We start from the raw sequence: 138,114 nt of genomic DNA, 5'->3' as shown, positions 1-138,114 counted from the left end.
AGTACGTTTTTTGATGAGATTTAAAAACAGGCAGTGAGGGTGCCATTTCACAGTTTAGGGGCCAGGACATGCAGAAAAGGCCCGAACACCTCTCTGTTTTAGCCTAGACTTTCTGGCAGTCAACAAAAACAGATCAGCAGACCTGAGAGACCTAGCTGGGGTATAAGGAGTAATCAGGTCAGTAAGGTAGGTCGCTAGTCCTCTAATAGCTTTAAAGAGGAACAGGAGAACCTTGTAGTTTATCCTAAACTGTATTGGTAGCCAATGGAGGGATGGAAGTACTGGTGTGATGTGGTCACGCCTATTAATGCCTGTTAAGAGACATGCAGCAACATTTTGTACCAGCTGTAAGTGGAAGGTGGAAGCTTGGCTGACCAGAGGACTTAATGTAAGGTTCCAGGGAACCTAGGTTAATGTGGGGGGAATCACTGGTCCCACTGGGCTGAAAAATCAGGACCTCAGTTTTACTGTCATTGAAGTTTTAAAAATTTAAGGCCACCCAGGCTTTGATGTCCTCCAGGCAGTCCAAACAGATACATGTATAATAGGTGGTGTCAGATAATACTGGTGTCAGAGGCACAATATCAAGAGTTGAATACTGCCCCGTGTGGCACGGAGCACTTCCGTTTTGAAAACTGCAACACAGTAAGGAAACACAATACATTAGAATCTTTGGGGAAGATGGTGGCACAGGAGGTAGTGCTATTGTTCGGCAACTGGAAGGTTGCAGATTCAAGCCCTGGTTCTTCCTGACCCCATCAAAGTGTCCTTGAGCAAGACACTGAACCCCAAATTGCTCCCGGTGTGCAGGTTGGCACCTTGCACTGGTGTGTGGATGGGTGAATGTGAGGCATAAATTGTAAAGCGCTTTGAGTACTCGCAGGAGTAGAAAAGCGCTATATAAATGCAGTCCATTTACCATTTACCATAACAAAATGGTAGATTACCTGGATGCAAATAACATTCTGAGGAATAGCCAACATGGATTTAGGAGAGGTAGATCCTGTTTAACGAATCTTCTTCAGTTGTTTGAGGAAGCTACAAATGAAATTGATCACAAAAAGGCCTACGATGTGATCTACTTAGATTTCCAGAAGGCCTTTGATGTTGTCCCCCACAAACGGCTCTTGCTAAAGCTCAAAGCTGCAGGGATTTTAGGAACTGTGGCAGCTTGGATCAAAAACTGGTTAACTGACAGGAAGCAGCGAGTAGTTATTAGAGGCACAATGGGCCTGCAGTTCATAGTGGGATATCGTAGGGTTCAAATTTAGGACCACTATTGTTCCTAATTTACATTAATGATATTGACACCAATACATACAATAAACTGGTTAAATTTGAAGACGACACCAAGGTGGGTGGTGTAGCAGATACTGATCTAGCAGCAGAGAGGCTACAACGGGATCTGGATTTAATTAGCGACTGGTCTGATACTTGGCAGATGAAATTGAACACAGATAAATGTAAGGTAATCCATGCAGGGAGCAGAAATATAAAGTACAGATATTTTATGGGTTCCACTGAAATAAAGGTAGCTGATTACGAGAAAGATCTCGGTGTGTATGTTGATGCTTCCATGTCCCACTCTTGCCAGTGTGGGGAAGCAATAAAAAAGGCCAATAGAATGTTGGGTTATATTTCTAGGTGTGTGGAGTTTAAGTCAAGGGAGGTGATGTTACATTTATATAATTCCTTGGTAAGACCCCACCTAGAATATTGTGTGCAGGTTTGGTCACCATACCTTAAGAAGGACATTGCTGGCTTAGAAAAGGTGCAACGGAGGGCTACGAGAATGATTCCTGGTCTTAGAGGAATGTCTTATGAGGAGAGATTAGCTAAGCTGAATCTGTTTAGCCTTGAGCAAAGGAGACTAAGGGGGGACATGATCCAGGTCTATAAGATTCTAACGGGTCTGGATGCTGTTCAGCCAAATGGCTATTTCAATATTAGTTTAAATACTAGAACTCGTGGCCATAAGTGGAAATTAGCCACATTTTAAAACAAATTTGAGGAAGCACTTCTTTACACAGCATGTAGTTAGAGTATGGAAAAGTCTTCCTGCTAGTGTAGTGAAAGCTAAAACCTTGGGTTCCTTTAAATCAGAGGTAAATAAGATTTTAACAACTCTGAGCTATTAGTTAAGTTCTCCCCAAACGAGCTTGATGGGCCGAATGGCCCCCTCTCGTTTGTAAATTTCTTAAGTTCTTAACACAGTAAGGGAACACAGTACAAATTAAATTTGCTTAATTTTTGTCTTGATGTTTTTGCGTTTTCATAAGTTTTTGCATTGTGTTAATGTTGACGTGCTCTGGGCTTTTAGGCCCACCATATGTAGGGGCATGTGATTTGACGATATTGTGAACAATTAAAATCTATTACTTGCCTTTACGGAGAGATCATTTGTATCGTAGTACAGTGCAGATTCTGTCAGTTGCAATTATATGGCACATACACACATCTAAAGCTTTTTTGTCAGCCAAATCCATTTTGACAGACCAATAAACTAGTAATAGCAAACATATTTCTGCCTCTCTGTCCGTTTCATGCCCTTGTCCCAATGTGCAATATGCAACATGCAACATATTATGTATTTGATAACGTAGTGGCATGGACGAGATGGGGGAGTTGGTCCCGAAAAAGAATTTGACATCAGTAACAGATGGTAACAGATTGAAGAGCTGGCATGCTGTGGTCTTCAGCGGTGCCTGTGAAAAGCACACAGCATCATCAGAGACCACAGCTACCCAAGAAGCCAGCTGTTCAGTCTGTTACTGCTTAGAAGTAGATGCAGTACCTTGGGTGCTCGGACTACCAGACTCAAGAACAGTTTCCACCAACACCAGACTCCTCAACTCCAACACTTAAAAAGTGTACAAAAATGTACTGGTATTAAGTGGAATTATTCCTCAAGGTGCATTTTTTTATACTAAGTCACTTTCTCAATGTACAAAACTGGTGTGTGCACTATTTCCACCCCCCACCCCCCATACATACATAGACATTCCCTTATTTATGACTTTTTAATTTTATTGTACTTCATCTTCTTGTCCTCCAATGCTGAGACTTGTTTTCCTGCTTATCCTCTCCTCCAACACATTTAATTGTAATGTTGACCCTGTGTTACCATACGTATGATAAATGAATTGAAACTTGAACCTTTAACAAAACAACATACACAATAGTTATTTTATATATTTGCAAAGGTAACATTAACAAGTCGGATGGCAACATTACAGACTTTTTTTAACCACCTCTAAAGAAAGCACCAAAAAGAGCATACTGTTATTTTTTCTTTTAAGTTTTGTTTTCTTATAGAGCTGTATTTTTTTAAATAAGGTACAGTAGTACCTCGGTTCTCGAACTCACTAGAACTCAAATTTCTAGAAAGTCGAACAAACCGGTTTGGCCAAGAACTCGATCTGAATATCAGAAGTCGAACGTGAATGCTGACCTAATATAAATTGTACGCAATTGTACGCATTGTACACAAATTGTATGGAACAATAAATAAAAAATGACATAAATTGTACGCAACAATAAATAAACCACTAACTTACGTGTACTATTAGAGCATTTATGTAATTTATTTACACTTCATTTTACCAGGTAAATTAACTGAAAACCAGTTCTTACTGCTTTACGTGATATTCGGGAGAAATAGCAGATTACGCATCGGAAATGCCTGGGATACAAACGTCATGCGTGTAACTAAACTCTTCAGCCAATAAGGGCAAAGATGTGTCGTCACAGAGGCGGTTCCAGTTTGTGCAGCCGGCAGTGTTGCCAACTTAGCGACTTTGTCGCTATATTTAGCGAGTTTTTAGACCCCTCTAGCGACTCGTTTTCAAAAAAGCGACTAGCAACAAATCTAGCGACTTTTTCTGGTGTTATTGGAGACTTTTGGAGACTCTGACCTGAAAGCACGTATCGTCCTTACTCTTCTCACCGAGCAGCAGGTGCTGCCGTGAGCTCCTCTCCGTCCCAAAGTACTCACAGGCGTACATTCCTCGCGCAGCAGCCCCGCCCAGCTGCAGTCAGAGCACGAGATGTTCACCCCAAATGAATCGCGCATGCGCGAAGCCGCCGCTGGCTGGCCTTAGGGCGGGATGTTAATTTTCTTTGTCTAAAATAAATGACTGCACTAAAATAAATCACAGATTTGATTCACACAGCCTCAGTCTGGTGAGGCTTGCTAAGAGCACCAACTGCCTGACGATGGTCTACACCTTTTTGCCACATCAGCTGCTTACTCATTTAAATCAGCTCTCTCAGTTACTGAACCTAACGTATAGAGAACGTATAGAGATGATGACCCACTCTTTCTGTGAGCCAGCACAGCCTGTTTGTATGTGGAGGGGCATCATTTTCTTACAATGCTATTGACAGTTTTTTTCTATTGTCCTTTTTTGGTCCATTTAGATTGTTAATGTAGATTTTATACAAAAAATGTTATGGTTAAAAATGTTCACTGTTCACTTGTTTACTGTGACTTGTACACTTAAGCAAACTTAAAAAATAATAATAAACAATTAATTAAATAACTCCACCAGAGTGTCTCTTTGGGGTCACTTTTGCCGGTCCCAAGTCCGGATATAGGAGGAGGGTTGGAATTGTGATATATAAAAAAACAAGAATAAAGGTCATTTGTAGTTCTAAACGTAGTTAGGCTGTTTTTTTTTTCTTTTTTACCACTTTTTGTCTCTCCCACTATATTATTCCTACGGCGTTGAGGGAATAATTAATAAAATAAAGGGAATGATTCTATAAGGCTGTAACTAATCAAAACAAGAACTGACTGGCGCGCCGGCAAGGCAAGGCTACCTAATCGGAACAGATAGGGAGGGCGACAGAGAATATCAGCGGCCCCTACTTATCTTTTAGCCTTCCAGAAGGACAACTACAGTACAAGCCGGCTGGAATCACACATGTGGTTGTCACGTACACGGAAGGTACCGAGAAAGGGGGGGGGGATGCCCAAAGGGCTTTAAAAGGGATACAGCTGATACATATGGCAGAGCCTCCTCCTGTACATGCTGAATGTATGTCAGACGGCCGCTCCCTGATTATAATCAGTCAAGACAATAAACCGGTGATTTGCAACTTCTCCCCATGTCAGCTGTGAATCTCTTCTCATCCACGGACCCGGTGCTCCAACAATTTGGGGGCTCGTCCGGGATCCCCAAGAGATTCGCAAGATTCGGCTAAGAGGTGACGCGGCCTACTTGGACACAGAGAACTGCGAGGCGCCGACTAGAAGAGGTATGCAGAGCCTGTTATATCAAAATCTGCACATTGGATATGTCAAATTGAGCAGTTTGAAGTGTCCAGGGGCCCGTCAATAAATTAAGACGGAGGAGAGGTTGCACGCACTGTGTTTATATAATATATTGGGTATGTCTATATATTGTGTATGCATTGTGTCCAGGTATTGTGCGCAGGGAAATAGAATTTTAAGGAGCGGAAGGTACGGGAACCCCGCAGGGAAGTAGGACCTTAGGGAGCAGAGGGTACGAGACCCCCGCATTGTCTTTGGTGTGGCAACCCCACTATTTGCTGACGAGCGGTAGAAAAGCTGGGTTAGAGTCCCGGGGAATTCAAGACCCCCGAATGCTAGATTGGCCAGAGGGAATAAGGTCCCCCTCTCTAAAACAGGTTGGAGTCTCGAGACGAGGAGTCTCAAAGCTATTTGTGTGTTGTTGTGCTGAGTTGTGGGTGAGCAGGGTTGTGGGTTCTTCCTGTTCAGGGTGCTCGCCGCTCGCTCTCTGTTGGTCGAGCTGACCGTGGCTCTGCTGTCACTGCTTGCGGTCTTACAGTTTGTCAGAACCGAAGGGGAGTTCTCAGCAATTGGATGCCCAAAAGCGTGCCAGCCCGGCCGCACCCGCTGACTCAGTACGGGCAGGGCCGACGGGTACCTAGCTTGGACTCTCAGGAGGTTGGGTGATGCCTGAAGACTATTTTGCTGTCGTTGGTCGAGTCAGAACACCGGTAGTGCGCCCGATAAGCTGACTCCCACCTGGGTTGTCTCAGTTGTGCGTACAGAACACCCCCTTCCAAGTTGACATTGCTGGGGATCGGGGGGGTTTCGGGTGGGAGCGGGCCTGTTTGACTGGGATTGAGCTTGTGGGACGTGCCCTGTTCAGGGGGGACACAACAGTGAGCTGTTCTGAATATAGTCTTATTATTTTAGAAGTTGTTGATTTATGTATTGGTGGTGTTTGTTGGTAGGACATTCGACTAGGATAAGGAGGTGTACTAAGTGTGGGTGGCTGAACCCACATCCGGAGGCAGAAGGGCTGTTAGACAAGGGATCAAAACAGTCAGGACTGATTAAAAATGGGCCGCGAGTTTGATCGGGAGCTAGATGATGGGGGATGGGCGTCCCCGGAAAATGCAGTGTGGAAGCCACTAGTAAAGCAGATCCAGGTGGTGAAGGAAGCCATAGAAGGGGCAAGTGGTGAAGGAGATAAAGAGAAGGAGGTAGCTGGTGCCGGGGACCGTATGTGTGGGGCGGTTCAAAGCGCCGGGTGTCGAGTAGAGGATAAGCGCTCACTGGGAGAATTACTGTGGAAAAAGGAGAGAGAGCATGCTAGCCAAAGGGACGAAGCAGCAAGGCAGAGGGCGACAGCCAGTATAGTGCAGAAAGGGAAGTGGAAAAAAGAGGAAGAGAGGCATGAGAAGGAAAGGAGAGTGTGGGTGAGATTAGCCATATTTTGGCAAGGGACAGACCACCTCCATAGTGAGGAAAAAGGGGAGGGTAAGTCACTCCCTCCCGTAAAAGAAAAACAACTAAAACATGGGGATCGTCCCTCAGTGTATAAGGGTAGGGAGGCGCTCTCAACAGCGCCCCTGGCCCATATGTGCCCCATGATCAATGTGACAGGAGGAACCCTCCACATTCGAACACAGGATACTCAGGAAGTCTCAGACTGTGTCCGGTCTGGGAAGGCAGAGGAGGAGTCAGACAGGGACTCAGATGTAGGATCTGAGTGCTCTAGTCAAGTGAAAAGAGACAGGTTAGATGTCCGTGAAAATACAAGGGCACAAGAGCAGCCAACATTTAGCAACAGAGTATTGAGGGAACAGGCAGAAAACCTAGGGGGAGGTGGATGTGCTAAACCCGTCACACCAGGGAGAGAGCTAGGCCTCAGCGTCCGGACGCAGAAGAAAGTAGAGGTGCTGGGCCAGTTTTTAGGGTTACTGGAGGAGGAGGAGACAGAAGTGGCCCTATAGATAGACGGACTCAGCGAGGAGTACATAGAGGGACTGCCAGGCCCGTCTGGAAATAGATACGGCCTGCGCTCCAGAGGCAAGCAGCTCCCCCTGTTGAGGGGAGCAGGCAATGGAAGGGAACGGTATAAACCTTTCTCTATAGGAGATGTGCAGGCCTTGGCAGATAAAATGCCCCCCCCGGCAGAGGGGGGAGGACAGTGGATGGAGAAGTTTGACCAACTCACTCAGGGCATGACGCTTGCACTGGGAGATTTCCGGGCGGTGGCAGCCCGCTGCTTGACTAAACATTCCCTACAGGGCGTAGAAGACAGAGCAGGGACTATTACATATGCAGACAATATGTGTCTGACGATGGTGGTGATGCGCTTGGGTGACGCCATGCGGGAGATGTTCCCCGCCCCTAGTGGAGCAGCCGTCCCAAAGTTTACGTGGGATCCTAAGGTTCACCCTAGAGAATATTTGGATAAATGTAAAGAGGATTGGACCCGTCGAACCGGGTGCCACCCAGGGCAGGAAGGGGTGCACCGGGAGTGGTTTAGGCGGGCAGTAATGGAGGGGGTCCCAGAGGCAGTTAGGTCAGCTATACTAGGCAGCCCGGAACTCCCGGGAGCAGACTCCCATGTGTGGGACCGGCATGTACTACGCCATTTGCAGAGGGCAGAAGAGGAAGCAGAAAAGGAAAAGAGTAACCTTAAGGAATTACAGACACAATTACTGAAGCTGCAGGTGGGCGAAGCGAGGCAAAAGGCTAATGAAGCTAAAAGGAAAGAGCAGGGAAAGCAGATGGTGGCGGGGGTGTCCCCAGGGGGACCACCCATATACCCGCCCGGCACTTGGAACGGGCCACCCACCTCCCAACAGGGAGGGTGGGGCCAGCAATGGGGAAGGGGCCGAGGCGGTTGGCGCTGGGGATACAGGGGCCGGGGCTAGGGAAGGGGTGCTCCACAAAGGGGACCGCCGTCAGGTGTCTGTTTCAGGTGTGGGGTGGAAGGACACTGGGCCAGGACTTGCCCAGCAGCGGTCCCAGCCAATGTCCATGGCAGGGGAGGCCCTCTTGGAAATCAGGTGATGGCCCCCAACCCCCAAGCGGCTCCCACAGCAGGACAATATCCGGCAGTGGAGGCAGAGGAGTGGGACTGGTACCCCTCCTCACCATGACGGTTCCCGCGAGCGGCCCGGGACGCAGGGGAGGCAGACCCTATGCTGTCCCTTATGGTCATGGACAAAGAACTGCCATTTCTGGTAGACATGGGAGCCACGTATTCCACTCTTAACGTGGTTCCACAACAACATCATCTGTCTTCCTCAACAGTGACCGTTGTGGGCTTCTCGGGGGAAGAACAGAGACTGCCAGTGACTAAACCGGTGAAGGTTGCGGTGGGAAAACAGACCTTTCTCCACCTGTTCGTGGTGTCTTCTTCCGTTCCAGTGAACCTCCTGGGACGGGACATGCTGGTGAAGCTGGGGGCCTTGATCCTGTGTAGTGCAGACGGACTGGTGGTCACCCTGCCGGAGGGCACTCGCCTGCGGTGCGACGCCTGCACCGCGGGCACGGGACAGTGGCTGGTACAGCCGGTCCAGAGTCAGGCCCTAGCAGACATCTATTGGGGCCTACTAGAACCCAGCCTGACTGGCATCCTGGCGGCCTACTCAGCGTGGCAGCCCTGGATCTCGCTCCTAGAGCCCTATGTGCCCCCACCTGACCCTCCTCATGTGACCCTTTCCTACGACAGGGATAGTACTGATTGGTATGAGGAACTGTTTGTTGAGCAACTAGAAGGCCAGCAGTGGCAAGTTGCCTCTGAGAACTTATATGTGGGTCCCGAAGGGGTAGCCTCAGCCACACTGCTTACCCCAGAACAGCTGCCCTGGTACAGTACATGATTGGACAGGAAGCTGTCCCACATGTCTCTCTGGCCCTCCATCCTAAACACCAGGCCAAGGATTTGGGCCCGATGGTGAAACGGGCCAGAGAAACTGAGGACTGGGTACAGACCCAGATCCCACAGGTCTCCTTCTCGCCCTCCTGCAGTACCTATCGCATACAGGTCACAACACAGGACACAGCCCTCCTGCAACATGAGCAGATAGCTAGAGATCACGGGTGTGAAAAGATGGACCACCCAAAGGCGGCGGCCCATCTGGCGTCTCTGCCAGATTCACTGTGGTCCACCAGCCCCACAGATGTAGGTCTAATATCCTGCACGCCAGTGCAGTTCCAACTTCAATCAGGGGAGGGTCCCCTCTGGCTCAAACAGTACCCGCACAAGCCGGCGGCGGAGGAAGGGATAGCTGAGACTATAGAGGGCCTCTTGCGTGCCGGGGTGTTAGAGCCCTCCACGTCTCAGTGGAACACCCCCATCCTCCCAGTGGCAAAACCCGGCACAGGCAAATATCGGATGGCCCATGACTTACGCGCCATAAACAACCTCCTGCTGACCCCTACTGTTCCAGTTCCAAACCCATATGTTGCCCTAACTAATCTGACCCCGCAACAAAAATGGTTCACATGCATTGATCTAGCAAATGCTTTTTTCTGTTTGCCCCTAGCAGAGGAGTGTAGGGACATATTCTCATTCACTTACAGGGGCTACCAGCTGCGGTACACCTGCCTGCCTCAAGGGTTTGCCCTTTCTCCAGGTATCTATAACCAGGTCCTGAAGCAGGCTTTGCAGGGGTGTCCTCTCCCGGACAGTGTCACCCTTGTCCAATACGTGGACGATCTTTTGATCGCGGCCCCAACAGCGGAGGCGGCCCTACAGGCCACCCAGTCAGTGCTGCGCCTTCTGTCAGAAAAAGGCTTTAAGGTCAGTAAAGACAAATTGCAGATTGCTAGGACAGCAGTGACCTTCCTAGGACGAGTGTTGTCGGGGGCAGGAACAGGCCTCTCCCCAGCTCATCGGTCGGCTATCTTGCATTACCCAAAGCCCATCACAGTAAAAGACATGTTATCTTTCCTAGGGCTCACAGGTTACAGTCGAACCTACATTCCAGATTACACGGGACTTACACAGCCCCTGAGGGCGCTTGTCCGAGAACACGGCCTACGTAACCTCAGGATGCCCCTTAACTGGGACCAAGCATCTGAGGAGGCGTTTATCACCTTAAAGCAGAGGCTAGCACAGGCCGCGTACCTAGCCCTCCCAGATTACTCTCTCCCTTTTCACTTGGATGTTTCGGAAACAGGAGAGGTCGTCAACGGCATCCTGTTTCAGAAAAAAGGGGGGGAGAGGAGAGTGCTGATGTACGTCAGCATAAAACTTGATACTACAGAAAAAAGACACCCCGCATGCACAAGAGTGGCCAAAATTATTCAGAAAACAGCACACATAGTGATGGGACATCCGCTGCACATTCTGACCTCGCACAGTGTGGTGGCTTATGTGAATTCACAGACGTTTACCATGACGTCACTCAGGCAACAGAGACTTAGTAAAATACTAGAGGCACCTAATCTGAATTTTTCTCACGAAGGGATCAACATGGCAGACCACATGAGCGGGGGAGAACCACACGAGTATGAGTACCGAGTTCAGAAGGAGGAGAAAGTCAGACCAGACTTAGGGGCAGGAAAAATAGAGAAGACAGACGATTGGTTTACAGATGGGTGTTGTTTTAGAACAGACACAGGAGGTTTGCAGGCAGGCTATGCAGTGGTGGCCAGACAAGGCCAGGATTATGTAACCTTGAAGGCAGACAGGCTGGGGGGAGCCCAGTCAGCCCAGAGAGCTGAGGTGATAGCGGTTATCGAGGCCCTGAAATTAGCAGAAGGGAAAGAAGTTACCATATACTCAGACTCAGCATATGCTGTAGGCGCAGTGCATGTGGAACTCAGCCAATGGCTGAGGGCAGGATTCTTGACCGCGGGAAACAAGCCAATAAAACACGAAGCAGAAATGAGGGAATTGGCAAAGGCCTTGATGCTTCCCAAAAGAGTGGCAGTGGTCAAGTGCAAGGGACATGAAGGGTCAGGAACAATGGTAGCGAAAGGAAATCATGCCGCAGATGAGGAAGCAAAGAGGGTCGCAGGGTACGTGGTGTCCAAACAGATGATCACGGTAGAGGAGGAAGTTCACCAGAATTACCGACTGACCCTAGAGAAAGTTAAGCACAAACAGGACAAGGCCTCCCCAAAGGAGAAAACGATGTGGAGTGAGAAAGGGGGGCACAAGAAGGAGGGGCTATGGCAGAGTAAGGAAGGGAAGCCAGCCCTTCCCCCAGGCCTTCGCCAGACAATCTTGGCAGAAGCCCACGGGGTGGGTCATGCAGGGGTGAGACAAATGTTAGAGAATCTGACAAGCTGGTGGCATCCATTTATGAAAGAGACGGTGGGGGGACATGTACGGAGTTGCGCTACCTGTACCTTGTATAACTCGCGACCCACAGTCAAGCCTGAGAAAGGGCAGTTTCCAATGTGCACCAGGTCAGGGGAAGAAATCATTATAGATTATATAGACATGGTGATTCCAGTGAGAGGGTTCAGATATGTGTTGATGTGTCACAACACATGGCCCACAAAGAAGGAGGATGGGGTATCCGTGATAAAGTTTCTGATTAATCAGTATATACCACGACACGGGTTTCCCAACAGGATTCGGTCAGACAATGGGTCCCACTTTAAGAACGAGGACCTCCGGACGGTAGAGAAAGTGTTGGGATTGAGACATGCGTTTGGAACTGTGTATCATCCGCAGTCCCAGGGAAAAGTGGAGCGAATGAACCAAACAATAAAACAAAAATTGGCAAAAATCTGCGCGCAGACCAAAATGAATTGGGTTGACGCTTTACCACTGGCAATGATGTCAGTGAGGTGTTCCATAAACAGGGGGACCGGGTTCACCCCCTTTGAGCTCCAGACAGGCAGGCAGTTCCCAGGACCCCAGAAAGGGTTAACCTCCCCGACGAGGAGGGGGAGCAAAATCCTAGGGCATATTATGATTGTTTGCAAGGTCTCGTTGCAGATTTCTCTAAACAGATCCAGGAGGCGAGACCAGAGAACCAGCCAGCCAAACCACACACGGTGGAGTGGGTCCTCCTGAAAGTCATCAAACGGAAGTGGTCAGAGCCCAGGTGGACGGGCCCCTTCCAGGTCACTGAGAGGACGTCACACGCGGTTAGTCTGAAAGGCAAAGGCGACACGTGGTTTCACTGGAGCCAGTGCGCGGCTGCGGAGGACCCAGGGAGAACCACAGCAGAGATTCAGGAGGCCCTGAGGGAAGGAATCCAGAGCATCAGTTCGGCTGAACTAGACGCAACTCAGGTCTCAACAGAAGGGGCAGAATAATCCCCTGACCTGAGCAACCAGAGCAGGGTAGTCCACCCCTGCTCCAACGACCAGAAAGAACAAAAGCACCTCATCCATCACCAGACAACACTAGGACCAGGATGAAGATCAAGATAAAAAGGGGAATGTTGGGGGAAACAAGTGTGTTGTGTGATGCTTAAAATGCTTAAAGTGTTAATGATTAGTGGTTTGTGAGCCATGCCAGCCATGGACTCCGAAGGGGGGCCGCGCCTGTGGCGGGCTGGGAGTGGAATTTCCCTGAAGCTCAGGGTTTTTGCCCTCCTTCCTAGGCTGGATGGACAGGATTGTGTGTGGAACTCTTTGGAGTCCTAAAGGGGGGAGTGTGTGCTATGTTTGGGGAAGTATGCTGTACTTGCATTCCCAATAACACAGCACCAGACGGCTCAGTGACCAGGGCACTCGAGGGTCTCCGGACCCTCTCCAAAACGATGCATGCACACTCCGGGATCAATAACATCTGGGATGCTTGGCTGACCTCAGCGTTCGGACAGTGGAAAGGCTTAATGGGCTTGCTTTTATTATCCTTTGCTACTTTTGCTGCGATTTTAGTTACTTGCGGGTGTTGTTGTATTCCCTGCCTGCGCGCACTGTCAGTTCGTCTCATCACTACCGTGATAGAGAAGCGGGATGGCACCTATGCGCGAATGATGCCTCTCCTGCTTGTCGGGCCGGAGAGGGGCAAAGGTCATTTGGACAGCTTTGAACTACGACTCCCCCGCCAATAGGGTGATCTCCTTGCGGAGACCAAAAGGGGGAAAGCAAAATTTCATAAATAAGGGAAAATATCACTAATCAGCATAATCAGGGTGATTTCCTTGCGGAGATCAAAAGGGGGAATTGAGGGAATAATTAATAAAATAAAGGGAATGATTCTATAAGGCTGTAACTAATCAAAACAAGAACTGACTGGCGCGCCGGCAAGGCAAGGCTACCTAATCGGAACAGATAGGGAGGGCGACAGAGAATATCAGCGGCCCCTACTTATCTTTTAGCCTTCCAGAAGCACAACTACAGTACGAGCCGGCTGGAATCACACATGTGGTTGTCACGTACACGGAAGGTAGGGCTGTGAATCTTTGGGTAGACAGCGAATCGATTCGATTCAAAAACGATTTTTGCAAATCAGAACGATTAAATTCGATTCGATTAACAATGAAATTTGATTCGATTCGATTATTAACGATTCTATTCTGTAAATTTTAGTATAGTATATTGTGACGTGCTCTCTGAAAAATTGCGAAATATTCATCTGTTCGTTGTATTTCCAAAGTATTTTAACTCAGATTTACAATGTCTGCAAACTGCAACGGACTTGTCAATCTTTCCATTTACTTTGTGAAAACCAAAGTAATCCCAAACCTTTGATCTCATGTTGGCTGGTGCCTTGCAAATTTCTCCTTCTTCGTTGCCCTCCATTGTGCACTGCTGCGTTTATTCAGATGACAACAAACAGGCGCGAATTGAAGATTAGCGACGTAATCCACTGCGCCACTGCAGTGAGGGCGCACTTTACGTCGCAGACGCAACTAATTTAAGATTTATATTTATTTTTTTTAATTATCCATCGTATATTCGTTATATAATCGCGATTCATTCGATTTTAAAATATTAAATCGATTATTGACTGAAACAAACGATTCACGATTCAAAAATCCATGTTTCAAGATCGATGCATATGCATCGGCAGGATTTGTAATCGATGCATCGAGAAAATGAATGAATCGTTACACCCCTAACGGAAGGTACCGAGAAAGGGGAGGGGGATGCCCAAAGGGCTTTAAAAGGGATACAGCTGATACATATGGCAGAGCCTCCTCCTGTACATGCTGAATGTATGTCAGACGGCCGCTCCCTGATTATAATCAGTCAAGACAATAAACCGGTGATTTGCAACTTCTCCCCGTGTCAGCTGTGAATCTCTTCTCATCCACGGACCCGGTAGAGACGCCGTGCTCCAACAGCGTCCATTATAATGAACATGCACCTTATGCAAATAAGACGATGACGTCATTTAGCGACTTCTAGCGACTTTTGGGATGGCCAATAGCGACTTCCCTTGCTGAGGAGTTGGCAACAGTGGCAGCCGGGTGAGAGGTCGCAGTGCATCTAACCGTAATGCATTGCATCAAGATCAGAATGTGTTGCTTTAAGCCAGCGCTGTAAGCAAGTCGAACTCTCCCAATGACCGGACTGGGGAAACAAACTGAAACGCGGACAATACAGAGGACTAATGACAACAACCAGAAACAGCTGATCACATGGGGATCCCATGCGAGGTTAATGAGGGGGCGTGGTACACGGAAGGAGCGGACGATCGGGGCAGGACAGGGGTAATGTTGGGATAAGATCTTTATCGTTTTGGAAGCCATTAATAATAATCACTGTATCATATTTATCGCTTTCTATATTTATATAGTCACAGTTTTTCATTTTTCATTCCATCTACCAATAAACTGTGAAAGGGATTTTATTGTTGCTACTTTTCTTGCGTTTCAAATTGCCTTTCCAAAGTGATGGGTGTGGGGTGCAGTGACATTCCAGACTGATGGGCCATTGACAGTATGCAAACTACTACAGGTGTGAGGACACCTATCTCATCAATATTCATTGTGAAGGCCACTGACTTTGAGAAAAAGTTTTGGACTCAATGGAAAAATGAATATCTTTTGAACCAAGACAAAGGTGGCACAAGGACAGAAGGAACTTGAAGGCTAGCAACATCAGTCTTCTACAAGATGATCTGGCAGCACGCAATGAGAGGAAGCTGGCCAGAATTACAAAAGTCTACCCAGGGTCAGATGGTAGGGTTAGAAAACTAAGATTGCTGGTTAGTGACATTAAGTTTGACAAAACAAAGAAATCCACAACTAAAATGGTGTTCCTTAAAAGACCTGTACAGAAGGTTGTTACCCTGCTTGAGGCAAACTAAGGTGTTTAATGTATTGTCTCAATTTCCATGTGAAATAGTTAATAACAGGAGATGTTGCAATATGATTCCCACAACATGTTAATAAATATTCCATTTTCACAATAACCCCAACTGGCTGATTGCACACACAATCACACACTACAGGGAATTTTGGGAAGCCATTTAACTTAACGTCATGTCTTTGGATGACATGGGGAGAACATGACTTATATGCCAATAAATACAATATATAAAGGATTTCATATATGTAAAAAAAAGTGAACCCATACAGTACTTCAATAGCTATGAATTATGAATTGGCCTTATAATTATTGTTATTATCATCATCATTACCATCGTCAAACATCCAAAATAAACAACCCTGTTATAATCAAAGTATTTTACTGTCTTGGAAAAGTGCCTGTCAATTAAAACAAAACAGAGTTTTCAGGCTGCACACAACCCCAGTTTTTATGCTTATAATACAATTAGTAAAAGGGGTATAAAGGCGCCACCTTAGCAATTTACCTAAAAAAGATATTTGTCTAATTCAACTTTCAAGCTGTTACCACCAATTTCCAAGTCAATATAGTTGCTAATAAATTGTCTGGTTAGAGAAACATTCTCATACCAATTAACAGCAATTTATGATTCTTTAACACTAGAAAGACTGACTGGGTCAATTGACCCAAATCAAACAAAATCACTGCTATTTCTCATTGAAGTTCTTGCTACAAAAATCTGAAAAAAGTTAGCTTCAGTTAGCTTTCGTTTGACAGCTCATGCATATTTTGGCCAAGCATTTGCCGCAAACAGGACGCTTGCACGTGTCACAGGTAGTGACAGTTTTGTTGCGTTTACAAGCGACCGTGACTTGACAGCTGACTCTTCTCTCAAGTTGCCCTGTCGGTGATGGTGTTATGACTATTATGTTATTGTTATTATGACTTGGTTATCTAATTCATTTGCATGACATTACGTCAATTGATCCAGTCAGTCTTTCTAGGTATATACTGCTGTAAAATACTAATTTCACCAGCAACTTCATTTGTGTTACCATGTTCTGTTCAAGAATGATAAAAAAATAAAAGTCAGATTTTTCAGATTTTTGTAGCAAGAACTTCAATGAGAAATAGCAGTGATTTTGTTTGATTTGGGTCAATTGACCCAGTCAGTCTTTCTAGTGTTAAACACAATTTGATATGACACCATATCAAGGTGGTATTTTGTTCTGGTTTTTGGCAGTTTCTAGTTTTCTGGTTTAGAATTCCATAGCCAGAAAATTAAAACCCCTTAAATGTGGTCAGAATTTAACTAATGGTCATTTAGAAGAAAACACTATAAAAATAACCTCCATCCATCCATCCATCCATCTCCCTTAACTAGTTATCTAGCATAGCATTGCAATGAGCATGGAGCCTATATCCCCGGAGGCAAAGAGCACAAGGCAGGGGGCACCCAAGATGGGATGTCAATCCATTTCAAGGCACACACTAACACAGAATCACATACCAAGGGTGTAGGTTTGGGTATGGATATTGTGGGAGTACCATGTGCGTTTAGGGGGGTTCAGGGCTGATTTGGCTCTTACCGTTGGTGAATCCAAACCCATGCCTTTGTCACATACTATGGTCAATTTAGGGACAATTATCCAACTGGTTATACATATTATTACATACTACATATGGTTATACATATTATTCTCTTTTGAATATCAAAGGACATAGATAAAATATTTTCTCGATTTGGTACTACAGTATATGACTATTTTTATGTATCATGGAGTGCTACAGAATGACAGCACTGTATAGCCTAACCGGTTTGGGTGTTATTATGCCGTCTGCATTAGTACAATCTCTAAATCACTTTTACATACAGGTGACTTTTAGCTAACTGATGTTAAAAATGTAGAATTCTCAGAAATCATCTTTTCACTCAAGTATGACATGCAGACTTTGTCACTCCCTTTTAACTAACACAGTTACAGAGACAAAATATCTCCAGGTAAATGCATAACATTTTGAAGGCATAATAGTTAAGTGTGTGTACATTTGTACAACATACAAAACGTCTATAATATTTCTAAATATTAGTGCATTGCTTAATATTGATACTTTAGACTATTCCCACCAAAAAGTATGCATATGCATAAAATCACATTCCGTGACTGTATATTTGAATTAAAATGAGCTAATTCACTAATAGGCATACAAAGATACAGACATACCTGTTGCTATATCACACGGAGGGAGTCCTGCTGAAATGCAATAAAGAGAAAAATAATTAGAGGTGGCAAAATGAGAGATAACAGCAGAAGAGCATTAAAATCACTGACTAAGGTCATTATGTATACGTAATGTCCTTAGTCACATATAAGTAATTGTTATTCGTTCACAAGATTATAGAAAATCTTTGTACAATAATCCACAGTCAATGTTGTACTTAAGAGCATTTAGGTTACATTATATGGTTTGCTAAGAGGCTGTTATTTGCTTAGTTAGTCGGCATATTAATTTGAAACAACAGCAATTACAATTCAGTTTAGTAACAGTTCAGACAGGACTCGCTGGGTCCATATTAATCATTAGCAATGGATAAATATCTATGCATTTCTGCCAGTAAGAAGATCTGGATATGAATATGCAAGCATGCTATATTTACAAAACAGTGACTCCTTACTCTCTGAGGTTTGGATGATCAGAGTTTTGCTGCTCTGGCTCATTCCACTAGCATTGAAGGCTTTCACACGAGACTTGTAAGTGCTGTTGAAATGCAGCCCATCAACTGTGCATATAGTTTCTTTTCCAACATACACTTCCTGCCAGGAAATACATGGTTTGGCACAAAAGGAAAAATCAGTCAAAGAAAATTGTAAAATGTACTGTACATTTACACAAATGTATTACTTTTTATAACATTTAAAGCTGTCACAATCACTTTTAGCTGTAACAATTACTATATCCTCAGTATCATATTATGTCACTGAGAACTGTGTGAGGGGAGGCCTATTTTAAAATTAGAACCTTATAATGCCAACACATTATATTCTTGTATACATTATGACGCTAACAAACTAACAAACTGGACAACAACAAACCACGTTACTCCTGTCATGCATCATCATTTTTAATATGCATGGATTCCCACCCTAAACTGGCCCCCATTGCCATCATCCAGCTCCAGGATGTAGCCATCCACAGTGACGGTTGACAGGGGCGGCTGCTTCCATGATAGGGTGGCACTGTTGTTATTTGTGCAGCAATCCTCCAGCTGAAGCATTGGTGCTGCTGGCACTGAAATGTGACCTAAGATTAGCTTACACCCATACATGCATAAACACATAATACACTGGAAACCAAGCATTATTAATATGTTAATACAATAGCTGACAATTTATCCAAGTGACGATCGCACACTAGTCTTTACCTTTCATCTCCACAAAATCTAGCTGATGGATGGTCTGAAGCAGTGAACTGCTGTCCAAAGTCAGGTCAAAGTCACTCGTCATCCTTGGGGTCAATGTGCCCTTTCCCCACTGGCTCTCAGTCAAATTAACTCTTCGGATGAGGGCTTCTGAGATCTGTGACAGATTGTAATGTAACATGAGATTTCTTAAAAACCAGCTCTGGCATGGTAATACAGAGCAGAATGCATAATCAACATCCATCTATTACACATAAAAAATAAAAAATGCCAATTAATTCTTTATCTGGATGTCTTTGTATTTTTCACAATAACATCAATAATCTTTTTTGTTTGATTCTTAAATGACTTCCCTGTCTCATGCAGACTCTTACTGAAGGATGCTCACTACTCCTACCTGCAGGAAGCCACTTGGGTCATTCTCTTTGATGACCTCCAAACAGTATTCCATAAGGCCCGTAGTCTGACGCAACTTTACTGTACAGTGAGAGATCTGATCCCGTACAACCTAGAAAAAAGCAAAATACTGTAGATAAACTGAGGCAAAAGTTTGATGTACATTCCAGTGCACACCATAATTTTACTTTCCAGAATCTATCCATCTTCCAGCCACTTGATCCATGCTGATCAGGATCACGGAGGGTGGTATTATTTTTCTTTCTATTGCATTTCAGAAGAACAGGGGGGCCTAACCCATGCAGTTGAGAGCACAAAGCTGGGGTAAACCCTAAATGAGATGCCAATCCATTGCAGAGCACATGCACACACAGTGCACACTGCAGGCAATTTAGAGACACTTTACAGGCACATGTGTTAGGACTTCTGAAGGAAACTCCGATAACTCAGGGAGAACATGAAACTTTTCATACACAGAGAGGAGTTGGAATTAAAATGCACAACCCTGCAATACTCAAAGCGACAGGTATTTTAGGAACTGTAGCGACCTGGATTGATAACTGGTTAACAGATAGGAAGCAGCGAGTAGTTATAAGAGGCACAATGTCACAGTGGGCCTGCGTTCATAGTGGGGTACTGCAGGGTTCAATTTTAGGACCACTATTGTTCCTAATTTACATAAATGATATAGACACCAATATATACAGTAAACTGGTGAAATTTGCAGATGACACCAAGGTGGGTGGTGTAGCAGATACTGAACTAGCGGCTCAGCAGCTACAGTGGGATCTTGATTTAATTAGTGACTGGGCCGATACCTGGCAGATGAAATTTAACATAGACAAATGTAAGGTACTCCATGTAGGGAGCAGAAATATAAAGTACAGGTATTTTATGGGACCTACTGAAATAAAGGTAGCTGATTATGAGAAAGACCTTGGTGCGTATGTTGATGCTTCCATGTCTCATTCTCGCCAGTGCGGGGAAGCAATAAAAAAGGCCAATAGGATGTTGGGGTATATCTCCAGGTGTGTGGAGTTTAAGTCAAGGGAGGTAATGCTAAGATTATACAATTCCTTGGTGAGACCTCACCTAGAATATTGTGTGCAGGTTTGGTCACCATATCTTAAAAAGGACATTGCGGCCTTAGAAAAGGTGCAGCGTAGGGCCACAAGAATGATTCCTGGTCTTAGAGGAATGTCATACGAGGAAAGGTTAGTTGAGCTAAATCTGTTCAGCCTCAAGCAAAGGAGACTGAGGGGGGACATGATCCAGGTCTATAAGATTCTAACAGGTTTGGATGCTGTTCAACCGAATAGTTAAGAACATAAGAACATAAGAACATAAGAACTAGGGATGAGCGAGTACAGCATTATCTGTATCTGTATCCGTATCTGTTAACCATATGAATTATCTGTATCTGTACTCGGAATGGGCGGGGCCTAACCCGGAAGTGGGCGGGGTTTGACCTGGAAGTGGGTCGGGTTGTCTTTAAATGGGTGGGGCTTTAACCGGTATGTTATTTTAAGCATGCAATTGATATGGGTTGATCAGAAATTGTTATATTTATTGCTGATTAGAAAACTATTTACATGACAGCATCAGCATTGAGCTTCAGATCAGTGGTTTTGATCACGATAACAAACGAACTATATACAGAACAAGTTTTGCAACAATGAATACAACACATGCGGTTGCAATTATGAAGTAAAATGTAATGAACAAGAGTTTTCATCTCAACATAACTTTCTTTTTTTAACTTTTAATTTTTTTATGATCAGTGTGATTTCTTTTTTTTTTGGTTCTTTTTTATTTTTTTTATTTCCACACCAGGTATGTGTGAGTGTGTGTGAGTGAGTGAGTGAGTAAGAGAGAGACAGAGAGAGAGAGAAAGAGAGAGGGTTGGGGAGTGTGTGTGTGTGTGTGTGTGTTTGTGTGTGTAGCTTAATTTGTAATATTAATTATACCACAACTACCTTTATTTTTTTTTACTAGTCTATCACAGAACGCAGACACAGTCAGCTACCCAATGAGAATTTTTATTCAATCCGAGCACAGATATTGACTTGTATTACTCGTATGATACTCGTACTCGTCAAAAGTGCGTTATCCGTACCGGATACTCGTTTCAGCTGAGTATCCGGCTCAACTCTAATAAGAACATAAGAAATTTACAAACGAGAGGAGGCCATTCGGCCCATCAAGCTCGTTTGGGGAGAACTTAGCTAATAGCTCAGAGTTGTTAAAATCTTATCTAGCTCTGATTTAAAGGAACCCATGGTTTTAGCTTCCACTACAATAGCAGGAAGACTATTCCATACTCTGACTACACGCTGTGTAAAGAAGTGCTTCCTCTAATTTGTTTTAAAAGTTACTTCAGCATTAGTTCAAATACAAGAACTTGTGGCCATAGGTGGAAATTAGTGGGAGAACATTTCAAACTGGATTTAAGGAAGCACTTCTTTACACAGCGTGTAGTCAGAGTATGGAATAGTCTTCCTGATAACATAGTGCAAGCTGAATCCTTGGGTTCCTTTAAATCAGAGCTAGATAAGATTTTAACAACTCTGAGCTATTAGTTAAGTTCTCCCCAAACGAGCTTGATGGGCCGAATGGCCTCCTCTCGTTTGTAAATTTCTTAAGTTCTTAACACAGTAAGGGAACACAGTACAAATTAAATTTGCTTAATTTTTGTCTTGATGTGTTTTGCATTTTCATAAGTTTTACATTGTGTTAATGTTGACGTGCTCTGGGCTTTTAGGCCCACCATATGTAGGGGCATGTGATTTGACGATATTGTGAACAATTAAAATCCATTACTTGCCTTTACGGAGAGATCATTTGTATCGTAGTACAGTGCAGATTCTGTCAGTTGCAATTATAATATATACTGTATATTATCAAGCGAGCTCGATGGGCGGAATGGCCTCCTCTCGTTTGTATAGTTCTTATTAGAGTTGAGCCGGATACTCGGCTGAAACGAGTATCCGGTACGGATAAAGCACTTTTGACGAGTACGAGTATCATACGAGTAATACAAGTCAATATCTGTGCTCGGATTGAATAAAAATTCTCATTGGGTAGCTGACTGTGTCTGCGTTCTGTGATAGACTAGTCACAGCGCCCCTCCCCTACACACATACAGATTTATTGTGTTGCTGTGTCCCGCTCTGCTCACTCACACACAGAACACTGAGAAGAGAAGAGAACAGCGCTCTCTCTCTCTCTGTCGCTCCCTCAGTCACTCAGGATCGCGGGTTTTTTTCCGTTAACGTTTAGGGTTTCTTCAGCTTCAGGTTTGTTTGTAGAATGCGACTCGCGTCTCTGCCTGTCGGAGTTTTTTTTTTCTTTTTTAAACCGTCAGCTGGCTCTAGCCAGTTTTTTTTTACTTCACGCACTGAGTGTCTGACACTTTCTTGCTGTATTTTATAAAAAAAAATAAAGGTAGTTGTGGTATAATTAATATTACAAATTAAGCTACACACACAAACACACACACACACACACACTCCCCCCCCCCTCTCTCTTTCTCTCTCTCTCTGTCTCTCTCTTACTCACTCACTCACTCACTCACACACACTCACACATACCTGGTGTGGAAATAAAAAAGAACCAAAAAAAAAGAAATCACACTGATCATAAAAAAATTAAAAGTTAAAAAAAGAAAGTTATGTTGAGATGAAAACTCTTGTTCATTACATTTTACTTCATAATTGCAACCGCATGTGTTGTATTCATTGTTGCAAAACTTGTTCTGTATATAGTTCGTTTGTTATCGTGATCAAAACCACTGATCTGAAGCTCAATGCTGATGCTGTCATGTAAATAGTTTTCTAATCAGCAATAAATATAACAATTTCTGATCAACCCATATCAATTGCATGCTTAAAATAACTAACGGTTAAAGCCCCACCCATTTAAAGACAACCCGACCCACTTCCAGGTCAAACCCCGCCCACTTCCAGGTTAGGCCCCGCCCTTTCCGAGTACAGATACAGATAATTCATATGGTTAACAGATACGGATACAGATACAGATAATGCTGTACTCGCTCATCCCTAGTTCTTATGTTCTTAATATACTAAGTCAATACTGTCGGTAGGGCGGTAATGCTGTGAGATCTCGCGAGAGCTGTGCGTAATCCAACATGGCAGCTGTTACAATATGTTATGTATGGTCAGCAGGATGTAAGGATGTGACAGACCATATATGGTTAAATTGTAATTTGAGTGCGTGACATCATAGAGATGCGCGAGCATGTGAAGTAAAAGAAAAGTACAGCAAACCTGCGTTTCTTGAGATTTCTTGTTTAGGGGGAATAGTTGATTACCAGAGTGAACTAAGCTTAAAACATGGTGGCAGCGGTAAATTACCAATAAGAAAAGTGAAAGACTGAGGTAAAGGCTACAGAAAAAAAAAAGCAATTATTATAAGAGAGACGAATGCCGATCATGGAGGGTGCTTTCGGATTGAAGCCTCCAGCGAATTTTGACTGGAATGCAACGAACATACCAAAAGCTTGGAAAGCATGGGAAGAGGAGTTTTCCCTGTACAATGATTTATCACTCACAGATGCGGATGACAAGACGAAGGGAAAAGTATTCCAATATTTAATCGGAGAAACCAGGAGAGAACTGAGTAAGACGCTAGGCGCTGCCCGCCCGGCTGGCGGTGAATTGACGTTGGAATGGCTGTTAACCGCGTTCAGAAACCACTGCAATCCGGCGCCGAACGAAACAGTAGAAAGGTACAAATTTTTCTCCAGAAATCAGAACTCAGGTGAAATGACTGATAAGTATATTACTGATTTGAAAGTGCTGGCAGACATGTGCAATTTTGGATCGGCTAAAGATTCTCTGATTAGAGACCGAATTGTATGTGGCATACTGAACTCACAAGTGAGAGAACGTCTATTAAGAGAGTCAGACCTGACGCTTGAGAAATGCGTAAGGATTTGTAGAGCATCAGAACTGTCAAAGGAGAATGTTATGACCATCGAGGGACAGAAAGCTGAAGAAGTGCACACAGTACAGAGAATCAAACACGGTCAGAGTGCCAAACAATCTCCTACACCTAAGTGTAAATTCTGTGGAAAACAGCATGAGTGGAAAAAACTGAGTTGCCCAGCTTATGGAAAGCAATGCAGAAAATGTGGCAAGCTGAACCATTTTGCTGCCACATGCAAAACAAAAGAGATTAAAGGAAAACGAATACACAGTGTAGCAGAAATAGAAGAGGAACAGTTTCAGGAAATCCTAAGCCTTAGTTCGCAAATGAGGGAGGACAAACAGGAAAAACAACTGTTTGCAACCATGTTGATAGGAGAAAGACCAGTAAAATTTCAACTAGACTGCGGAGCCAGTTGCAACGTAATCCCCATTCAGCAGTTAAACCCTGACACAGTGATGGAAAAGACCGAACAGATTCTGGTCATGTATAATAAGAGCACCCTGAAACCAGTAGGAAAATGCAGAATAAAAATAAGAAACCCGAGAAACAGAAAACAGTACCGACTGGAGTTTATAGTAGTGGAGGAAACCTCGTCAGTGCCTCTGCTGGGAAACAAGGCAGTGCATGCAATGGATCTGGTAAGAATACAGCATGAAAATATTATGGCAATTGATGATATTGTTACCACAGAAAGACGCAGAGAAAAGGAACCATGGGACAAGAGCGACATGCACAGGGAATATGCTGATGTATTTGAAGGAGATGGATGCCTGGAAGGGGAATAAAACCTAGAGGTGGATCCTGCAGTGAAATCGGTGAGGCTTCCAAAGCGAAGAGTTCCTGTGGCACTAATGAGACATCTAAAATATGAGCTGGGAAGCCTTGTAGAGAGAGGCATTATTGCTCAGGTGGAAAAGAGCACGGATTGGATTAGCAGCATGGTGGTGGTGAAGAAACCATCTGGAAAACTCAGAATTTGTATTGACCCAAGACCATTAAACAAAGCTCTGAGACGTCAACATTTTCCCTTGCCCACCATAGATGATGTTCTTCCAAATCTGACCAAAGCGAGAGTCTTTACAGTGTGTGACATGAAGGACGGGTTCTGGCACATAAGGCTTTCAGAAGAGTCAAGCTACTTCACTACCTTCACAACGCCATGTGGCAGGTATAGATGGATTAGAATGCCCATGGAAATCAGCCCGGCTCCAGAAGTGTTCCAGCACAGGTTGACTCAGGCATTGGAGGGGCTTCCAGGAATTCGGATAATAGCAGATGACATCCTTGACTGTGGGAAAGGCGACAATGATGGGGCAGCTGAGAAAGACCATGACACAAAACTAAGACAACTCCTGGACCTTTGTAGAGACAGAAACATCAAACTAAACTTCAACAAACTCAAGCTAAGACAGAAAGAGGTGCCATACATTGGACACAGACTGACTTCCGAAGGACTAAAGATTGACCCAGAGAAGGTTAGAGCCATATTGGAGATGCCCAGGCCATCAGATGTGAAGGGACTCCAGAGATTATTAGGTATGGTGAACTATTTGTCCAAATTTTGTGCACACTTATCAGACAGCTGTGACACATTGAGACAACTGACACGCAAAGATGTGATTTGGGAGTGGACTGATGTACAGGAAAACGCATTCAACAAACTGAAACAAATGATTGCCTCAGCACCTGTCTTGAAGTACTACAATCCAGAAGATGACCTGGTTCTTCAATGTGACTCCTCTGAGACAGGCCTGGGCGCAGCACTTTTGCAGGCAGGACAACCAGTCGCTTATAGCAGCAGAGCCCTTACAGCCACAGAAAAAGGATATGCACAAATAGAAAAAGAATGCCTGGCAATTCTTTTTGGAATGGAGAAATTTCATCAGTACACCTATGGCAGGAAAGTAGAAGTACATACTGACCACAGACCCCTAGAAACCATCGTAAGAAAGCAATTGCTTAATGCACCCAAGAGATTACAACGATATGACATTAATGTTGTCTATGTGCCAGGTCGACTGATGCACCTAGCAGATACTCTCAGTAGAGCGTACCTACCAGAGTGTGCTGCAGAAGGATCAGTAGAGTCAGAAATTGAGACAATCAACATGTTGCAGTACCTGCCCATATCAGAGGGGATTCAACAAAAGATACGGAGAGAAACTGCTAAGGATGAGATGTTGCAGCAAGTGATAGCTCAGGGATGGCCAGAGGAGAAAACTCAGCTGAAAGAATAGGTAAGACAATTCTTTTCTATAAGAGAAGAGCTCAGTGAGCAAGATTGAGTGCTTTTTAGAGGAGAGAGAGTTCTAATACCAGCGAAGCTGAGAACAGAGATTATAGAGAGAATACATGCATCACATCTAGGCATGGAAAGCTGCTTACGAAGAGCAAGAGACTGTGTATACTGGCCAGGGATGAGTGCTGCTGTTAGACAATACATAGGGAAGTGTGCCGTTTGCAGAACTGTGGATGTGCGACAACAGAAAGAGACAATGTGCGCACATGACATTCCGACAAGGCCTTGGGCAAAAGTCGGGACAGATTTATTCTTATTCAACAACAGAGCATATCTCATCACAGTTGACTACTTCTCCAACTTCTGGGAAATTGATTATCTCCCTGATACCAGCTCAAGCACAGTGATACACAAGCTCAAGGCCCATTTTGCATGACACGGGATCCCAGACACAGTAATCTCTGATAACTGGCCACAGTACAGCTCTCAGGAATTCAAACAGTTTAGCATAGCTTGGGAATTCGGGCATGTGACGTAGCCTGCTGTGAGGGGGTTTTTGTGGTTTTTCGACCTCCCAAGAGCAACTTGTTTTTAGTGCATACTTGGTTCAGGCAGAAGTTCTTCTGGTAAGTAGTAGTAAATTTATCAGGTTTAAAATTTTAAATAAAATAATAATTAAGTTCCGTTTTAACACAAGTAATAACTTATTTTAGTGTACTCCGCACGTTACTGCATTTATTGTTACGCAAATTAATCTTTATAGTTAAATACACTATATAAATTTACTGGGCTGGGAGTTCGGGGTCATAGTGAGTTAGTTAATTATGGGGCCGGCTCAGTGTTGCGTTTGCAAGATGTTTGCCCTTCTGGACGTTAGTGTCCAGTCGGACTTCATCTGCGAGCGATGTAAGCTAGTGGACTCACTCATGGTCAAGGTTCGCGACCTTGAGGAGCAACTGGCTCGCATCCAATGCAACAGTGAGTTAGATGAGCTAGTTGATACGCCGTTTAGGGAGATGGTGTGTACGCCACTAAAGGGGGGGAGGGAGAATGAAGAGCAGAGAGGTCGAGAGAGCTGGGTGACCGTAGGTCGTAGACGCAGGAAAAGGCGTACACACGTTACAGAGGCGGCATCACCTGAGGTGTCTGTGTCTAACAGGTTTCAGGTGCTTCCAGCTTTAGAGCCGGAAGGGACTGGGGAAGCAGGTGGGCCCTTGGGCACTGAGGAGCCCCCTCCCCCCAGAAAGAGGGAGGTTGTGGTAGTGGGGGATTCAATTATTAGGGGAGTAGACAGTTATGTGTGCACGCGTGATAGAGGGTCCCGTACGGTGTCTTGCCTGCCTGGTGCCCAGGTAGGAGACCTTCCAGATCGTGTGGACAAGCTTTTGGCCCCAGCTGGGGTGGATCCAGTTGTCGTGGTGCATGTTGGCACCAACGACATAGGCAAGGGTAGAAGGGCTGTTCTGCAGGATAAATTTATAGAAGTCGCCAATAAGCTTAGAAGCAGAACGTCCATGGTGGTATTTTCTGAAATACTCCCCGTGCCACGCGCAAGTAAGGCTAAGTTAGCTGAGATAAGGAGATTAAATGCGTGGCTAAAAGGATGGTGTAGGAAAGAGGGGTTTAGGTTTATGGGGCACTGGAGGACCTTCTGGAACAGGTGGGACCTGTTCAAGCCGGTTGGGTTGCATCTGAACCAGAGGGGAACCAGTGTACTGGGAAGGCGTATTTGTAGAGTAGTTGAGTAATGTTTAAACTAGGGACTGGGGGGGCAGGGAGGTTAGTTAAGTATGTAACTGGGGGGAAACGGAAAGCCCAAAAAAATCATATAAGTAGGCACTGTAATAGGCCTACCCTTTGTTGTCTGTATTTAAACGCCAGGAGTATTAGGAATAAAATTCATGATTTAGAGGCTCTTATCTCATCGGACTCTTATGATATTATAGCAATAACTGAAACGTGGTTGAGTGATAAGGATGGACAAGAATATAATATGGATGGTTACACATTGTTCCGTAAAGACCGTATACGTAAGAAGGGAGGTGGTGTTGCAGTATATGTAAAGGAAAACTTGCAGGCAAGGGAGCTTACTGATATAAGTAAAAGTACGGACGCTATATGGGTAAAATTAGATGCTACAAACTCAAATAGCCTAATTGTCGGTGTTTGTTACAGAGCACCCAATGTAGCTGCTGAGGAAAGCAGATTGTTATACAGTGATATTAGGATTATGAGCAATAAAAATGATGTGGTAGTTATGGGTGATTTTAATCTACCGGGGATGCAGTGGGACATTGTTGCTGGCTCTTCTGAAAACGAACTTGAGATGGTGGAATTAGTACAGGATTGTTTTTTTACTCAGTTTGTTAACACCCCTACCAGGGGAGATGCCATTCTTGATCTTGTTTTGTCTAATAACCAGGACAGGATTGGTAAATTAGATGTTTTAGAACCACTTGACAGTAGCGATCATAACATGGTTAAATTTGAGGTTAAGTTTAGTGCCCGAAGAGCAAAGTCCAAATCGAAAATATATAATGTTAGGAAGGCTAACTTCAATTGTATGAGATTAAAACTAGAAACTGTGAACTGGATGGAGTTAAATAACAAAACTGTTGAAGAGGCATGGGAATTTTTTAAAAGCACATTATTGCAAGTACAAGAGGACTTCATACCTGTTTCTAGCAAGAATAAATCTAGGAAATTGCAACCTAGGTGGTTTAATAGGGACATAAAGTATAAAGTAAGGAGGAGGAAAAGGGCTTTGTTCCAGAGATGGAAAATAACTGATGATGACATAATAAAGCAAGAGTATCTAAATCTACAGGCTGAATTAAAAAATGACATTAGACGAGCTAAAAGGAATGTCGAAAGGAAGATCGCATTGGAGGCTAAGGATGACGTTAAAAGTTTCTTCCAGTATTTTAACTCTAAAAGAGCTCTAAAAGATGAAATAACTAATCTGCAGGATAGTAAGGGTCTTATAATTGAAAACGACATTGACATAGTAAATGAGTTCAATGATAGTTTTGCACGGGTATTCACTGTCGAGGACACTAGTAACTTACCAGTTCTTATTACTAATCCAACATCGTCTATAACTAATATATATATAACTGAAGCTGATGTTTTGCAAAGCCTAGCTAAGCTCAAAATAAATAAATCACAGGGCCCTGATGGCATCTTACCTATAGTGCTAAAAGAGATGAGGGATATTATTTGCCGACCCTTAACATTACTGTTTCAAAAATCCTTATCTGAAGGTGTGGTACCTTCTGATTGGAAGCATGCCAACATAACGCCCATTTTCAAAAAAGGGGATAGAAGTAATTTGTCAAACTATAGGCCAATCAGTCTAACTTGTATAACTGGTAAAGTTATGGAGGCTATAATCAAAGAGAAAATGGTAGATTACCTGGACTCAAATAACATTTTGAGGGATAGCCAGCATGGATTTAGGAGAGGTAGATCCTGTTTAACAAATCTGTTGGAGTTCTTTGAGGAAGCTACTCAGGAAGTTGATGATAAGAAGGCCTATGATGTCATCTATTTAGATTTCCAAAAGGCTTTTGATGTTGTTCCCCACAAGAGGCTCTCACTTAAACTCAAAGCGACAGGTATTTTAGGAACTGTAGCGACTTGGATTGATAACTGGTTAACGGATAGGAAGCAGCGAGTAGTTATAAGAGGCTCGATGTCACAGTGGGCCTGCGTTCATAGTGGGGTACCGCAGGGTTCAATTTTAGGACCACTTTTGTTCCTAATTTACATAAATGATATAGACACCAATATATACAGTAAACTGGTGAAATTTGCAGATGACACCAAGGTGGGTGGTGTAGCAGATACTGAACTAGCGGCTCAGCAGCTACAGCGGGATCTTAATTTAATTAGTGACTGGGCTGACACCTGGCAGATGAAATTTAACATAGACAAATGTAAGGTACTCTATGTAGGGAGCAGAAATATAAAGTACAGGTATTTTATGGGACCTACTGAAATAAAGGTAGCTGATTATGAGAAAGACCTTGGTGTGTATGTTGATGCTTCCATGTCTCATTCTCGCCAGTGCGGGGAAGCAATAAAAAAGGCCAATAGGATGTTGGGGTATATCTCCAGGTGTGTGGAGTTTAAGTCAAGGGAGGTAATGCTAAGATTATACAATTCCTTGGTGAGACCTCACCTAGAATATTGTGTACAGGTTTGGTCACCATATCTTAAAAAGGACATAGCGGCCTTAGAAAAGGTGCAGCGTAGGGCCACAAGAATGATTCCTGGTCTTAGAGGAATGTCATACGAGGAAAGGTTATTTGAGCTAAATCTGTTCAGCCTCAAGCAAAGGAGACTGAGGGGGGACATGATCCAGGTCTATAAGATTCTAACAGGTTTGGATGCTGTTCAACCGAATAGTTACTTCAGCATTAGTTCAAATACAAGAACTCGTGGCCATAGGTGGAAATTAGTGGGAGAACATTTCAAACTGGATTTAAGGAAGCACTTCTTTACACAGCGTGTAGTCAGAGTATGGAATAGTCTTCCTGATAACGTAGTGCAAGCTGAATCCTTGGGTTCCTTTAAATCAGAGCTAGATAAGATTTTAACAACTCTGAGCTATTAGTTAAGTTCTCCCCAAGCGAGCTCGATGGGCCGAATGGCCTCCTCTCGTTTGTATAGTTCTTATGTTCTTATGTCATCTCCAGCATATCCGCAAAGCAACGGCAAAGCCGAGTCTGCAGTTAAGACGGCCAAACAGCTCATGGAAAAAGCTAAGAGAGCAAAAGCTGATCCATACCTGGCTATACTAGAGCACAGGAACACTCCATCTCAGGGATTCAATGCCTGTCCTGCCTAAAGACTCATGAGCAGAAGAACCAAAACATTACTGCCGACACGGGACAACCTCCTGCAGCCAGGTGTTGTAAACACAGAGCACGCTGTAAAAGTCAACCAACGCAAACAAGCCTACTACTACAACAGAGGGGCGAAAGATCTTAGACCTGTGCAGGAGGGCGAACAAGTAAGAGTTCAGCTGGACACGAAACGTGGAGCACACTGGACACCGGCAAGAGTGGAAAGAATGACCAATAACCGATCATACACTGTCAAGCTGGACAATGGAAGTGTTGTACGGAGAAATCGGAAACATCTCAGGACTGTGCCTGGAGGACCACAGACAGCAGACACACGGAACACAACTGTCAAGCTGGATCAGACTAATCATCCAGATGAGGGACATTCAAAGACAGTACCAGTCACGCATAACACGCACACACCATTCAGACAACAGCAACAGCGTTGTGATAACTAGGAGTGGCAGAATTGTTAAGAGACCAACACACTTGAGAGATTTTGTTTAAATATGTTTCATTGTTCTTAAGACACTGAAGTGCAATTTTGCGTATACAGTGTTATGTTGTTGTGCACAAGTTGTAATGTTATATTGTTTCTTGCATACACTGCACATACTACAGTGTATAAATTGAAAGAAAGAAAAAAAAAAAGGAAAGATGTTACAATATGTTATGTATGGTCAGCAGGATGTAAGGATGTGACAGACCATATATGGTTAAATTGTAATTTGAGTGCGTGACATCATAGAGATGCGCGAGCACGTGAAGTAAAAGAAAAGTACAGCAAACCTGCGTTTCTTGAGATTTCTTGTTTAGGGGGAATAGTTGATTACCAGAGTGAACTAAGCTTAAAACAGCAGCATCCTACTAAAAAAACAAACAAAACTTACTTTGATAGCCAACTTAACCAAGCCAAAATATTAATAATAGTATTTATAGTACTTTATCGGATAGATAAATTCACTCATTACATCCTGGATGAAGAAACCTTGGAAGATTTACAGGATTACGTGGACGAGTGTTACGAACGACTCATCATGAGAACCAAGCGACTCCGTCCACGAAGAGAACCCGTTCAGACTGTACTTCAAACAGCCCCTCAAGCAGCCCTTCATCGCCGGATAAGGAATACGGAGATATCCTAGATTCCATTAATAACAAACTTTCCAGTTTTGACGCCCGACTGGCACTTGTAGAAATCCTACACAAGGAATTTCAAGCATTACGGGAATCTCTGGAGTACAGTCAACAACAGGTTGAATTGCTAGCATCTGAAAACAAGATTCTCAGAGACTCTGTAACATCCCTCACGGAAGGTATGGCGAAATTCTCCACAGAAAATAAGCGCATGAAAGAGTCCCTGCTTGATATTCAAGCAAGAAGTATGCGGGACAATTTAGTGTTCGCCAGAATTCCGGAGCGCGCAGAGGAAGACGCAGAAGCTACCATCAGAAACTTCATGCAACAAGAACTTAAACTTCCTCGGGACACCGTCAACAACATCACGTTTCATCGGGTCCACCGCTTAGGAGGGGTGAGGAAAGAAGCTAAGCGTCCAAGACCTATCGTGGCCAAGTTTGAACATTTCAAACAAAAGGAGCTGGTGAAAAGCCGAGGCAGGGAGCTCAGAGGAACGGACTTCAGCGTCAACGACCAATTTCCCAAAGAAATCCTGGATCGTCGCAGAATCCTGTTCCAGCTCAGGAAAAAATTCATTGCGGAGGGAGCCCGAGCTGTCATCGCAGTAGACAGACTGTATATTAATGGACAACTATTTCGCAACCAGAACACCACTGCTTGGCTCTACTGAAACCACTTCCGACTAAGGTAACACGCATTTAACAAACTAAAAGTTTGGCAGTTAATACAGGTTTTTAGCGCACGCCGCACACTAGACGGCTTTTAACATTACGCTGTGTCACTTGGAACGTGCGTGGTATTGGCTCATGTGCTAAGAGACATAAAATCTTAGAATATCTAACAACATTACAGGCAGACATTGTCCTACTGCAGGAAACTCACTTAGCCAAAACAGGACAGTGTACATTAAATTCACCAGAATTTCCACACATATATTTAGCTAGTTATAATTCAAAGCAAAGAGGTGTAGCAACTTTAATCAACAAAAGAATATATTTCAACTGTAAAGACACTATCGCAGACCCAGAAGGTAGATTCATAATTATTAAAATTTCAGCATATAACAAAGAGATATGTATTGCCAATATATACGGTCCAAATAGTGATGACTCCTCCTTCTTCCACCACCTTTTTGCTGCAATATCATCACACTCACAGAATTTATACTGGGAGGGGACTTCAACTTAGTACTTAATCCAGAATCTGACAGACGTAGTACAGCAGCTAGTTACCGTACTTGCCAGTCATCTGAAACAGTAAAACAATATATGAATGATTTCGGCCTATGTGATGTATGGCGTACTTTTCACACCACGCTCAGAGAATACACGTTTTTCTTACCAGTCCATCATTCTTACTCCCGGATAGACTTTTTTCTTACCAGCAATACAGTCCTGAAAGATATATGTGACACACAAATTCACCCTATAATCAGGGGTGAAAGTAAGCCGGTATGCTCCGGTACGACGTACTGTTATAAGATTTACAGCCGGTACGTAGTAGGCCTACTGGTAAGAGTAGAGGGTTTATGCGGTCTAAAAAACACATTTACAATGAGTAACGTCCGCTGTTTAAGTTGAAAACACATCTTCCCACAAAATGTAATTTGAGACATGCATTCGATGAAGAGAATAGCGTTTAGGCTACTCGAAATAGCTATTAGTCTGTGGTGCACTTGCACGCGTCTGCTGCAGACAGGTCTTTTATTTGCGCTCTGTCGGATTTTGGCAGGGTGTTTGGTGTGAAGAATCCCCTCGATAAAAATGTGTTCCTCTTTTGTTGTGATTTTTGTTTATTCCGACATCACAGAGCGCTGCACAGGTGTTTTCTGTCAGACAAACTATTGTCATGACTTAAATGTTTCCTATGCGCGCATATTAGGCTACTTTGAAGGGGTGCAGCATTATGATCAATAGCTTTTAATAATTTCTGCAAATGTCTACTTTGCTCTTTCTGTCGGTCCCCAGTCGTCACCTCTCTAAAGTCTCGAGCTTGCGCTGCATCTTCCGCAGTTATTCAGCCAATAAAGTCTTTGTCTTTTATAAAAAATGTGTAAATTATATAATTGTTTAATTGGCATCTTTATTTCAAACAACCTGACCAACCGCGACCCGAATATTATTAAAAAATATATTTTTTTACTGATTGCAAGTAAAACATTTTTGTCATTTCACGTAAGCCCACTTAAATATTAAAGTTTTTTTTCAGGAGCGACTGAAGAGAGATATAAAACGATAAAGTGATTAAAAGATTGTAGTACCGGCAAGAAATGAAAACTACTTTTACCCCTGCCTATAACAATCAGTGACCATGCACCTGTCACTATGACGGTCACTGTAAAAGTTAGTGCACCACCTTTTAAACGGTGGAGACTGAATACATCATTACTAACAGACTCAGAGTTTCTAGAAGTTATTTAAAAAGATTGGACAACATTTATTGAAACAAATGACCTGCCAGGTATCTCTGCGGACATTCTCTGGGAGACAGCAAAGGCTATAATACGAGGCAGAATAATTTCATATTAAGTACATAAAAAGAAGAAAGAAAAAGCACTCGAAACAGAACTAGAACAGAAAATTAAAACTTTGGAATCAGCACATGTTGCCTCCCAAGAAAAACACCTTCTCAATGAGCTGAGAAAAAGTAAAATGAAATTGCAAGAATTAAGAGACAAAAAAACTCAGTTTTACATACAGAGATTACGCTTGGACAATTTTGAACATAGTAATAAATCAAGTAAATTTTTAGCAAACCAACTAAAACAGAATAAAGAGAAAGTAGCTATCTCTTCAGTTACAGACCCCAATGGGAAGGCAACTCATAGCCTAGGAGAGATACAGTAAATAGGATATTTAGGGACTTCTATAAAAAATTATACTCACCTAATATTAATCCAACCAATTCTGAAATAGAAGAGTTCTTAAACAACATCGACCTACCAAAATTAAATAATGAACAAATAACGGCATTAGAGTTACCTCTCTCAATAGTGGAACTTCATGATGCACTACAATGTATGCCTAACGGGAAAGCCCCAGGTCCAGATGGATTTCCAGCAGAATTCTACAAAACATTTTGGCCTCTGCTACATAAGAACATAAGAACATAAGAAATTTACAAACGAGAGGAGGCCATTCGGCCCATCAAGCTCGTTTGGGGAGAACTTAGCTAATAGCTCAGAGTTGTTAAAATCTTATCTAGCTCTGATTTAAAGGAACCCATGGTTTTAGCTTCCACTACAATAGCAGGAAGAGTATTCCATACTCTGACTACACGCTGTGTAAAGAAGTGCTTCCTCAAATTTGTTTTAAAATGCTCTCCCGCTAATTTCCACTTATGGCCACGAGTTCTAGTATTTAGACTAATATTGAAATAGTCATTTGGCTGAACAGCATCCAGACCCGTTAGAATCTTATAGACCTGAATCATATCCCCCCTTAGTCTCCTTTGCTCAAGGCTGAACAGATTCAGTTCCGCTAACCTCTCCTCGTAAGACATTCCTCTAAGACCAGGAATCATTCTCGTAGCTCTTCGTTGCACCTTTTCTAAGGCAGCAATGTCCTTCTTGAGGTATGGTGACCAAACCTGCACACAGTATTCTAGGTGGGGTCTTACCAAGGAATTATATAAGTGTAACATCACCTCCCTTGACTTAAACTCCACACATCTAGAGATATAACCCAACATTCTGTTCGCCTTTTTTATTGCTTCCCCACATTGGCGAGAGTGGGACATGGAAGCATCAACATACATACCGAGATCTTTCTCGTAATCAGCTACCTTTATTTCAGTGGAACCCATAAAATATCTGTACTGTATATTTCTGCTCCCTGCATGGATTACCTTACATTTATCTGTGTTAAATTTCATCTGCCAAGTATCAGCCCATTCGCTAATTAAATCCAGATCCCGTTGAAGCCTCTCTGCTGCTAGATTAGTATCTGCTACCCCGCCCACCTTAGTGTCATCTGCAAATTTAACCAGTTTACTGTATGTATTCGTGTCAATATCATTAATGTAAATTAGGAACAATAGTGGTCCTAAAATTGAACCCTGCGGTACCCCACTATAAACGGAGGCCCACTGTGACATAGTGCCTCTAATAACTACTCGCTGCTTCCTATCAGTTAGCCAGTTTTTGATCCAAGCTGCCACAGTTCCTAAAATTCCTGCAGCTTTAAGCTTTAACAAGAGCCGTTTGTGGGGGACAACATCAAAGGCTTTCTGGAAATCTAAGTAAATCACATCATAGGCCTTTTTCTGATCAATTTCACTTGTAGCTTCCTCAAAGAACTCAAGCAGATTCGTTAAGCAGGATCTACCTCTCCTAAATCCATGTTGGCTATCCTTTATAATGTTATTTGCATCTAGGTAATCTACCATTTTCACTTGAATTATAGCTTCCATTATTTTTCCAGTAATGCTAGTTAAACTGATTGGCCTATAGTTTGCTGGATTACTTCTATCCCCTTTTTTGAATATGGGTGTTATATTAGCATGCTTCCAATCTGATGGTACCACACCCGCAGATAACGATTTCTGGAATATTAAAGTCAAAGGTTGGCTAATAATATCCCTCATCTCTTTCAAGACTAAAGGTGTTGTGAAGGGGTGAGCGAGCGAACCGGGAAGCAAGCGAAGCAAGCCGAGATTGCAGGCAAACGGGGTTTATTCCAGACAGGACAGAGACACCAACGAACATCAACGAACATTAATGACGGATCTGGGGTAACATACTCAGACGCGGACTAAATACAGCAGACAAGCCAAACTAACAAGGAACAGCTGGGCACGATCGGGAAAGCACACGTGGATAATGAGGGGGCGTGGCACACATCAGGAGCGGACGGAGCAGGGTGTGACAAAAGGTAAGATGCCATCAGGCCCCTGCGATTTATTTATTTTAAGTTTAGCTAGGCTTAGTATCACATCAACCTCAGTTATACATATATTGGTCATAGACGATGCTGTATTCGTATTAATTGGTGGTAAGTTACTTGTGTTCTCTATTGTGAACACCCTTGAAAAATAATCATTAAACTCGTTTACCATATCAATTTTGTTATCAATTATAAGGCCCTTACTATCCTGCAAATTAGTGATTTCAGCTTTTTGAGCTCTCTTGGAGTTAAAATATTGGAAGAAACCTTTACTGTCATGCTTAGCCTCCAATGCAATTTTTCTTTCTACATCCCTCTTTGATAGCCTAATGTCATTTTTTAACTCTGCCTGTAGACTTAGATACTCCTGCTTGATTTTGAAATCATTAGTTATTTTCCAGTTGTGGAACAGAGCCCTTTTCCTCCTGACTTTATTCTTAATTTCCTTAGTAAACCACCTTGGTTGTCGTTTCCTAGATTTAGTTTTGCTGGAAACAGGTATGAAGTCCTCTTGCACTTGCAACAATGTGCTTTTGAAAAATTCCCATGCCTCTTCAACTGTTTTGCTATTTAACTCTGTCCAGTTTACAGTTTCTAATTTCCGTCTCATACCATTAAAGTTAGCCTTCCTAACATTGTATACTTTTAATTTAGACTTTGCTCTTCGGACACTAAAATTAACCTCGAATTTAACCATGTTATGATCACTACCGTACAATGGGTCTAAAACCTCTAATTTTCCAATCCTATCCTGGTTATTACAAAAAACGAGATCAAGAAGGGCTTCTCCCCTGGTAGGAGTATTAACAAACTGAGTAAAAAAACAATCCTGTACTAATTCCACCATCTCAAGTTCATTTACAGAAGAGCCAGAGACTGTGTCCCACTGTATCCCAGGTAAATTAAAATCACCCATAACCACCACATCATTTTTATTGCTCATAATCCTGATATCATCATATAATATTCTGCTTTCCTCTACAGCTACATTAGGTGCCCTATAACAAACCCCGATAATTAGGCCATTTGAATCTTTAGCATCAAGTTTGATCCATACAGCTTCTGAATTTTTATTTTTATCAGTGAGATCCCTTGCCTGCAAGTTTTCTTTTACGTATACTGCAACACCACCTCCCTTCTTGCCTATCCGGTCTCTACGGAACAACGTATAACCATCCATATTATATTCATCACCATCATTGTCACTCATCCATGTTTCAGTTATTCCTATAATGTCGTAATTGGAGCCTCTAAGTCATTAATTTTGTTTCTAATACTCCTAGCATTCAAATACAGACCACTAATGGTAGGCCTTTTACAGTGTCTACTTTTAATATTTATTTGGGCTTTCCGTCTCTCCCCACATAAATTCTTAACTGACCTCCCTGCCCCCCCAGTCCCTAGTTTAAACATTCCTCAACTATTCTGCACATACGCCTCCCCAATACACTGGTTCCCCTATGGTTCAGATGCAACCCGTCCGGCTTGAACAGGTCCCACCTGTTCCAGAAGGTCTTCCAGTGCCCCATAAACCTGAACCCCTCTTTCCTACACCACCATTTTAGCCACGCATTTAATCCCCTTATCTCAGCTAATTTTGCCTGACTTGCACGTGGCATGGGAAGTATTCCAGAGAATACCACCGTGGATGTTCTGCTTCTAAGCTTATCCGCGACTTCTATAAATTTATCTTGCAGAACAGCCCTTCTGCCCTTTCCTATGTCATTGGTGCCAACATGCACCACGACCACTGGATCCACCCCGGCTGGGGCCAAAATCCTGTCCACTCGATCTGGAAGGTCCCCTACCTGGGCACCAGGCAGGCAAGACACCGTACGGGACCCTCTATCACGGGTGCACACACAACTATCTACACCTCTTATAATTGAATCCCCTACTACCACAACCTCCCTCCTACTGGGGTTAGGTGGCTCCTTGGTGCCCAAGGGCCCACCTGCCTCCCCAGTCTCTTCCGGCTCTAAAGCTGGAAGCACCTGAAAGCGGTTAGAAACCGTTACTTCAGGTGATGCCGCCTCTGTGAACTGTGTACGTGTACGCTAGCACCACTATTCCATAGAATGGTTATAGAAATTAAAGAAACTGGCAGCATCCCTCCAAATATGAATTGTGCAGACATTAACCTGCTCCTCAAACCTGACAAAGATCCTGCTCTCCCCTCTAGCTATCGACCAATATCACTTATAAATGCGGACCTTAAAATCATCAGCAAGGCACTGGCTAGTAGAATTGAAAAAGTGACACCTTATATAATACATCCAGATCAAATGGGTTTCATTAAAGGCAGACAGTCCACTAACAACATGAGGAGACTAATTGGCGTAATAGACTACTGCAATATTCAAAATAAGGAAGCCATAATCATGTCATTGGTCGCAGAAAAGGCTTTTGACAGGGTCAACTGGAAATTTCTAATGGCAACCTTACTAAAATTTGGATTTCGTGAGAACTTCGTAACCTGGATTAAAATTTTATACAGTTCACCTAAAGCCTACGTAAAAACGAATGATCAAATCTCCCCAAGCTTCACTCTCAGAAGGGGCACTAGGCAAGGTTGTCCACTTTCTCCATCACTATTTGCTATGTTTATTGAACCATTGGCAGCAGCAATTCGGAATAATAATAATATCAAAGGTATTCAAACAGCAAGTATAACCCATAAAATTAGTCTTTATGCAGATGATGTATTACTTTTTCTTCAAAATACACAGGGTTCCCTCACGGAGACGATAAGACTCATAGATAAGTTCTCCTCCATATCAGATTACTCTATTAATTGGAACAAGTCGACTACTCTTTCAATATCTTGTGACTTCCAGTCCAATCCAACTATCCCACTTCAATCTGGGAACATTAGATATCTGGGTATTAACATTTCTGCCAAGCTGTCAGATCTGACGCGATTAAATTATAGTCCGCTGCTTAAAAAGATAGAAGATGACCTTGCACGGTGGAACAATCTACCCACATCACTTCTGTGAAGAGTAGCTACAATCAAAATGATGATCCTACCAAAAATTAACTACATGTTCTCAATGGTTCCGAGTCAACTTTAAATCACTGGACTCCTTAATTTCAAAATATCTATGGAAATCCAAACCACCACGAATAAGTTTAAAAACTTTACAGAAATCCAAAAACTGTGGGGGTTTGGAGCTTCCCAATTTCTACAACTACTTTCTTGCCAATAGATTGATATATGTCCTAAAATGGACTACGCAAAATAACTTAGACCATAACTGGCTGGATATTGAGCAAACTTTCTGTAATGAAATTCGAGTCCAGGACCTGCCATTTATCAGTCATATACTTAAACGACATTGCTGTTTTAAGAGCATCAACATCAGCACATCGCTGACAGCCTGGTGGGAATTTCTTAGAATGGACCAAACTTCACTGGTCCCATGCAAACTGACACCCATCTGGAACAACCCTGACATCCTGTTAAATAAAAAAGTGATAAACTTCCTAGCTTGGCATAATAAAGGAATCAAGCACCTCGAACACATAATCCAAGACAATTGCATGATATCATTTGACAAAATTACAGAAACTTATAACATTGAGAAAAACAAATACTTAGAATATCTTCAACTTAAATCAATAGATGGTGCCGTAAGCAATTAGATCTGGAGCTTTCACCTAAAATAGCAAACTTCTTAATAACTCCAACTAAAAAACTACTGTCTAGGATTTACGTGCATCTAGCAGAATCTGATACAACGCTCTCACTCCCTACCCACAAATGGGAAAGGGATTTACTCATCAATCCAGACACAAACTTCTGGAGGCAAATTTGCTTGAATACCTTTTGAATGAATCAGAACTCCAACCTGCAGCTATTACAGTACAAAATTTTACACAGAACACACTACACAGGGCAGAGGATGTTCCAGATGGGTATCAGAGATACTGACATATGCCTAACTTGTAAGAAGGATGCACCAGATAATTACCTGCATGCTTTCTGGTATTGCACACCGGTCAACGAATTCTGGCAAAGGATTTGTGAAGACTTATCGACACACCTAGGGCATCCCATCCCACCCTCCCCCTCACTCTGCCTGCTTGGGGACCTCACTAACACTAATATGGACACGAATAAATCTTGCATGCTTCTCACAGTACTAACCATTGCTAAGAAAACAATCCTTCTGAACTGGAAGTCAAAAGAGAATTTAAACATAAATCTGTTAAAAAATCTACTTATGTTCCATGGAGAGGATGTCTGCCTGTAAGAAAAATCATTTGATCGATTTTGAAGACAGTTGGACTCCAATAATTAATTTTTTTATGTAATGTTGTCAGGGGTGGTGGGGCCTTGCCGTCACCGTCCTGGGTTGGGGGCTGGGTTGTTGGGGTTCTCTGGTGTTTCTCTTGGCTGAGGGCGCGTGGTCAGCGTCTCTGGGTGGCCGCTGGCCTGTTGGGGGCGGTGCGGGAGATGGGGGGTTCTGCCCCCCCGGGGTGGGTGGCGGGCTGGGGGGGGATCGGGGGGTGGGGCCTCTGGGTTCCGCCTGGGCCGCTGCGCTGGGGTGTGTGCGTTTGGGGGCGTGGGCTCTATCTGCTGGGGCCGCTGCTACGGCTCCCGGGTGGGTGGTCGCCCGCATGCTGAGGGGCTTGGTCTGCCCGGGCCCGTTGCCTGGTGGGGGTGGGTCGTTGTCTGCCGTTGGCGATTCCGGTGCGGGGCCCTCGGCGCTGTGGGGTGGTTTGGGGGGGGCGGTGGGGGGAGCCTCTGCCTCACCTGGGGGGGGGCCTGGGGTGGCCGGGGGGCGGGGGTCACCCCGCCTGGCTGGACCAGCTCCCCGTTTGCCGGGGGGTCTGGGGTTGTCCCGTCCTTGGCTGCTAGCTGGGGTCTCATCGGGCGTGGTGGGGTGGGTCTCTCCCGGTCTGCGCCTGGGGGGGGGGGGTTCCCTGCTGCCGGGCTGCCTGTGGCGCCCCTGAACACCTCGGTTGGCCGTCCCTGCCGGCTGTGCGGGGTCGGGGATGGGGACTAATCGGGGCCAGTCGGGGATCTGGCCCCGGTGCCGGGGGGGGCCCACTCCTGGCATACCCTTATTGCTCCCCTGGGCCCAACACCACATTCCACACAACACTAGGGCCTTGAGGGGCAGTGGGGAGGTCCGCCGAGATTTTTACTTGCATGTTAGACACCACATGACACTAGGGCTGAGGAGGTGGGTTGAGGCAGGTGGGGCTCTGCCAGCGGTGGGGTGCCCATGCCTCAACTGCTCGCCCACTTTTTGCACCTTAGTCATATACACAGTCCATATTACATTAGGGCCTTGGGGGTGCGGGGAGGGGGATGGGGGACTCTGCCATCTGCCTGGGGTGGGGCCCTCATACCCGAACTGCACCCACTAATTTTAATGCATTGTAGACATAAACACACAACTCTATCACACATGTACATGCACACTTCACACCAACATGGGTCGGGGAGGGGATGGGGGCCGAGGGGCCCCCCCTAACACTCTGTCTCTGGCCCTGCGCGGGTGGGGTGGCCCGCCGGGTGGAAGACCCATCATGGGGGGGTTCGGGCGGCCCTGGCGGGTGTGGGCGGCCTCCTCTCTTGGGCCGCGGGCCGGGTGGTGCTTGGCTCTGCTGCGCCGTGGTGGGGCCCTGGTGGGCAGTCCGGGGAGTCTTGGGACGCTCTGGGCTCTGCTAAGCGGATTGGGGGGTTCGGTTTGGGCTGGGCGGGGGGTCTGCCGCTCCCCGGTCGCCGCGGGTCCGCTCCCGGGTGGGGGCTCTTTGTATGGGCCCCCCTTGGATCATCCTGCAGTGTTGGGGGGGAGGCGTGCCGGGTCGCTGCGGTGGGTGGCGGCCCGTCCTGCCGGGGGACGGGCTGGACGGGCTGGGGCCCCTCCGGTGTGTGGGGGGCCGCCCGCGGGGGGGGGGGGGGGTGGTGCTCCCGGTAGGTGGGGCCCTGGACCCGCCTGCGGGGGGGTTGTGGGTGGGGCTGGGGGGCTTGTCGCCCGTCCTCCCTCTGCGGGCCTCCCTGTACGGGGGTTGGCGCCCCCTTAGTCCCTCACGTGCTCCCTCTCGGGTTGGGCGGGTGGTTGTCTCGGGGATGCGTGGCTGTGGGCCCTTGTGCCGGGGGGATGGTAGGGTGGCCTCGGTTGCCTGGTTCTCCTGCCTTCGCCTTGGGCCTGGGGAGGGGGGGGGGGGTGCTGTCACCTCCCCTGATGGCATCAAATGCCAGCACATCCAATGACAAATCAGGTCACACCTACACTTGCACATACATATAAGAATGGTTGAGCGATCAATATCATTATTATTATTACTTTTTAGGGTATGTTATAGATTTAAGAATTGAAATATACATATATAAGGGTACGATCACGTGTGTGTATGCTACATATACACTCACCTAAAGGATTATTAGGAACACCTGTTCAATTTCTCATTAATGCAATTATCTAATCAACCAATCACATGGCAGTTGCTTCAATGCATTTAGGGGTGTGGTCCTGGTCAAGACAATCTCCTGAACTCCAAACTGAATGTCAGAATGGGAAAGAAAGGTGATTTAAGCAATTTTTAGCGTGGCATGGTTGTTGGTGCCAGACGGGCCGGTCTGAGTATTTCACAATCTGCTCAGTTACTGGGATTTTCACGCACAACCATTTCTAGGGTTTACAAAGAATGGTGTGCAAAGGGAAAAACATCCAGTATGCGGCAGTCCTGTGGGCGAAAATGCCTTGTTGATGCTAGAGGTCAGAGGAGAATGGGCCGACTGATTCAAGCTGATAGAAGAGCAACTTTGACTGAAATAACCACTCGTTACAACCGAGGTATGCAGCAAAGCATTTGTGAAGCCACAACACGCACAACCTTGAGGCGGATGGGCTACAACAGCAGAAGACCCCACCGGGTACCACTCATCTCCACTACAAATAGGAAAAAGAGGCTACAATTTGCACGAGCTCACCAAAATTGGACAGTTGAAGACTAGAAAAATGTTGCCTGGTCTGATGAGTCTCGATTTCTGTTGAGACATTCAAATGGTAGAGTCAGAATTTGGCGTAAACAGAATGAGAACATGGATCCATCATGCCTTGTTACCACTGTGCAGGCTGGTGGTGGTGGTGTAATGGTGTGGGAGATGTTTTCTTGGCACACTTTAGGCCCCTTAGTGCCAATTGGGCATCGTTTAAATGCCACGGCCTACCTGAGCATTGTTTCTGTCCATGTCCATCCCTTTATGACCACCATGTACCCATCCTCTGATGGCTACTTCCAGCAGGATAATGCACCATGTCACAAAGCTCGAATCATTTCAAATTGGTTTCTTGAACATGACAATGAGTTCACTGTACTACAATGGCCCCCACAGTCACCAGATCTCAACCCAATAGAGCATCTTTGGGATGTGGTGGAACGGGAGCTTCGTGCCCTGGATGTGCATCCTATCAATATGGGCCAACATTTCTAAAGAATGCTTTCAGCACCTTGTTGAATCAATGCCACGTAGAATTAAGGCAGTTCTGAAGGCGAAAGGGGGTCAAACACCGTATTAGTATGGTGTTCCTAATAATCCTTTAGGTGAGTGTATATAATACCGATTTGTCACATTATTAATTATTATTATCATCACTGATGTTGTTATAATTTTTGTTGTTTGATGAGTGTTATGTTTCTTATGGTTGTTTGTATTCTGTATTCCCCTATACTTAATTTTTTTCCATCCCACCTACATTATTAGTGTTATTTCTGTATACCTTTTTTTTTTTTTCTCCCCCTCTCCCCATGTTGATTGATGTCTGTTATTGTTACGCTTGTTGTTTCTGTATCCCCCCCTGTTTTTCTTTTTTTTTCCTTTTTCCACGGTACCGGTGAGTTTGGAGCGGCCACACTCTTTGCTCTTGAATGTAATGTAAAATAGAGTTGTCCTCTAAAGCGCCCGCCGAGGCGCCCCCTGCTGGCCACACGCCCAAAGAAGGTGGAAGACCTTCTGGAACAGGTGGGACCTGTTCAAGCCGGACGGGTTGCATCTGAACCATAGGGGAACCAGTGTATTGGGGAGGCGTTTGTGTAGAGTAGTTGAGGAATGTTTAAACTAGGGACTGGAGGGGTTAGTTACGAATTTATGTGGGGTGTCACGATCCGGCCGGGCTGGAGGGGCAGGACAGCAGGCGCCTCGGTCGTGCGGCCAGCAGGGGCGCCTCGGCGGGCGCTTTGGGCGTGCGGCCAGCAGGGGGCGCCTCGGCGGGCGCTTTGGGCGTGCGGCCAGCAGGGGGCGCCACGGGCAGAGCGGCTTCCTCCACTGCAGGCGGAGGCGAAGCCAGGCCCTCGGGCGGAGCTGCAGCGGGCACCCTCAGTTCCTGGCCAGCAGGGGGCGCCCCATTGGGTGCCGTCATCACGCGGCCTGTAGGGGGCGCCGTGGCGGGCGCCGCCATCAGGCGGCCAGCAGGGGGCGCATCCGCGGCCACCTCAGGCAGTGCCGCAGGCAGAGCGGTGGCAGCTGCAGGGACTGCAGGCAGGACAGGCGGGTCAGGCAGGACAGGCACGTCCGAAGCAGGCAGATCCGGAGCTGGTAAGCCTCGAACTGCCCCTTTAAGGGCTTTGGAGACCCGGGGAGTAGCGTCTCTCACGGCGCGAATTCCGCCGTGCCCCAGACGCTCCGGCCGATAAAAATAAGCCTCCAACGGAGGCGGCTGCTCTCCGTGGAAGCTGGCTAGGCGGGCAGCGGCGTTGTCATCCCAGGCGGGGAGGAGAGAGCAGGCTCCCAGGAAGAGCGATGGAGCTTCTTCCTGCTGCTCTGGATCTCTCCCCTGTTTCCCTTTCGGTTCGATGGCGGCGGAAGGCGGAGCCGGCCCCGATGCCTCGTCCATGCTCCGAGTGACGCGCTCCTCCCGTCGCTCGATGAGCCGGCGCTGCAGGCGACGGAGGCATTTTTGGGCTTTAGTCAGCGGGTATTCCTGCCCGGCTGTGCGCTCTGTTGACAGGATGTCCGCGCCCTGGCTGGCCAGCCTCAGGACTGCGGGGTCCTCCTGGGATCCTGGCTGGGATCGCCAGTACACAAAGTCTTGCAGCAGACCGAGCCGGTGGTGCTCGGTCTGCTGCTTGGTGCTTTCGGGGAGATTAGTCATTCTGTCACGATCCGGCGTGCAGGCGAACGGGGAAGCAGGCGATCGGAGCCAGGAAGTCCAATATACGCGGTTTTATTGGTCATAGACGGGCAGACACGGACAATACCAGGCATGACGCAGGACAACATCAATGACTAATCTGGGAAGACTAACTCAGATAGGGACTAAATACAAAAGACTAGCCAGACATAACAGGACACAGGTGATCACGATCAGGGCTGAACACGAGGTAACGAGGTGGGCGTGGCACACATTAGGATCGGACGGAGCGGGGCGTGACATGGGGAGAGACGGAAAGCCCAAATAAATATTAAAAGTGGGCACTGTAAAAGGCCTACCATTTGTGGTTTGTATTTAAATGCTAGGAGTATTAGAAACAAAATTAATGATTTAGAGGCTTTAATTTCATCGGACACTTATGACATTATAGGAATAACTGAAACATGACTGACAATGATGGGGAAGAATATAATATGGATGGTTATATGTTGTTCCGTAGAGACCGGATAGGCAAGAAGGGAGGTGGTGTTGCAGTATACGTAAAAGAAAACTTGCAGGCAAGGGAGCTCACTGATAAAAATAAAAGTACAGAAGCTGTATGGATAAAACTGGATGCTAAAGACTCAAATGGCCTAATTGTCGGGGTTTGTTATAGAGCACCTAATGTAGCTGCAGTGGAAAGCAGAATGTTATATGATGATATCAGGATTATGAGTAATAAAAATGATGTGGTGGTTATGGGTGATTTTAATTTACCTGGGATACAGTGGGACACAGTCTCTGGCTCTTCTGTAAATGAACTTGAGATGGTGGAATTAGTACAGGATTGTATTTTTACTCAGTTTGTTAATACCCCTACCAGGGGAGAAGCCCTTCTTGATCTTGTTTTCTTTAATAACCAGGATAGGATAGGAAAATTTGAGGTTTTAGAACCATTGGACGGTAGTGATCATAAAATGGTTAAATTCGAGATTAATTTTAGTGTCAGAAGAGCCACCGTATATGGAATCAATCCCATTATTTTAGTCAGTGGGGACGAGGGGACACTACACTCGACTAGAAAGTAGTTTTCCATTAACTTTTATGTACACCAACATAATTGTTTTATGTATATATTATGTCAGACATGGCATGCATTTATTCATCATATTATGATTTCAGATTGTCACAATACTGATCGTGGACAGAGGACCTAAACGAAGTGGAAACAAGAAGTCAAAACACTAGGGGAGAAGTGAAGTCAGAATCGGTAGCAGATATCATAAAGTATGGGAATATATCCTGGGGAATGGGGGACAGGCACACACTTGTGAGGACACAGGGAAATTGTTACACTCAGTGCAGGGGAACCATTAAAGTAAATAGTTCATTGCTGCCACCTAGTGACTGAAAATTGCATTATACTAACTGGAAGTAGTCACTGATAAGAAGGCTAAATTTTATCCAGAACATTGTTGTGCATATAGAAAATTTGACTGATGTTTATCTTTTGCAATCCCTTCATATAATCTTACAAATTGGCATTGTCTGTAAGTAAAAAAATGTTCCTTTTATGGTACTACTTTAATTTACGTTAATGATGCATACCTATCCTAAAGTATTTACATTGTGTATATGGGCGTAAATTATGTGGGGATGGGGGGGTTGTAGCCCTCCCCAATAAATCAAAACCAGCTAATACAACCCCCCCAATAATCATGTTTCCCCCGTAATGGGTGGAGACCTCAACCCCCCCAATGTTCCAGCCAAAGCTACGCCCTTGATTGTGTATATTGGTTTAGTTATTAGTATATCTCCTATTTCCAGTTTTACACTTTTCCATAATTAAACCTGCCAAATACAATGCTCTTCTTTGGAGGACAGTTGGGGGAGAGTTTAGCTGCCTCTATTGCTGGGTACAAGTCATGAAGCCCTGTGCTTATTAAGGACAGAAAACTCAGGCTCACCTAGATTGGAGTCAGAATCAGCACTTGTACAGGGAAAAGGATCAGAAAGGAAAAGCACACAATACCACACAGGAAGAGATACAAGCAACCTGGGAAAAGCAGGGAAGATAAGCACTCGGTTGATGAACATGCAAAGACGAAACCTCACAATGACAAAACTGGTTCTACTGGTTATATGCCAACAGCAATTAAATCACAAAACACAACAGCTGACAGAACTGCTGAGAACTCTGATCAGCTCAATCAGATGAGGGGGAATAGTCACTTCAAGCAGTCCAGTCTTTTCCTTACACAGATGATGTTGTGCAAACATGCATTCATTTTCTATACCTGCTCATTCAATACAGGGCTGTAAAACCTATCCCAGGAGGCACCAGGTGTAAGGTAGATGACACCCAAGTGACAAAGCCAGGCCTACACTCACACACAATGCCACACTAAGGGCAATTCACAGGAGTTCAAGGGAGAATAACTAACCTTTAACTTGTGTTCATGCTCCGTGTTGACGCGAGACAGAAGCTGAGTCTTCTTGCGACTGAGTGCATCAATAAGAGCATCACATTGTGCCACCAGACAAGCTTCAAATTCCACGCCATTCTCCTGCAGGAACAAAACAGAATAGGTGTGTGCTGCCCATAAAAGCACAAACGCAAACTATGTTATGTACTGTATGTCCTAAACAGGAATTTAAGGAACAGATAAGGAAGGTGAGACAGGCATGTGGAACGACAATAAGACACCGGAGTGTCACAAAATCATTAATGGAGTCTGTAAAATGCTTGTTTTTAATTGACTAGCAGTATTCTGTAATACATAGAGCTCTGCATGATGCTCTCCCTATTACTCAGAAATTATTTTTAGAGCCACAGATAACTATAAAAATAAGTTTGTTGTTTGGTTGTCTGCAGTGTTGGGCAAGCTACTTGTAAAATGTAGTGAGCTAAGCTATCAGTTACTCAACAATAAATTAAGCTTCACTACACAAAAGCTACCACCCATAGAAATATAGCAAGCTAAGTTACACAAATATGGCAAAAGTAGCTTACTACATCAGAAGCTACATCACATTGTACCAACCTAATGCCAGATCAGTGCAAAATGAGTCAGATACACTGGTTAAGACATTTATTAAATGTCTTAACCAGTGTAGACATGATTTAACACAGTGTAGACATTGTGTTATGTGAAGCATCGAGACATAAATAAAAGCTTATTTTTGGGAATAAAACAAAAAAAAAAAGTTGGAGCCTACTACTCTTAGGTAAACCAGTACTCTAGTAAATAAACTATTTAGTACCAAATGAAAGCTACTGTGTAGTGTTCGATGGGCAAGACATGGCTATAGGTTTAAATCAATTTAAAATTTCTAGGGAAAAGAAAGACCATTTTGACAGCCATCTTATTTCCTCAGGGCCTCCCTTAACGAGAAAACTTCTTCAGACCCCAATTAAACAAGTCAATTGAATTTACAAATTAACTCTGTGTTTAAGAACCGTGTTAAACTGTGTTTACGGACGACATGCAGCACCATGATTAATAAGCATGGCTCAGAGAGTGATCACTGGGACAATAGCAAATGAACTTGTCCAAACTGAAATGAGAATCAAAGTCCTGAATTACATGTTTTAGTGCTGGGGGAATGGGATGGAAGGGGAGGGGAGGGAGAGGGGTATGGGTGCATGGGTGAGCTCTTATTGTTCTAACAAGTGTTTGTTTACACGGCACAAGAAAAGGTTTTCAAAAGTGGCATCAGAAAGGTGGTTTCTCTTTGGTCTGAAAATATCCTTTCCTACGCTAAACAGTCTTTCACAAGCTGCACTTGCTGGGACCCCTGTGTTGTATCTATACTTTTTAATAATTAAGCTGGATGCATCATCAAATTGATAAAGCTGGATTCATTTTCATAACTTTTAAGTGTTTTTTTATTTATTAATTAGTTAAAACCCAGGACAGAATTTGGCCAAAGTTTATAAGTAAATAAATACTGTAGCGCGGAGGTACCGGCGAGCAGCACGGCATGTTGGACTGATGCCAGCTTGTAAATAGTTCTCAGTAATCGCTTGTGTCATTATAAATGTGCTGTGTGTTATGTCATATGTGTAATAAACGCCATCTGGTGATTAAACCCCGAACTATTTCTGCTGTTTAATTATTGCGAGAATGGTTCGGCGGCCCACTAATTCAATACTTTATTGTAAATATTATACTGTGTGCGCGCGCGCGTAAGTCAGCCTGTTTGCTTGCTTGGAGCCGCTGAGTCAGTGGCAATCGAGAGCAGCAGCGCTTACACAGACAGCCGCAGTGCATTCAGGACAGAAATTGAAAGTTTGAAATTGAAGTATCGATCTCTTGATGCAGCCATACGCATACATGTTTCGATAGACAGGCAGTAGAAGCAGAGTACAAGGTTGCGCATGAACATGCTTTATTTCTGATTGTTGCGTTTCAAAATCATACTGCAGAGGAAACCTCTGCTTTTCTCAGACATGTCCTGGAAATTATAGCTTTTATGGACGCTACGTCGCTACTTGATCAAAAAAATAACGTAACTACTGGAAAGTTATTTGATTCAGAAATCAGCGACGCTACAGGCAAGCTACTAGAAAATGTAGTTAAACTAACAGCTTCGCTACATGTAGCGGCACTACCGCCCATCACTGGTTGTCTGCAATACAACTGTGATTAGTAGTAATGTTTTTATGATTAGTCAAAGACTTCAGGTTCAGTAGACATAAGTTAGCTCTGAGGGGAATCTGGAACACAAGTCTCCATCTACAAGTTATGTGTTAGAGAATTTTTTAAAGGTAATCTACTACAGGTACCTGTCTACTAGATCCTATCTGTAGCAGGTGGAGCTGCTTTGATTGTGGTGTGTTGTGTGCTCAGTCTGTCAATCAATTATCCACTTGAGGGCACCTTATATAAGGCTTTGGTGCCTTATTATAAGATGCCAGAGATACCTCAGCTGGTTTGCTTTAATTATAAGGACCAGTGACACTTTGCTTGTGTCCTCATTCTTTTGTTCCCTACATTCAATTCAGAAACAACGGAAAGGATGGAGACATAATTTAATGTGTTTCTTTGAAAACTCATACTTCACCATCAAAGAATGACACCACTTTCAGAATGTCTGCCGTAAACATTTCATCTTTAAAAATAGATGCCAGAAGTGCACCTTACCCATACCTAAGGAGAATCAAAATGGAACTGTAGCAATGGCAGCCTGCAGCAGCTCTGTCTAATTTGTATTGATTTTGATGTGTTTTTCTTTCACCTTTAGGTTACTTCACAGTACTTTACTGCTTGCGGAGCCACAAGCAGTTCACGGGAACAGAGTGTGCATACAATGTAGAGACACACAACAAAGAACGCTGTGTGCATACTGTGAGCCATAAATGCAGGTGAAAATGACTGAATATCCACCAAAAATTGTGGCTCCTGTGGGGGAAAAAAGCACATTAAGAAAAAGATTACCTGCCTGATAAGGGAAAGCACAGATAATTTAACCACTGCTGAAGTCTGCAGAATTATTAAAATGTAGGCAGTGCATGCAGCAAGTTATGCCTGACTGACAAGGAGGCATATGAAATTTCCTAGCAAGGGTGCTAATGCTGCCTTCGCGTGCCATCTCCGATAAGTTCCCGAGTTGAAATATCATTCGATAGGGCAGGCTCCATCATGAATGACGTGTAATTATTTTTAACGGTTCGACTCCTGTAAGCCGTTGCTTGTGTGCAGCATTTTTATTTATAATCTACCTAAACCTAACATGTTTTAGAACAATCTTACCCAGAGCATCTATGGTCTGCTAGTTATAAGCATAACCCTGCAATTTTTCAGTCCAGCCTAGGAGTGTCTGAGAAATGTGGTTTGAGTTTCAGCACATTTGAAACTCTTGTTCTTAGTCTTGCTGGCTCATCTCTTCATAGCTCTTCAGCCCAAATCACCATTGATATTGTGTATAGACCACCTGGGCCGAACAGTAATTTTCTTAAGGAGTTTTCTGATTTTTTAACTAAACTGGTGGTCAGTACTGACAAAGCTGTTATTGTGGGTGATTTTAACATTCATATGGAGAAAGATAGTGATCCTTTAAAAATAGCATTTGCAGCTATTCTTGACTCTGTTGGTGTATGTCAGAATGTAGTCGGGCCTACTCATGCCTGTAACCATACCCTTGATTTGATTATTAGTCATGGCATCCTGGTGGAACATGTGTCTATTATGCCTCAGAGTCCTCTGCTCTCAGATCATTACTTGTTAACATTTGAAATCCAGTATAGCCTCCCGTTGACCACAGCTCCAAAGTACAGAATCAGACGTTCCATTGCCTCACTAACTACAACAACATTTATGAAACAACTTCCACAGTCCATCAGCCTTACATCTGAGGCATCGTGTATAAATGAACTTGAACAGGCAACTGCAAACATGGATAAATCACTTCGTAGCACACTAGATCTTGTAGCCCCACTTAAGAAGATAAAGCACAGAGATAAGAAACCTGCCCCCTGGTACTCTGATCATACACGTGAACTCAAACAGGCATCACGCAAGCTAGACTGCAAATGGCACTCAACTAAACTAGAAGTTTTCAAATCTGCATGGAAAGAGAGCCTGTCTAAATACAGACAAGCACTAGTGACTGCTAGGTCTGTGTATCTCTCCAGATTAATAGATGGGAACAAAACCAATCCAAAATTCCTATTTGAATCCGTGGCTAGGTTAACACAGAATTCTCCATTAAACTCGCAAGTCCCACAAGCTCTTAAGAGTGATGACTTTATAAAATTTTTTAATGGTAAAATAACTAAGATTAGACAGACCATCCAGTGCACGTCCTTAGCTACCGATGACTGCCAGACTCCTGCTAGTCTAATGCCTATTAATAATGAGACTTTTGAATCTTTCATTCCTATAAAACACTCAGAATTCTTGAGCTTAATTTCCTCCTGTAAATCCACTACAAGCCTCATAGACCCAAATCCTACAAAATTCTTCAAGGAAATTGCACCGCAGATTTGCAATACCCTGTTAAATGTGTTAAACTCATCTCTTAAGGTTGGATATGTTCCAAAACCTTCGAAAATGGCTGTTATTAGACCCGTCCTAAACAAACCAAATCTTGAACCTAGTGAGAGAGATGAGGCATTCCGCTTTTGTCAAAATGACAGGTTGGGTCAAAGGTCACAAAGGTCAAATAAATCAAAAAGTGAGGGTCTGGGCTGTAAGCCAGGTGACGTCATGAGGTAGTGCGAGGGGGCTATTTTTTTTTGGCTGTGAGCCAGTTGAGCGTTGGGAGAGGGGTTTATTTATATATAATTTAATTATTTATTATAATTATTATAATTTAATTATTTATTATTATTTAAAAAAATATTATTATTTAATTAATTATCATTTTTTATATTGAGGAGAGTGCTTATGAGTGTGGTGTTATGTCTGCATCCACCGGGTGCCGAGCAGGGGGCTGAGCAGGGGGCTGGTGCGTTAAGGTCCCAAACACTGGGGCTGAGCGGGTGGGTTACCTGATGGAGTGTGAGTGTACGCTGTACCGTGGTAAGGTCCCGGGCTTTGGAGAATCCGCAAAAAAGGGCTCGGAGAGAGCGATGCTGTGTCTGGTGCGGTACCGTGGTAAGGTCCCATGGCTTTGGATAATCCGCAAAGGACTCGGAGAGAGCGATGCCGGAGAGCTGAGAGCCGTGCTGCGCGAGTCTGAAAGAAACTCTGAGAGAATGAACAAGTTGGAGCAAAGAATGAGAGGAGGAGGTGGGTCTGGGTCTGACGCTATCCTCCTCCAATGAACGCTTAGCGGCAGTTTGGGGGTATGTGTGTTGACACCCCATGCAGCAGCAGTAGCAGTTTGGCCTTGTGTGCTAGGTTTTTTTTTTTTTTCAATCTTGTTTCAAGTTTGTGTTTTTTCCTCATGCAACCGTTTGTATTACATCAGCGTAGGTCAAATCCCGGGCAAGTGTATGGGCCAACCTATGTACATCCCGGTAGGTCATCTGGGTCATCTCTAATAACTTGGGCCACACATCAAGTTGGACATTTTGTCTTCCAGTAAATTTTGTTTGAAGTTTTGTTTTTTCATATATGTACATCCCCCCATACCGTCTGTGCACAAGTACAAATATGGGTTAAAAGAGAAGCACAACGACATCAAATAGAAAAAAAAACCATCCGCAGAAATTTTTATTACGTCGAGCGGGGTCCCCCCTCCCAAGTATCATTAAGGTCTTACCCCTGCTGGAAAAAAGAAAACTACATGGGACCTGCATCGAGTGAGTATATTATTTCTTTTACGCATGTTTTATGATAAACGCCATACATTAAAATAACTTAAAATAATATATTTTTTTTTTTATAGATTCAGCTATTCGGGGTTTTTTTTTTTTTTTTTCCTACGGGAGATGCTGCGGATAGAAAACTCCATATAGTGAGTATATTATTTCTTTTATACGTGTGATAAACGCTGTACATTAAAAATAACTTATTCTAATAATAGGTATTCTCTGTTTTTTATGTACAAGAGAGACGGTGCGGACCGGTCAAGAGAAAATCTACAAGAGACCTGAATCAGCAGGTATGGACGGAGCAACACCCCCTCCTATACCCGAAGCGTTATTAAATGAAATAGACAACATCAACAACGCTAATAATAATGAAAATGATGCCGTTTATCAACACGACTCGCCACCCGCGGCGTCTGGTGAAGCCAGGGCCCAAGAGCCCTGTTTCCTACCGTCCTTAGAGACATTAAGAAGCATGTTAAATGAAAGGGGCTCTGAACCAGAAACGGTGCTGCCCGACGACGAGGCCGCATGGTCCCCCGCAGATTCTGAATTGTGGGAAGCCTTGTCAGACGTAGAATTTCTTCTCGATGCCGAGGAGATTGAAAATGACTTGGGACTGGGACAATTTGAAAATGTTGAACAGGAAGGTGCCGGCGGTGTTGGTGACGTGGATCCCCAGCCTGACGGGGTCGTGCATCGCCGCAGATTCAATAATGTACAGATTAGGTGGATTCTAAATATCCCGCAACCTAGAAACGAAGGCAATTTCCGCGAGTACTACGAAAATGTAATCGGGGGGTTTCAAAATATTGTGAATGAGGCGATACCTTACACCGCATGGGGAGCTTATATACAGGTCACCCTGCGCGGTGACTTTTTAAACGACGAGCTGTCACAGATTGTACGGTATGGGGAGGGGGAGCTGACAGACTTGCAGCAACTGCTGGATCGCCTGGTTCAGTCTAATCAAGAGATTTTAAACGATTCCAACCTAGAAGTAATAGTAGACGTAATAAATATCCCACGCGGCGGTGGAAACAAACGTAAACTACAGACCATGTTAGCTTCAGAAATAATTTCTAAAAAAGCCAAACACACGTTTATCATTCAGAACGACAGCAGAGCGTGTTTCGCCATAAACTTGGCCCATCTGCTCCATGGAGACATCACTGACTGAAAAGGCTGAAAAGCTCGGCCTGGAGTTACAGGAGAAAGCGGGTTTCACCCACGATCATGCTGTCTGTTTAAATGACATAATCAATTTTGAGAAATTCATTGATTGCAAAGCAGTGGTGTATTATCAACAACCTTATTCAAACAATCTCCAAATTTACCAGACAGCCACACCTACTGACAGTAGACGGGTGATGTATTTCTTTTTACACAATCAGCATTTTTACGGCATTAAAAGCGCCAAGGGCTTCTTAGGAGCCAGCTACGTTTGCACGAGCTGTTTCAAAGGGTACAACTCGCCTCACACTCATCGCTGCGAAAAATTCTGCAGCGTCTGTCAGACTAATTGTAGAGAATATCCCACACCGGGGATAGTGTGTGAGCTGTGTAATTTCAGATGCTTAAATAACGTGTGCTTTGAGCGTCACCGTACGAGAATGCTCTGCCCCGTTAGGGGGGAGATTGCTAGCCCCTGTTCAGAAATGCAAAGCTTGCGGGCGCAACTACTACCTAAGTCCACAGTACCACAGCCGAATCAGACATATCCACCCCACATCACTGCTATCTAAATCCACCCGAGAAGTCTAACAAAGGGAAACGGGTCGCCCAAAGCGGCGAGGGCAGTAAAAAGCCCCCCAAATATGTGTTTTTTGACTTTGAAACATCCCAGAGCTCGGGTACCCATATCCCGGTTTACGTGTGCGCCATCTCCGAACAGAATGAGACAATGACCGCCGAGGGGCCATACTGCGCGCTGCACTTTCTCAGACATTTCAGGACGCCCTACTATACAGGGACGTGTTTCATTAGTCACTATGGAAAGGTGTTCGATAATTACATAATACTGAACGCTATGGTGAAGGAAGGGGTGGAACCGCGTGTGGTGTCACAGGGGAATAAAATCATTCTCATCGTGGACAGCGTGTTTGAGCAAAGGTACATCGACAGTCACTGCTTTCTAAGCATGCCGTTGAGAAAAATCCCCGATGCAATGGGGTGCTCGACTCAGATGCGAAAAGGCTATTTTCCGCATCATTTCACAGACATGGGAAACTTTAGTTACATAGGGCCCTACCCCCCTCCCGATCAGTTTGGGCCCGATCAAATGGCCGGCAAAGAACGCGACAAGTTTTACCGATGGTACGACGTTGTAAAGCACCAGACCTTTAATTTTCATAAAGAGATGATCGCTTACTGTAAGAACGATGTGGAGATTCTGAGAGAGGGCTGCTTGCGCTTCCTGCGGGAGTCTGAAACGCTCACGGGTTGCGATCCCTTCTCCACGGCGACCATCGCTTCAGCCGCGTTGCTGGTTTACAGGACAAATTTCCTGCCCAGAGATACGATCGCGATCCCGGACGTCTGGGATTACAGGAGGCAATACAAAAGTTATTCCAACGTCTCGATCCAGTGGCTGGAATTCGTGGGCCGTACGCGCGGCATAGAAATTCGACACGCGCTGCGCGGGGGTGAAGTGCGCGTGGGGCGCTTTCACGTAGATGGATACGCGGAGATAGAGGGAGAGAAATGGGCTTTCGAGTTTCTAGGCTGCCAATTTCACGGCTGTCCTAAGTGCAACAATGAACACGATGTCTGCCCCCTGACCCGCGAGAGCTTCGGTGCCCTGTACGTCAAAACAAGGGAAAAACTCGAGGTGTTGTGCCAAGAGTTTAATATGAACGTAGAATCCATTTGGGAACACGAATGGGCTCACGCTAAAACTCACGACCCACAGGTACAGCGTTTCCTGTCAGACTTTCAGCCCCCTGACCCCCTTAGGCCGCCAGAAGAGCTGTTTGGGGGTCGGACATCGGCGATTCGCCTGCGTTACGACGTCACAGGGCAAGAGCGCGTCCGCTACGTGGATTTCACGTCGCTGTACCCGTACACTCTGGCTAAATGTGAATTCCCCGTGGGACACCCGGAAATCATTCATTCAAATTTTAAACCTCTGAATGAATACTTTGGCCTGATCAAAGCCACTGTGAACACCCCGTGCGAGCTGTTTTTCCCCGTCCTACCCAGCAGACTGCCAAATGGGAAACTCGTGTTTACACTATGCAGGACGTGCGCGATCGACAACAGGCAGGAGGGGGCATGCCCCCATTCCGATGCAGAGCGTGCGCTGACCGGCGTGTGGGTCTCTGCGGAGCTCAATCTGGCATTAGACAGGGGCTATTCGGTCATGAAGGTGCACGAAGTGTGGCATTTTCCCCAGACCAGCGGCGACCTGTTTAGAGGCTACATTAAAACCTTTCTCAAAGTGAAGCAGCAGGCTTCGGGCTACCCCGACGACGCGACCGATGACGCGGGTCGCAGGGACTACATTAAAAACTATCTCGAGCGTGAGGGGATCCAATTGGAGCCCGATAAGATAGTGTCTAACGGGGGCAAGAGGCAGGTGGCCAAGCTTCTGCTTAACTCTCTGTGGGGTAAACTGGCGCAGAGGAACAACATGCTCCAGACATGTATAGTGTCTGACCTGGGGGAGATTTTAAATTTTTTATGCTCAGAGCTGTACGAGATTTCCAGCTTCGCGTTTGTCAACGACGAGGTCGCCCTCATCCGCTGGCGATACAAGTCTTCCTACAAAGTGCCGCCGGGAAAGACCAACATATTCATAGCGTGTCAAACTACAGCGTGGGGGCGGTTGACGCTTTATAAAGAACTGGAAAAATTGGGGCGGAGGGTGCTGTATCACGACACGGACAGCATCGTGTACATAAGCAGGCCGGGTGAATATGAGCCGACCTTAGGCAATTACCTGGGGGAGCTCACGTCCGAATTAGCCCCCGACGAATACATTGCTTTGTGGGGTGCGCTGGGACCAAAAAGTTACTGTTACCGACTCAACAACGGGAAAACACAGTTGAAATGTAAGGGTATAACTCTAAATTACGAAACCTGTCAAAAGGTAAACCTTGACAGTATGATCGGATTGATTGAAAACTACATCGGTGGATGTAGGAATGATCCCCCTATAATGACGCACTACAACAAAATCGAACGCGACATGAAAAGTTTTCGCCTGTTTAATAGGCCTCTCGATAAAAAGGTCAGGGTCGTCTACGACAAGCGCAGATTGTTGACTAGCGGTGAAACTCTGCCTTTTGGGTACTGAAATGTAAAAAACTAGCAGCATCGCAAAAGGGTGTCTTTAAAAATATTTCATCGAATGAATTTGTTAATGTATCATGAAAGTAAGATGTTTTAAAAGTTTTTTCAAAGATGTACAGATGTTTTAAAATGTAACAAATTTTTTCAAAGATGTTTTAAAATGAAAGTTTTTCAAAGTAAGATGTTTTTTAAAATGTATCATGAAAGTAAGATGTTTTAAAGTGAAAGTTTTTTTCAAAGATGTACATTTGTTTTAAAATGTAACTTGTGTACGAAAATGTTTTGTACATTTATCACAAGAGTATATAAAAACTTTTATACACGCATTTTGGGATTGTGTGTGTGTATGTGTGGAAAGGATTTAAAAGATTAGGGTAGTGTTTACCGTTTCATCAGTGTTTTTTGGAAGATGATGGGTAGCGGCGTGAGAGAGGTCGACTTTGATCACCGTTTTGAATTGCCGTTTACGGCGATAATCGCCGGGGCAAGTTCTTCGGGGAAAACCTATTTTACTAAAGAATTGCTTTTAAATCAGAGTCACTGTTTCATAGGGGTACCCATTAAAAAAATTGTATGGTGTTACGCTTCCCATCAGCCGCTTTATGATGAATTACGTGATCGGATCAGCGAAATTGAATTTATACAAGGGCTGCCTAAAAGCTGGGAAGATGAGGAGCGGTTCCCCTCCGGCTCCTTGATCATCATCGATGATTTGATGGACAGCGCGTCCGAAAATAAACTCATGGCAGAAGCGTTCACGAGATTCAGACATCACCGTCAAATCTCGGTAATATACCTAGTGCAGAACGTATTTCATCAGGGCAAGTACAGTAGGACTATAGCCCTAAATACTACTTATTATTGTCTGTTTAAGAATGTGCGGGACAGAATGCAAATCAAAGTTTTAGCTCAGCAAATGTTTCCTTGGCAGAAAAAGTTTTTTCTAGATGCCTATGAAGAGGCCACTCGACCCGCGCACGGGTATTTATTTGTCGATTTAAGAGCCACGTGCCCAGAAGAGTTCCGACTCAGGACCGGTTTATTACCGGGGTCGCTTCCCGTCCTCTTTCTACCAGTGAGCCATTGATTTAACATTACTGAGCCATGTCCGAGCATCTCAGGAAACACCTGCCGACCCTTAAAGTTCTACAGAGGATGAGGGGGGTGAAACGTAAAAAGATTCTTTCGGACCCATTTAATAACATAATTTTGGCTCTCTCCGAAATCTGTCTCAATCTTATAAGAGGCCGTATACCTTTATCCGTAGCTCAATTTAACAAGCTTAAGAAGCAGAAAAGGCTGATTAAGCTTTTCGCCTGTAAGAAAAAAAGCGTTGCGAGGAAACGCAAGGCCGTGCTTCAGAAAGGAGGATTTTTATTACCGCTGCTGTCAGTGGCTCTGCCATTTATCACAAGCCTGTTCACCAGTAAGACGGCTAACTAGCTTTTTTTTGTTTTTTCCACCACCAGCATGAGCGAGGTAAAAAAAATGTTCCTGTTGAGCCCCCAACAACTCCGTATGCTGACCCAGAGGGCGACCCCGCATACCACCATCGGGGAATCGGCCCTGGGTGAACTTGAAAACCAGATGCACGGTTTATTAAATCAGCCGGGTATGAACTCGCATGAAAAAGTAAAGAGATACAACCAATTGCTACAGAGGTATCTGAATTTAGTCCGAAAAGAAGAAAATCAGGGGAGAGAAATTATCCTTAACGAGCGGAAAGAAAAAACGGATGAGGAAAAGAGAGATGTGCCGGGGGAGGAGGAGGAGGAGGAGAGACAGCCCGGCGGTGCGACTAGGGACAAATCTGTACAGGAAGTTGTCCAGCAAGTGGCACCCAGGGCTAGAAAGAACGTGGGGTACATCATGCAGAAACTGCTCGATTTCGACGGGGCAGTACGTTGGACCCAGTCGGGTGAACTCATCATCAGAGATAGACCCATTAAAGGTTCCCATATTTTGGATTTGATGAAAACTTTATCCCAGCCGAAATCCCAGGCCGTCGGATATCCTAAAGGCTGGGAACCCTTTTTAAACGTAATATCCGAATTAAACATCCCCCTCACGACCGTCGGTAACATTCAAGCTAGGAAAGCCCTAAGCCATCTTAAAGATTACGGCGCTGGAAACGCCACGGGGAGGGGTCCCCCACCACCCTCCTCCCCTCCTGTGAAAAAGAAGCACAAGAGGCGTGCAAAATTTAGTACGGACGACTCTCCGCTTGTGGGTACCCCTCACACGCCGCGTGATTCCTCCCCTGAATATCGTTTATGGCCTTTAAAGGGTACCCCTTATTCTCCGTGGATAGATTACAGCGATTAAGTGTTTTATGCGTGTGAAAAAAAACGCCTGTAACAACGAAAAAGATGGTTAATAAAATGTTGAATTTATTGAATAAAAGGTGTCACGGTTTTTGTTTTTCCGACAAATAATCTAACAACTATAACAATCTTTAAATAGTTTTAAGGAACATACATTTTGCGGCTTTGAAAGTTTATCGGCATTAACACGGCTAATACACTTTGAATATTTCTTGATAAACTTGGATACTAGAGCGTCGTTTTTCCTCAAGTCATCAGAGTACAGCATCATAGTCTCTTGAAATGAAAGTCCCTTGAAGCGCTGGTAGAGGAAAAAGGAGACGTGGGCCCCGCACGTGGAGGAAAAGTCGTGTTCAACTTGACGCGTATTATACCTTATTTCGCTAGCATGCCTCCCCAAGAAGCGCATAAAACTTTTAGGATAGTAAGGGGAATCGGGGGGATAACCGTAAGAATCAAAGAAGGAGGCTTCCCCCTCTTGGGGCTCCAAAATTATCCCGATCCAGTGTTCACCCTCTCTATTGCTGTCGTGCGTGTTTGCGACCAGAAAAGTGGGCCTCGTCTGTACGCTGGTGGGTAATAAATCGCTAGGCCACACACCTCCAAAAGCATCCCCCAGCAGGGGTCGTAAAAGGCATTCCAGCTGGTGAGTGTTCATGGTTAAAAGTCCACCAAAACCTGTCTCTTGGAGTTTATTTCAATCACGGTGTCGAAGCAGGCGTAGACGATGAGACTCATTGTTCGAGGTAGCGGGGCTCTGAACCTTAAATCCAGACGGCACATGCCGCTGATGACGGGTGACAGGGCACCGCCGTCCAGCTTGTCGTCTCGGGAGAGATTGAGAGCAAATAGCGAGTATCCGTTTTCAAAATCCTCACGGTTAATGCATAGCGCCGAATCCCTTAAATGCCTGTTTGTAGCCAGGAAAAGGTTGTAAAACTCTCTGACCGACTGCCTCGCGTTAAAATCGGGCTGGAACGGTTTGCTGGGTATGTGTCGGCCGTTTACAGAGAGACTCAGAAATTCCAGGTCACAATGCTGAAACCTGAATGGGTTTCTGTTTCGCGTGCCCACGAACGCGGTGTGGTCCACGATCCCCAAAACGATGTAGCGCGGTAAGTTGCCCAGGAAAAGATTGTCCTGCGGGCAGACCCGCGACTGCGCGGGCAGCGTGTAATTTTTAACGACTACCCTGCTTATAGGGTACAGGGCGTTTGCTTTCATGAGAGCGGCCGAGTGACCCAGTGACACCGCCGGGGAGACGTCCACTTTTTTCACAAACAGGCAGGCCCTCAGTATTTTCAGTTCATAATCGGCATCATTTCTACACATGAGACTAAAATCGCTTTTAGCCTTTACAAACTTTAAGCGTATATCCACATTGTTTAACAGCATTCGTTCGCTGAAAAAAATATCAGCGTGTATAGGGCCTATCAGAGAGAATTCCCGAGAGTTTCTACAGAAGGCAGCTCGCTTCTGCAACCCCACGTTAGGGCCCTGGGGGGTGATGTCCACGCTATCCAAGTCGGCTCCGCCGTCTTTGTACCAGAGCCCTGTCGAAAACTGACTCTCTAGCGTATCCGTAGAAAAATTGAGCAGGGTCTCTATGAATGACCTATAGGGGTGCGTGGCCGATGAGGAACTGATCAGGTTGTTCAGACTCACGTCCAGCTGAGAGAATATACAGTTTAGTGGGTACTGTATAATACCGCAGGGGTCAGCGTCAACCAGGGGGGCGCCGTCCGCCCTAACGATCTTGAGCCTTAGATATAGCAGTGTAGAGTTGAGGTCCAGATAGAAATTGCCCGACCCCGGTATTAGGAAATCCAAAACATCCTGATCGGTAATGGAATTTAATGGGTTGATTTCTACATTATTGGTCTGATCTATGGATAATTGCGTCATAGGGGCCGCAAACAGGTCCAGCTCAGATTTGGTGCATTCGGCCGAGAGGCGGTTAGCTAGAGCCATTCTCCCTTACGCTCTTAAAATATGTCCCCGGGGGGTTTCCTGTTTCTCTTTGAAGGTCGAGACTTGGGAATCCTGACAGCTCTGCTGCTGCGAGGTTTTTTATGACCGTGCTGCCTGGGTAAAGGCGCTGGGGCTCTCTTCCTACGACTCTGAGATAGCAACAGCAGACTAGAGCCTTCCTGCTTGGGGTCACCGGTGTTTGTAAAACGGCCGCTGACTACAGAGCTGGCGAGATCCGAAGCTATTCCTTTGGCCGCCGATTTCAAATGAGGTTTCGCTAAATCAACTCCACGCTTAAGAAAGGGTAAAACGAATCTAAAAGCCCTACTGAGCATGGAGCCCAACCCATGCCCGTACATCACGGGGCTCCCCGCAAAACCGGGGAGCCCATGTCCCGCCTGACTGGTGTAATACTGAATAAATCTCTGCGAATTGTGGTACGCCATGCTCTCCCACCCCCTCCGCTTTCTCTCTTTTTTTTAAACGGGGATCTTTGGCACTGGGCGAAAGTGTAGCTTGACGATCGTTTTTCCGTAGGAGAAATTAATCAGAGTATTCTGATCGTTCTTTATCTCAATATGCAAATTCTGGAGGCTCTGCTTGTTCACCGGTACGTAGTGCAGCTTGTGGAACGGCAAAGTGACTACGTCGCCGAACCCACCGTCTATTTTAACGGTTCTCAGGAGCGGCACTACAAATTCCCCCACGTGCTGCGGATCCATGATGTTACAGTAGACGTACATATTATAGAATCCAGCATGAATGTCGGACGGGTAGGGTGAGGTTGGCATGGTACCTCCTACGTTATACCAGCCACCCGGCTCAAAGCCCAGCATGTAGGCCAAAGTAGGTTTAAATTTGATCTTGTATTTCTGATGTCCGGTTATATTAACCCTTCGCGTAATCTCGTTGTATGCGAAGAAAACTTCCATACCTAATTTTTTTAACGAAGCGTTGATTTCTGACACAATCTGTGAAACGGATTCATAATATCCGACTTTAATTTTCCGAGGGAACAGGTAAGGCAAATCCACTAGAGGATCGGCGTCTCTTCTTGCCTCCACCTCCGTATCCCGCAATTCAAAAGTATTTTCGGGGTATGTAATATTTCGCCCCGTGTAACAATACATGATTTCAGCCAGTCCTACTTCGTAAGGCCCCCGTAGCTCTATAGGTCGCGAGAGCATCACGGTGTAATCCGAACTCTGGTTATCGGGGAAGATGGAGAGACAAGAGTTTGACGGTAGCGTGAGGTAAAAAGAGGGGCAATCCTCCATTTTTTTTTCCTTTTCTTTTAAAAATAAAAAATTGAATCCGCATCAAGTCCGACCGCGGAATCCACGAATCAAACCTCGAGGGCCAACCCTGCCAGCGTACTAAAATCCACTTTTTCCCCTTTTCGTCGGTCTTTGAGCCTATAACCTTCTCGACCTTGAACGCACGTTTCGGAGATATTTTTACTTTCTGCAGCTCAGCTTCATAGAATGTCCCCTTGAGTATTTCACCGCGCACGTCCCTCAATTTATACACCGGCGGCGATCTGGGTACACGTTCGCATATGACAAAGTACTCGTCAGTAAATGTCTGCTCGTACTTTTTGTCAAATATCTGACTGTGCTTGGAGACTCTCACAGTGTCCCCTATGTTAAACTTAAAACGTGGCCGTCTGCTTTTTTTCTTCTTCAGAGGACCGTATAGATTATCAAATATTAGATGAGCATTATCGGTCGTGACCTCGGAAGGTTTCATTTTAATTGTGCTGTGAAATAACTGGTTGTACCCCTTTATTAGATCGTCCAACACATCCACGTATCGTCGAGTGTTTTTAGCCGTAAAGTACCTGTACATCCTCTCTTTTAACGTTCGGTTAAATCTCTCTACGACTGAAGCCTTAAGTTCACTACCCGTGGTGAAATGGGTGATTTTATGACTTTTTAAAAGTTTCTGAAAAGTCCCATTTAAAAACTCCTTACCGGCATCCGTCTGTAACTTGAGGGGCACACCCCCCTCGGTTAAAATAGAATCAAAGGCCTCCGTTACGGCCACCCCCATCTTGTTTCTTATCGCACGCGCATAGGCCTTTTTAGAAAAAACATCAATCACCGTAAGGAGGTATTTTAACCCGTCGTTGTACGTGGCCAGCCCTTGCATGTCGCATAAATCGGCCTGCCACTGATACATAGCTCTCGGTACAAACACTCTGTTCCTGGGGAAATTCTTTTTAGTCGGCTTATGTAAAGTATAACTGTCTTGCATAGACAGCCACTCTCTGATGTCATCAGAAGTCACTTTTTTCCCCGTATCTTGCTCCACGGCTCTCTGCAGTCTGGAGACACCCCCGTATGACCCCGGCTGGCTGGGGTCATAGTACGAACGGCTCAAGACACGAGCTGTAGTCTTGGCAACAGACATGCTTTTCACACAGTGAGTGGGGGGTGAGAGCAGGGATGCGGCGTTTTATAGCTGCCTGGGGAGGGGGGTTTTTATTGTTGACAGACTGAGTGAACACATTAATGAAATTGTTGTTTTCTGCATTTAACCCATATGTGCAGAGTTTTTTACAAAAGAGTTTTAGCTGGGGTGAATGTTTAAGATCCATTGGATCTTAAGTCCAACGCCTTAACCACTCGGCCACCCTGCTGAACATGTATATACAAAGACTATTGCAATGCTATTCAACTCAATTTTATTGCAAGGGCATACATTTAGTGAAAGATATAGTTTAAAAATGCTGGTATACATTTTGTGAAAGATATAGTTTAAAAACGTTATTACAAGGGCACACATTTTGTAAAAGATATAGTTTAAAAACGCTATTACAAGGGCACACATTTTGTGAAAGATATAGTTTAAAAACGTTATTACAATTAGTTACACCCGTGACAGTTGTTGAGGTAGATTAGCGATGTCACATGCAGTAAGGTCCGTATAGAGGCCTTTTCAGCGATGCATGTATGCAGAGTAGAAAGCATCTGATTAACATCGAAAGGCTGCTTATTATGAAATTTAAAGGCAACTACATCTACGATTAAAGCATAAAATATAAAAATGTTATTACAGTCAAATTCATCGTCGGGAATACAAGATAGACACGCGCGTATGAGACTTTCTGACGATTGGCCTTCTCTCTCTGCCATCGGCTGAGTAAGTAAAACTATTCCCCGCTGATAATGTTCTCCGATTTGAGCAATCTCAAATATCAGTCTATGAAAGCAGCAGCAAGTATAATCATCCCGACAATTGCTTTTCTTTTTTTCAATAGCATGCAACAACAGTGGACTAACTTTTTCTAAAAAAACATTTAACATAAACCGCCGTAAAGCGCAGCCGATACCGTTCCCCATTACAAATTGCTTTTTGTTTTAGTCTTGGGCCTCCCAACGAGTCAGAAATTCTTCTTCCAGGATCTGCTTAAGCGCGGGGTTCTGTTCAAACAGATCCTGTTCCAGTCGACTGATTTCCAGCATTCCGTCGCGGGCCTCGCGTAGATCATACAGGATAGCTTCCACGGTCCCCTCCAACCTGCCGATGGAAGCTTGGATGCCCAGGGTCACCAGAACGTGAATCAAGGCGGGTGTCAGCTGGTCGGTCCAGAGGTCACTCAGCACAGAGTCAAAGTGTATGTAAAAGTAATTCCTGCCGGCGGGAAACAGGCAAGGGTGCTGTCTTTGACTGGGATGATCCACCTCGCAGCCGTAGCAGTTTTTCTGCTGATGCTTCCTGATGACTGAGGCTAAAAGGCCCACTATCATGGCTTTTATGCAGTTGAGCATCCCTCCGCACAAAGTCCAGAGAAGCGTGCAGATCTCAGGGGTCGGAGGGACCTCTCCAGGAACAGAGGTCGGTGTCGGTGGAGGGAGCTCTCCAGCATCAGAGGCCTGTGATGCTGCTGGTGAAAAGGCCTCATTCTCCCCGCTTTCGTCGTCGTCGGAGAACACTTTGTTGCTGTAATTTGCTGCTGCTGCCATGATGATGGTGATGTTTGTGAAAGGGCTTGTAAAGGCGTCCACTTTATATAAAGGCAGAGGGTGAGGGGAGGGGGGTGGGGGGTGATCCTTACGGCGTAGGTTTTTGCATCTCCTTACGTACCCGACTGTCCTTGAACAGCGCTTGGAAGTAATCGCTCTTTTCTTCAATCAGCCGCATCCAAATCAGGTATGGAATTCTCATTCCACAACTGTCGCATTTAGGCAGCTGCCATATATTCACCATTCTCTTGTCCAGCTCCCCGGTCGCGTCCCACTTCATAAAGGTGCTCCGATGTTTACCACTGGCAGCATCTCTATAGTGCATCTCCATTCTAGCGGTGTCTGTCTGAAAGTCGGGGTCGGTGCTCTCCTTCATCATCGGGATAACGATAGTCTTCAAGTTTCCCCATTCCATTTCAGAAAAACATGCCAGATGCGGGTCATCTTTCCCCGGGTCTGCGGCATCTCCGGTGACCTGAAAGATGCGTTGTCAAAGAGGCAGACCACTTTATCCCCATTGGGCAGCTCCCAGGTAACTCTCAGGTCTCCAGACGGCTGCATCAAAAGTACCCGTCTACGCCTCGTAGGAATCTTCTTCTTGGGAGCCCCCGGAGGCCGCATAACAGCCTCCTCCTGCTCCTGCTGAGTCTTAGGTGGTGAGGCTGAATCTTTCATTTCCATAGTGCCAGACATGTCTGTATTCTTAAAAATTAGTGCTGGCCCTACAGCGCAAAGCTCCCTATATTCTCCAAGGCCTGCTGGTGGGGGTGTGGCACGCATGGTAAGGCCATGATGATACTTGGGGGGTACTTGTGCTTCTTTACCAAAGGAGGTAAACTATGCATGTCCCGTGTAGTTTTCTCTTTCCTGTAGGGGTAAGGCCTTAATGATACTAGGGGGGTACTTGTTTTTCTTTACCAAAGTAGGGAAACCCTGCTCGGTGTAATAAAAATTTTCTGCGGTTGGTTACTTCTTAGGATTCTTTAAGGAGAAATATACAGCCTGTCAAGTTTTATCTGATTTTCTTAAGTCTATTTCGATGTACGTTTTTTCTTTTAACTGCACAGACGATGTACATAACGGGCGAGTCGGGGAAAAAACAAAACTTCAAACAAAATTTACTGAAATACAAAATGTCCAATTTGATGTGTGGCCCAAATTATTACGGATGACCTACCGGGATGTACATAACAGGTGCATGGGAAAAACCAAAACTTCAAACAAAATTTACTGAAATACAAAATGTCCAATTTGATGTGTGGCCCATATTACAGTTTGACCGGGATTTGACCTACGCTGATGTAATACAAACGGTTGCATGAGGAAAAACACAAACTTGAAAACCGTTACTACACAAGGCCAAGCTGTTGCTGGTGCTGCACGGGGTGTCAACACACACACCCAAACTGCCGCTAAGCGTTCATTGGAGGAGGATAGCGTCAGACCCAGACCCACCTCCTCCTCTCATTCTTTGCTCCAACTTGTTCATTCTCTCAGAGTTTCTTTCAGACTCGCGCAGCACGGCTCTCAGCTCTCCGGCATCGCTCTCTCCGAGTCCTTTGCGGATTATCCAAAGCCATGGGACCTTACCACGGTACCGCACCAGACACAGCATCGCTCTCTCCGAGCCCTTTTTTGCGGATTCTCCAAAGCCCGGGACCTTACCACGGTACAGCGTACACTCACACTCCATCAGGTAACCCACCCACTCAGCTCCAGTGTTTGGGACCTTAATGCACCAGCCCCCTGCTCGGCACCCGGTGGATGCAGACAAAACACCACACTCATAAGCACTCTCCTCAATATAAAAAATTATAATTAATTAAATAATAATATTTTTTTAATAATAATAAATAATTAAATTATAATAATTATAATAAATAATTAAATTATATATTAATAAACCCCTCTCCCAATGCTCAACTGGCTCACAGGCAAAAAAAAAGAGCCCCCTCGCACTACCTCATGACGTCACCTAGCTTACAGCCCAGACCTGTCACTTTTTGATTTATTTGACCTTTGTGACCTTTGACCCAACCTGTCACTTTGACAAAAGCGGAATGCCTCATCTCTCTCTAGTGTTTTAGAAAACTATAGACTTATCTCAAATCTTCCTTTCGTTTCAAAGATCATGGAAAAGGTTGTAGTTCGTCAGTTGTCTTCTTTCCTACAAAAAAATAATACTAATGAATTATATCAGTCTGGCTTTAGACCAAACCATAGCAGAGAAACTGCTCTAGTCAAAGTAATGAATGATTTACTTATGGCTTCAGATCGTGGCTGTATATCGCTGTTGGTATTACTAGATTTAACTGCAGCATTTGATACTGTGGACCATAATATCCTCTTGGACCGGTTAGAAGGGGTAGTTGGCATTACGGGGACAGCACTCTCTTGGTTCCACTCATATTTAACTGATCACTATCAGTATGCCCATGTGCACAATTAATCATCCAAGGTCACCAAAGTCACATACGGTGTCCCACAAGGATCTGTACTGGGCCCACTACTGTTTACCCTATACATGCTACCTCTTGGTAACATTATTAGAAATCATGGTGTTGGGTTTCATTGTTATGCAGATGATACACAGTTATATATATCTGTTAACCCTGATGATACATCACTCCTATCTCAGTTAGAAGACTGTCTGTTAGATATCCGGTGCTGGATGGCAAAAAATTTCCTAATGTTAAACACAGAAAAAACAGAAGTACTGGTGATTGGTCCCAAGGCTGCAAGAAATACGTTGCACCACCTAGTGGTCTTCCTATACAACCTAACACGGTGGTTAGAAATCTTGGTCTTCTAGTTGATTCAGATCTATGTTTTGATGCTCACATAAGAAGTATTACTAGAACTGCATTTTATCATCTACGGAACATAGCCAAGCTTCGTAGGACGCTCTCACTTCGTGATGCAGAAAAATTAATACATGCCTTTGTAACTTCCAGACTGGACTACTGTAATGCCCTCCTTTTTGGTTGCCCGTCTGGATCCTTACATAAACTTCAGCTGGTACAGAATGCAGCAGCCAGAGTTCTCACAAACACAAAAAAATTTGATCACATTACACCAGTCTTATCCTCCCTTCATTGGTTACCAGTTAAGTCTCGGATTGACTATAAAATACTGCTATTAACTTATAAAGCACTGAATGGCCTTGCACCAGAATACCTAAGTGATCTGCTGACCTCACACAACCCCCCGTGCTTGCTTCGTTCTCAAGGTGCGGAATATCTGTTAGTACCTAGGGTAGAAAGAGCTACGGCATGCTGCACAGCTTTCTCCTATAGAGCTCCCCAGCTGTGGAATGGTCTTCCACCGGATGTGCGGATTTCAGGCTCACTCTCAATATTCAATCTAGACTAAAAACACACCTGTTTAGTTTAGCTTATAGGGACACTAGTTCTAGCTCTAGCTAACTTCTCACTCCCAGTTAAACCTATAGTGTTAGGTGTAGAGCTGGGTGGGGATCGGTGCCATTGGCTTTGGATAAACTGAATTGACAGTGCTGTCACTCTAGCTTCACAATCGCTTGTGGGATTGGAGTGCTGTCATTTCAGGGACTCCCCAGGCCTGCATTCCCACCTGCCTCTCCCTCCTACTTATGCTGCCATAGCCATATCTGCCGGAGCATTGCACTTCATATTGCACTCATCTAACTTTTAGCACTGCCTATAGTCTCCCCTACTTTGACTAATTGCATATTTTATTTCCCCTACTTCTCCTGGGGGGTGCTGCCTGGAGCCCTCACTCTATCAAGATGTCCAGCACACCCTTCTACATGTGACATTGCCTCTACCAATGATGTCCGTGCGTTCAGCTTGCTGTTCTGCCTGTGTCATCTTCCTTGTATGACCCGCTCCCTGCCTTCTGGTTGCCTGTCGATTGGAGGGAGCGGTGGCACCGGCTTGTCATCTCCCCCCTGCTCCCCGTTTGTGTTTCAGATTCAACTGTATTTGACTCTCCCTGCCGGCCCCTGGAGGATGGGTTCCCCCTTTGAGTCTGGTCCCTCCCAAGGTTTCTTCCTTCTCGGGAGTTTTTCCTTGCCACTGTCGCCTATGGCTTACTCACTGGGGGCTTTGGGTGGGGATGCTGTAAAGCGCTTTGAGACGATGTAATGTTGTGATAATGTGCTATACAAAAATAAATTTGTTGTTGTTGTTATCACAAATGGTTGATTTTTCAACATTGGATAAATGGCCTTTTCAAAAAGCAAGATCAATGCTAAATCAACATTGAAGATCAATGTTGTTTCAAGCACTTTGTCTGATATGGAGTCAATGTCATTTTAACATGTGTGTGCTATCTGGGTACGTGGACCTGTTGGGAGTTAGGACGAACAACAAGTAATGAAACACAGGACTTGGGAGCACAGGACAGAGTGTGTCTGTGTGATTTGTGTGTCTGTGTGTGCAGAGCTTACATATATACACTGATGACTAAAGACTGATTACAGACAGGTGAAATACATTATCACAATGGGCTAGGGATAACCAGACAGGTGAGGGTAGTCATCAAAATCAATGAAGGCTAAATGACAGATGTGACTGATTTGGGATATGGGATGGACCGGACAGGACCGAGGTAGATAGGACGTGAGGTCATATTTATGTACATCTTCATTGCTGCTACTTGGTACTTGTACTTATCACAAGTGTTGGGCTGCGAATAATACAAGAAAGGCTGAATGGCCTCCTCTTGTTTGTATAGTTCTTATGTTCTTAAGAATTTCATTGTAATTTTGTGCATTCTGTGTTTAACATATGTGTCACGCCCCGCTCCGTCCGCTCCTAATGTGTGCCACGCCCACCTCGTTACCTCGTGTTCATCCCTGATTATTCTCACCTGTGGTTCGTTACCCGTAGCTTGTCTTTTGTATTTAGTCCTTGTCTCAGTCAGTCTACCCAGATCCATCATTGTATTGTCCGTTAGATGTCCCTACCTGTCTGTCTTTTGACGATTAAAAACCCTGATTACCCGTCAGTTTGACTCGCTCTCCTGCTTCCACGGCTCGCCTGCAAGCCGATCGTGACAGAATGACGGATCTCCCGAACAACGCAACGCAGCAGGGCGAGGACCTCTGGCTCGTCCTGCTGCATGAGGTCGCGTTTTGGGGAGCAAAACTTAGCAGTTCTTAAATGTGTTGCCTGTAATGCATCTGGACGTCTGCTTTCAATTTTTGGTACCACTTTACAATAAGGCTCCCTTTTGCCACTTGTAAATGGTAGTAACTCATTATTAAAAAGAAAACCGTGTTAGAACTTGTTTAAAATTGTCTATTAATTTTACCTGGGGAGTATTCTTTGTATGTGGATTCTTTGTAAAACATTCGGTAACACTTAAGGGTGCTCTATGAAGGGTACATGACACCAAAATAGGCCCTTCATTGAAACCAACATATCTTGACAAAAGCATTTATTAAGGTTCGTTCCAAGTTCTGTAGCTGTCATAAATGCTAATATTGGCAACTCCTGTGTCAAGTTGACATATCAGCTATGTTGACTGGTTTATGCAGTCATAAAGTTGTGTTTTGACACTTTTTCATTCAAATGATGTAAATGATTATGACTGATGCTACACTTCAGTGTTTCAGAGTGACAAAGTGACATTCTGCTGAGGCGCCCCCTGCTGGCCGCACGTCCGAGGTGCTCACTGAGGCGCCCCCTGCTGGCCGCACCAAGGTGGGCGGTGTAGCAGATACTGATCTAGCAGCAGAGAGGCTTCAACGGGATCTGGATTTAATTAGCGAATGGGCTGATACTTGGCAGATGAAATTTAACACAGATAAATGTAAGGTAATCCATGCAGGGAGCAGAAATATAAACTACAGATATTTTATGGGTTCCACTGAAATAAAGGTAGCTGAATACGAGAAAGATCTCGGTATGTATGTTGATGCCTCCATGTCCCACTCTCGCCAGTGTGGGGAAGCAATAAAAAAGGCCAACAGAATGTTGGGTTATATCTCCAGGTGTGTGGAGTTTAAGTCAAGGGAGGTGATGTTACACTTATATAATTCCTTGGTAAGACCCCACCTAGAATACTGTGTGCAGGTTTGGTCACCATACCTCAAGAAGGACATTTCTGCCTTAGAAAAGGTGCAACGAAGAGCTACGAGAATGATTCCTGGTCTTAGAGGAATGTCTTATGAGGAGAGGTTAGCGGAATTGAATCTGTTTAGCCTTGAGCAAAGGAGACTAAGGGGGGATATGATTCAGGTCTATAAGATTCTAACGGGTCTGGATGCTGTTCAGCCAAATGACTATTTCAATATTAGTCTAAATACTAGAACTCGTGGCCATAAGTGGAAATTAGCGGGAGAACATTTTAAAACAAATTTGAGGAAGCACTTCTTTTATTAGAGTATGGAATAGTCTTCCTGCTAGTGTAGCGGAAGCTAAAACCATGGGTTCCTTTAAATTAGAGCTAGATAAGATTTTAACAACTCTGAGCTATTAGTTAAGTTCTCCACAAACGAGCTTGATGGGCCGAATCTCCTTAGTTTTGCTAACATTGAGGGTGAGGTTATTGCGCCAACACCATCATTCCAGGTGTCTGACCTCCTCCCTCTAGGCTTTCTCATTGTCATTGCAGATCAGATCACTAACAGTGGTGTCATCAGCAAACTTCAAGATGGAGTTCGAGCTGTTCTTGGCTATGTAGTTGTGAGTGAAGATGGAGTGGTGCAGGGGGCTTAGCACACTGTCCTGTGGGGTGCCTGTGTTAGTGATGATGCAAGAAAAGCTCCTCGCACTATTGTGCATGTGCTGGGGTCTGCTGGTGAGGAAGTCCGGAATCCAGTTACATAGTGAAAAACTGAGTTCAGTTTAGTGGCATGCTGGGGTGGGATGATTGTGTTGAAGGCTGAGCTGCAGTCCATAAACAGCAACCTGACATAACAGCTTTTATTGTCCAGGTGAGCCAGGGAGGTGTGGAGTGCCATGGAGATGGCATGCTCAGTGGACATGTTGCAGCAATATGCAAACTGGAGGGGGTCTAGGCTGTTTGGGATGCTATCGTTGATGTGGCCCAGCACAAGCCTTTCAAAGCACTTCATTGCAATGGGAGTGAGTGCTACTGGCAAATAATCTTTAAGGCAGCCTACTTTTTTGGTACTGGGATGATGGTTGTTTTCTTGGAGCAGGTAGGAACTGATAACTCTCTAAGAGAATCTTTTCACTTATCTAAGATGTCCGTATAGATAGTTTCCAACTGGTCACAACACAACCAGAGACTCTTTCTGTGAAGGTCCTCTTGACTTTATCCACAGAGAGAGTCAAGATGGAGTCTTGCAGTGCTGGGGAAGCCTGCACAGGAACATCATTAATTTAGAGCTTGAAGTGAGCATAAAACTTGTTCACGAGTGTGAAGTTGTTGTATATGACTGTGTGTGATCGGGATCTGTAATCCATAAGTGACTGGATTCCCTGCCAGATCAGAGATGCATCCTCATGCTCCCCAATTGTGAATCCAATTTGTGTGCATACTGCTGTTTTGCAGACTTTATTGCCTTGCTATATGCTTTTTATATGCTTGCATGCCTCTATTATGTAATGTGTAGCTGCGGATCTGCCTGCAGACTTATGCTGTAATCCATGCTTTGTAACTTGGGAATGAGCGGACCGTTTTAGTGGACAGTCATTGACACATTTCTTGATGAAGTCTGTGACGACATACTTGTCACTTTAATCAGAGGCCTCTCTGAACATAACCCAGTCCACTGTTTCCAAAAAGTCTTGCATCTTTGCTTCCAAACTCCAGCTCTGCACCACTTTTGTGACTGGCTCCGCACGCTTTAGCAACTGCTTGTAAACACGAAGCAGCAGCACCAAACGGTGATCTGATTGGCCAAGGTGCAGTTGCGAAAGTGAGTGGTATGCATCTTTGTTTGGTGTGTAACAGTGGTATAATGTGTTAGTGTGCCTAGTGGGACAGTAGATGCTGGTTGTCCAGGTCTGCTTGCTTTGATTGGCTGGTTTATGAATGTGAATGGCGAATATGATGGCTCACTCAGAACCATCATCTCTGCAAATAACACAAAACTAAACAAAATGATCTTAAAAATTTCAACTGTTTTAAATCCACAATAAAGTTAGTATAATAAAATGTACCTTAATTTCTTCAGTTGTTTTGATTTGTCAGTTGTTTTACTCCACAACTTTACATTAATTACTCAATGAAGTTGTAGAATGTGAGTCTGTCCTCAAACTAAATTTAAAAACTACAGTTGGTGCAGTCAGAAAAGACGACAATTTATTCCCTAGTAAAGCCATCTATCCAGCGACCCTGGGGCACATTGTATGATAAATTTCACTGAATCAAAATACCACAGTCTAACGAAAATGTACAATGCACAAGCCTACCTTATACACTCTTCCCATGTGTCCAAAAAAAGTGATACAATTAAATTCTCCAACAATAAATTTCACCAAGTTCCCCACGATACATTTCACCAACTGGTGACCAGACTGCTATGGATATGCACTCACCTAAAGGATTATTAGGAACACCTGTTCAATTTCTCATTAATGCAATTATCTAATCAACCAATCACATGGCAGTTGCTTCAATGCATTTAGGGGTGTGGTCCTGGTCAAGACAATCTCCTGAACTCCAAACTGAATGTAAGAATGGGAAAGAAAGGTGATTTAAGCAATTTTGAGCGTGGCATGGTTGTTGGTGCCAGACAGGCCGGTCTGAGTATTTCACAATCTGCTCAGTTACTGGGATTTTCACGCACAACCATTTCTAGGGTTGACAAAGAATGGTGTGCAAAGGGAAAAACATCCAGTATGCGGCAGTCCTGTGGGCGAAAATGCCTTGTTGATGCTAGAGGTCAGAGGAGAATGGGCCGACTGATTCAAGCTGATAGAAGAGCAACTTTGACTGAAATTACCACTCGTTACAACTGAGGTATGCAGCAAAGCATTTGTGAAGCCACAACACGCACAACCTTGAGGCGGATGGGCTACAACAACAGAAGACCCCACCGGGTACCACTCATCTCCACTACAAATAGGAAAAAGAGGCTACAATTTGCACGAGCTCACCAAAATTGGACAGTTGAAGACTGGAAAAATGTTGCCTGGTCTGATGAGTCTCGATTTCTGTTGAGACATTCAAATGGTAGAGTCAGAATTTGGCGTAAACAGAATGAGAACATGGATCCATCATGCCTTGTTACCACTGTGCAGGCTGCTGGTGGTGGTGTAATGGTGTGGGGGATGTTTTCTTGGCACACTTTAGGCCCCTTAGTGCCAATTGGGCATCGTTTAAATGCCACGGCCTACCTGAGCATTGTTTCTGACCATGTCCATCCCTTTATGACCACCATGTACCTATCCTCTGATGGCTACTTCCAGCAGGATAATGCACCATGTCACAAAGCTCGAATCATTTCAAATTGGTTACTTGAACATGACAATGAGTTCACGGTACTAAAATGGCCCCCACAGTCACCAGATCTCAACCCAATAGAGCATCTTTGGGATGTGGTGGAACGGGAGCTTCGTGCCCTGGATGTGCATCCCACAAACCTCCATCAACTGCAAGATGCTATCCTATCAATATGGGCCAACATTTCTAAAGAGTGTACGTATTGTCACATTCAACATTGTGACTGCAATGACAGAAGGGTGAAAAATTGGAACTGCATGACAGAGGGCATAAATCAAATCAAAATCGTCACGGAGGCGGTTCCAGTTTGTGTAGCCGGGTGAGAGGTCGCAATGCATCTAACCGTAATGCATTGCATCAGGATCAGAATGCGTTGCTTTAAGCCAGCGCTGTAAGCAAGTCGAACGCACCCAATGACCGGACTGGGGAAAGAAACTGAAACATGGACTTAATACAGAGTGTCACTACCGAAAATGTTACACCTACCGAAAATGTAACTTCCGCTACTACGTATGCGCACGCTTGCGACTTCTGGAAGGAGGCGTGCTATTTTTTTCGCGTCACATTTCATCGTCTGTTGATTTTTTATGAGAATGTCGACAGCGAGAGGAAAGAGAAGGTTTAACTGGATAATGATGGAGTCTTTCGACTTTAAAAGATTTTATTTCGCATAGGCCTTTAATGCCCAATGTGCTTCAGAAGGAGCGACGTAAAATACAGGGTATGGCCATTAATTTTACAGTCAAAGGTGACATTACTTTAATGTTACCATTATGTACTACTCCCAGTTCGATGTGCTGTGAAGTTACTTAAACTAAGCCTGCTTTTTTTCTCCTTAGTCATTTCATTTCTTAATTGTATCAGTGTAATTACCACACACTCGTGTCAGTTATGGCAGCTGTGCTAAATAAAGCAAATTATATTTGTTTCTGACAGACGACCGATTGTTTTATCTTGGACCAAACCACACAACATAAACATTGTTTATGTTACGCAAATAAAAGTTCTTAACTATTATTTTGGTGTGATTTTTTTTTTATAAAATGCTGTACATACTGTATATATCACAGCCCCTTGATAAGCAATATGGGTACACAAGATTAATATATACCCTGATTTTATTACGTTTTCTAAAGAAAATGCATCTATTCAGCAATACCATTGGGAAAAATCTTATGTAAGATTGCAGTCAGGCACTAAAAGCAACCCGTACACAGATGCAAATATTACAATCGGCAAAGCAATATGGTTTAAATGACAATACAGTGACGGCTGAACTACAAATATAAACATCAATGACCCATCTCACAATACGTGACCAATGAATGATGATACAGGACGTCCACGCCCTGAACCACACAATCACGGTCTGCCGCAAAATGTGAATACATGCGCAGTATTGGTCCTGTGGAAGTGTACATTACGCATGCGTAATAAAGAAGTGCCGGAAATTGTGGTTTCGTGGACGCATGCGTGATGAATGTGCGCATGCGTAGTAGCAGAAGTTTCATTTTCGGTAGGTGTAACATTTTCGGTAGTGACACAGAGGACTAATGACAACAACCAGAAACAGCTGATCGCATGGGGATCCCACGCGAGGTTAACGAGGGGGTGTGGCACACGGAGGGGGCGGACGATCGTTGCAGGACAGGGGTAATGTTGGGATAAGATCTTTATCGTTTTGGAAGCCATTAAGAAAAAAATGCTCTTCTTGTTTTATCCTGTTCATTTTGTGTTTAAATGCTAAAAAAAAAAAACATATTTAGGTGTAATTTTGGGGGGGCGGTTTTCCATTATTTCTTATGGGAAAAATTAGATCAGAACTCGAACTTTTTAGGATTCGATCCGGAGTCCGGAACAGATTAAGTTTTGAGGTACTACTGTACTTCACTACAAGTCTAATTCTTCACATTTAAAATTCTTGTTATAATTTTGATTTATATTTCTAAAAATAAGAGGTAAGAGAGAAAATGTTTCTGTTTAGTACAATGGTACTATGTGGATAAACACATTTGTTTTACAGAATATTTATGTTATCAAGCTGACTTTCTTGTGCACTACATTTTATTTTTACACTATACTTATGTTCAGTTGCACTTGAATAATTAAAAGTGTATTTTTAATGTAATTTCAACATTGTACAAATTAATATAATGTATTTATATATGTACATGTGCATCCCAGACCCCTCCTGGAGCCGACACCTTATCGTGGTGGAGGGGATTGCGTGTTCCAGTGATCCCAGGAGCTAAGTTGCCTGGGGCTTTATGCCCCTGGTAGGGTCACCCAAGGCAAACAGGTCCTAGGTGAGGAACCAGACGAAGTGCGGCTCAAAAGACCCCCTATGATGAGAAAAATATTGGAAACACGTTTTCCCTTGCCCGGACGCGGGTCACCGGGGCACCCCCTGGAGCCAGGCCTGGGGGTGGGGCTCGATGGCAAGCACCTGGTGGCCAGGCCTATACCCATGGGGCCTTATTAACATGTAATATGTGTTTACATGTTAATAAGCTGTTTTAAACAGAGTAAGTTCATAATTGAGTGTTAAGGGAACCGCTGAGAGTTTCTTATGTATCATTTTGTTTACAGTTTTAATAATATCAGTATTGATAGCTTTATTTCTTGAGTATGATGTCACATCTGTTGAGGTTACTGTACACTTTTATATGCAAAGTCCCAGCTTGAGTAAGCTAATTTCTAGCATATACAGAGTATTTTCAAGTGTTAATTAATGCTTATGGAATAATTAAAATATGTGATAGCACTATGTCTCGGTGAAACCAATGCAATATTGCAATGTTATTTGTGACTTATGTGATTTCTACTCAGAGTTGAGTGAAAGTGCAGCAGGAAGTTGTTATACATCCGACTGGTTAAGCTAATTGATGCAGATGCGCTTTATTTGTGTTTTATGTAAGTTAAATATGCTGGACAGAGAATGCATTGATGGTAAAGAAATGTACTCGAGTTTAAGTGATTTAACAGACATAATCTGGGTAAAGAAAAGCATGGTCCTGTGTTCCTTTCGTCTCAGTCTTTTCATTCATTTCACAGATCACAATCCTTTTTTTTTATTGCGGTCACCACGCCTGGGGCCCGTAACACTAACACTTTAGTAATCAAACCACATAAAATTTCAGAATGTCACTTTCACCTATGTGTAGCCAACCCCTGTGTCTTTAAGCTTCAGAGCTCAAAAGTCTTAACTAGAAATGTCTATAATGTGATTTTTTACAATTTCTCAGCATGTCTGAAAATAGGTTTTTGAAAAGCATATGTTTAAAGTTGATTTTAACAAAAAATAGAATAATAACATTATAAGAGGTCTCAGATTATTGGTGCTGAGTTTGTGCTGAATAAAAGCAAATGTAACACTTTGGGATAAATGTTTTTTAGATAGGTGAAATATTTTAAAATGTCAAGGCATGTCAAACTACCCCGAAAGTGGAAAAGAGGCCTCAGACCCCAGGGGGTTAAGTATCTCGGGGTCTTGTTCACGAGTGGGGGGACGATGGAGCGGGAGGTCGACAGGCGGATCGGTGTGGCGTCCACAGTGATGCGGGCGCTGCATCGGTCTGTCATGGTGAAGAAGGAGCTGAGCCAAAAGGCGAAGTTCTCGATTTACCAGTCGATCTACGCTCCTATCCTCACCTATGGTCACGAGCTGTGGGTAGTGACCGAAAGAATGAGATAGCGAGTGCAAGCGGCCGAAATGAGTTTCCTCCGCAGGGTGGTTGGGCTCTCCCTTAGAGATAGGGTGAGGAGCTCGGTCATTCGGGAGGGACTCAGAGTAGAGCCGCTGCTCCTCCGCATTGAGAGGAGTCAGATGAGGTGGCTCGGGCATCTGATTAGGATGCCTCCTGGACGCCTCCCTGGTGAGGTGTTCCGGGCATGTCCCACTGGGAGGGGGCCCTGGGGAAGACCCAGGACACGCTGAAGGGACTATGTCTCTTGGCTGGCCTGGGAACGCCTCGGGATTCCCCCAGAGGAGCTGGATGAAGTGGCCGGGGAGAGGGAAGTCTGGGTTTCCCTGCTGAGACTGCTGCCCCCTCAACCCAACCTCGGATAAGCAGGAGAAAATGGATGGATGGATGCATCCCAGATCAGATTTTACGATCTACTGTTTTTCATGTTAAGATATGGTTCAATGCTATGACTTGTTGGCATGTGTTGGTCATTTCACTGATTTACCTGCAGTTCCCTGTGATGTTGCCCTTTCCTGATTTGTCACATTAGACACAGCTACTGAAATAAGAGACATGACTGCATTGGACGATCGGTCATTTTCCATAGTACAGGCCTGCGACATGTTTATAATTCATTATAAAAATCTGGCCTGTAGATTGATCTTTCGTTTTCTATAGAATAAAAAAAGATGCAATGTCATTCCATTAATTTGTGCCAGCAAGCTTGGTAAGTTTCATAATGTTTGCTTAATAAAAATACAATATCCACTTGTTCTCTTGCTATTCAGTTTTCCGTATTGTGATGTGCTGTAACTTACAATACTATATTTTATGGAGCCCATAAAGGGACAGGGTTGGTAAATGAAAACAGTTTTGCTTTAAAAGGATAGGTCATGTTTTGTATGACTAATAGATATGAATGTATAGTACTTTTTACTTTTGGTACATAAATACTTTTAAAACCAGGTATTTTTTTACTTTTACTTGAGTAGTATTTTATTGGATGACATTTTGGTGTGGTGTCTTTTCATCTTTTCACTTATGTATAAAAATTGAGTTCTTTTTCCACCATTGACAAATGTATTCATTTCATTGTACATACTGAATTGAAAATGATGTAACAAACAGCCCTAATAGGTGGCTCAGCTTAATTCTCTTTAAAGTGCATGTAGAGTAACCCTTGTTTGCTATGTGTAAGAATAGAATGAAGAGTAAGATGGAAGCAATGTGTCATAATGAGGAGGATATAACCAAAGGGATATAGACAAAGTGAAATGTAGAGGTACCTGAATTTGCTGTACTGTGTTTCTCAGCTGGACCAGGAACTCCTTAGCTTCTTTGGCCCTTTCTGATAGGATATTCAGTGCCTGTGAGAGCTGTCCCTGCAGAGAGAAAGAGAGGATGCCACCTGATTAAATCACTATAAACAATACTGTTTCAGTCCCAGAAAATTATGGATTGTCTGTGTTCATACAAACAGACCTGTGCAGAAGCCTTAGGCAAAGAAAATGCTTAAGGGTGTTTAAAATAATAATAATAATGTTTTATTTATATAGCGCCTTTCTCACACTCAAGGACGCTTTACAATATAAACAATGATACAGAAAACAATGCACACGCAACAGCAACAATAACAACAACAACAGGAGTGTTACGTAGTAGCAGTTACATTATAGCATTCATGGAATAAATGAGTTTTCAACTGAAGCTTGAGAATGGTAAGTGACTGTATATCTCGCAGACTGAGGAAGTGCGTTCCATAGTGCAGGTGCTGTCACACAGAACGCCCTGCCACCCACAGAGGATAATCTGAATTTAGGTATGGTAAGAAGGTTGGAGCCTGGTGAAAAGTGTTGGGCCTAGAACTGATCACTGGGGGACACCCTGTGTGAGAGGAGCAGTATCAGATAAATGTGTCGGTCGCTGAGGTATGATGTAAACCAGGTAAGAGCAGCACCAGTAATACCAATATCAGTGAGGCGGGAGAGAAGGATTTTATGGTTAACAGTATCAAATGCAGAGCTTAGGTCAAGAAGGAGAAGAATGCTGGCCTTTCCAGAGTCTGCAGCCATGAGAAGATCATTTGTCAACTTAAGTAAAGCCGTTTCTGTACCGTGTAGGGTTCTGAAACCGGATTGAAACGGGTCATACAAATTACAGTGGTACCTCAGTTCTCGAACTCATTAGAACTCGAATTTCTTAGAAGTCAAGCAACCAGTTCAAAAAAAATTTACATAGAACTCGATCTGAATCTCAGAAGTCAAACCGCGAACGCCGATCTAAGATAGCTTGTACACGCGGGGAAATTAGTCACGCGGCACGTCTCTCAGCGGAAACAAAGGGTAACGCTTCAGTCTAAGCCTCGCATTCGCTGTGATAGCATCGTGCATGTTTATACTAGCTGAATACATACATTTAGACAGTAAAAATACATTTAGACAATGATAGACAGTAAAAGTAATTATTATATAATAAAATACATTTAAAAATAAAGATGTCATTAATTATTTTAATATTAATTATAATAATATTGTCGTGCCAAGCGGGGATGGAAAGGCGACAAAGACACAGACATCAGGGTACTGGGGAATACGGGGTTTAATTACAGGTATGGCAAGCGAAACGCAGACGAACAATACCAGGCCCCCCCCGCATGTGGGCGACCACCCGCCCGGGAGCCGGAGCAGCGGCCCCAGCCGACAGAGCCCACGCCCCCAAACCCACCCACCCCAGCGCAACGGCACAGGCGGAACCCAGAGGCCCCCCCCCCAGCGTGCCACCCACCCCAGGGGGGGGCATAACCCCCCATTCCCCGCACCGCCCCCAACAGGCCGGGCCAGCGGCCACCCAGAGACACTGACCACGTGACCTCAGCCAAGAGGAACATCAGAGGACCCCAACCACCCCCGACAGCATTACATTAAAAAAAATATTATTGGAGTCCAACTATCTTCAAAATCGATCAATTGATTTTTCTTACAGGCAGACATCCTCTCCATGGAAACATAATCCAAGAGTAGATTTTTGAATTATTATGTTTAAATTTTCTTTTGACTTCCAGTTCAGAAGGATTGTTTTCTTGGCAATGATTAGTACTGTGAGAAGCATGCAAGATTTATTCGTGTCTATATTAGTGTTAGTGAGGTCCCCAAGCAGGCAGAGTGAGGGGGAGGGTGGGATGGGATGCCCTAGGAGTATCGATAAGTCTTCACAAATCCTTTGCCAGAATTCGTTGACCGGTGTGCAGTACCAGAAAGCATGCAGGTAATTATCTGGTGCGTCCTTCTTACAAGTTACGCATATGTCAGTATTTCTGGAACATCCTCTGCTCTGTGTAGTGTGTTCTGTGTAAAATTTTGTACTGTAATAGCTGCAGGTTGGAGTTCTGATTCATTCGAAAGGTATTCAAGCAAATTTGCCTCCAGAAGTTAGTGTCTGGGTTGATGAGTAAATCCCTTTCCCTTTTATGGGTAGGAAGTGAGAGTGTTGTATCAGATTCTGCTAGATGCACGTAAATCCTAGACAGTAGTTTTTTAGTTGGAGTTATTAAGAAGTTTGCTATTTTAGGTGAAAACTCCAGATCTAATTGCTTACAGCACCATCTATTGTGTATTATTGATTTAAGTTGAAGATATTCTAAGTATTTGTTTTTCTCAATGCCGTAAGTTTCTGCTATTTTGTCAAATGCGATTTTCTTGGATTATATGCTTGAGGCGCTTGATTCCTTTATTATGCCAAGCAAGGAAGTTTATAATTTTTTTATTTAACAGGATGTCAGGGTTGTTCCAGATGGGTCTCAGTTTGCATGGGACCTGTAAGGAAAAGCAGTAAAGATGCCCCAATGTTCTTGGTTGATCATTTGGATACAGACAGTGTTAGCAATTTATGACCATGGGGGAAGTCAGGGAGAGAATGGGGGTTCTGGTCAGCACCACTAGGGTGATAAGGAAGATAACTAAATTACAATGATCATAAAAGTCTCCACCCTGTCCTGCCCCATCCTTGCCCCAGGCTCCTCACAGGCCAGGGGGGTCACTCTTCATATGTAAATTCACTCACAACACCTACACACAGCACCTTGTTGGGGGTCTTTTGGGGTATAAAGGGGGGTGAAGAACTGCCCTTAATTTGTATTTGAGCTGCCTTTCAGTACCCGGTGTATGTCTACACTGTATTACATTATAATATTTTTACTGTTCAATAAACCACCATTTTTGCTGAAACTGCGGAGACTCTGCAAGTGGATTCCTTACAGACCAGTGAAGTTTGGTTCATTTTAAGAAATTCCCACGAGGCTGTCAGTGATGTGCTGATGTTAATGCTCCTAAAACAGCAATGTCGTTTAAGTATATGACTGATAAATGGCAGGTCCTGGACTCGAATATCATTACAGAAAGTTTGCTCAATATCCAGCCAGTTAAGGTCTAAGTTGTTTTGCGTAGTCCATTTTAGGACATGATATCAATCTATTGGCAAGAAAGTAGGTGTACAAATTGGGAAGCTCCAAACCCCCACAGTTTTTGGATTTCTGTAAAGTTTTTAAACTTATTCATGGTGGTTTGGATTTCCATAGATATTTTGAAATTAAGGAGTCCAGTGATTTAAACCAAGTCCGCGGAGGTTGACTCGGAACCATTGAGAACATGTAGTTCATTTTTGGTAAGATCATCATTTTGATTGTTGCTACTCTTCCCAGAAGTGACGTGGGCAGATTACTCCACCGTGCAAGGTCATCTGTCTTTTTAAGCAGAGGACTGTGATTTAATCGCGTCAGATCTGACAGCTTGGCAGAAATGTTAATACCCAGATATCTAATAGTTGAAGTGGGATAGTTGGATTGGACTGGAAGTCACAAGATATTGGAAGAATAGTTGACTTGTTCCAATTAATAGAGTAATCTGATATGGAGGAGAACTTATCTATGAGTCTTATCGTCTCCGTGAGAGAACCCTGCGTATTTTGAAGAAAAAGTAATACATCATCTGCATAAAGACTAATTTTATGGGTTATACTTGCTGTTTGGATACCTTTGATATTATTATTATTCCGAATTGCTGCTGCCAATGGTTCGATAAATATAGCAAATAGTGATGGAGAAAGTGGACAACCTTGCCTAGTGCCCCTTCTGAGAATGAAGCTTGGGGAGATTTGATCATTAGTTTTTACACAGGCTTTAGGTGAACTGTATAAAATTTTAATCCAGGTTACGAAGTTCTCGCGAAATCCAAATTTTACTAAGGTTGCCATTAGAAATTTCCAGTTGATCCTGTCAAAAGCCTTTTCTGCGTCCAATGAGACGAATATGGCTTCCTTATTTTGAATATTGCAGTAGTCTATTACGCCAATTAGTCTCCTCATGTTGTTAGTGGACTGTCTGCCTTTAATGAAACCCGTTTGATCTGGATATATTATATAAGGTGTCACTTTTTCAATTCTACTAGCCAGTGCCTTGCTGATGATTTTAAGATCCGCATTTATGAGTGATATTGGTCGATAGCTAGAGGGGAGAGCAGGGTTTTTGTCAGGTTTGAGGAGCAGGTTAATGTCTGCACAATTCATATTTGGAGGGATGCTGCCAGTTTCTTTAATTTCTATAACCATTCTATGGAATAGTGGTGCTAGCAGAGGCCAAAATGTTTTGTAGAATTCTGCTGGAAATCCATCTGGACCTGGGGCTTTCCCATTAGGCATGCATTGTAGTGCATCGTGAAGTTCCACTATTGAGAGAGGTAACTCTAATGCTGTTATTTGTTCATTATTTAATTTTGGTAGGTCGATGTTGTTTAAGAATTCTTCTATTTCAGAATTTTTTGGATTAATATTAGGTGAGTATAATTTTTTTATAGAAGTCCCTAAATATCCTATTTATCTCTCCTGGGCTATGAGTTGCCTTCCCATTGGGGTCTGTAACTGAAGAGATTGCTACTTTCTCTTTATTCTGTTTTAGTTGGTTTGCTAAAAACTTACTTGATTTATTACTATGTTCAAAATTGTCCACGCGTAATCTCTGTTTTTTTGTCTTTTAATTCTTGCAATTTCATTTTACTTTTTCTCAGCTCATTGAGAAGATGTTTTTCTTGGGAGTCAACATGTGCTGATTCCAAAGTTTTAATTTTCTGTTCTAGTTCTCTCGAGTGCTTTTTCCTTTTTCTTTTTATGTACTGAATATGAAATTATTCTGCCTCATATTACAGCCTTTGCTGTCTCCCAGAGAATGCAGGCAGAGATACGTGGCAGGTCATTTGTTTCAATAAATGTTGTCCAATCTTTTTTAATAACTTCTAGAAACTCTGAGTCTGTTAGTAATGAAGTATTCAGTCTCCACTGTTTAAAAGGTGGTGCACTAACTTTTACAGTGACCATCATAGTGACAGGTGCATGGTCACTGATTGTTATAGGGTGAATTTGTGTGTAACATATATCTTTCATGACTGTATTTCTGGTAAGAAAAAAGTATCCGGGAGTAAGAATGATGGACTGGCGAGAAAAACGTGCATTCTCTGAGCGTGGCGTGAAAAGTACGCCAGACATCGCATAGGCCGAAATCATTCATATATTGTTTTACTGTTTCGGATGACTGGCAAGTATGGTAACTAGCTGCTGTACTACATCTGTCAGATTCTGGGTTAAGTACTAAGTTGAAGTCCCCTCCCAGTATAAGTTCTGTGTCTGAGTGTGATGACATTGCAGCAAAAAGGTGGTGGAAAAAGGAGGGGTCATCACTATTTGGACCGTATATATTGGCAATATATATCTCTTTGTTATATACTGAAATTTTAATAATTATGAATCTACCTTCTGGGTCTGCGATAGTGTCTTTACAGTTGAAACATATTCTTTTGTTGATTAAAATTGCTACACCTCTTTGTTTTGAATTATAACTAGCTAAGTATACATGTGGAAATTCTGGTGAATTTAATGTGCACTGTCCTGTTTTTGCTAAGTGAGTTTCCTGCAGTAGGACAATGTCTGCCTGTAATGTTGTTAGATATTCTAAGATTTTATGTCTTTTAGCAAATGAGCCAATACTACGCACGTTCCAAGTGACAAAGCATAATGAGATCATGCTGTCCTAAATTAGGCCCCCTGAGTACAATCCAAAGTTAAAATGGACGGATGTGTGCCTGTGTGAATGACTGTGTGTGTATGAGTGTGAATGTGTCAGGAGGCATGTGTGTGCGAGTGTCAATGTGTGAATGTCTCCATGCTAGCTATTAAGGTGAGGAGATCTGTCTGAGCTTGAGTGGGCATGTGTATATGTGAGTGTATGAATATATACATGTATGATGCACAGTATGGTGAACAGTTCTTTATAAGTGTAGTAGGAGCAGGGTCCAACTGACATGTAGATGAACTCGATTTCCTGATTAACCGATCAATAGAAGCAGGAGAGGAGGGAATAAATTCTGATAACGAGTGGGCAGGGGGTTGTGGTATGATGGTGGTTGATGGAGGTGGGTGAGGGGTTGCAGAAAAGGAATTATACAAAGTTTAAATTTCAGACTGAAAATATTTCATAAATGAGTTACAGCGCTCATCAGAAGCAATGGTAGTTTTAACTGGAGACTGACATAACTTATTTACTGTAGAAAAGAGTGTTCTATGTCAGCTTGAAGCACTGTTAATAAGAGTAGAGTAGTATGATGAGCGTGCAGCCGTAAAAGCAGATCTGTAAGCTGTCAGGTGTTCAGCATAGGCTAGGGTATGGACTGTCAGACCTGTTTTCTTACATAGTCTCTCAAGATGGCGGCCTGCCTGTTTCATGGTGCAGAGCTCTGGTGTGAACCAGGGGGAGGTGCAAGTAGTTGGGACTAGCATGGATTTAACAGGCGCATAAGTGTCAAGAACTTGTGAAATTATAGAGTTATACACTGAAAGTATCTGCATGGGACAAGTCAAGTCAAAAGTATCATGGAGACAAGATGCAAGGAGAGCGTCTGAAAAGGATGACTGATCAATAGACTTAAATTTGCGGTAGTTAATCACAGTTTTTTTTTTTACATGTTCTAGGCATAGAGTAATTAAAACAGAATTTATGATCTGAAACACCCAAGAGAGAGCCAGAAGCATGTACATCTTACAAACCAGAGGAACATATAAGGTCAAGTGTATGAGGTGTGAGTTGGAAAATCAACATGCTGTATGAGACAGAAACAGTACAATATTGAGCGCAGCTCACAAGCAGATGAACAATCAGTGTCCATATGAATATTCAGGCCACCAAGTAAGATGATTCCCAGAGACATACCAGAAACATCCATCCATCCATCCATCCATTTTCTCCCGCTTATCCGAGGTCGGGACGCGGGGGCAGCAGTCTCAGCAGGGAAACCCAGACTTCCCTCTCCCCGGCCACTTCATCCAGCTCCTCTGGGGGAATCCCGAGGCGTTCCCAGGCCAGCCGAGAGACATAGTCCCTCCAGCGTGTCCTGGGCCTTCCCCGGGGCCTCCTCCCAGTGGGACATGCCCGGAATACCTCACCAGGGAGGCGTCCAGGAGGCATCCTAATCAGATGCCCGAGCCACCTCATCTGACTCCTCTCAATGCGGAGGAGCAGCGGCTCTACTCTGAGTCCCTCCCGAATGACCGAGCTCCTCACCCTATCTCTAAGGGAGAGCCCAGCCACCCTGCGAAGGAAACTCATTTCAGCCGCTTGCACTCGCGATCTCGTTCTTTCGGTCACTACCCACAGCTCGTGACCATAGGTGAGGGTAGGAACGTAGATCGACTGGTAAATCGAGAGCTTCGCCTTTTGGCTCAGCTCCTTCTTCACCATGACAGACCGATGCAGCGCCCGCATCACTGCGGACGCCGCACCGATCCGCCTGTCGACCTCCCGCTCCATCGTCCCCCCACTCGTGAACAAGACCCCGAGATACTTAAACTCCTCCACTTGGGGAAGGATCCCATCCCCGACCCGGAGAGAGCATTCTACCCTTTTCCGGCTGAGGACCATGGTCTCGGATTTGGAGGTGCTGATTCTCATCCCAGCCGCTTCACACTCGGCTGCGAACTGTCCCAGCGAGAGCCGAAGGTCACGGTCCGATGAGGCCAACAGGACCACATCATCTGCAAAAAGCAGAGACCTAATCCTGAGGTCACCAAACCGGACACCCTCAATGCCCTGGCTGCGCCTAGAAATTCTGTCCATAAAAGTTATGAACAGAATCGGTGACAAAGGACAGCCCTGACGGAGTCCAACCCTCACCGGAAACAACTCCGACTTATTGCCGCTCATGCGGACCAGACTCTGGCACCGGTCATACAGGGACTGAACAGCCCTTAAAAGGAAGCCCGGTACCCCATACTCCCGGAGCACCCCCCACAGGACTCCCCGAGGGACACGGTCGAATGCCTTCTCCAAGTCCACAAAACACATGTAGACTGGTTGGGCAAACTTCCATGAACCCTCTAGAACCCTGCGGAGAGTATAGAGCTGGTCCACTGTTCCACGGCCGGGGCGAAAACCACACTGCTCCTCCTGAATCCGCGGTTCGACAATCCGCCGGACCCTCCTCTCCAGAACCCCCGAATAGACCTTACCAGGGAGGCTGATGAGTGTGATCCCCCTATAGTTGGAGCACACCCTCTGGTCCCCTTTCTTGAAGAGGGGAACCACCACCCCGGTCTGCCAGTCCAGAGGCACTGCCCCCGATGTCCACGCGATGCTGCAGATGCGTGTTAACCAAGACAGACCCACAGCATCCAGCTTCCACATCGGAAGGCGTGTTGGTGGGATTGAGGAGGTCTTCGAAGTACTCCTTCCACCGACCCAAAACGTCCCGGGTTGAGGTCAGCAGCACCCCATCCCCACCATAAACAGTGTTGATGTTGCACCGCTTTCCCACCCAGAGCCGCCGGATGGTGGACCAGAATCGCCTCGAAGCCGTCCGGAAGTCGTTTTCCATGGCCTCGCCAAACTCCTCCCAAACCCGAGTTTTTGCCTCAGCGACCGCCGAAGCCGCATCCCGCTTGGCCTGCCGGTACCCGTCAGCTGCCTCTGGAGTCCCACAGGCTAAATAGGCCTGATAGGACTTCTTCTTCAGCTTGACGGCATCCCTCACCACTGGTGTCCACCAGCGGGTTCGCGGATTACCGCCGTGACAGGCACCAACTACCTTACGGCCACAGCTCCGGTCAGCCGCCTCCACAATGGAGGCGCGGAACATGGCCCATTCGGACTCAATGTCCCCCGCCTCCCCCGGGACATGGGAAAAGTTCTGCCGGAGGTAGGAGTTGAAACTCCTCCTGACAGGGGATTCAGCAAGACGTTCCCAGCAGACCCTCATTATACGCTTGGGCCTGCCAGGCCTGGCCGGCTCCCTCCCCCACCAGCGGAGCCAACCCACCACCAGGTAGTGATCAGTTGACAGCTCGGCCCCTCTCTTCACCCGAGTGTCCAAGACATGCGGCCGCAAGTCCGACGACACGAACAAAGTCGATCATCGAATTGCGGCCTAGGGCGTCCTGGTGCCAAGTGCACATATGAACACCCTTATGCCTGAACATGGTGTTCATTATGGACAATCCGTGGCGAGCACAGAAGTCCAACAACAGAACACCACTCGGGTTCAGATCGGGGGGGCCGTTCCTCCCAATCACGCCACTCCAGGTCTCACTGTCATTGCCCACGTGAGCATTGAAGTCCCCCAGCAGAACAAGAGAGTCCCCAGAAGGAATGCTCTCCAACACCCCTTCCAGAGACTCTAAAAAGGGTGGGTACTCTGAACTGCCGCTCGGCGCATATGCGCAAACAACAGTCAGAACCCGTCCCCCCACCCGAATGTCCCCGCAGGCAACTCCAGAGTGGAAAAGGGTCCAACCACCTTCAAGGAGACTGGTTCCAGAGCCCAAGCCGTGCGTCGAGGTGAGCCAGACTATGTCTACCCGGAATTTCTCAACCTCGCGCACCAGCTCAGGCTCCTTCCCCATCAGAGAGGTGACATTCCATGTCCCAAGAGCTAGCTTCTGCAGCCAAGGATCGGACCGCCAAGGTCCCCGCCTTCGGCCACTGCCCAGCTCACAATGCACCTGACCCCTATGGCCCCTCCTACGGGTGGTGAGCCCATTGGAAGGGGGACCCACGTGCCTTGTTCGGGCTGTGCCCGACCAGGCCCCATGGGTATAGGCCTGGCCACCAGGCGCTCGCCATCGAGCCCCACCCCCAGGCTTGGCTCTAGGGGGGGGCCCCGGTGACCCGCGTCTGGGCAAGGGAAAACGTGTTTCCAATATTTTTCTCATCATATGGGGTCTTTTGAGCCGAACTTCGTCTGGTTCCTCACCTAGGACCTGTTTGCCTTGGATGACCCTACCAGGGGCATAAAGCCCCGGGCAACTTAGCTCCTGGGATCACTGGAACACGCAAACCCCTCCACCACGATAAGGTGTCGGCTCCAGGAGGGGCATACCAGAAACAAGAGTAAGCAATTCGTCGAGGTCAGAGAAAAAGTTTGGAAGGAGCTTGGGTGGTCTATAGATTAATATCATGTACAGCAATGTATGGCCAGTAATTTTAAAAACCAAATATTCAAATGACGAGATGTTTAGTAATTCAACAACACTTAAATTAATGATGTCACAATAGACCACCTCCAAGCGTGACCACCCCTGCCCATTAAATGGGGCTTAGACAAAAAGCTATAGCCAGGAGGGGTGAGCAGGTTCAGTTGTAAATAGTCATTCGGAGTTTTCCAAGTTTCAATGAGAAGTAGCATGTCCAGATTCTTCGCAATAGACAGTTAATTTAGGAAGGTTGCTTTATCCGTCAAGGACCGACAGTTAAAGAGAGCACATCAAAGCTTTAAATTGGCAACTTTGCCTTGGTGATTCCACTCCGTAGCGATCGGCAGATAACTCAACGCACTCCTTGATCTAATCCGGCGTCTTGATGTGCCATTTGATGACTCGGGTCTCTCAGTCCAAATTGTAGGAATAGCATCGGAGGAGGTACAGTTTATATGAAAACGACGACGTGGGGAGCGGTGAATATATCGCGGGCGATGAGTGATGCCAAGCTCCTTACACGAGGTATATATTGTTTCTCCGAACCGGGAGTGACTGCGCCAGGCACGAAGTTGCAGTGAGGAGTAGGTGTTCATACTCTGGGTCTGGAGTATGACCAGCACCACTGACTACCATGTTAGCTAGAACCCATAAGTTGCATCCAACTGAGCAATCAACATAGTAAGCAAGAAAGTGGAGGCTGACTCACCGACTGCTGACTATGGCATGGGGGAACCAAAGGGAGAGAGCTTGTGGAGTAGGTGAAGTGATCAACAGGATGCGAGAGAGAGTTCGAATAGAAAATACGCCCAAACAGTTGCATTCTGAAGCTGAGAAAGTGGCAATCCAGAAGTTAAAATCCAAAATTTAGACTGACAAACGCGGACAAGAATAATAAGCACCGGTGAGAAGCAGCAGTCAAAACGCGCACAGCGTTCTCTCACACCAGAACTGACGTCACTTTTGGCATGCTATCTGGGAAGTAAGTATACATTTTTGAGGAAAAACACAATTTAACATCAAAATGTATGCAAATGAACTTTAACACAATAAAATCTAACAAAAATTTCTTCTGTTCTCCAAAAAGTTATTTTAAAAAATCAATGAGGTATTGATTAGCTGTACCCCTCGTGGTCTCTTTATTTTCTGATAACCTGTTTGGATCTAGTTGTTAATAAAGAACCCACCTGCCTGGGAGCCACACCATGGATTATCTTTCTACCATGCCACACAGTAACAGCCTGGTATTTGCCTGTATGTTCATTCAGGACTTCCACTTTGAGTCATCATCAGCCACACCTTTAAATATGAGATTTTGTGGTCAAATACATACCACTGTCAAAGAAATACCTAAACATCACTATAAAACAGGGCTTCTTAACTGGTTTAGCCTCAAGATCCACATTTTTCCTTGGTCCATGCCATTCTAGTATACTCCCTCACTGTATTTATCACAATAATTCCATTATAATCTCAATGGCACTTGCACTTTACCTACAATACTCAACAAATGCTACTATATTATCTGAGTTAAAACATCATAACTGTTGGGGAACATTTACCTGAATATAGCAGACAAATCCAAGCATGAACTGGAGCAATTACAAAGAAACATCTTCACCACCCAGTAAATCTATGTCTCAATGACATCTTGGGATAAAATATAATTGTGACGTGAACTAGAGGAATAAGCCAAGGTCCCTAGGTAAATGGACTGCATTTATATAGCGCTTTTCTACTCCTACAAGTACTCAAAGCGCTTTACAATACATGCCTCACATTCACCCATGCATACCACACATTCATACACCGGTGGCGGAGGCTGCCATGCAAGGCGCCAACCTGCACACCGGGAGCAATTTGGGACTCAGTGTCTTGCTCAAGGACACTTTGATGGGGTCAGGAGGAACCAGGGCTTGGACCTGCAACCCTCGAGTTGCCGAACGATAGCACTACCTCCTGTGCCACCATCTTCCCCTAGGCTTCTCTACTTGCACTTGCATATGCTTGTGCTGAGTTTTTTCAGTTGACCTACTACTTAGAGGTGTCCTTGACCTTTTGCTTAGCTCTTTGCTTGGCTGACACACTGATTTTACTTACATCAAAGGCCTTTCTACAAAGTTTACAAAAAGCTCAGTGGAGACCTTTCTTCTACTCAGTGCAAGTTCACTCTGCTCAAAATTTGTACTTCCTTGACATCCTGCCTCTTTGAGCGCATATATTTAATTAAACTGTTTAATCAAAATGGTCCTTGATTTATATATTGTCTATAGAATACTTCATGACCTGTTTTTTGCCTAGAATGCACAGGTTGAAACAAAATAAGATCAATGCTCATGAAATTTAAATATACAATATGGGCAAAAGTATTGGGACACCAATCTGTCCAATATCTCACTCTGAATCAAAAGGTATTAATATGAATCTGGCCTTTTACTATAGGTGCTTTACTGTAATGTTCTGGGAAGGCTTTCCATTAGATGTTGTTACATTGCAGGTGGGACCTATCTCAAATCTTCCTTGCATTTCAAAGATCATGGAAAAGGTTGTAGTTCGTCAGTTGTCTTCTTTCCTACAAAATAATAATACTAATGAATTATATCAGTCTGGCTTTAGACCAAACCATAGCACAGAAACTGCTCTAGTCAAAGTAATGAATGATTTACTTATGGCTTCTGACCGTGGGTGTATATCCTCTTGGACCGGTTAGAAGGTGTAGTTGGCATTACGGGGACAGCACTCTCTTGGTTCCGCTCATATTTAACTGATCGCTATCAGTATGCTCATGTGAACAACGAATCATCCAAGGCCACCAAAGTCACATATGGTGTCCCACAGGAATCAGTACTGGGCCCACTACTGTTTACCCTATACATGCTACCTCTTGGTAACATTATTAGAAATCATGGTGTTGGGTTTCATTGTTATGCAGATGATACACAGTTATATATATATATATCTGTTAACTCTGTTGATACATCACTCCCATCTCAGTTAGAAGACTGTCTGTTAGATATCCGGTGCTGGATGGCAAAAATTTTCCTAATGTTAAACACAGAAAAAACTACTGGTAATTGGTCCCAAGGCTGCAAGAAATAAGTTTCACCACCTCAGCATTAGTGGCCTTCCTACACAACCTAACACAGTGGTTGGAAATCTTGGTCTTCTAGTTGATTCAGATCTATGTTTTGATGCTCACATAAGAAGTATTACTAGAACTGCGTTTTATCATCTACAGAACATAGCCAAGCTTCGTAAGATGCTCTCACTTCGTGATGCAGAAAAATTAATACATTCCTTTGTAACTTACAGACTGGACTACTGTAATGCCCTCCTGTTTGGTTGCCCATCTGGATCCTTACATAAACTTCAGCTGGTACAGAATGCAGCAGCCAGAGTTCTCACAAACACTAAAAAATTTGATCACATTACACCAGTCTTATCCTCCTTTCATTGGTTACCAGTTAAGTATCGATTTGACTATAAAACACTGCTATTAACCTATAAAGCACTGAATGGCCTTGCACCAGATTACCTAAGTGATCTGCTGACCTCATACATCCCCCCGCGCTTGCTTCGATCTCAAGGTGCGGGATATCTGTTAGTACCTAGCAGGGCTGTGGAGTCGGTAGATAAATGCTCCGACTCTGACTCCGACTCCTCAGTTTCTAAATCTTCCGACTCCGACTCCCCGACTCCGACTCCTCTGTATGTATATACTATGCTAATGTATTTTCTACATCCATTGAAGGAAAGGAAGGCAACGTACATGTCATTTCACCACAGAACTACTGGCTAGGAAGCCAACACTCTACTATAATGTCAGATTAAAGACAAACACAATGAAAACAAGGATTTTGCCACCGACCGACGTGCGTGTACAATCGCGGCAATTGATTGGCGGCCGCAGATTGCGGGTGTCCACATGGACGGGCAGATCCAGCTTGCCGAAAATCTCAACCACCGCCCCCATCCAAAGTAATGTGATGCCTCTGTCTGCTGCAGTGGCTGTCTCCTCTGTCAGCCAGCCGGAAGTTTAGTGCATTGTGTCACTCACCGGCCAGCTGATCAGCAGAACGAGCCTCTGCTGGAGACAGGTAGGGAGATCTGTGTTCTCGGCTCCTTCGGCCCCCTTCACTAGCGCATAGCGAAGGGGAGCCGACGGAGCTGAGAACACACCAGATGATTTTTCAGGCGTTTGACGCGTGATGACTCGTTGAACGGCCGAAAAATCGGCAGTGCATCTGTAAATGTATGGGGGGCTTTAGGCTAGGTTCACAGTTCCCTGTAACAGTGGAACACGACACAATGGAAAGCGGTGCCGCACCTTACCTGTGCATTACATCCCATATAGTGAGGCATACAGTCAATGAAAAGCATGCTTCATGGTTACTTGACATGTTCGTTTTGTGGTAACATTATGCATTGCATGCATTGGGCTTTATTCTTACAGCAGAGAAGTAGTTCATTATGACTGTTTGTGAATTGGGACATTTCAACTTACTTTTTTAATTCCCATTTAAATTTAGTAGGAGTCGGAGTCGGTTAACTTTTTGCCGACTCCGACTCCGACTTCAGGTACCCAAAATTGTCTCCGACTCCGCCTCCTCGACTCCGACTCCGACTCCACAGCCCTGGTACCTAGGGTAGAAAGAGCTACGGCAGGCTGCACAGCTTTCTCCTATAGAGCTCCCCAGCTGTGGAATGGTCTTCCACCGGATGTGCGTATTTCAGGCTCACTCTCAATATTCAAGTCTAGACTAAAAACACACCTGTTTAGTTTTGCTTATAGGGACACTAGTTCTAGCTCTAGCTAACTTCTCACTCCCAGTTAAACCTACACTCACCTAAAGGATTATTAGGAACACCTGTTCAATTATCTAATCAACCAATCACATGGCAGTTGCTTCAATGCATTTAGGGGTGTGGTCCTGGTCAAGACAATCTCCTGAACTCCAAACTGAATGTCAGAATGGGAAAGAAAGGTGATGTAAGCAATTTTGAGCATGGCATGGTTGTTGGTGCCAGACTGGCCAGGCTGAGTATTTCACAATCTGCTCAGTTACTGGGATTTTCACGCACAACCATTTCTAGGGTTTACAAAGAATAGTGTGCAAAGGGAAAAACATCCAGTATGCGGCAGTCCTGTGGGCGAAAATGCCTTGTTGATGCTAGACGTCAGAGGAGAATGGGCCGACTGATTCAAGCTGATAGAAGAGCAACTTTGACTGAAATAACCACTCGTTATAACCGAGGTATGCAGCAAAGCATTTGTGAAGCCACAACACGCACAACCTTGAGGCGGATGGGCTACAACAGCAGAAGACCCCACCGGGTACCATTCATCTCCACTACAAATAGGAAAAAGAGGCTACAATTTGCACGAGCTCACCAAAATTGGACAGTTAAAGACTGGAAAAATGTTGCCTGGTCTGATGAGTCTCGATTTCTGTTGAGACATTCAAATGGTAGAGTCAGAATTTGGCGTAAACAGAATGAGAACATGGATCCAATATGCCTTGTTACCACTGTGCAGGCTGGTGGTGGTGGTGTAATGGTGTGGGGGATGTTTTCTTGGCACACTTTAGGCCCCTTAGTGCCAATTGGGCATCGTTTAAATGCCACGGCCTACCTGAGCATTGTTTCTGACCATGTCCATCCAGTTATGACCACCATGTACCCATCCTCTGATGGCTACTTCCAGCAGGATAATGCACCATGTCACAAAGCTCGAATCATTTCAAATTGGTTTCTTGAACATGACAATGAGTTCACTGTACTAAAATGGCCCCCACAGTCACCAGATCTCAACCCAATAGAGCATCTTTGGGATGTGGTGGAACGGGAGCTTCATGCCCTGGATGTGCATCCCACAAATCTCCATCAACTGCAAGATGCTATCCTATCTATATGGGCCAACATGTCTAAAGAATGCTTTCAGCACCTTGTTGAATCAATGCCGCTTAGAATTAAGGCATTTCTGAAGGCGAAAGGGGGTCAAACACCGTATTAGTATGGTGTTCCTAATAATCCTTTAGGTGAGTGTATAGTGTGAGGTGTAGAGCTGGGTGGGGATCGGTGCCATTGGCTTTGGATAAACTGAATTGACAGTGCTGTCACTCTAGCTTCACAGTCGCTTGTGGGATTGGAGTGCTGTCATTTCAGGGACTCCCCATGCCTGCATTCCCACCTGCCTCTCCCTCCTACTTATGCTGCCATAGCCATATCTGCCGGAGCATTGCACTTCATATTGCACTCATCTAACTTTTAGCACTGCCTATAGTCTCCCCTACTTTGACTAATTGCATATTTTATTTCCCCTACTCCTCCTGGGGGGTGCTGCCTGGAGACCTCAATATATCAAGATGTCCAGCACACCCTGCAACATGTGACGTCGCCACTACCAATGACGTCCGTGCATCCAGCTCACCGTTCTGCCTGTGTCATCTTCCATGTATGACCCGCTGCCTGCCTTCTGGTTGCCTGTTTGGAGCGTTGGCACCGGCTGTCATCTCCCCCCTGCTCCCCGTTTACAGGAAATTACAAATACAGGAAATTTTACTGTATTTGACTCTCCCTGCCGGCCCCTGGAGGATGGGCTCCCCCTTTGAGTCTGGTCCCTCCCAAGGTTTCTTCCTTCTTGGGAACTTTTCCTTGCCACTGTTGCCTATGGCTTACTCACTGGGGGCTTTGGGTGGGGATGCTGTAAAGCGCTTTGAGACGATGTAATGTTGTGATAATGCGCTATACAAAAATAAATTTCTTGTTTGTTGTTGTTGTAATGTGGACTAGATTTTGTTTACAGTTCCCAATAAAACATGATAAAATTCTAATTATATTTGCCTTTGTTAATTCATTGAAATGTAAAGGACTGTGTGAAATTTCATCATTTCGACTACTAACCCCAGTATCGAACTGAACCGAATTGTATCGTGGGAATTGCTGAGGTATCAAAAAAAATCAAAACGTTGGCTTAAGGAGTTGATATTGTATTGTATCGTGAGGAAAGCTGTGATTTACACCCCTAGTATCTGCCAAATATATAGAAATGACAGAAAGGATAGAATGGGTTTCAATGGTTTCTCGCTATGGCTGCCAAGTGAGACAATATTTATATTTCTTTTTCAAATTCAGTTATACCAATATCATTATTTCCATTGATTTCTTCATCTGAAATATCAATGAAATTATTTTACATTCACTACACAAGAACTTGCTCTCTGATATTCTGTTCTAGCTCATATGTGAGGGACTGAAATGAGCAAGGGAAGCAGAGAAAGAAAATTGTATCACATGCAATGTGAAAGTATAATTAAAATGGTGTGTGTCATATATATGTGTGTAAAATAACGTATTAGATGTTCAATATGCTTACCTACTTAGTAGCTATGACTTAAGTAAACAGTAAAATGCATAAATTCTGTGTAAAGGTATTCCCACAAAATGTGTTTTTTTTTTTTTTTTTATTCTCCCCTTATATTCCTGTAAATATGGTAGTTCCGACCAGCTACACTTTTACTATTTTTAGAAGAAGGTTTTTGGCAACTGCTGCCAAATGTATAATTCAGATTCGGTATTAACCTACTGAAAACATATACAATTGTCAACTTTTATAAAACCCTGCAAGTTCAAAACATGATTATGTTGTAATTTAATTGTGCATGTAAAAATTCAAGACAACCTATTGATTTTCCAGGATATGTACACATTTTTTTGTTAATTTTCTATGACTGAAAAATGCATTAAAACAATCCAGGTTTTCAGGATATTTCGGCACCCTATCATTGGCAAACTGTAGTCTTGCTCTAATGTTATGTTATTTTTGGTTTTTCTCTCTATTAAAAGTGAAGAAACACAATAAAGTAACAGTAGATCATTAATCTGAAAAGAAAAGATAGAAATGAAGAAAAAAAAATCAATACCAAATTGATACTAACAGAACCATCCATCCAATTTCTGAAACCACTTGGCCTATTCAGGGCCATAGGGGGTCTACAGCCTATTCCAGAAACTATACAGGCAAATGGCAGGGTACAACCCAGGATGGGGTGCCAACCCATCACAGGGCACACTCACACACCATTGACCCACACATACACACCTACTGTATGAGCAATGATGTAACTCCAATCAGCCTCAGCATGTTTTTAGACAGTGGGGGGAAACCAGAGTACCAAGAGGAAACCCCATAACAACACCTAGGAGAACATGCAAGCTCCACACACATGGAACCCTGGCAGAGACTTGCACACAGGTCCCAGAGGTGTGAAGTGACAGTGTTAACTCACTACACCACTGTGCCACCCAAATGCTAGAACCTTTAGGCATTGTTATGCAGTATATATTGTATTGACCCTAATATAAGATGACTCTGATTATAAGACAACCCCCTACTTTTACTATTTTTAGAAGAAGGTTTTTGGAACATCAAATCTTACCTTTTGAAATAAAAATAATATTATTTGACAAGAACATATATGTGTTACGCTCGCTGCGTGAGCGGGGAGCGGCGAAGCAAATACGAAAGATGGGAATCCAAAAGAACGGGGTTTTATTTCACACGGCAGCACAAGACAAACGTTAATGACGGATCTGGGGAAACTAATTCAGACGCGGACTAAATAAACAGGACAGGCTGAACATAACAGGCAACAGGCGATTACAATCGGGAATTAACACGAGGTAACGAGGGGGGCGTGGCACACAGGAGGATTGGACGAGCAGGTCATGACAATATGAACTAGGGCTGCAGGATTTGGGGAAAATATCGAATCGCGATTTTTCTGACAGAAATTGCGATTACGATTTGATTTGCGATTTAATTTTTTTAATGTCAAGCTTCAGTTCAGTATTCAGTGTGTAGTAATTTTAAAACATATGACGCAGCATGAGATACCATCAGTATTAACTGGTCTATATTCTAATGCAAGGATGAGAATTTAAAGATGGGAGGAACCAGACCCAAAGGGGGAGCCCTGTATTAGCTTAGTCATTTCATCTTTCTCATGCTGCTATACCCAGATCTGCCGGAGCCTGGACGAATATTGCACTCGATCAGTTTGCTTGCACTGCCTCTAGGTTTCCTCAACTGTGACTAATACACAATTTTTTTCTTACTTCCTCCCTCACCCCTTCTGGGGTGTGCTCCCTGGAGCACAATGTCGTTGAAGAATTTATACCTCTGCTGCCTACAAGACAATTACCTCCACCACCGGCAACTACCCTCCAACCTGCCTGCCCTTGGCTCAACACGATGCCTCGCCATCCTTCCCTGCGGCTGTGCCTCTATTAATCCTGCCATCGTGCATCAAGCACCACGTGCCTGCACCGGTCGGCCGCTGCATTGAAACATATATTTCGACCCCTGTATTAGCTTAGTCATTTCATCTTGTTTGTTTGACTCATCTGCCGGCCCCTGGAGGATGGGCTCCCCCTTTGGGTCTGGTTCCTCCCAAGGTTTCTTCCTCTTAGGGAGTTTTTCCTTGCCACCGTTGCCTTTGGCTTACTCAATGGGGGGTCCTTACGAGGCAGAAATGTAAAGCGCATTGAGACAATGTAATGTTGTGATAATGCGCTATATAAATAAAATTGAATTGAATTGAATGTGTCAAGTTAAATAAAGTAATAATGAAAACAATTGCAGCAAAAAGGAAAATAGCGATCTTGCAGGTAACGCTTATTACCATCCTAATAACACTAGAACCGCCCTTTGCCACGCCAATGAACAAGCAAGAACTACAGTACTATGGTGTATGCAGCCCTTTTGTTTGCGCTATTGTGTTGTTAGCTGCTGTTATTAACACTAATAACACTTAAAAAAATTTAATGTTCATAACAGAGTGGCTGTTCTGTCCTGAAACCGTAAAGCTGGAAATTTTTAAACTTATATTATGCATTTTATAAAATGTTGAATAAATAGAAGTCGTTTATTGTTGATTTCATGTTGGTCGAAGTTTCCGCTTTTTAACAACTGTATACGTTATTTTCTATACAAATCAATTCAGGTGAAACAAAAAATACGTGTTCATGGTTGCAAACTCTTTCAGACGGCAAATCTATATTCCATTCTGAACTTAAAATTAGCTGCATCAAATACGTCACGGCAGTTTGCAAACTCTACAGACTATTTACAAGGTAAAAGAACTTACATACATGTAAATGTGTGTGCAGAACATTGAACAGATCGAAAATCTCACTCCATGCAGCTGACCAAAGTAGTAAATGAGAAGTAAAATGCAGTTTTCGACTGAAGCAGCTTATCATTCCTTTGAATTGTTAGTCGAACAAATACAAAACAAATGATTATGCGTCGCTTTTTGTATGTTTTCTAAATAAGACCGCGTGCCCATACCCAACTGTAATACCGATTAAAGCGATCTATTCTTTTAGTATTTATGTTAAAGCAAGACTTTTATTTTATTACTGTTGTTTGATTAATCTTTCGAAACACTTTAATTTAATAAGCACAAAAACATATGACAAACACCACTGTATTATGGGTTTTATGGCTTTTTTGGGGGGTCACCGACTCCGCTGCTGAAAGAATTACTCACTGTCTCATTGTTGTTTTGATGGGTTAGCGGTATACTAATGCTATTGCCTATTAACAAAAACCAAAGGTATGATACGCTGAAGTATGTTGCAGCTGGTGTTTAAAAGGAGCTCGCTGATTCTATTGATGATAGGACCTTTCTGAAACAATCTCGGACCATGAAATAGGAAGGCAATTCACTTATAGCTCAGTAGCGGAATCAGTATTTTTCCGTACCGCGAACATGAGAATGTAACATTTTCCTTGGGTTTCACGTGTTTGCTGTTTGTGGGCCTGTACGCCTTCTTGGACCACTTCTGATTGGTGAGCATGACTGGCAGGCGAGAAGCACGGTGCTGTCACACAGGGACAGGGGCGGATTAAGGTGCACAGAGGCCCCTAGGCTACAGTAGTCTGTGGGCCCCCCAACCCCGCCCCCCTCCGCGCCAATGGGGGCCCCCTTGCAGGCTGGCACACGTGGGGCCCCTAGGCTTAAGCCATATCTAGCCTGTGCGTTAATCCGCCCCTGCACAGGGAGCTTGGCATGAGTTTGTAAAACTATTCTCACAGCAGTTAAACCCTCCCAGCAAACAATATGACGTTGAAATGACGTCTTTTAGACGTCTTGGCCCACCGTAGAAAAGACGTCTTCAGAGGGTGCAGAATGAAAGATTTTATGACGTCTTTTTTAGACGTCCTTTGGATGTTCAGTTATGACAACTATAAGACGTCTGTATAAGGTGAAAAAACAGTCCGGAAATGGTCGTTGTAGACGTCGTTTTAACGTCACACATAGACTTACTTTAGACGTAATTTATGTATTTACAGCTTTATTCATTACAAAATAATCCCCACTATATATTCTAATACCATATTATGTTTCACCCCAATAACCTAGTATCATTAAGCAAATTCAGTACAAAAAGTCTCACACAGCATTCTTAATACATTTTTATTGGGAGTATCAGATCAGATGATAACACACCTCCCCCTCTCCTTGTGTCTTACAACATTACAGCAAAAATAAATACATTTAAACCAAAAACTGAATTTAAAAAAGTGAAATTTAAACATCAATAATTCACTCAATACACAATACACATAGTTACTGTGATGTTGCGCTGCTTTATTTGGTTTAATCGTCCAGTCTGAGAAGGCATTCAAGTAAGAATTGTATTGTACTGAGTACATGACAATAGTAACTTTGAATCCTTGAAATACATGTATTTGATAATTTTCCTGGCAGCTATCTTTTTACACAGAGCCACAATACACAATAATTTTATTCACTAACAGTTTGTATCAGGAGTTGGTTATTGTAAAAGAAGTAATGTGCATGCAGGTGATTTTTGTATAGATTTATCTACACTCTTCTGGTAGTGCTGCCATTGCAGTCAGGTGTCACAGACTACGAGGAGTATAAGTAGTCCGACTTGGCTGCAGTCAGTTTATATTCCACCCTTGCAGCCGCCGGCAGATCGCGTTCCACGTCGCGTCAGCTGCAGACAGACCTAAGCCCAAGTAGAACGCACCCATTGATTATTTTTTTGGCTGTTTTGCTAGCGTTCAGTAAACCTCTGCTCGATAGGCCATCAAGTTGTCTGTCTCAGCGCATTCTATAAAACGGAGCCAACTTGGTTGATCGAGTTTTATAGTCTGTGTGTATCATCGTGATCATCCTCATTTTTTTATCGATAAAAAAAATCGAGATCATTTTATCGCCTAGCACTACTTCTTATTGTGAAATATGTATATATATTTTTTCAAAATCAGTATTTATTTCATAATGCCGTTTTTCATCATTTCATGATGCCTTATTTCATCATTTCATGACGCTGAATGATGAAATACTTTACTTTTCCCGCTTTACTGCAAAATGAAAGTCGTTCTGTGCTCACAAGAGCGCTAAAAATATATTAAATCATATTTCACAATAAGTAAATTTATATAACAGAATGCAATATATTTCACAATAATGAGCTGTATTTCACAATATCATTCTCATATATTTCATAATACTTTTGAACACTTTGGAGTTCCATACGTGCAGATGTGTCTTACCTTCAGATTAATTATGTGGACATATTGGTTTGCAAAAAAAGTCAGCAATGCGATTATTAAACAATGTACACAACTAAACAATGCTAAATACTACTTACCTTAAACTTTAAACTTGTCCACAACGACGTGCAGTTTCTCACAACCGTTTTACTGCAAAAGACCGCATGCGCGACAGTGTCGGTTTTTTTTTTTTTTTTTAATTTAGCGCTACGGCAACAGAACTTGGCCAAACCACACACCGGACGTGCATCGGCAAATTGTGATTATGGGATTTGCTTACGTGTAGCAGTTTATTTTTGGACATTTTAAAACATTAAAATTACAACAGCATGAGCTACAATAGGCACCAGAATTGACGCTGACAATGTTTACATGGAATTGACGATCTGCCTACAAATTTCCAAAAGTCGCCTACCTAGACGTTCAGCTTGAACTACATATCTACGCCCAAGAGGGGTCAGAGTTAGACGTGCAGATACTCATACTGCACCTGATTTGCACGTTGTGTAGACATCCAGATATGGTTCTGGACCGACCGACTCCATCTAGACATGATCTGCACGTCTGATGGACGTCTCATGTTTGGTGGGCTGGGTCCGACGTGCTGTATAATGTATATCCTACATGGCGATTTTTGCGACTTGCTAATCGCGTTGTTTCAAATCGCGATTTCGATTTGAAATCGATAAATCGTGCAGCCCTAATATGAACCATCACACAGTTAAAAAGCCACCAGAGGCAATCACACATTGCAAAAAATAAATGTACAGTGGAACTCGAATTTAATCCGTTCAGAACTCCGGATCGAATCCTAAAAATTTTGAGTTGTGATCGAATTTTCCCCATAAGAAATAATGGAAAACCAATTGGTTCCCGGCCCGAAAAAATTACACCTAAATATGTTTTTTTTGAGCATTTAAACACAAAATGAACCGGATAAAACAAGAAGAGTATATACTGTACTAAACACATCTAAGCACATTTATCAAAACAGTAATTTGTAAAGTAAGAAAATAAATGTACCCAAACAATGTGTCCTGCTCCGATCGTCCGCTCCTTCCGTGTGCCACACCCCCTCGTTAACCTCGTGAGGAATCCCCGTGTGATCAGCTATTTCTGGTTGTTGTCATTAATCCTTTGTATTTCATCCGTGTTTCAGTTCGTTTCCCCAGTCCGGTCATATTGTCCGTCTGCGTTTTGCCTGCCTTACCTGTAATTAAACCCCGTATTCCCCAATACCCTGACGTCTGCGCCTTTGTCTCCGATCCGTCCCTGCTCGACACAACAATATTATTATAATTAAACGTATTAATGGTTTATTATTAATATTAAAATAATGAATGAGAAATCTTTATTTTTAAATGTATTTTATTATATAATAATAATTACTGTTACTGTCTATCATTGTCTAAATGGATTTTTACTGTCTAAATATATGTATTCAGTTAGTGTAAACATGCAGGATGCTATCACAGCTTTACCCTTTGTTTCCGCTGAGAGACGTGCCGCGTGACTAATTTCCTGGCGTGTTAAAGTTATCTTAGGTCGGCGTTCACGGTTTGAATTCTGAGATTCAGATCGAGCTTTAGGTAATTTTTTTTCGAACTGGATGGTTCGACTTGTAAGAAATTTGAGTTCGAGAACTGAGGTACCACTGTATTCTATAATTCTCCTTGGAGTGGACCCACTGCGCAGTGACGTCGGAATGACATCTTTAATATGTCGTTTTTGGACGTCCAATTTTGGTCCACTGAAGGGGTTGTTTTGTAACGCCAGGCGACGTCTTTTTTTGACGTCTAATGAACGTCTAGTATTGACGGCCGTGGGACCTCCATGTATGGGCTATTTATAGTCCAAATGTGGTCGTTGTGGACGTCTTATAATACCAAAAGCAGACTAATTTTAGACATTGTGTATGTCGTGTCTCGACTAAATTCATATATAAATGAACAATTTCACCATGCTTTCAATTAAAACTTAAATTTAAATAATGTATTGCTGCGACGGGCAGATGGAGGTATCGCGAGCAGAGAAACACAGAGACTACTCTGCCGGGGAACATCCACTTAACAAATAATCCGTACAAGTATTACATCAGGCACCCAAAGAGCACCAAACATAATTATATGTAAGAAACACAAAGTTGTCAGACAACGAACTGTAAGACGCATCCACGGTGGGACATTTATGTAAGCTAATTACACACGAGGATCAGACCGGGTACAGACAAGACACATGTAAACACATGCGCAACAATAAGGAATTACCTATTAATTAACAATAACAGCAACAACACAACAATGGCTATTTACAACTGCACGCAGGGCATGCTGGGACACGAGCCCCGCCGGTGCTACAGTGTATACAACAGAACAGTACAGAGCTAAAGTATCATGAAAAGTAAAAAACATAATTTAGCATTAACCTGGTTTAGCAAGCTGGATGTTAATTTGTTCGACCGGGCATCAAGCTGCTGCCAGATTTTGAAATCCCGCGTTCTGCACGTGCACAAAAGTGTCCGCGAGGGACGTGGATAAAACTGTTACAGCTGCTCTGCACTACTCAGTTTTCACATGGTTTTCAGAACGAACATAAAAAACAATGCACGATATAATTTATTGTCATATCAGCGCAAATGCACATAAAATACGTACGCATTGGCATAATAAATCATGTTTGTTTCGAAATAATCATCTGTATTCACATTTATTATGTTGATAACAACAATGTTGATATTTGTAAATAAAACTATATTTCCTGCACCTGTCATAGTCGTCCAAATAACGTCAAAAAAATTACGTTCAAATGTTGAATGTCATATTGACGTGCAAGTTGGGTCATGGATGGACGTTCAAATTGTGGACCTAGTTTGGACGTTGTATAGATGTCCAGAATTGGTCATGGACTGACGGACCTAATATAGACATGATCTGCACGCCTATCCGACGTCCAATGTTTAGTGGGGAATGATTCAAATAATTTTGTGATCTTTTTAAACCCCTTGCTAGACTCATAGGCACCCAGAACCTTCTTTCTTAAGGCCTTAGGGCTATTTTAATCTTGGTATGATGACAGCACACTTCAATATCAAAGATAACCCTAGAACATAGATATCTGGGCCTGTATTCACAAAGCTTCTTAAGCCTAAAAGTTGCTCCTAGTGATGAAATTCTAAGAAAAATCTTAGAATTATGGCATTTCCCCTTAAATTTAGGATTAAATCTTAGTAAAGATAAAAATGATTCACAAAACATCTTAGCCCTAAAATTTTACCCTAAGGTAAAATTTGTTAAGAGTAGAGAGGAGGACTTTTAAGAGGCTTAAGAGTTTCTATAGCAGAGGACAAAATGGCGGACAGAAGAAATATTCTCCAAACACTGAATGATCGTGAGTTAATTAAACGCTACAGATTGGATCATGATGGGATAATGTTTGTGGTCAAACTTATTAGAGATGCGCTCACATCTCCCACTCAACATAGTAATGCCATAACGCCAGAAATGAAAGTGATTACAACACTGAGGTATTTGGCAACTGGAAAAATGCAACAGTGCAGTAGTGATGACTTGTGTCTGTCACAACCTTCCATCAGCAGAGTGATCACACAAACTATTGAAGCGCTTTCACAGTCTCATACACTCACCTAAAGGATTATTAGGAACACCTGTTCAATTTCTCATTAATGTAATTATCTAATCAACCAATCACATGGCAGTTGCTTCAATGCATTTAGGGGTGTGGTCCTGGTCAAGACAATCTCCTGAACTCCAAACTGAATGTCGGAATAGGAAAGAAAGGTGATTTAAGCAATTTTGAGCGTGGCATGGTTGTTGGTGCCAGACGGGCCGGTCTGAGTATTTCATAATCTGCTCAGTTACTGGGATTTTCACGCACAACCATTTCTAGGGTTTACAAAGAATGGTGTGCAAAGGGAAAAACATCCAGTATGCGGCAGTCCTGTAGGTGAAAATGCCTTGTTGATGCTAGAGGTCAGAGGAGAATGGGCCGACTGATTCAAGCTGATAGAAGAGCAACTTTGACTGAAATAACCACTCATTACAACCGAGGTATGCAAGCAAAGCATTTGTGAAGCCACAACACGCACAACCTTGAGGCGGATGGGCTACAACAGCAAAAGACCCCACCGGGTACCACTCATCTCCACTACAAATAGGAAAAAGAGGCTACAATTTGTACGAGCTCACCAAAATTGGACAGTTGCCTGGTCTGATGAGTCTCGATTTCTGTTGAGACATTCAAATGGTAGAGTCAGAATTTGGCGTAAACAGAATGAGAACATGGATCCATCATGCCTTGTTACCACTGTGCAGGCTGGTGGTGGTGGTGTAATGGTGTGGGGGATGTTTTCTTGGCACACTTTAGGCCCCTTAGTGCCAATTGGGCATCGTTTAAATGCCACGGCCTACCTGAGCATTGTTTCTGACCATGTCCATCCCTTTATGACCACCATGTACCCATCCTCTGATGGCTACTTCCAGCAGGATAATGCACCATGTCACAAAGCTCGAATCATTTCAAATTGGTTTCTTGAACATGACAATGAGTTCACTGTACTAAAATGGCCCCCACAGTCACCAGATCTCAACCCAATAGAGCATCTTTGGGATGTGGTGGAACGGGAGCTTCGTGCCCTGGATGTGCATCCCACAAATCTCCATCAACTGTAAGATGCTATCCTATCAATATGGGCCAACATTTCTAAAGAATGCTTTCAGCACCTTGTTGAATCAATGCCACGTAGAATTAAGGCAGTTCTGAAGGCGAAAGGGGGTCAAACACCGTATTACTATGGTGTTCCTAATAATCCTTTAGGTGAGTGTATAGTGAAACAGTTAATTTCATTTCCACTGGACGTTCGCACTCTGCAGGCTCTCAAAAGGGCATTCATGGACATAGCGGGGTTTCCCGGTGTTGTCAGTGTAATTGATGGGACACATATCTGCATAATCGCACCATCGGAAAATGAAGATGTTTTTGTCAACAGAAAGAGGTTCCACAGCATCAATACAAAACTTGTTTTCAGTGCAGATTACAAGATTTTAGACATTGTAATCACATGATGCCAGGATACTGTCCGAGAGTGGCCTGAAACAGCTTTTTGAAGGACATTATGTGCCAGTTAACTGTCATTTGTTAGGGGACAGTAGCTATCCATGCAAACCATGGCTCCTCACACCTTACCTCCACCCAGACCCAGGACCACAGCTAAACTACAACAGGTACTAAACAGTAGACTAACAGTGAATCATTGTGCATGAAAATAAAGTGTACTTACAAATGTGCTCGAATATACTACAAACAAGAGAAGGCTCTTTAATCAAACATATCCACATTATTGTTGAGTACATTAGGCCACCTTAACTTATATTTTTTGATATTTTCTCTTTTAGAGCCCACAAGAAAACACGTTCAGTAGTTGAGCGGGGTATTGACCAGCTGAAGAGGAGGTTTCATGTGTTGCATGGAGAAGTGCGCCTGTCACCAGCTAAGGTCTGCAAAGTCATTACAGCCTGTGCAGTGCTTCACAACATCTGCAAAGTACGACAAATCCCCGAACCTCTCGAAAGCAGCCATGGTAACAGTGATGAAGGTGATTGTAATGAATATGATGAAGACATTCAGTTTACCCAGGGGAGAGACATGTCCCAGAGTGGGCTTCGTCACAGAGCTCAATTTACAAATTTGCATTTTAGGTAAGTGACAGTAACTGCTGTCTGTAGCCCATTGAACAAATATTCCATACAACTATAGTTGAACACAAATGCTGTTATAAAGACCACATTACCATGATACACTTTTTATTTTTCATTCTTTTTATATTTTAGCAGCTCAATTTTTAGCTTATAATACTCCTCCTGTAAACAGAGAACTTTTTTGTGCTGTGTGAGAGTATCAATTTTGATCTCCAATTTTCTGTCCAGCAGGGATGGTGTTGAGGTGGCTGCAGCAGGCTGGCTTATCTGATACACTGGCCGAGGGTCGCACACCTGCGACGTTGACGGTTCCGGTTCCTCTGACGGTTCCATGCTGCAAAAAATGCAGAAAACAATACTTTTGTTTATTGTTTTGTTTGTTGTTCACATGCGAGTGCACAAAAGATGGTACATTGTCTATATATTAAACAGCACTTGTTCTTGACAAATAAAATTTGATTTGAATTTGAAATGTCACATACACAGTCATACACAGTCATACACTGTACGATATGCAGTGAAATGGTTATACGACCGCCCGTGACCTTAAAAATAAAAGCTTATTAATAGGAAATAAATATGAATAAAAAGAAATACAATAGAAAATACATTTAGCTAGGATAAAAATATTCTGTACAATATAGAAAATATAGAAATTTTAGTATAAATAAAAAATAAAAAAAAAATCTATTTATTTGCCTATTGTACACTTTAAAAATTTTGTCCTACCTTTGTTGTATTCCCATTAGCTGGATCATTGAGCTGTCTGTGCCTTCCTTCAGCCCAGTGACAGATATTTCTGAGTGTCCAAGTACATTAAATACAGTTTCCGCTACCTGAGACAGTTGTTTAGCGGGTGGTCCTCCACCTAAAAACACAGTAGCTTAGGTGTATAGTTCTGTAGGCATATTCAATCAAGCCAGATATAGTAACAAACTGCAATAATCACTCACCTGTGCTTGAAGAATCCCGTTTGTGTGCTGCAGTCTCCCTCCTGGCTTGAGACTGCAACACATACCACCGCTTTTCACATTCCTCACTGGTGCGCACAACCAGAGGGAAAGAGGAGTTTATCTGCTGAGATATTTTCTCCCAGGTCTGCCTCTTTCCTTGAGCTGTGACACCGGAGCCAAATTTACCTTTTAAAATTGCTTTCTTTTCTTCAACTAACTGAGCTAAAAGTAAACACTGCTCTTCTGTCCAATTTGGTTTTCGTGGTCTTTTACTTCCTTCCATCTCTCTTGGATTGTTGGCTACATACCATCCAAAAGTGCATCTTAAATAGACTGGCCTGCAATCATGTACATTGGTAAAAGCTGAGCCATTTTGCTCCAATCAATCTGAAATGGATTACAAGTAATAAAATCAGTATGGTAAATAAATGTAAGAACGTAAACATACAGTAGTAACTGCTGCATGGAAATTGGTTGCTTTAAAAGTAGACACATTTTTAACATTTGGCTATTTTAATTAACTTTAATATATTTTGCCTATAACAGAAACTTTGCATAAAGTATCCTGTAGTCATGATTATACAATTTCTTTATATACAAACATTATGATTTCACTGTCTATTCTATTATCATATATTCTATTTTTACCAAGAGTCCATTTTAAGACCTTTACAAATTTTTTTTTTTGTTATCAACCAATCACAGTCCTTGAATTGCTGCATCATCCCTAGCAACGGAGTCGACCACACCTCCTCACTAAGATAAAGGTTTTTGTACTTTCCTTACTCAGAGTTGCTCTAAGAAGTTTTCTAAATCACTTTTAGTCTAAGACACCCAGCTAGGACTTTTTAGGCTAAGATAGGAACTCTCTGAGAGCATTCTAAGAAGCTTTGTGAACACGGGCCCTGATGTTTAAATAAGACAGGTTCCACCTGCATACCCCCTAAAAATGTTATAATCATTGGCACCTCATCTAGAAGACCTATATCTAAATATATGGTTTTGAAGTGGTGATTAATGTAGGGGTGCACTTACTTTTTCCATGTGACAAATTAGCATTTTTGTTTATTCAAATTGCAAAAATGTCAATTTTATGTGTGTCGTTTGATTGAGTAAATGACCATTATGTGTTGGCACTGTTTAAATCAAAATATCTGCTTGTCCAAACATATTGGTAAAGTCAACATTTTCCTCTTACTTTTTCACGTAACTGTACCACTCTGAATATGATGAGGTGTTTTTATTTCTCACATTGATACAGCCCTACCACTTGTAGTTCAGACTAAGCCATCCATCTGAAACTAAGCAGATTTGGGCCTGGCTAGTCAACCAACTAGGAAAGCTGGGTTGCTGCTGGAAGAGGTGTTGGTGTGGCGAACAGGCTACCCCTCCTGTAGTCTATGTGGATCCCAGTGAAGTGATAGGGACACCGTGCTGTAAAAGTGGTGCCATCCTTTGGATCAGATGTAAAACTGAGGTCCTGACCCTCTCAGGTATTAAAAGATCCCTGGACATCTTTTGAATGAGTAGGGGAAAAATTGCCCACTGTGGCCCTTTCAAATTCAATTTCAGATATCCACAATTACATTTCAGATATCCAGAATTAACATTCTGGATATCCAAAATTGAATTCTTGATAGGAAAAATGACACGTCTTCCGCCAGTATGTTTCCCTGTCGTCGTCATTTCAGATATCTAGAATGGCGGTGCGACGTACATCCGGTAAAAATATATAAAAATGTAAGCCAGCTAAATTATTGATGCCATCCATACTATTGCTATGACAGTTCTCTATAAATTCCTTATTACAAATAAATTAATAACTACATAGCCTACGTTTTAATAGAAAGCTAATAACTTGCACGGTAAAATATAAAACGTTCTTCGTTTCGTCCGCCTCACGTTGCTGAATATATAGTTTTTGCTGTTAATGCAGCAGAACAGAAAGTGATCAGCATGATACGTTTAGCTCATCTGCACTGTTCAGCACAAATACAGACTCCAGTGCAATTAAATCAGTATATTAGCCGGGTTTACTAGTTTTGCTCTAGTTTCATTTTTGATTTGGTCATCCAGAGGGTCTGCTGACAGACAGACAGCTAGCGCAAGTGGCGTGTTGAGAGGTTGTCAGCTGTTTGCAGTCAGTGCATGGGACGGTCATTCATTTACAAAATGCATAATTTTGACCAGAGCATGTAAGTGGAACTCATCGCTCACGAACCTGTACGCTCCTCCAGCTCCCCCCACTCACAGCCGCTTCGCTCATTATCGCCCCCCTCTCGGGTCAATTTTAATCCCGCTCCAAGGAAATCGCTCACCGCTGTCTCCAAGAACAAAAGTTTTTGCCTTAACTTTAGCCTGGCATCAAAATAAATGAAATGCTCTTTTTGACTAGGAAGAATTGAATTACAGATATCTGCAATACATATCCAGTCTAGCGATTAAATGTCAAAACGGCCACTTATACTTTGTAAAGATTTAAAGATATCTTAAAAAGAATTGTGACTAGGAGAAATAAAGTTTTAGATATCTTGAAATACATTTTCTACTAGTAAGAATGCAATTGTGGATATCTGTAATTGCCATTCTGACTAGTAAGAATATAATTTTGACTAGAAGAAATGATATTCTGTATATCCAAAATATAATTACGGATAGGAGTGTGACTTGATTAAATGTTAAAACGGCTTGCCATACACCTTTTGATTTAATTACAGCTTTCTTTTGGGTACACACCTGCCATCAACTCTGATTAACCCCCAAAAAAGTTTAGCTATGCAAGTAGGATTTTCCTGATATTTACTCAGTTGCATCCTTCAGCAAAAGCCATAGGTCGCAGAGAGCTTACAAAGCATCAAATGGATCTCATTGTTAAATGGTATCAGTCAAGGGTACAAAAAAAATTCCACAGCATTAGATATACCATGGAACACAGTGATGACAATCAAGAAGTGGAGAAAATATAGGACAACAGTGACATTACCAAGAATTGGAGGTCCCTCCAAAATTGATGAAAAGACGAAAACAGGTCAAGGAGGCTGCCAAGAGGCCTACAGCAACACTGAAGGAGCTGCAGGAATTTCTGGCAAGTACTGGTTGTGTACTATGTGACAACAATCTCCCGTATTCTCCATATGTTTGTACTACGAGGAAGGATCGTAAGATGGAAGCCAAAGAAAAACATCCAGGCCTGGATACACTTTGCAAAAAATATATCAAGTCTCCCAAAAGCATGTGGGAAAATGTTTTATGGTCTGATGAAACCAAGGTTGAACTTTTGGCCACAATTTCAAAAGGTATATTTGGCCCAAAAACAGTATCGTGCATCACCAAAATAACACCATACCCACAGTAAAGCATGGTGGCTGCAGGATCATGCTTTGGGGTTGTTTTTCTTCAGCTTTCTACATCTTTCAAAATAGCTTTATTAAATCAATAATTTATTATTATTCTCAGTTTAACAATAAATTGCCCATTACCAATACTTTACAGGAACTGCCAAACAGATACATGTAAAATTTTCCATCAAGTTACAAAATTTGAGAATTTTTTTTCTGTTTTATCTCCACTCCATATTTTTCCCTAGAAGTGCTCATACAAAATGCAGTTGCTATTTACTATCAGCAACGACCAGTTCTTTTATGAAATATAAGTGAACTTTCACTTTTGCCCTTTCAAAATTACTCATCAACCATCTCCAAATCAGCTTTGACAGACTATGATACAATCGACTAACTCAAATAGTTTGAATTAATTTATACAGTGAATCGACATTTATTTATATATGCAATACGACTTTGCAATTCAGGAGTACATTTCTTGCTTATTATGTTATGCAAGAATTCATGCAGATATGTTTTAGTATAAAAGTGTTTCTATATATAACCATATGAGGATATCATCTTCATCATCATCATCATTATTATTATTATATTAGTATATCAGAGTCTTTTAGAAACAAGTCTTTTCAGCTTGAGAGAACAGGGATTTTTGTGTGACAAGCATGCCTAGCTGGGATTTTATGCTAATGTTAAAACTAACAATTACATGTTGTGGCATAGCTAAGAAAAAAAAACCTAAACTATAGCTCTCCCTTTGTATTTTTTAATGGTAATAATTGTTTTGTTATAAACCCATTGTATTAAAAACTAGAATAGAAAAACCAAACTGCTTGATATTTAAATTGCTTCCATCCACCCACCCATTTCCTGCCGCTTATCTGAGATCAGGTCGCAGGGGCAACAGTCTAAGCAGCCCTCTCACCGGCCACCTCTTCCAACTCCACCAGGGAATACCAAGGTGTTCCCAAGCCAGCCAAGAGATATAATCTCTCTAGTGTGTCGTGGGTCTGCCCCGGGCCTCCTCCTTGTCCTCCTTGGACATTTCCGAAACACCTCCTCAGGGAGGTGTCTTGGAGGCATCCTAGATAGATGCCTGAACCACATCAACTGGCTCCGAGCAGCGGTTCTACTTTGAGTCCCTCCCGAATGCCCTATCTCTAAGGCTGAGCTCAGACACCCTGCAGAGGACCCTGGCAAAATTCAACACAAACAAATCTGACTTACTGCTGGCAATGTGAAACCAAGCTCTCGCTCCACTTGTACAAGGACCTGATGGCCCTCAACAATGGACCCTGAACTCCATACTCCTGACGCAACCCCCACAGGACCCCCCAAAGGACACAATCGTATGCCTTTTTCAAGTCCACAAAACACATGCAGACTGGGTCCCATGGACCCTCAAGTATCCTCATGAGGGTGTGGAGATGTTCCAATGTTCTGCAGCCTTGACAGAATCCACATAGGAAATATCCCCTGGATTGGGGAGATATTTACATTTTGTCATGAAAAATACAAAAAATTACCTCAATTTCAAGTGTCTTACTGCTGAAATGTCATGGTAGGTGACCTCTAACCCTAATTCTCAACATCTCAGTGCCAACATTTTTTAACGGCGCCCTCTAGGGAGCAAGTTCTAATGAATGTGACAACCAACTCATATAACAACTAACCCCATTCTCTCCTACAACATTAATACACAATGACACTAACATGACATTAAATTTACATTTACATATTTACACATAATCGTGGTGCAGCGCAAAGCATGCCAGTAACCGGAATTTTTCATAATTACTATAAGTGCCGCAGTGCCACACAGCCTCCACCTGGAGGGTCAGCCATCCTTACAACACATTATTCAAATGTTTGAGGTGATGCTGGTGTAAGCAAACCTATTGTGCTGCCAGTCGTGTAAAAGTACAGGAAAAACAATTATGTACAGCTGTACATAATAAACACAAATGCACACAACTGGTTCTTAAGTATGCATTTGTCGTATAAACCGATACGCTTCGCAATTTCTTGTCATAACAGTGCAAATGTGTACTTATTTTATGTGCAATTGTGCTAATATGACAAGAAACTGCCATTAAATTTTAAACTGTGAATGAAGTATACATTAGCCATATAAAGGTAAAAATGCACCCATGAATATGTACCTTCCCACCAGTTATGTGCATCCCTGATAATAAACAATTGTTACTGGTTTATGTATTTACTATACTGTATTTCATCATTATGTCAGTGTGTTTTTTCAACATTGCCACATGTAACTGTAATACTCACACGTCAGCCTAAGGACAATGTTAGCAGTCATAACTTTTTTAGCATTTTAACAAGAACATTGTAATTATTTTGCATCTCAGTCAACAAGTGATTTTACGATTCTAGCCTTGTCATGCAATTTTCATCAATAACTCAGCAAGCAAGCTAAGCAGCTAGTAAATGCGTTGCTTGTAAAGAATTTGGACTTCTGATTTTTATTTCAGTGTGGATTACTTATTTTAATAGCTAGCCAAAAGTAGGCTACAGGCAGTACGAAGCCTTTTGTCAATGTCAGTATGACAGATTTCGTAATATTTTTTTACTACTCCCCTGCTAACCTAGCGTACTTTTCCCAAAAGCATAGTTGCTAACAATGTTAGGAACTTGCATAGTTCGAACCATGCAACTAAATGGTTCAAACCACCGGCGCAGGCCAGCATGAGGGGGAAGCCGCGGCAGTGCCAGGGAAGCCAGGGAAGGCACCGTCCAACGCCCAGCCGAAGCAGGGGGGCCCGGAGGCGGCCGACACGGAGCCGGAGGCGGGACCAAGGACCGGCACCGAGGCATCGGGGGGGGACCTGGAGGCGACCGCCGACCCAGAGCCGGAGGAACCGCAGGCAACCCTGGAGCCCCAGCCAAGGCGCGCGAGGGCGAGCCAGGGGGCAGGGTGAGCCAGGGGGCAGGGCGGGCGGGACCACAGTCCTGCGCCGGTGTCCCCTCCCCTTTCGGGACACAGACATGCGAGGCACTTGTTGGGATCGCTCCCGTCGGGGCGAGGGTGAAAAAGTCATAAGGTAGGACCCTGAGGGGTCCCATTCGAGCTCCTCCTCACCGGAGGTAGGAGCAGTAGTCAAGCTGTCCGGGACCTCCTCAGGGACTGGGACCAGAGCTGGGGGAGCTGGAACAGACGGGGTTCGTGCAGGAGTCGTGGCCGCGGGCGTGGCGGCGGAAGCAGGCAGAGCCGCGGGCGAGGCAGTGGACGCAGGCAGAGCCGTGGACGTGGTGGCGGAAGCAGGCACCTCGTGCGTGTGGCCAGCAGGGGGTGCCTCAGCAGGCACCTCCGGCGTTTGGCCACCAGGGGGCACCCCAGCGGGCACCTCCGCAGGCACCTCGGCCGTGTGGCCAGCAGCAGCAGGCGGGGGTCGGGCACTTCAGCCAGCGCGTCCAGGTTTGGCGCTTCCCGGAGAGGCTGGGTACCTTTAAGGGATCGTGGGACCTGCGGTATAGCGTCCAAAACTGCCCTGAACCCCTCATATTCCAGGCGGCTGCCCTGAAATTTGGAGGCTGATGATAGCAGGGGCTGCGCGGCTGTGGTGGTCTCCGGAGCCTGCTGAATCAGGAGGGGATCCTCCTGACCGTCAGCGGAGATAGAGGCTGGGGAGAGAAAGCAAGCCCCTAGGAAGACCGTCGGGGCGGCTTCCTCGCCTTTTCCCCTGTGCCTTTTCTTCTTTCGCCAGCCGGGATAGGTTGGTGGAGGCGGGGGTTGCCTCTGTGCAGGCGAGCGGCTGGATCCGCTTCTCTGTCACCGTGCTGACGAGCTTCTGAAGGTTGGAGCACACTTCCGGCAGTGTGTGCGCTTCGTTGAGCGGGGTAACCTCTTGTAGGAGGGTCCAACTCTGGTTGGCCAGATCAGCCAAGCAGGGATCTGTTTGGACCTCTGGCTGATCCCGCCAATACTGTACCTCGCGCAGCAGGACAAGCCATGGATCTTCATCCTGCTCCGGTGAGTTGTTTGCGAGATCTGTCATTCTGTTACGTTTCGCTGGATACGAGCCGGCAAACAAGTGAGCGGAGTCGTCAATGAGGACAACACGGGGTTTATTTCAGGAACAGGCAGGACAGGAGGGGGAGCACGACAACGAACAATACAACTTCAATGACAGATCTGGGCATACTGATTTAGACGCGGACTAAATACTCAAGACAGGCTGAACTGAACAAGCAACAGGTTATCACAATCAGGAATTAACACGAGGCAATGAGGGGGGTGTGGCACACACGAGGATGATACGAGCCGGACGAGACACTATGTAAGTTGCTAACAGGAGCTTTTGGGAAACAAACTGCTGAATAGGATTTACCTTTTTAGCTTACTAGTAATAAATAACCTTACAGCAACGGCTGTAAGTATATATTTATTTCCTCACCATATGCACTTGTGGAAACTGCACAGATGCCCCTAGAGTGTAAAAATATTTGTTGCAGGTTGCACAAACCCATTGGGCTTGACAGTGGGCTGGTATATGTTAAGTTTGGGGGCACAGCTAAGAGTGTTACATAACAGTGTAAAATTTTTAAATCGGCCCGTTTTACCACCTTCTCTTACATATGCAGGATTTATATTTGAAAGAGAAAACAAACATGTTTGAGATTCACTGTGTGTCATTTCCATGTATCAAACTCTCCTTATTTAACTATTTCAAAGTAAAGTCAGATTTTCATTCTATGGCATCTTTAATTTTCTGTGAAAGTTCTGTGATTTTTAGTTGACTGTTTTGGTAATTAGCTTGCTAACTTAGCCGTATGTGTGTTCAAAATAGTCAAATCGCTTGAGAATGAGCATGACCAAAAAACATACTCTGAACTGTATATGCATATGTCTTCGGACCCAGTTTTGCCATATGGATGAGTAACGTTACATGTATTGTATGGAATCAAATCTGAAAAATTTCAAAAAGTTTCTTCCCTCAGACTGCCTGAATACTAAATGAGCACCCGTAATGACCAACATGTCAGACACATTTTATATGGTCACCACATTGTTTTGGGCATTCCTCATTTGACATATTTCTGACTTACACTGGCATATGTATAAAACATATTTCTATTGCTACAGTTTATTGCCTTATTTTACTCAGTTTTATCTTTACGGTTTTTAAATGTTATTTATTTATATATTTCTTTGTATTAAGTCTTTCCTTTTCCCTTTTTAAATACAATCAAGGTAGCAGGTTGAAAAAGCATTTCACTACACAAATGTACAATGTATGCTTATGTATATGACAAATTAAACTTGAAACTGTAGAAACTGTACTGTAATCTATGCTGTCTGAAATAAGCAGTGAAATTTTACTGGATAATTGGTTGGAAGCTGGATTGTGTAATATGCAGCAATGCAGGAAGACGTGGGACGACACTCTTTCAAAGGCAACTGCTCCCTGCCACAATTCACAGTCATCTGCGTTACTATGACAACATACTGCGTAAAACGAGACAAAAATTCTATCCAATGATTGACATTAATGACATAGTTTATTCTCCTTATGCAAATACTATCAACTTCTCAGTTTACTCAACACGTATATTGAACATTTAAATTTTTATTTTATTAATACTTGTCAATATTTACATTTTCTTCAGTTTTCAAAAAAATGATGCAGACTTCTGAAATACTGTAATATTTTGTAAACTTGTATTTCATAAGGAGTTATTCAATTTTGGATAGAATATATACACACTTTGGAATTCATTTTTTTTTTAATCTAAAACTTCGATACACATACAACAAATGTTTCATATGGCAAAATAATTTTAAACAAATATTCAGTAGGCCTATATTCTGTACAAATATAAGATTTCAACATAATAAAAAATAAAAATCTAGAGCGAAAAAAAACAAGCCAAACCATTATGAATCACCAGTTAGAATTTTCTGATTATGTAATTAGGTCCCTAGTTTAAATGTATAGCTGGCTGTTAAAATGCAAGCAAAATGAATATTTTCTTACCTTGTGAAGTTTCCACATAGCTCCCAGCGCCTTTACTTCATGCGTTGAGTGCCTGCCCTCCTCCAAACACTGATAGCACACCGGCGTCTTACACTGAACACAATACATACTGAGATTTTCAAGCTCATGTTCTGTGCAGGTAGATGTTTTTCTGGGACTCATCCGGCGACTTATCCGGCCCTGCGCCGGTGGTACCAGTCTATGTTTAGCAAGTGGACCCCGAGGCGGATGGCATCGTAGACGACACGAGTCGCAATAAAATACGTCGCACTGCTCGCACATAACCGTGGCTTCCTTAGGACTCTTCTCGCAAAGTTGACATTTAAGAGCAGCCGCTTTGCTATGTTGGTATCTGTCGACCACCCCCTCCAGCACACGATTTCTGGGAAAACTGCGGAGCCCTCGGTCGTCGAGAAGGAGGCTGCGATGGCATTGCGGGCAAGTGATGCAGGAGTTGCGAGGAAAAGGATGCAAGGAACCAGGATGCTGAAGTAAATGGTGCTGAGAAGGATGCGGCACGGCAGGAGGAAAAACCCGCACTCCGTTTGGTGATTTCTGGCAAGGTGTGGTCGGGGCACTAGTGAAGCCCCCATAAGAACCATAACCGCTATCGGCCTCACTGTACAAACTCATCTTATCCAAATCAAGGTAATCATAGTCGGAAACCCCAGAACCAGATGCTCGGCTGCTCTGCGGAGATTCCGTGTCGGGTGTCTGCACTAGAATATTTCGAGCACAGGCTAAGCAAATATTGTGGGAACATGGTAAAATAATCGGCTCCCGAAAAAAAGATCCACACACGGGACATTTTAATTCTTCCTCCATTTCGTCCATAATACCCGTTCTCAGAGACTGCTACTGAAGATTATAAATAAATCAAAATGCTCACTATGTAATTCCTACCCCTCCAGAACATAAGTGAGTAGCAACTGCGCTGAGAACGTCTGGATCACGTTTAACAGACGCAGTCTAAATTAGGGTCAGGCATAGTCTAGCCCATAGAAGACCGCTATAGAGCAGCTCATTGAATTTCGAGCTCCAATTGGACATAACAACTGTCAGTCTAAGCATTATTTACCGCTACAGTTACATCATGAGCTTTTCTTTTAAAGTTATACAGTTTTTTCGTGCTACCGTCATATTTCTCTCTTTTATTCCTATGATTAAATTGTTATATATAAATATAAAAATGCATAATATTTATATATACACATAGACATAAAATTAGTATAAGAATAAGAAAATAACAACCCATAAGCGATCACACATAGGAAAGACGTTCATGATTTGCTGTGATATATATGAAGTACAGGATATAGTAAATACAAAGAAATTCTTACTTTTCATATACAAAGATGTAGCAATGAAGTTGTAAATATGAATTACATAGGCCAAAATAATATAGACAGACACAAATAAACAAACAAATAAAAATGGCAGCAATATGACAAGTAACAGTAATAGGGTATATTGATAGGTATAGTATTGTAGCATCTGGCAAACCAAAGCATAGCAGGGACGGCGAAAATCAAGGAGGCTTGCTTGAGGGGAAAAGAATGTCCTTTTTTCACAGATGATACAGGAAAGGACACATGCGACAAAGGAGAAGACAAGTATTTACGACTACACAAAAAAGGGCCTATTTACAGTATCCCAACATGCTCCTCTGTTACCTTAGTCTGGTGCCCCAAAATAAACAGGATAAAACAAGAATTTTAAAAATATTTTTTTTCTTAATGGCTTCCAAAACGATAAAGATCTTATCCCAACATTACCCCTGTCCTGCCCCGATCCTCCGCTCCTTCCGTGTGCCACGCCCCCTCGTTAACCTCGTGTGGGGATCCCCATGTGATCAGCTGTTTCTGGTTGTTGTCATTAGTCCTCTGTATTAAGTCCGCATTTCAGTTTGTTTCCCCAGTCCGGTCATTGGGAAAGTTCAACTTGCTTACAGCGCTGGCTTAAAGCAACGCATTCTGATACTGACGCAATGCATTACGGTTAGATGCATTGCGAACTCTCACCCGGCTGCACAAACTGGAACCGCCTCCGTGACGATTTTGATTTGATTTATGCACGTATCAAATGCAGTACTGCAGATCCTTGCAATGTCTCAATGAAGAAAGAGAAATGCAACATGCATCATAAGGTGGCTATAGTGCCTAAAATGTGACATAATAAAGAATACATGTAAAGAAATCTTATAAGACTATATGGACACATTAAAATTGTTTATGTGTCATGTTTGTAGAGGCAAGGAGAAGTGAAAACCCAAGAGACAGCCTTTAGTCAATTAAAACCCCTGAAGGAGACTTTAAGGTAGCCACAGAGGGGAGTATGTCCATAGATGAACCTACAGTACAGGGAGTTCGGGCCAGTTAAACACAACAATGCCAGAACTGGGGAACAGAAGATGGAGGGTCAAATACACTGTAAAAAATGACTCAAATAAATGCATTTTCTGTAATAAAATTGTGCATAGTACACTGTTATCTAATTTGAAACTGTAAAAATTAATCACAGAACATATGTAATGTTGCCATTTTATGTCATGCAAGATAAATTTAAACGTATAATGTAAAACTGATTTCACATAAAATTACACAAAAAAGTTGAGTTTTTATAGACATGCGCAGTTGGTGCAATCCTATTTGAAACGTTCGATGGACAAACTGAAATGTGGACTAAATACAGAGGACTAATGACAACAGCCAGAAACAGCTGATTACATAGGGATTCCACACGGGGTAAACGAGGGGGCCGTGGCACATGGAAGGACCGGACAATCGGGGCAGGACAGGACCCCCCCCCCCCCCAAAGGTGTACACTCCGGGCACGCCTAAGGGGAGTGAAGCGACAGAGACACAACAGCACCTGGGGAGACAAAAGCAACAACATCAATGGGGCACAGAGAACAGCACGGACATACAGAACAAACACAAGAAGACCAACTCGGACAACAGACGACAAACCACAGGGAAAGCAGACATGCACAGGGGCACCAAAAAAGGACCCGGGGACACTAAAGGGGACAATGGAGGGACCACACCAGGGAGCACATCGACAGGAGGTACACAGGGACCAAAAGGGAACAAAGGCACAGAGGGACGAGGAGGAAACACAGGGGGCAATTAGGGACCAGAAGGGAGCAAAGGCACAGAGGGACGAGGAGCAAACACGAGAGGCACATAGGAACTAGAGGGGAATGACGGTGAAGCAGGATGGAGAGTGAGCACAGGAGGCATTGCCACAACTGGCTCAGGCACCGGTGACCTTCGATTCACAGGTGGGAGACCCGCAGGTGATTGATGAGGTGCAGTCAGTGAGGAGGGAGGTGAAGGGGATACCGTAGCTGTGGCAGGTGCGCAGCTGCGGACATGGGAGCGGGGTGAGGAGCAAGGGAGTCAAGAACCAGGGGGACTGAAGTCAGGGACTGGGGATATCGGGGCCGAGGGATCAGGAGCCAAGTGGGCTGCAGCCTGGGGGTCATGGACCAGGGGGACTGAGGCTGGGGGATCAGGGACCAGGGAAGGCGGATCGTCAGCTGCCTGAACTGGAGCCGCTGGGGCCTGGACCTCCGCCGTGGGAACCGCTGGGGCCAGAGCTGGAACCTGAGGAAGCAGTGCATTGGCCACCGGAACTGGGCCCTCGCAGGGCAGCACGCCGGGCTGGGGCCTGCACCTCATCCGCCGGGACCGGGGACTCCCTGGGCAGCGCATCGGCCACCGACACTGGGGCCTCGGGCACGGGCATCACGGGGACTGGCTCCTTGGAAGCGGGATGCGGAAGGAGCGGACGTAGTCGTTGTCGTGGTCGTGTCATCGGACTTGCGGCCGCATGTATTGGACACTCGGGTGAGGAGAGGGGAAGAGCTGTCAGCCGATCACCACCTGGTGGTGAGTTGGCTCCGCTGGTGGGGGAGGAAGCCGGTCAGGTCTGGCAGGCCCAAGTGTATAGTGAGGGTCTGCTGGGAACATCTAGTGGAATCCCCTGTCAGAAGGAAATTCAACTCCTACCTCCGGCAGAACTTTGCCCATTGCCTGAGGGAGGTGGGGGACATTGAGTCCGAATCGGCCATGTTTTGCGCCTCCATTGTGGAGGCAGCTGACCAGCTCTGGCCTGTCACGGCGTAATAGAACATAAGAACATAAGAACTATACAAATGATGAGGAGGCCATTCGGCCCATCGAGCTCGCTTGGGGAGAACTTAACTAATAGCTCAGAGTTGTTAAAATCTTATCTAGCTCTGATTTAAAGGAACCCAAGGATTCAGCTTGCACTACGTTATCAGGAAGACTATTCCATACTCTGACTACACGCTGTGTAAAGAAGTGCTTCCTTAAATCCAGTTTGAAATGTTCTTCCGCTAATTTCCACCTATGGCCACGAGTTCTTGTATTTGAACTAATGCTGAAGTAACTATTCGGTTGAACAGCATCCAAACCTGTTAGAATCTTATAGACCTGGATCATGTCCCCCCTCAGTCTCCTTTGCTTGAGGCTGAACAGATTTAGCTCAACTAACCTTTCCTCGTATGACATTCCTCTAAGACCAGGAATCATTCTTGTGGCCCTACGCTGCACCTTTTCTAAGGCCGCAATGTCCTTTTTAAGATATGGTGACCAAACCTGCACACAATATTCTAGGTGAGGTGTCACCAAGGAATTGTATAATCTTAGCATTACCTCCCTTGATTTAAACTCCACACACCTGGAGATATACCCCAACATCCTATTGGCCTTTTTTTTATTGCTTCCCCGCACTGGCGAGAATGAGACATGGAAGCATCAACATACACACCAAGGTCTTTCTCATAATCAGCTACCTTTATTTCAGTAGGTCCCATAAAATACCTGTACTTTATATTTCTGCTCCCTACATGGAGTACCTTACATTTCTCTATGTTAAATTTCATCTGCCAGGTATCGGCCCAGTCACTAATTAAATCAAGATCCCGCTGTAGCTGCTGAGCCACTAGTTCAGTATCTGCTACACCACCCACCTTGGTGTCATCTGCAAATTTCACCAGTTTACTGTATATATTGGTGTCTATATCATTTATGTAAATTAGGAACAATAGTGGTCCTAAAATTGAACCCTGCGGTACCCCACTATGAATGCAGGCCCACTGTGACATTGTGCCTCTTATAACTACTCACTGCTTCCTATCTGTCAACCAGTTATCAATCCAGGGGCCTGTACTACGAACCGGGGTTACTGGCTTATCAGGGTAACTTATCGGATTTAAGGTAGTCTGGGCAAAATGTAAGCGAACGAATATGAAGTCCATTTAAACTGTGGTACCTTAAATCCGACAAGTTACCCCGATAAGCCAGTAACCCCGCTTCGTAGTACAGGCCACAGGTCGCTACAGTTCCTAAAATACCTGCCGCTTTGAGTTTAAGTAAGAGCCTCTTGTGGGGGACAACATCAAAAGCCTTTTGGAAATCTAAGTAGATGACATCATAGGCCTTCTTATCATCAACTTCCTGAGTAGCTTCCTCAAAAAACTCCAACAGATTTGTTAAACAGGATCTACCTCTCCTAAATCCATGCTAGCTACCCTCAAAATGTTATTTGAGTACAGGTAATCTACCATTTTCTCTTTGATTATAGCCTCCATAACTTTACCAGTTATACAAGTTAGACTGATTGGCCTATAGTTTGACAAATTACTTCTATCCCCTTTTTTGAAAATGGGAGTTATGTTGGCATGCTTCCAATCAGAAGGTACCACACCTTCAGATAAGGATTTTTGAAACAGTAATGTTAAGGGTCGGCAAATAATATCACTCATCTCTTTTAACACTATACAGTAGGTAAGATGTCATCAGGGCCCTGTGATTTATTTATTTTGAGCTTAGCTAGGCTTTGCAAAACATCAGCTTCAGTTATATATATATTAGTTATAGACGATGCTGGATTAGTAATAAGAACTGGTAAGTTACTAGTGTCCTCAACAGTGAATACCCGTGCAAAACTATCATTGAACTCATTTACTATGTCAATGTCGTTTTCAATTATAAGACCCTTACTATCCTGCAGATTAGTCATTTCAGCTTTTAGAGCTCTTTTAGAGTTAAAATACTGGAAGAAGCTTTTAACGTCATCCTTAGCCTCCAATGCGATCTTCCTTTCGACATTCCTTTTAGCTCGTCTAATGTCATTTTTTAATTCAGCCTGTAGATTTAGATACTCTTGCTTTATTATGTCATCATCAGTTATTTTCCATCTCTGGAACAAAGCCCTTTTCCTCCTTACTTTATACTTTATTTCCCTATTAAACCACCTAGGTTGCAATTTCCTAGATTTATTCTTGCTGGAAACAGGTATGAAGTCCTCTTGCACTTGCAATAATGTGCTTTTAAAAAATTCCCATGCCTCTTCAACAGTTTTGTTATTTAACTCCATCCAGTTCACAGTTTCTAGTTTTAACCTCATACAATTGAAGTTAGCCTTCCTAACATTATATATTTTTGATTTGGACTTTGCTCTTCGGGCACTAAACTTAACCTCAAATTTAACCATGTTATGATCGCTACTGTCAAGTGGTTCTAAAATGTCTAATTTACCAATCCTGTCCTGGTTATTAGACAAAACAAGATCAAGAATGGCATCTCCCCTGGTAGGGGTGTTAACAAACTGAGTAAAAAAACAATCCTGTACTAATTCCACCATCTCAAGTTCATTTTCAGAAGAGCCAGCAACAATGTCCCACTGCATCCCCGGTAGATTAAAATCACCCATAACTACCACATCATTTTTATTGCTCATAATCCTAATATCACTGTATAACAATCTGCTTTCCTCAGCAGCTACATTGGGTGCTCTGTAACAAACACCGACAATTAGGCTATTTGAGTTTGTAGCATCTAATTTTACCCATATAGCTTCTGTACTTGTACTTTACTTTACTTAAGCTCCCTTGCCTGCAAGTTTTCCTTTACATATACTGCAACACTACCTCCCTTCTTACCTATACGGTCTTTACGGAACAATGTGTAACCATCCATATTATATTCTTGTCCATCCTTATCACTCAACCACGTTTCAGTTATTGCTATAATATCATAAGAGTCTGATGAGATAAGAGCCTCTAAATCATGAATTTTATTCCTAATACTCCTGGCGTTTAAATACAGACAACAAAGGGTAGGCCTATTACAGTGCCTACTTATAATATGATTTTTTGATTGTCCTGGTCAAGACAATCTCCTGAACTCCAAACTGAATGTCAGAATGGGAAAGAAAGGTGATTTAAGCAATTTTGAGCGTGGCATGGTTGTTGGTGCCAGACGGGCCGGTCTGAGTATTTCACAATCTGCTCAGTTACTGGGATTTTCACGCACAACCATTTCTAGGGTTTACAAAGAATGGTGTGCAAAGGGAAAAACATCCAGTATGCGGCAGTCCTGTGGGCGAAAATGCCTTGTTGATGCTAGAGGTCAGAGGAGAATGGGCCGACTGATTCAAGCTGATTAAAAGAGCAACTTTGACTGAAATAACCACTCGTTACAACCGAGGTATGCAGCAAAGCATTTGTGAAGCCATAACACGCACAACCTTGAGGCGGATGGGCTACAACAGCAGAAGACCCCACCGGGTACCGCTCATCTCCACTACAAATAGGAAAAACAATTTGCACGAGCTCACCAAAATTGGACAGTTGAAGACTGGAAAAATGTTGCCTGGTCTGATGAGTCTCGATTTCTGTTGAGACATTCAAATGGTAGAGTCAGAATTTGGCGTAAACAGAATGAGAACATGGATCCATCATGCCTTGTTACCACTGTGCAGGCTGGTGGTGGTGGTGTAATGGTGTGGGGGATGTTTTCTTGGCACACTTTAGGCCCCTTAGTGCCAATTGGGCATCGTTTAAATGCCACGGCCTACCTGAGCATTGTTTCTGACCATGTCCATCCAGTTATGACCACCATGTACCCATCCTCTGATGGCTACTTCCAGCAGGATAATGCACCATGTCACAAAGCTCGAATCATTTCAAATTGGTTTCTTGAACATGACAATGAGTTCACTGTACTACAATGGCCCCCACAGTCACCAGATCTCAACCCAATAGAGCATCTTTGGGATGTGGTGGAACGGGAGCTTCGTGCCCTGGATGTGCATCCCACAAATCTCCATCAACTGCAAGATGCTATCCTATCAATATGGGCCAACATTTCTAAAGAATGCTTTCAGCACCATGTTGAATCAATGCCACGTAGAATTAAGGCAGTTCTGAAGGCGAAATGGGGTCAAACACCGTATTAGTATGGTGTTCCTAATAATCCTTTAGGTGAGTGTACACACCAATCGTGTTACTGTTCTTCATGCCCTTCCTGTGTATGTACGTGAGGACGCGTCTGAGTTTTTTTTTTTTTAATCTCACGACCATATTAAGTAAACAGTTCATATGAATACAGACATACTTACACGCTTACCCTTGCTCAGTCTATCAAATAACATAGTTTGTGTGATTTGAAGAGATTTGAAGCGATTTGTTTTCTTTGACCTCACTGGAAATAAAAAAACTTTAGTACTAGATTGCTTTAAACAAAATGAAGCGTTTTTATAGGTTTTTTAGCATAGTATCAATTTCTTGTTTACTGGTAGCTTAGCTGGGTCCTGTAGAACACTGGTCTTCTGTTTAAAATCGTCATACTGTAGTTTGTTCACACAATAATCAAAATCATTAAACTTTCTGTCAGTTGGTCTGAAGCAATATTGTTTGTTAAATCTCATGACTAACTAAATGCCTTTATCTTTGCACTAAACCTGCTGTAAATATTTTTGTCAAAAATCTTAATAAAAAATCTTTAATCCTTTTATATCTATTTTATTTTACAGGACACATCTGATGAGCCAGAGCTTTTAGATGTTTCAGTAGCCCTCCTCACAGTCATCAAAGATAAAGACACAAGTCCAGTTCACTTCCAGCCTGTGAAAATCTCTGTTGTCATTGAAAGCGAGATTGTGGGCAACCTCCCCAGATTTGCTGATGCCTTCCTGGTAATGTTTGGACCGATTTATGCACTACACCTCAGCTATCCCAGGGGACTGACCAACACTTTTGAATTCATTCAGAAGATTTTACTTGGTCTTGACGATGGTAAACTGTCACCCAAGTTACAGAGTCTCAAAAATGACTTCATGCGCATGTAGAGATTTATCAGAATAATTACTAAGGCCTGGCAGTTCCTCTGTAGTTCAATGTAGGTTATTTCTGTGAAAATAATGGTTAAAATGTTTCTGCACCAATTGTTTTTTTTCCCACAATATGCACAGTGTGCCTTTTGTATTTATTAATGTTATTTGGCATTAATACAGCTCTTGTTCTTGAGAGTTGTTAAGTACAGCTGGGTAGTACTTGATAAATGTACATGTATTTTAGTTGTAAATGGTACATGTTGTTGTAAAGTTTCATGCAGGTTCATAAATTTGTAATTTTAGAGGTGCTATTTTAATCTGGTGTTCAGGTTTTAGCCTAGTGCATCTTTGAATTGTTTTATGTTTCTGTCTTTTAAATTAACACTGCAGTGTTAAATAGAGGGCAAGAATTCAGTGTAACTCACTGTAACTTAAACTGTTGAAGTTGTTTGTACTCAAAATATTTGAGGCAACGAGTTACCACAAAAATTTTAAGTTTTGAGACATATGATTTTGAGTCTTGTGTGTCAAAGCTTTTGAGTTACTTAGTCTTTGTCATTTGTTTTACAAGTACAATAAATATTGAGTTGATGCTACTTAAAAATAGTTCTTTGTGTACTTATTTTTTTTGTAATGTTAACTTAATACCATGACAAAGGGTAAGGAAAATTTTAAGTTACTATAACTGAAAATATTTAAGTTGATTTAATACCTAGTTTTAATTTAACTGTAATTAAAATATTTATGTAGCATGTAATCCAAATATTTAACCTTTGAAAAAAAATTTAAGTTCATGAACTTAAAAACATTGAGGCAACGAGTTACATCAAATTTTTTGAGTTCTGCTTACTAATTTGGTTTTACAGTGTAGTTTAAACCGTTCATTTTAAATCTTTTTGTGAACTGTGGTACTGAGAGTGTGCATGCACAAGAAGGGGGGGGAGGATTTCAGCAAAACACCGGAATCGGACTGAATTTTTAACTGGGATTTCATATAATTAGAATATTTAATTTTCCAACAGGACTTGGCACCTGCACACAGTGCCAAAGCTACCAGTACCTGGTTTAAGGACCCTGTTCTTAATTGGCCAGCAAACTCACCTGACCTTAAGCCCATAGAAAATCTATGGGGTATTGTGAAGAGGAAGATGCGATATGCCAGACCCAACAATGCAGAAGAGCTGAAGGCCACTATCAGAGCAACCTGGGCTCTCATAACACCTGAGCAGTGCCACACCACATTGCTGCAGTAATTCAGGCAAAAGGAGCCCCAACTAAGTACTGAGTGCTGTACATGCTCATACTTTTCATGTTCATACTTTTCAGTTGGCCAAGATTTCTAAAAATCCTTTCTTTGTATTGGTCTTAAGTAATATTCTAATTTTCTGAGATTCTGAATTGGGGTTTTCATTAGTTGTCAGTTATAATCATAAAAATTAAAAGAAATAAACACTTGAAATGTATCAGTCTGTGTGGAATGAATTTATATATTATACAAGTTTCACTTCTTGAATGGAATTAGTGAAATAAATCAACTTTTTGAAGATATTCTAATTATATGACCAGCACCTGTATTATACGTTTCCATTAACATAACCATTATCTAGGCTTTTGAACACACATTCTTACCAACACACTTGTGTTCTTACCAACACAATTTTGTGTTCAGACATAATTCAGCATATCAAGACAAATCTTTGTTGAAATCTTTCTGTGGTTATGAATAAAAGCCAAAATATCATATGGCAACCAATAAAATATTAGAACTGTCTGCCCTTGAATATAGAGGTATTAACGTAGTTATATCTTATTACTGAAAGACCTAAACATGTACATTTGTACAGTATTGATGTGGTATAAAAATGCATGTCTACCCAGTTTTTTTTAAATGTGTAAAAATAGCCTGTGGAGGCGTACGGCAGGGGAATATGCTGTATCCAGATGTATTCTGCCCTCAAAACTTTGTCGATACAGACAAATCTCCACACGCATTTGCAAATCTGCCACCAGAGTGCGAATTACCCCTCCATAATTGGGGGGTACTGCCTTCATAACACTTATATGACCATTATGGTCCGCTACCGCGTCAATACGAATAGTCGCCACCAGGATCAATGTTAAGAGTGCAAGATGCGCTAGGGGTGTTTACTAACATGTATGCAACACACGGTCATGGTCTGGACATGCGACAAAATGAGAATCAATACAGAAGATCTCATTATCCTTATCCAAAGAATTTGGTTTTGATAACTCCCAGGAATTATCCTAGAAGAAGTATACTATTAAAAGTAATAAGCCTATACATTTACAAACAGCCTGGTCTGGTCCAGCAATCTGGTGTTATTCCTGCCCTCTCAGTCCCCACAGCTCCAACAGCCTTCAGAAATAAATATTTGCCTATTAGGCTAATATGTCTTGATGATACAGTAGATCTTAAAGTACAGCCTAATTTCTAACTCACTTCTTAATCCTACGCGCTGTGATCATCCTGCCATCTTCCTGTTGCCTGCTCACTGTCCTGCACACTGTCCTCATCCTGCCATCTTCCTGTTGCCTGCTCACTGTCCTGCACACTGTCCTCATCCTGCCAGCGCCCTGCTGGCTGCACACTGTCCTCATCCTGCCATCTTCCTGCTACCTGCTCACTGTCCTGCACACTGTCCTCATTCTACCATCTGCCTGCTCCTGTGCCTCTCCTGCCTTCTGCTGACCACTTTCCTTCATACACATTAAGTTTGCAAAACTGCACCTATACTTTTAATGTAATGTTCTGTAGCTCTTTCCTACTTGCTCTTCTTTTACCACCAAAAAAGTGTCTGATGTCTCCATCTTTCGTTTTCCTCAGTGTGTCTGTGAATAAAATCTAATCTATATTTAACAAAACAGTATTGCATTAGTAGATGAAACACTTAAAAGAATAAATTAAGGTTGTAAAATAACACATTTTCAACAGGCTAGACTTCTGCTGCCTACTCACATTTACCAACGCATGACAAACTATGACAGACGAACACAATGAACAGGTCACTCAATGAGAATTAATGACGCAATTACCGACAGGCTGCTTCTAGCGCCGAGGTGGTTAAAATAGTACGGTCCACATTAGGGGTGTCTGAAATCGTTTTGCATAAAATTTTCCTACAAGGTGAGGTTATCATTATTTTTTATTTTTTTACATCCATCCATCCATCCATTTTCTCCTGCTTATCCGAGGTCAGGTCGCGGGGGCAGCAGTCTCAGCAGGGAAACCCAGACTTCCCTCTCCCCAGCCACGTCATCCAGCTCCTCTGGGGGAATCCCGAGGCGTTCCCAGGCCAGCCAAGAGACATAGTCCCTCCAGCGTGTCCTGGGTCTTCCCCGGGGCCTCCTCCCAGTGGGACATGCCCGGAACACCTCACCAGGGAGGTGTCCGGGAGGCATCCTAATCAGATGCAGGAGCCACCTCATCTGGCTCCTCTCAATGCGGAGGAGCAGCGTCTCTACTCTGAGTCCCTCCCGAATGACCGGAAGTCGTTTTCCATGGTCTCGCCAAACTCCTCCCATACCTGAGTTTTTGCCTCAGCGACCGCTGAAGCCGCACCGTGCCTGGCCTGCCTGTACCTGTCAGCTGCCTCTGGAGTCCCACAGGCTAAAAAAGCCCTGTAGGACTCCTTCTTCAGCTTGACAGCATCCCTTACCACTGATGTCCACCAGCGGGTTTGGGGATTGCCGCCGCGACAGGCCACAGCTCCGGTCAGCCGCCTCCACAATGGAGGCGCGGAACATGGCCCATTCGGACTCAATGTCCCCCGCCTCCCCCGGGAGAAGTTCTGCTGGAAGTAGGAGTTGAAACTCCTCCTGACAGGGGATTCCGCCAGACAGACATTCCCAGCAGACCCTCACTATACGCTTGGGCCTGTCAGGTCTGACCGGCTTCCTCCCCCACCAGTGGAGCCAACCCACCACCAGGTAGTGATCAGTTGACAGCTCCGCCCCTCTCTTCACCCGAGTGTCCAAGACATGCGGCCGCAAGTCCGATGACACGACTACAAAGTCAATCTTTGAACTGCGGCCTAGGGTGTCCTGGTGCCAAGTGCACATACAAACACCCTTATGCCTGAACATGGTGTTCATTATGGACAATCCATGACGTGCACAGAAGTCCAACAACAAAACACCGCTCGGGTTCAGATCGGGGGGGCCGTTCCTCCCAATCACGCCACTCCAGGTCTCCCTGTCATTGCCCAAGTGGGCATTGAAGTCCCCTAGTAGAACTAGAGAGTCCCCAGGAGGAGTGCTCTCCAACACCCCTTCCAAGGACTCCAAAAAGGGTGGGTAATCTGGACTGCCGCCTGGTGCATAAGCACAAACAACAGTCAGGACCCGTCCCCCCACCCGAAGGCGAAGGGAGGCTACCCTCTTGTCCACTGCGGTAAACCCCAATGTACAGGTGCCCAGCCAGGGGGCAATAAGTATGCCCACCCCCACTCGGCGCCTCTCCCCGTGAGCAACTCCAGAGTGGAAGAAGGTCCAACCCCCTTCGAGGAGACTGGTTCCAGAGCCCAAGCCGTGCGTCGAGGTGAGCCCAACTATGTCTAGCCGGAACTTCACAACCTCGCGCACCAGCTCAGGCTCCTTCCCCATCAGAGAGGTGACATTCCATGTCCCTAGAGCTAGCTTCTGCAGCCGAGGATCGGACCGCCAAGGTCCCCGCCTTCGGCCACTGCCCAGCTCGCATCGCACCCGACCCCTATGGCCCCTCCTATGGGTGGTGAGCCCATTTTTTTTACAAGAGAAAAATGTTAAGACCCCCCAAGTGGACCAGCCAAATGAGAGGTCCGCCTTAGTTGACTTGTTTGTATTTACAGCGATTTGCAGATTTGCCTACACATTTACAACAGATTTCGAACACACATTTACAGATTCCAGTACGTATTCACAAATCTCAGTACACATTTAGAGATTGTTACAGAATTACAAATCTGATTACAAACACACGGATTGAGATACAGTTTCACAACTGCTACAATATCCCCATATCATTTTTAATCAATAAAAACTTTAATCACATTGTGAAGCTCACAGCAATAATACTATAAGATGCAATAGTTATACAGTTGCCTAATTAATAACAAAACACATACTTCAGTAGTGGTCAAAATGCAATTGTAGTTTTTTCTAAGGAACCCATGATACATTAAATTTCTACAAGAAACATTGAGTTGTCTGTTTAATTAGATTTTAGTTGTCAGAAGTGACCATAATTTGTTTAATAAAAAGTGCTTGCATGCCAATTAAAACATAATAGAATATTCAAACATAATAGAATAAAGTATCAAACACTTTAATATATCAACTAATTTATAAAATACTATATGCATACTAACAGACCCGTGAAAATATATGCAACTATTTACAGTAAACTATAATACACAATTAAGCCTTTGTAAGCTGTGTTTTCTAAAAGCAGATGCTTCTCTTTACCAGCTGTAAAATGAAAGAAAAAAGATGGACAATTGCATCTGTCTCTTCACTGTAACAGTGTTTATAAGTTGCTCCAGTGTAGGGCTGGGCAATATCATATCGATATTATATCGAGCATGCGCAATAATCACCAGGGCTTCAGATGACAGACGAAGCATTTGGTCATGCGCCAGCTTTTCGGTGAAATATGGACATTTATTTACGCCCACAATTTAAGCAGTTTAGTAGTATGGCTAAAATATTAATGAGGCTTTGTATGACGTCCAAAAGTCATTATTAGTATAAATATCCTTATGTTTCATAAATGTGTCAGACTTTGAACTGCAAAAAGTACCACCACACCGCCGACGTCTTTGTACGTTATTTATCCACAAGATTTACTCTTTTAAAAGATATTGTGGCTGCTCTTCTTCACCGCGTCGAGGTATACCAAACTGTAGTATACCAAAACAGTATTACGTGGGGTGCTCCGCTAATCGAATTTAAGAAACATAAAGTTTATACAGATGACTAACTTTTGGGTATCACAAAATGCATCTCATTAATATTTTAGCCATACTACTAATCCTCTTACCAAATTATGGGTGTAAATTAATTTCCGTATTTCACCAAAAAGCTGGTATTTCGCCAAATGCTTTGTCTGTCATCTGAAGCCCTGGTGATTATTGCGCATGCGCGATATAATATCGATATGATCTCGCCCAGCCCTACTCCAGTGAGTGAAAGACATCACCCTCATCCATTGTGAGAACTCCGGGAAGGATCACAGAAGACTGGTGGTCTTGGTACTACTTGCATGCAGTTTTCAGTTGTGCCATTACTGTTGGCTCCTACAGTGGATTACACAAAGTACAGTTTGTAAAAACAGCTTAAAACATGCAATAAAACTAATCTTAAGTTCTAATAAAACTAGACACATGCTTGAGAGTATGGTTGACAAGAAGTCTCCTCAGGTGCCATCATGGGCTCCTCTTCAGACTAAGTTTTATGCTAACAAAAAAATAAAATCTGAAATCTTGAAAATGAACTTACAACTGTGTAGTCAATAGGGGCATCAACAGCACGGTGTTACGGCATGGCAAGAAAAAGATGATGATCCACTGGCAGCTCCATGACAAAAGAGGTTTAATAACATAACATAGAACACAGGAGGAAAGGCAAAAAATAAAAGGATCACAAGGGATCAGAAAACAAACAAGGAAATACAGAATTAAGTAAAACCATGAAACAAAGCACAACTAAGCAAAAACACAGGGAACAGAACTGATCAGTAGACCATTGGACCAAACACACAGTAAGATTCACCATGACTGACTAAAGAACTGAGAAGAAATTGGCACTTAAATACAAAAAGCAACGGGCTAATGAGAGGGGCAAGATGTGGACCATCAGACATTCAACCAGTAAGAATGGCACAGGGAAAACAGGCAACAGATGCAGTAACTCATACTAATGAACCCAGGACTAGGGAAACTCCAACAAATACTGAAAGAAAAACTAATCACACACTAGGAATTCAACATTCAACACAAATATAGGAATGTGGAACATAAAACAAGGCACAAGCTTCACAAGGAGAACACAGAACTAATAAACACTAGGAGGAATAAAAAAACTAATAATGACTGGACTCCACAAGAAAACACATCAACACAAGAGACACAACGCCCATCCTGCTGCATCCACGAAGGCTACCCCTGGTAAAGCAGCAAGCAGCAGTGGAACAGACGATGCGTGAGAAGGCAGTGGCAGGAGTCATAGAGCCGTCCTATAGCCCAAAGGCGGCTCCAGTGGTCCTCATCAACAAGAAGAATGGGTTATAGTGTTTCTGTTTCAATTATCAACAACTGAATATGATGACAAGGAAGGACTCCTAACCAGTGCCACGCATCCACAACACACTGGATTAAATCTCCGGGTCAATGTATTTCAGCTCTCTGGACCACCAGAGTGACTACTGGCTGGTCAAACTGGCCACAGAAGCTTGAACTAAGACCGCATTTACCACCTACCACAGACGAGCGCACACGTGCTTTCCAGTCCGGAGATGCGGACCTGTACAAAAAATGCAGATACGATCTCCGGAAAGCCATCAGGAGCGCGAAGTGGGAGTACAGCAGTAAAGTGGACTCCCAGTTTAGCTGCACACGTGACGCGCGTCAGATGTGGAGGGGGATTCAGACGCTGACGGATTACAAACCACGAGCTCACTCACTCGTTTCCGCCAGCCCATCACTCCCAAACGAACTGAATGCATTCTATGCACGCTTTGAGCTCGCTAACTCTCACCCCCCAGAGCGGGCTCCGGCAGATCTGCATGATGACGTCACTCCCACCGTGTCCGTTGCGGACGTGAAGAACAGCTTTAACAGAGTCAACATCCGCAAAGCTGCCGGTCCAGATGGAATTTCGGGTCGTGTACTGAAGGTGTGCAGCGAGCAGCTGTCTGCCGTCTTCACAGACATTTTTAACACCTCCCTGCAAAGCTCAACTGTCCCCATCTGCTTTAAAAACACCACCATTGTCCCAGTTCCCAAGAAGAATAAAGCCAGCTGCCTTAATGACTTTCGGCCTGTTGCACTAACCTCCATCACAATGAAATGCTTTGAAAGGCTGGTAATGAGGCACATTTTGAGCTCCATTCCGACCAGTCTGGACCCCCTCCAATTTGCATATCGTCACAATAGATCCACTGACGACGCCATTTCACACACCATCCACACCACCCTGGCTCACCTGGGCAATAAGAACTGCTATGCCAGACTGTTGTTTGTGGACTTCAGCTCTGCATTCAACACAGTTATTCCCTCCAAGCTGATCCAGAAGCTGCGGGTGCTGGGACTCAGTGCTACTCTGTGCAACTGGGTTCTGGACTTTCTCACCAACAGACCACAGCATGTGAGGATCGGCAAAAACACCTCCACCACAATGATTCTCAACACTGGCACACCACAGGGAAGCGTTCTGAGCCCAATACTGTACTCCCTGTTTAAACACGACTGTGTGTCCAGACACAGCTCCAACACTATCATCAAGTTTGCTGATGATACCACCGTTGTGGGCCTGATCAGCAACAACGACGAGACGGACTA

The 138,114-nt window shown here is 43.7% G+C and overlaps 2 protein-coding genes across 5 annotated transcripts; both read right to left on the bottom strand.

Annotated features, from left to right (window-relative positions):
* Nucleotides 1-16,683: 16,683 nt before the first annotated feature.
* Nucleotides 16,684-121,587, bottom strand: LOC111849056 (E3 ubiquitin-protein ligase TRIM9-like). 4 transcript variants are annotated; one of them, XM_072698901.1, is made up of 9 exons: nucleotides 120,413-121,587; nucleotides 81,604-81,699; nucleotides 76,286-76,342; nucleotides 48,858-48,980; nucleotides 19,264-19,374; nucleotides 18,870-19,023; nucleotides 18,591-18,736; nucleotides 18,123-18,261; nucleotides 16,684-17,700 (listed from the first exon to the last, which is right to left on the bottom strand). In XM_072698901.1, exons 1-9 carry the CDS (start codon nucleotides 121,244-121,246, stop codon nucleotides 17,642-17,644), a joined length of 1,719 nt encoding a protein of 572 aa, XP_072555002.1. In that variant the 5' UTR covers nucleotides 121,247-121,587; the 3' UTR covers nucleotides 16,684-17,641. The 4 variants fall into 4 exon arrangements, with proteins under 4 accessions (XP_072555002.1, XP_072555003.1, XP_072555004.1 ...); XM_072698902.1 differs by having other exon boundaries at nucleotides 16,684-17,697; XM_072698903.1 differs by lacking the exon at nucleotides 76,286-76,342 and having other exon boundaries at nucleotides 120,413-121,584.
* On the bottom strand, nucleotides 61,596-64,907 carry LOC140578347 (uncharacterized). Its single transcript, XM_072698905.1, has one exon. It carries the CDS (start codon nucleotides 63,259-63,261, stop codon nucleotides 61,951-61,953), a length of 1,311 nt encoding a protein of 436 aa, XP_072555006.1. The 5' UTR covers nucleotides 63,262-64,907; the 3' UTR covers nucleotides 61,596-61,950.
* Nucleotides 121,588-138,114: the final 16,527 nt, after the last annotated feature.

Source organism: Paramormyrops kingsleyae, chromosome 14, assembly GCF_048594095.1.
Source record: "Paramormyrops kingsleyae isolate MSU_618 chromosome 14, PKINGS_0.4, whole genome shotgun sequence".
In the NCBI taxonomy this organism is placed as follows: Eukaryota; Metazoa; Chordata; class Actinopteri; order Osteoglossiformes; family Mormyridae; genus Paramormyrops; species Paramormyrops kingsleyae.
The sequence above is the reverse complement of the archived record's forward strand: the minus strand, read 5'-3'. Positions and strand labels throughout refer to the sequence as shown.

What these genes read in the sequence shown, in the direction of transcription:
- LOC140578347 (XM_072698905.1), bottom strand. Translation starts at nt 63,261, where the DNA reads ATGGCTCTAGCTAACCGCCTCTCGGCCGAATGCACCAAATCTGAGCTG.
- LOC111849056 (XM_072698901.1), bottom strand. Translation starts at nt 121,246, where the DNA reads ATGGACGAAATGGAGGAAGAATTAAAATGTCCCGTGTGTGGATCTTTT. An exon ending in ACACAGTACAGCAAATTCAG is followed by an intron (nt 76,343 to 81,603) that starts GTACCTCTACAT and finishes ATGTCTCAACAG; the next exon opens with AAATCGAGACTCATCAGACC. An exon ending in GATCATCCAAACCTCAGAGA is followed by an intron (nt 17,701 to 18,122) that starts GTAAGGAGTCAC and finishes ATTGCATTTCAG; the next exon opens with CAGGACTCCCTCCGTGTGAT.